The sequence below is a fragment of the Chamaea fasciata genome, unplaced genomic scaffold (assembly GCF_029207755.1).
Source record: "Chamaea fasciata isolate MVZ Bird 193981 ecotype frontalis unplaced genomic scaffold, bChaFas1.0.hap1 SCAF_2, whole genome shotgun sequence".
Lineage (NCBI taxonomy): Eukaryota > Metazoa > Chordata > Aves > Passeriformes > Sylviidae > Chamaea > Chamaea fasciata.
In genome coordinates this window covers 87799402-87943580 of record NW_027094087.1, presented here as the reverse complement: position 1 = coordinate 87943580, position 144179 = coordinate 87799402, and the positions used below count along the sequence as shown (strand labels likewise).

Genomic DNA, 144179 nt, shown 5'->3' with positions numbered 1-144179 from the left:
ACTATAGTATGTTCTTTTTAATCCCCTGATTATTTGTTCATACCAGACACTGGCTCCAGAAGTATCTTCAGGCTGGTGACCACTGGAGCTTCTCCTTATGCAGCTGCCAGGCTTGGTACAAAAACTGGAGGAGGAAAGTTGGGAAATTGTCCCTCAAACTGGCCAAAACAAATAGAGACATGTCTTTGTCCTTTCCTGGAGGACCTGCACAGCCTGCATGCCATATTTTTTGGGTACACATGCAGTGGTGGCAAGAAACATACAGATCATGTGACCAGTGATGGGTGTTTGGACCAAGACAGTCTGACTGACCGACATGAAATGATGGCAACCCACAAATAATCTTTGGATGTTGGATGTGCCAGCTGAGAAAAGTGAATCTGTCTCAATACACAGATAACCCTGTGCCTACACAACAGCCAGATAGTCTGTGGCTGATCCCTTTCCAAAGGAATTTGTCCTTAGCCCAGGGCCACCTTCATCTCACTGCTCCAGGAGGGGAATATGCCTGAATGCCCCACAACCCTTCATGAGCTCCCTGCTCACATGCTGAAGACCTCATGTGGCTTCCTCTTCTGAACTTGTCTGACCTTCCTACTGAGGCAGGAATTTCTCTACTGCCTGAGAAAGCCCACCATGAAAAGTGTAAGGGAGCACATGAACCATCATCGTGATGGGCATGCAAAGCTTGTAGCCATTACCAGGACTTTTAGTTGTCATTTTCAATGTGAGCAGATCCACTTCCCACCACATGATTTACTTGGATACAAAAGGCTAGTGTTGTCTGGTCTGGTCACATGGATGCTTCTGTATTTGTTTGCTGTGTTTTTTTCTCGTTATTCATGACTTATTTAGAACTAACCCTGTTCAAAGTCATAACAAAGACAGCATGTTCAGTCACTCAAATTACGGGCCATTCTCCAGGGCAATAACCCAGGACTACAAAAATTCATACAATGCTTTCAAAAAAGAGAAGGAAAAACAGCAGCCTCATTATCTGGCAAGCAAGATCTATGATTTTGTTGAGACTTGCTTAAAAGAAACATTATCAGATTTTGTTTTGTCTTCTCACTAAGGAATCTGCACAAGCATAAATTATTCAAGCATTCGGGATTTAGGATATGACAGAGTAAAAATCTCTGTCACGGTACTCTCCATTTTCCCTTGTATCTCCAAACAATCATCCTGTGTTGGGCTGCCTAATGATCCATGAAATGTTGTCCTACTGACTTCATGAAGTCAGTTTCTATCCCATGAAAAGATGGTTCATGTCAGAGTTATGAACCGCAGAAGGGCAGGCAAACTGCTCAGGAAGCTCTCTCAGTTGAGAGGAGAGACATCTGGATGCTCACAGCTCTTGAAAGCAATGAACTTCAAAAAAGAGGCCATGGGACAGTGGCCACACTAGAAAAATAAAGATGTTTTTCCTGGAGATGTGCTTGTTGACTTGGAATTGGCCTCTCTGCAGGCCCAGGGGGAGGATACTCACTGTTAACTGTCCAGCCGGAGCTTGGGTATGGCCTTCTGATTGTTGAAATGGGCTGTAGGATGAGGGAGAGGTAGGGGAGATACACCTCTGGGAATGTTATACACATCTAATCCCAACCAGGTTTCTTCTAACAGACTCCTTTTTTTTTCTTCTTCTCATCATCTGTAGTTAGAAATACACAAAATTGTAACTCACAGGGGTATTTCCTGCTAAATTGTCATTCTTGCCACTACTCCTACAGTGCAACATTTCTAAACATAACTAATTGCAGCATCTTACTTTTTAAAAAATATTGTTTAGACATACTATATCTTTTTTTTAAAGATCAGTGTGATAGTCATTTTAATCATTTGTGTATATGGGGACGATACCGGGGGGGGGGGGGGGGGGGGAATTGCTGTTCTTGTACTCATGTCTATATATCTTTTCCCAGACACTTTAGGAGGCAGATTATGCCATTGCAGTTTCCTCCCCGCAAAAGAACGCTGTTTTTAAAATAATAGCAAGGATGGACAGATCCTGATTATAAGTAGTTGTGGAACATTCTTCTCAAAAGCAGCTGTAGTTTTGCATCAGTAATACATAAGTCTTATTTCCTGGGTATATTTCCCAGGTGGATATTCTGATGTAGTGGTGTGTGTGGATCAAACTGGTTTTATTTCACAATGAGCAGCCATGGTATGGCAGAAACTCTCATGACCTCCGCTTAGTTTATAATCTTCAATCAGCTACCATTCCTTAAATGAAATTACTGACTAAAATTCAGTCCTGTAGACCACCTGAAAACCTTAAATGTGTTGTTGACTCATTGCTTTAGCTTTGGATTTCATGTTGAGCTTTGAGTGTATTCCCTCTAATTTGTTAATGAAGGTATTAAAATGGGTATCAGTAATAGATAAACAGAATGCCCTAATAATACTTTTTATTCCTCATCAAAATACTTGGACATTCTCATATGGTTAGGTGAGGTGGTGCAGATGACTGACTCTTATGTAAACTTTGAGGAAGAAGCAAGAAGGAGAAGACAAATCAGTAGAACCAGAACAATAAAAAAAGAACACAGTTACCATGCTTTGTAACCTGAAGTTAAACCTGTCAAAAGCAGGAGAAGATTAATCATATGATCCAGTGGTACAGTCAAACCATCTCTATACAGATTTTTTTTTTCCTGATATACCATTTAAGTTACTTCTGTAGATGAAGGCAAAAACTTCCATCTCCTCCATTATGAATTTAAAGAGAAAAGGCCAACAACCATTTCCTCCTTCTGTCCCATGATGCAGCAAGGCTCTGCAGAATGATCAAAGTTTAGCCATATATTGGAGTCCATGTGTCCTTTTAACTCCTTTATTTTAAAAGGCTGTCAAAACCAGAGGTGACCCTTATGCTGTTATCTAGAAGGGAAATGAGTGAAGGTCAAGCCATTCTTTTTCTAAAGTCCAACAGGCTGGGAATGGCACTGGTGGTAGAGAACTGCCCTACTCCATGGCCATGGAAGAGATCTGGGGCCTGTTGATGTCTGAAGAGTTTTTGACTAACGATGGCCATGCTTCTGCCTAACCCATCTCTACCTGCACTGGGAACTGCTGAGCCTTCCTTACTCAAGGACCACAAAGAACCATATCAGATTAAGTATTACTCTTTTTCATTGCTCTCTCTCTTTCTCAACAATTGAATGATGTTCCTGTCCCTGTCTGGACTTGCCTCAACTTTTGCCAGAGACAGGGAAATCTCCCATTTCATTTTCTCTTCTGCCTGAAGACTTCCCTCCTTTTTCTCCTCACCTCTCTCCTGCACACTGTCAGAGAGATGACGGCCTTTCCTCTGGTATGGCTGGGATTCTCTGAGACACCCAGCAGGGAGACACCCCCAGACAATATAACAGGTCAGCCACAGCACAGGTATGGATGTAGCAGAGGTATGATCTGATCTACCCATCCTTCTCTTTTTCCTCTGGACATCACCATGCTGTCTTTTCCTGCAGCATCTGAGTGACAAGACTTAACCAGGGCTGTAGACATAAACCAGAGAATTACTGAGCAGATGAGGGCTGAGAAAATCCAAGGATGAAATGGAAAAGTGAGCAAGAAAAATACAGAGCTGAGAATCCAGAAGAAAAGTGGAAGTAAAAATGCCATATCTTTACTTAGGTTTGTGCAAATATTCTACTTTTATATCCATGAAAGTGACTCATGACTCCCTCAGAACTGAATTTGAGGATGATGAGGCAAAATTTGGCAGACAGCTTTCCCATGCTGTTCCTGGTCTTGCTCAGCAGTATTTCTCTCCTCCCATATAGGAGTTTCTTTAACACATGAGAGATAATTCTGGGGAAAGTTTTGAAACACCATTATAAAGATAAAAATAGGAACTTAGCTTTCAAGTGCTTTTCCTATTTAAACTTATGGACAGAAGCCTGATAGGAAATGTTTTTAGGCTGCGGGACACTACAAAACTCTGAAAGAGGGAGAGTATCCTGTTGGGCACATTGCTGCAGATGTCTTCTGTCCAGTCACACTGTGTGTGTGTATCAACCATTGAAGACCCTGATAATTTCCATATACATTGTTAGAAGGGTGATGCTTTCAAATAGAACTCCTTTTTTCCCCCTACAGGAGTCATGAAAATAAGCAGTTACCTGAGAAACAAAAGAGAAACAAAACCCTAGACAGACATAGGGTTGAGGTTTTCTCCTCACTAGACATCAGAGAATTGGCACCAAGCAAAGGAGAAGTTTTAGGCTGAGCTAAGTTATTATTTGATAATGCTGGATCTAACACAAATTCATGAACAACGCTTCTTCAACTTTTTATTCGCACAGAACAGTAGGACCGTGCTCTTGGTTTTAATTGCTAAAAAGTCTCTGTTTCTAATTGTGTCGGGTATACATGTTGCACCCAAAGTGGAAATTTTTCAAATTTATCATCTTATAGACAGAAATCTCAATACATCTCTATTTTAGTTTGTCTGTATTTTAAATTCTTATTGTGATCTGAAAGGTATTAAGAATTTTTTCAAACAAATATAAGGATCTTCTATTTGTCAGCTAGAAATCTACTACCTCACCTTCAAGAAAGATATGTTTTTGTTTCTCTGCAATTCTGGTCTCTGTCAGGGCTCTCAGGCACAATGGGGATACAAAAATGTAATGAATTCATCAAGTGCCAAATGACACAGGTGCAAAAATAGTTTGTACCAGCTGAGAGAAAACAAATATTTCTCCTCACTCTGCAAGGAAAATCTGATTGTGTGATAAAACAAAACATCTATGTTATTTTTTTTATTTTTAAAAAATCTCTCCACCAAGAACCAAGGTATTTTAGAAATGTCTCTGCAGTGACTGTTGAGATCTGTATGTAAGCTCTCTCACATCCACATCCTTCCCACACACAGCAAGTTTGCTGGGCAAGTGATGCCTGTGACCTTGCAGCTCTGCTGCTACAGAGTCGTGTTCCCTGGGAAAGCTGTGGAACACAGGAGAAATCAAGCTGATGCAGGGGAACCACTGAACCACAGCTTTCATAATGTCCTAGGGTCAAAGTTTCAATTAATTAAATTCATTTTCTCAATAATGTAAATACTCATCTTGGAAAGCAAACACTTATTTGGGAAAATAAGTATGACATTGGTTTTCACCAAAAACAGTTTTGAAGGAAGATTTTGGACTAATTGTCATGGTTTAGGGATGGTACTCCCCAATTTAGTGCTCCCCCTGAGACTCTCCAAACGACACTGCTATTTGCTTGATCCTTGTCCCTCTCTCTCCCTCTTCCCCTGCAATGGGCTGGAGAGGAAAATTAGAAGCACAAAAAAATTAGGATTACAGGTTAAGATAAGAAGAATTTACTGTAAACAGCAACGAGATAAAAAAACAAACAGTAAGAGCAGCAATACTGATGACAGAGGGTACAAGAAAATAGACATTATTGCCTACCACAGAAACCCCTGACAGTAGACAATGCTCAACTTCCCCCTCCTCCATGCCACCCTCACTGCCCCTCTGGTTCAGAGCCAGAGTTACCCCAGTGCTCCTTCTGCCATACTGGCTTGACCAGAAGGCAATCCTCCCTGAAAGGGAAAGTCTCTTCTCCTCATGCCTGGCAATGATGAGGTGGCATAGAACAACCTCCAGCTACTGGTCATGGCCCATTCCAGCTACTGCAAAAATTTAATCTGTCCTGATAGAACCAGGACACGAATTGAAACACAAAGTGAAGTATCAGTCCTGTAGTTTGTGGTGTTTCTCAGTATCTGATCAGAGGAAACAAGAGTCTACACAGCCACAAGATCTAAAATTGAGACAATTACTGCATGCTTCTCCCAGGTCTTAGTTGTGGTAGAGGATTATTGTATGATACTTTAACCAATGTGTTTAAGAGAAAAAGGCCACAACATGTTGCACGTGATGACCATTATTCATTTTGTTCAGTGATTTGATCTTTTTCATCGAGCCTCACATTCTGAAAACACAGGGCTGAGTAAGAATCCCAGATTTCATTTTTAAAAAGACACCTTCAAGACTTGTGACAGATAGACCAAACCTATAAGGGTAACATCTAATATTTCCCATCCCACACATATGCAACCTCTCCTTAACACCACAAGCTTGAATATTAGGAGGCCGCTAACCTAAGCCAGAGGCACTGGTTTTAATCTCATGTTTGTTGAAATCTGCCTCATTGTTTGTCTTTTTCTTAACACTTGGCACTGGCAATAATTAACACAGCCAACATTTTCCTTGCCAGACAAGAAGGGTTTTTTCTGTTTTTTTTTTTCCAGTGAAGCCTGGCGATACCTCCCACTCTGAGGCTGCCTTTCCTCCCTTGTCTATGGAGAGAGCAGCTGAGGAGGAGGACAGAAATCTCATGGCTCTTTTAAGAGAGGTGTTTCCAAGAGGGAAGGAGGGAAAAGTGGCAGTTTATAAATTTCTTATGGGTCTAGGCAGTGGGAAAAGAGTATCATCTCTTTCTTTTTCATTGCTGAAACATTACTCAGAAGCTGCTGATAGTGTCTCTCTGCCCTTCTTCAGACACGCCACGGCACGCCACCATGGATTACCCCAAGAAATGCTGCTTGACAGAAAGCTGTGGTCAGTTCGACCTACAGTCTGTTCTAGGTTGAACCAGAAAGCGAGAACGACCAGGATGAGTCCAGTTGTGTTTTCTCAACAGTCTGTACCTGTGGGCTGAGACACCTCACTTACACCTATGCAGGGACCAGGGTTAAGCTTAGCTTTTCTTGGGGAACATCTCTACCTGCTTCTTCTCAATTTTTGCTCTTGTTGTTAGTTGGGGTGACCAGGAGAGGCATTTTTAGCTGGTCATTTGCAGCTGGATGTTTTCCAGCTCCTTTTCATCTCTTGAACACCACAGAAGCACCAGATCAGATTTGATAGTCTGGCCTATTATTTTTTGGTTTTTATACCAGGCATAGAAGATCACCATCTTCACTTGTCAGCACCTAATAGGTCAGAAGTTGGCTGGTTTACCAAAGATGAAAACAATTTGCTGACAGCAGGGGCCTACACCCTAAAAGGAGAGAACACACACTTGGCTGGCAGCCACCTCACCACCCCAACAAAGGAGAGATATTGAGTATCAGTAGCTGCTTTTAGGTTGTCCCAAGTAAAAACTTGTTTCTGATTTTTAGGCTGTCTGTCTGTTAAGACTTCCTTGTTTATTTCTAACAACTGCTCAGTGAGCCAATACTTTTTAAGAGCTGCTATCATTCACCCACACTGCCTAGTCTGAAAAAGACGCATGAGGTTTTGGTAGCTCACTCCTTACCCCACTGCATCAGTGGGATCCTGCCACCAAAGACAAAGGGTGAAAGATGAAAGCCAAGTCATTCTGTTACCATTTGTCAGGCTTCAACAGTCTTACAAGGGAAGAAGGAAGGGCCTAGATTTATTCAATTTCAAATTATTGTAGTGCCAGATGCATCTTACGTGAATAGAGAGACAAAAATTCCCATGTATCCCTAATGGTATATTCTATTAGTATATTCTGATTGCATATTCTTCCTTCCCTTGGATTCAGCAGCTACAAAACTTGGAAGGAAATGCCAGTAGTAGATGAGAGGGTGTGAAAGCTATAAAGAGGTGTGGAGGAGGGCAGAGAAGGCTTAGAATGGACTGAAGGTCATTGCAACCCCTTCTTTGCTCACTCTCAACCCTGCACGCCCCCCAACCTCACATCTCTGCAGCCATTCCCTTGGATTCACCTGCCACTGTTCAAGAATCTTCCACTGCTAGGATGATGCTTAAGGTGAGAAGGTAACTTGTAAGGCACTGAAATGTGGCCCTCAGCTGTGATTCACACCGGTAGCAGTCCTTGGACCTCACATTCTATAGAGCACTTTGGCTGAGGAACAGGGGTGGGGCTTGGTGGCCTGAAGTTCATGGACTTATAACAGGCACACATTTTATCCTTATTAAGACAGTGGGCTGAGTGTGGTTATTGGTGGTATTGTATTTGTGTGAAGCTTCATCAGCTCTGATGTAAGAACCTGAAGGTTAGGGAGTTCATTTCACTGCCCACACCTTGTCTCATGCCCTGGGGGCCTTCCTGCAGCCACAACAGCACACGCCACCTCCAGCTCCTGTGTCCTCCCTCCTGCCCTGTGGAGGTGTCTCAGAGACCCCAAGGTATATCCAGTAGCTTGAAACAGCTGCCCGTGTGCTACTGCCTGGAGCCCTCAAGGGCTAAGAATAACATAATTTCTTTTTCTAGGAAGGAATAGGCTGCTCCAAAGGACAATTGACCACCTAAGAGAGGCCAGATGAATTACTCTCTGGAGGTTCACGTTCTTCTTTGGTCATGCTCACAGACTTTAGACTTTCAACTATCTTGCATCTTATATGAAGCGACTCAAACCCCAATTACGCTGCAGCAGTTGCAGCCATATTTTAGAACTTTCTTTTTAGGATCAAGTCATAGAGCAAAGCTATTTACAAATCTCCATTTATCCTCTTCTTCCATTCACGCATTACCTTTTTTTGTGCTTATCTCTCACATTACCATTTCCAGGACTGCCAAAATGACAGTTACTGCTGTGCTGTGGTTCCTTCCCGGCACCCCATGTTTAGCCCCCAGGTGCATTTTCCAGGAGGTGAGGAGAGAGCAGGCGTTGGTGTGCAGGCAAGCATATGCTTTATAACAACGCTGAGAAGCAGGAGCTGCAATGTTGATCATATCAAGGCAGCGTTACCAGGAGACACCTCACAGCACGGCAAACGCGTGTCGTTGGAGGCTTTTTGCCCTCTGGAAGGTAGTGGGTGTAACATTTTCCTTCTCTCTCCCTTGCTCAGACATAAAGGATGAGCAGCTTAACAAGGTCACATTTGTAAGAGGCACGCATATTTCCATCTGCTCAGGCGGGTAGCAAAGTGCCTGGCACAAAGCAAGGAGACATTCTAAAAAGGAATTGTTTCAGAGAGGAGTGTCAAGGCAAAACTAGGAAAAGAGTGGTGGTTAGATACCATGTGTTGAGACAGGCACAGATACATTAGATCAAAGGCTCATGTATTTAGCAAGCAAAACAATAAATGCTACGTCTTTGTTTCAAAATCCTTTCAAGCTGTATTGCTTTCCAGGGCACCACTAGCAAAGTGGCAGAGAAGGTGCATAAGACTTAGCAGTAATGAACCGCCAAAGCTGAAAGTTCACTCCTTCACTTCTAAGGCAGAACACGCACTGCTAAATGGTTCATGGCTGCTGCTGAGACTTTGCTAGACTTGAGCAAGTACTGCTTCATCTGGCAAGCCTTAGACAGTAGAATCACAAAGGTATGATGCTAGTTTAGGTGGCAGCTTAAATTTTTTTCATGGTGGATGAATATAGAAAAAAAGTCAATGAGGTGAGAGGCTGAGAAAAAACTCTCAACATAATTTTTGCTAAACCCCTTTGAGATGAAAACTATAGGTTCACTTCTTTCACACCCAGGACTCAAGGATCTTCAGAGCACAGATGTTTCAAAATCTAGTGTCTTGCAAAATCTGGTATCTTGACTCTGCCAAGATAATAGAAATGAAGATGTCCTTTAGGTTCAATGTTATAAATATTTTCTTTCTATTTGCTAAACAAATTAAAGAACTGACTGTATGTGCTGAAATGGGGTATGAGGATTGCAAAGGAATAGAGAAGAGAGCAGTGTCTAAAGGATAAAATTATTCTTTAATATTTTTCTCTTCAAAATTCTAGTAACATTTCGTAATTAGTGAGGAAAGGACATGAGAATAGAGAATAAAGAAGATACAGATGAATTTTTAGTTTGAGGCATCACTAGGATGATTTTTGTGATGACATACATCACCAATTAAAGTGTATCTTTTTATATCCTCTCAGGTTTACTCAGGTTTAAGGCAATGGCATTATTCTCTGTTGACTCCTGAAAAATTTAGCCCTTATTTGAATACAAACCATCATTTTTAACCAGCAACTCTTTCCTTTCCATGGAAAGTTTTCTGCAAGTTTTGCAATTTTTGAATTTTCCAAGAATTTCAGTATCAAAAATACAGACTAAGCATATGTCATGGGTTTTGCAAATAGCATATCATTCTTTTCCATCTGGGTGGAGCAGAATTGCTTATCTTTGCTCAAATGGGTCAGTGTCACTTATCAGATGGTGGAGTGCTACTTATCTCTCTTCATTGTTTCACTACTTCCATGGGAATGTCTTCTGCTAATGGACCATTAGGAGCTCATCAATGACATGACACATTACACTGCACTATTGTAAGATGCTCCACACAGGGAGGAGGAGCCAAACCATCTTAACCTAGATAAAAAGGAGCCACAGTCCCACTGGGGATCCAGTTTTTCTACCGGATCCCTGGAGGAAGACCGGACCCATCTCACCATTACTGGACCCTTTTTTCAACAGGACCATCTCTACTCCAACAGAACCACATCTGCCAGTCCAGGAGGGCTTACTGTGGACTGCTTCCAACACCCTGACCAACAGGGTGTCAGGTTGTATTTCTGACTCTGTCAGGGTTTTTTTTTCTAGGATTTTTTGTTTGTTTGTTTGTCTGCTTATTCTTCTGTACTACAACATCTGTATTGTCATATCCATAGTAAAGAACTGCTATACCTTTTCCCAAAATCTTTGCCTGACAGCCTTTTAATTGCAAATTTATGATAATTTGGATAAGGGGAGGAGGGGCTAACATTTCAAGGGAGACTCCAACCCTCACTGGCAGAAACCTATTTATCTAAACCAAGACAGCATACACTACCTGAGACTGCTGTCTAAATAGCGGACAACAGGAGATATTCCTGCTTTTTGGGCCAAGGTCCGTCTCCTCCCTATCTGACTTTGATATTGATTTCTCAGTGAAGAAAACAGCATAGCACAAAGAGAGATGCTTGGCTTTTATACTTTGGAATAATGGCCTGTGTTACCAGAAGAAAACCAGAGCTCACTGTCATAGCAGCAAAAAGCCAGGCCCTTGGCTAAATTCTGGCTAGGAATACACCTCCATGGCTGGATGCAAGCAGATGGATCATGTGGCGATGGTTCACCTGCAAAAATGCCCCAGCCACCCACTAACTCCTGGGACAGATGAACAGAGGCACACTAACTGAGGGCTGAGTGAGACACAGCTTGCAGCTAAGCAAGTCCATGTGGTGCCACCCACATATCCTGACTGAGCCTCTGCTTCCATGGGCACACCTGTGTTTGGGGACTGCATGGATCAGAGGATGTGAGGATCAGAATAGTAGGCAGGTGGCTGGAAGGTTCTCATGTGGGCATGCACATATCCAGCCTGTTCCCAACAGGTTCCCACAGCCTGAGGACTGCTAGGAGCCATCATATGTGTTGCAGAAGGGGTGAGAAGCAGCGGCTGTAGGGAAAGCCCCATATCAGTCAAAAATATGCATTTGGCTTCAGAGCCAAGAAGATAGGCCAGCACCAACTTGAATAATGCACTGTGTTGTCCTATCAAGGGTTTTCCTGGAAATCCTCCTCAGACTCCCAGACAGATTTAATTGCTGTCATTGGTGTAGACTGACAGTAGGCAGGTTGCTAAAAATTGAACATTACATAAAGTTTCAGCCATTCCAAAAGCAGGATGGCATTTCTAAAATTAAGAGCAAATACTGTGTGAAACATATAGCCAAAGAATTTAAGAGCTATTTAATTTGCTTTCAGCAGGCAGGTGCTAGGCTATGGATGTACAGTGAGGACAAACCCTTAATACCTGGTAATGGTTCCTAAAGCCAATGTTTATCTTTTACTTAGTTTAATTAATAGCTAATGACAGACACAGGATGGTGGATAACCACTACCTGCCTTAATCTAAAGCTTTAAGCTTCACAAGGCTCCTCCTGGTTTGTTTGGCTCACTTGAAGAGGGCTGTCAACAGCAATTCATCATCTCTGAAGTGGGGCTTTTAGGCAGCAGAGAGTGTTCTCAGAAACTCAGCTCCTGGGGAGGGTTGACAAAAGCTGGTTCTGCAGGAGCAGCCCCGAGCTCTGCAGCAGTAGTCAGGAGGCATTTCAGGGGCCAAAGTCCCTGCTCTTCTGCTGAGGGGCTGCTGTAAGATACGGGGCTACAGCACAGCAGAGCCTGTGTCCAGGATGAATGCAGGGAAAAGGGACCACTGTCCTACTCTTCTGAATGGGATTGCAGGCACTTTGGGGCAACATCCACTGTTCTGGACTCATCTTTTATTTCATGTTTAGCAACCAGAGGTCTTGACTTTTTTGACCCTTTGTAGGGCTTCTAAAGACTTGACCACAAGAATAAGTAATAGCCAGCTGTTCAGAGACCATGATGGCAAGAAGAATAATATACTAGGTCCAAAATGGTACACTTCCCTAAACTGAACTTGTCAGGATGTGAGAGGGGATAGAAATTCACTGATGCCAGTAGTCCTGTAAGGCGCAAAGCTGCTTCACAGCTTAATGCAGCCCTCTCCATTGTTGATGCATGAAAGCATGAGATATTTAAGGAATAAATAAGGAGTACTGGAATTCATTATTGGCTAACATGGAAATTTTGAAGTGATTACTAATGTTCATTTATAGAGGTAGAGGCATCTCTCAATAACCAGATCATAACATTCTGTTATAAGACTCATAACAATCCTGTTTGTATTTGTTAAAAAAAAAAAAGTCTCCTGTTATATGCCTCTGTTAAAATGATGAGGGAAAAAGGAAAAACTGTATTTTTTTTCTTTGGTATTCTTTATTGTCACAGTCTCCATGGTGAGCATTTTTGCATATGAATCGTCTCTGTATAATTTTGTTATTAATATTGTTGCTGTTACTGTTTAATTTCTTATCTCGTTGTTTCAAGCAAATTACCTCAGGCTGTTATCTTCAACTTTTGTGCCTCCAATTCTCAATTCCATCCTGCCACAGTGGGAAGCAGGAGGGGAAGTGGGATCAAGAGAGAGCAGTTGTTTGAGAGAGTCTTGGTGGGGGTATTGATTTGGGGAGTACCATTCCTAAACCATGGCACCGTACAAGCTCTCTCACAAACTGTGCTCAAAATAGTTGTGCTTCCCATGCACAAACTGGTCCCAATAATTTATTTCCTTTAATCATGAGACTGAACTCTTCTTGTTACTTGAGTCTCTCAGGCAGATTTCATGCCCTCTCTTCAAGAGAAAAAACGTGAAGTAAGGATCATTTTACACCCTAAAAGTAGAAGGCTTCTGTTGAGCTGTCCTGTTTATTTGAGTGATTTGTCCACCTTCCCACACCAAATAATGCTGCTCTATAATGTTAGTTATGGGCTCTGCGTGGTGTTAGACAAGAAGATCCTTTTGTGGAAAAACCCACAGATATGCACCATGGTCTCTGGCTACCTCTGTTGACTCCTGTATTGTTTTATTTCCTGATGTCTTGGAAACAGATGGTTGGAAACACAGAGACTTAGTCTGAAACCTTCTGACCATGGCAGCTTTCAGTGGTGTGGGAAGCTTTCTGATACCACAGACTGTCTTTCTATGGTGACTGCAGCTAGAAGATCCTCTGCCAACCTTCCCACATTCACCAGTAGTTTCCAATGCCATGTTCCCGCTTGTGCTGCTACATTTTTTTGGGAAAAGCACACAATGAACCAAACGGGGGAACAAGCTGGGTTATATTATTATTTTTTTAAGAGTATTTTGAGGTGGCTTAGTTGTCTCAGCCCAGACCCAGGCAGAGCTGTACTCATTCAGCTGAGCCAGCTCCGTCCTGTGTTGTGGTAGCAGTGGTAGGCATGTGGGGGCTCGGGCAGGAGGAGAAATGGAGTGACTTTTGCTGACAGTGGTGTAGCTGTGGGGAGAGTTAGCCATGGAAACATGTACCACGCTGAAAAGATCAGCTAGATTTGCCACCTATGAATGCTGCTTTATGAAGGGAAATGAATCTGTCAGTGAGCAGAGGAATGGCTTTAGGAGACTGGGAAAAGCCAAATTAATTGCTTCAGGAAAAATTCAAGGCTTTCGCTTCTTTTTGAAATCAAGATACACCAAATGGGAGACATGGCACTTGGCAATATGGTTTAGGGGTGATTATAGTGATGTTAGGTTGATGGTTGGACTAGCTGAGCTGGGAGATCCCTTCCAGCCTTGATGATTCTGTGATTCTGTCTAAGCTTGCAGAAGTAAGATATACAAGCTTTCAGGCAGCACTCTCTAGTAGTACATCTTTGTGCAAGGGGAAGGTGTGAGGCTTACCTGAGTCTACATACCTGTGCTTGCTTAACCCAGACATCTTTTCACACATTGGCAAGGGAGACTGTGATGTAGAGTACAGCTTCATATAGAGCACGCTCCCGGAGAAATTAGCATTGGCAGTCCATCTAACCTTCAGGCTTATCTCCAGTGAGACTGAGCTGACAAATGACACAATCACACCTTTGCTGCATTTTTTTTAGTGACAATTTAACACATCCCTTTTTCTTTATCTGATAGTCCTGGGAAGTGAATGATCCCTCAGGAATGTGGTGGTCACTGGGAGTGCTCAGGGCTGCATTTTGGGTACAGAAACAGGGAAATTGAGGCAACTAGAGTATGACAGATTACTGTAGTCTAGGTTACAACTACCACCTTAAGAGGCAGTATCTGTGGGCCCAAAAAAAGACAGATGTAGCCTGACAGGTTAGACTTGGGACACAGGTAACCTTCTGCTAGTTCTTTCATTTGTCTGTGTGGGTGAAGTTGTTCTATCATAATTTACAAATGTCATATGTGACCTGCTATACATCTCAGGTCTTCTACACTGGATCCCCATCATGCGTCTGTTGCTATTAACTTCAGCTGAAGAGCTGTAACAGGCATTTTGCCATTTCTGTGACACAAATGTCTGAAAGCCTGGGCCTCAAAGTTGTTTATTTATAGGCTGCTAGGCATGTTTGGCTCCTGTTTCCGAAGCAGGCACTCCTCCATCACAGTTGTGGCCATTGCAACCCATGCTCAACTCACACAATTTAGGTTTTCTGCTCTCCTGTACCATCCCTAAATAGAAGACTTAAGGTGGTAGAACAAGAATCATCATCTCCAGTAGAGGAGAGCTGCAAACAGAGGGTTATTTATCATACAGGAGAATGAATTGTGAGGACAGACCCAGCCATCAGCAGACCCAGCAGAGATGGCCCCAGCCATGACGCTGTTCCCTGCTGGAATACTGCCATACCTTAACAGGGTTACACAAGAGGGGGGTGTAGGTGGCTCCTGCTGCAAGAGCCAGACTTATCACCTTGCTGCATGCTTATAAAAGCACAGCTCTGGGGACTTAGGCATTGTAGGGCTGATGGCTGGTGAAAAATGAAGACTTTTTTCCAGGATATGAAGTCTTGCACAGTATTAACTGACCATTCAGATAACGTGAAATCATATTTTAAAATCATTTAAGCATATAGATAGAAGTGGTTTAATTTATTTCAAAATAAAATGTACTGAAAGGTGGCAAGAATCCCCAGTAAAACACTAAAACCTCCAGCAGAGGCCTGAGGATTGTTAAGTCATTCTCACAGGTGAGGGGGGTGCTAGGCTGAAGAGCTCCTGCCGGAAGCATAACTTCACTGTGGAGAGCCACCTGCCTCTCGTCTGACAGGAAGAGCTGTGACCAAATGTGAACAACTCAGTGGCTCCCTCCCAGATTCATCTTTCAGATCACCCTAAACTTTTACTTGAGAGTCCTCAGGCTAAGTGTCAATAGCTCAAGGACAACAGATGTCTAAGTTTTGCTGGGCAGTGGCTTCCAAATTATGCAACTGATTTCCCTGGAACCAATTCCTAGTCTTAGCAAGTGCCTAAGATCCCGGGTCAGAAAAAGATTTAAATGTGTGGGAATGCCCATTGGCTGAAACGTGCCATAAGCATGTACAGTCCTCAGTGCTGAGAACAGGTTTTTGTCTCTTCCAGGGACCGTGGGATCACGGGCTCAAAAAGCAAGGTAGGGAGCTGATCCCAGAGGGACAGTGGGATAGGCCAGGACCCAGGCACTAAAAATATAGTGGCCTCCTTGTCCTGCAAACAGAAAGTATTTCCTCCCACCCAATTGGTACCGCTTTGGTGCTGGGCGAGCCTTATGTGGGGAAAGAGGACACCACTGTCTGCAGGGACAGCAGGGCCAGCAGTGATGAGGATGCAGAACAAGGGCATCCCTGCAGAGAGCCATGGCTGCTGGTCTGGTAAGTGTGTGGCACTGTTTTTCTATTAAATCCCTATTTACTCTGTTTTAAAGGATGAGCCCAGGCAAGTGTGTGTTATAGAGGGACTCCTCAAGGCAGCTCAGGTAAACTGTATGCTTTATAACTTTTGCTTTTGTCTCTTTTTTAAAGATTCTCCTGACTTAGCAAATCGATCACATTTTTTAATATAAGTGAGACTGAGATTTGTTTAAATTAGAAAATGCTTGGAAATTCAGGTTTTGATGATTATTTTTCCTCTTCAAATTAAGCGTGGGCTATTAATGGCAACACAGAAGTTCTTGTGTGATCCAGTTTAAGCTGGATGCTTTAAACCATTTTAACACAGAGGATCACATTCACCTCTATACAAAGGCATTAAAGTGATAGGAAATAAAATTTAAATCCTGTTTCAGACTTAAACATTTTCATTAAAATTATTGTAGTATGTGTCTAAGCCAAACTTATCTTGCAAAAAATGATTTAGTGTATTTAGTACAGAGTATTTACATGATAACAGACAAAGTGAATGCATCATTTTGCTAGCTAATAAAAATACTTAATAATTCCAGTTGGAGCACTCAGCTGTAAGAGCTGCTTTCCATTTCAGTGAACTTTATGCTGTGGAGAGGAAAGAAATGATTTCTCCACATGGCCGAGCATCAGGTTTCTTTGAGCATGAAAGCAGGCTTGTAAAGGGTAGGTGTTTATGCTTGCTTGTTTCCATCGGGAGTGTTCTCTGACATGCAAATGACCTGCCATCCGCTAGCAGGCTTTAAGCAGATCTCCTTTAAAACCTTCTGCTGCAAGCCCACGTCACTCAGACCAGCATGTGCATGGATTAGCTTTGTTTTAGCAGGCAGAGTCATCGTTTATTTAGTGCTCTGCTGCTACAGCTGGGTGAAAAGCACTGAGTGGCAAAAGGGGAAAACTATAAAAGTTATCTGTGGATCACAGGCTCTCTTGCCCTTTTCCCTCTCTGAATCCACAAGGGACGATTTCCACCTGAAGGCTGACTTGGTGCAACTCTTTTTCTGAAGTAGTCTTTATAGTTAATATCTGGGAGGTTTTATCTTGTTTTGCTTTAGCAGTGCTCACTGTCTAAAATAGTGAAGATGTTTAAAAAGTGAGGATGTCCCTACACTTTCAGGTAAGCTGGTTGGTGCTTTGGGCTCCATGGGCTGTACATGGTGCCTGAGGTGATTTACTCAGCCAAAAAACAATTTTATTTCAGCCTAGCAGAAGGTTGTTTGTGGGTAAGAATGAGCGGCCAAGACCAGGACGAGGCAGTATTTATCAAAGCCATCTGGTAACAGTTAGCTAAAAGATGTCTGGCAGATTACATGTTAAAACTGACCACAGTGTAATCTGGAGTAAAGAGAGAGGCAAGAGAGGAAAGTCAAAAGGAAGAGCAGGAGGTACAAGGCTTGTGCCAATCACCCAGGATGTCTGAGACACTCATTTTTGGGCAGCTACACATGTCCCTGCTTCATGGAGTCTCTGAGGTATGTTATACCTGGGGAGCACACAGAGCCACTCCAGAGTGCCCTACACTGCAGTCACACCTGTACAACAAACAGCACTTCTGTCATGCCACCATTTATCTCTGCAAAAATGACTGAGTGGATGTTTTGAGGGGCAGCTAATGTTGCAGTACATTTCTGAAAGAAAATCTACCCATGACAGCATTGCATAGTAGACCAGCAGGCTTCCATAAATAATTGGGAAGGCAAATCTTTGTCTTTTATCTTTCTCACAGTGACTGGAATGTACCTCACTCCCTTCAGTGGTTACAATTCATGCAGCGCTAAAACCACAAGGTATGCTTTTTGCATGCCTGATGTACCCCCCTTCACCCACCAGCATTGCTCATAAATATCCTTTTCTTTCGAAGATGCCAGGACCCACTGGCAAAACCTGGAGACTCACCAAGTATTTGCTTGAAATAACAATCTATTGTTAAAAAGAGGAGCTCTTCACAAAAGACACATCTGATATTTCCAAGGAATGAGTGGTGAACTGGAGTGTTTAGAAAGTGTCTGTTGTGAGCATGATGGAAGAAAGGGTTCAGAGTAATATTTTGCAGACAAGAAGAAGTTTCAGCAGGGACCTTACCTAAACCAGGCACTCTATTTATTACCATCATTAACAGTTTTTATAATAATAGGAGCAATCATAACAATAATGACAGCACTAGTTAATCAATGTGGGATGAGCTGCCCACAGCAGGGAAGTGAAGATGTGAGGTGATTGAGGATGAGCCCTAGACCACTCTCATTGTCTTGTGGTGTGCGTGTGTAAACTCTCAAAATAAGTGGTACCAAGAAGAGGAATTTTGACAATGGTTACCAGTTATCATGGGAAAAAAAAAAAATCTCCTTTCTTATCTTTGCATGTATCCACCTATGGTGCCACCACTGGTTGTTCTCTCTAAGTACCTACAACACAGCTGGCCAGATGTTCTTCACCCCTTTGGCTACCACAACAGAGGGGTTGAGAGGAAAACCTTCCAAGAGTTTTATTCCAAATCAGCCTGGCACACTATGGAAATGCACGTAGCAGGGTATTCATGTTGTCTAACCTAACCCGTCCAGGGCACATGTGACCCTACTTGAGCTGCCTCCAGCCCACCTTCTGGAGGCCTCCACTGACTGCAGAAGGACTCATGAAGTTTAATCTGTGGATTGAGCTAAAGACGTGAGTCAGGCATGAGCAAAAAAGGCTGACACAGTTCAGGAAGACTGTTGAATAAGATAACATTTTGTCAGGACATCTGTCAGAAATTATATGTCTACAGCTGATCTTGCCCAGGGGCAGAAGATCCAGCTTTGTTTTTCTGTGACTCTGTGGTGTTCAGTGAGTGCCATGGTTAGGAGGAGGAAAGCTGGAGGAAATAACACAGAACCTGAATTTCTCAGGGAGTTGTAACAACTTAGAAAAAAAAAAAAATGAAAAAAATAGCTTTGGGGAAACGTGAAGAGTAGCAGAAATTTAAACTTTGAAACTTGCCTGAGGCATCACTTCCAGAAAAATCAAGCTGATATAGCAAGTAGTGGCTTGATGTGGGGTTATCCTTAAATCTCTGTGATGTCCATTTTCACTAGAAGATGTTACTAAGTGAGGAGGGGAGTGTGTATTTTTTGCTAAAAAATTTGCTTTATGATAGACCCCTCATGAGAGGCTTTGGCAAACCTTGTCCTTGTGCCTGGCACAAGCTGTACTGAACAGAGTTTATAAAGTCACAGGTAAGATTTTTGCCTTCACCTCAGCTATTAGCAAGCAGAGTTGGCCCAACACACAGCAATTTGAACGAATTAGAGGGTTTAAAATGTTTCCCATCACTTTATCCTCTACTGCTCTGTCCCTCTGCCTGTGGAACTATTTTTATGGCCAGATCCTTATCTGTCCTCTTTAAAAACCTTGGTGCAAGGGGTCAGCTCAGTAGGTACTTAGGTCTCCAGAAGTTTATCTGCTTGTGGCATCGGTCAATGTCTCATCTCTGAGGTTGCCACTGAAATTGTGTTATCTAAGTTTGTTTTCAGATTGGAGAATGTAACTTAAAGTTTGACTGATTAAAACAGATGGCCTGGGCAATATGGACAGTTTGGTAACTATTCAGAGATTATGCACAATTCTTCAGCCAGACCAGAAGCAGGGGGTTATCATTCAGAGACCTATGGTGTTACCAGGTGAAGTCTCTCATATGGTGACAAAATCACTGAAACAGGATTTTATGGGAAATTATGCAGTCAAGGGCCAGGAGAAGGACCACTTCTGTGATGTGCAGCTCTACTGCTAATAGCAATTTCACTGCTAGACGGGAGCCAGACCTGTCTTCCTTTCTGAGAAGAGGTTCATCTTCTGTATCAGACATTTGCTCATGCACTGGAGAAACAGGGACATGGATAGAACTGTTTACTGAGCTCTGATGTTTGGCACCTGTAGAATGTGGGTATTTTCACCTGGACTATAAGGCAGAATACTCACACTTTTTACCACCTTGCATTTGGGGCTTGATTCAGGGACTTTGGAAAATTTTCACTGAGTTTTCAGGGGAGTTTGGATCATGTCCCAAAGCTACCCAACAGCCTGGACAGGTAAAAAGATAAACTGACTCTTTTTCCTGGAGAGATCCAAGAAAAAGAGTTCAACAGAGATAATTAGGATTCTGTGGCATTTAGGAAGTTTGGGGGTTTTTGTTGCTCATGTTGTTTGGTTGGGTTTCAATTCCCCATTGCAACTTATAGTCTAATGCCTGGATTATTTTTAATGTTACATTTCTCCTCCTGTTTTGATTTGTAAGGAGGACAGCCCTCAGGGCCTTTGTCTGCAGGGACCATCAGGCAGCTGAAATGGAGCAGCAGGAGCTCCTGCAGAGAAATTCAGTCCACAACTCAGCTGTCAGCCAGGGCTCCTGAAGGGCCAGGGAAAGCTGGAAGCCCTGGGGCAGAATGGGGTTGCAGAGCTGTCCCAAATGTCCCTCCCCAGAGCCACGAGGGGCAGAGGGTGACCAGAAGCTGGTGCAGCAGCACGAGGTAATGGGGTGACCCCTAAGCCCACAGACTCACAGGGGAGTTACAGACCCATGGCAGCCCTTGTGACTGCCCCGGGAGCTGGTGAGCAAATCACAGGAGAGGCAGAGGTTTGATGTGGGCTAAAAAGAGCTGTGATTTGTTTTAGTCTGGACCTGGTCCAAAGTCAGTCTTTATAATCTGTGTTGCGTTCAGGCTGAACTGATCTTTGCTTTTCCATTTTTGAGAAAGCCCAAAGAGCAGCCTCCCACTGTGAAAGCCCTACGAGCCAAGCTGCTGATGTGAAACAAGTCTCACATTTGTTTCCTTTCACATCTTTGGTTTAGAAGCACAGAGATGCATTTAACACACACCCTAAAAATAACATCCTCAGAACAGTTGGAAAATCAAGATTTTTACTTTTTAATGACTGCCTTTAAGCAGCTGCTTTATGGTCTTGCCTTAGAACTGACAACACATAACTGATCAGCCTTAAAAACAAAAAAGAGTTTTCACACCTTGCTACTTTTAAGATAACATGCCTTTTAATGGCTACTCTACTAATTAGCTGCCATGACTTTCCAATCTCTTGGTAGAGGCTCTTATTAAGGTATGACAATATAATCAACAAGAATTATGTTTTTTTATTCAAAGCATGTTGATTAGGGATAAGCAAACATATGGTGCTGCTTTCTCCCCACTAACAGCCACCTTCAGCTGTGTCACTTCAAATATCAGATCTGCTGTGTCACCCTCCTGCCTGGGCAGAAGCTGTCAGGAGGGCTGAGGGTGGGCCACCACTTGGTAGGGCTGAAGTGGCCTGGAGGATGGAGCAGGTGGTTATTGCTACAGCCCTGTCACAGAATTCTTTGCTGCTAAAGCACAGTGGAAAAATCACACAGCGTAGCTCACCACCTGGGATACAGTGGATTGGTCAACCTTTCTCAGAGGTGGAGAGTGTTGTGCAACTGCCATGATGCCCCTTACAGCTCTTCTCTTTCTCACAGGATAGCTCTTCAGTTTGAGTGAGGTGAAAATAGACATAATTCCAGTAAAGAAAAAAGCCACCTGAGTATAAATTAAAGGGGCCAAAACCTCCCTAGCTGTGGTTAGTCTCTAAGAATCTCTGTCATGTAGATGTTGCCACCAACAGTAAGCCCAGGTCTTGTGCTCTCCCTCTTACTCATGGCTTTGCTCATGCGTGTCAAGCACTGGCTGGGCTGATAGCTAGAATGGTTATTGGGGGAACACACACAACCTCAGTAAGGAGGAACAAATCATCTGGAACACACCCTTGGATGCCCATTTTAAAATAAACATTTACAGCCTCAGTTCTTCAGCAGTCCACAACAGGACCAGCCTAATGCCATAGCCTCAGGATTTGTCAACTTGGATAACACTTAACAGCAGCCTATTCTTATGCTGCAAGCTGTTTGATTATTCCTAGCTAACACAATTATCTGTGCTCGTATTTTCCATGCAGTCTCAATACAACACTCAGATGTTTCAAACTGGTAGTTTAATTAAATACGACAATTGGGGTTATTTCAGTTCCAGGAGTATGTGAGGCAAAGATGCTGAGGATAAACACAGCACTTGTGCTTCCAGGGGAGTGGAGAGATTCTGTTCTGTGGGAATATGAAACTTTCAGAGGACTGAACTTCATCAGCATTGGAATCCTCTAGAAATCATGGTTCTTTTATGTCTTTCAAGTTGGACATTCCAAGATGGAATCCATCCAGATTACTTGTGGAAATCTGGTCATACACATGCAAGCAGAATGGAGATCCAGCTATTCCTCTGTGCTTAAGAGGTACTTTTACTTCATTTAGATATCCTCTGTGGAGCCTGGAGTGCCAAGACAGCATGCAGCACGGCTCCCTTTCTGCTGGCCCATGTAACTAGCAATGTGCATTTTTTGGGCATGTGTGTGTTTGTCTATCAGGAATATATGCTCAGCCTCACTACAGGCTGGACCCATGCACACAGAGCTGTAGCAGCCTCACCTGCATCCTAAAGGTCATGAAGTCCAGCTAACCCTAGCACCCTGAACTTGATGGAGATCCTTGCTGAGGCACTTTTCCAGCTTTCCAGAGATAAAGACTGTGTCCCAAGAAGATGTCCTTTATAAGCCTCATTATCAGCTTTCCCAATGTCTCATGCAACTTCTGGAAAAGCATCTGGCTACCTCGGGCTTTGTATCTTTTCTAGGAGAACAGTCCACCCCTTTACTGAATTGTGGCTTATATGGGAATGGAATGATGGTGGCTTGCCAGTTGTTCTTAAATCACTCCTACCACCAGACAGGCTTGAAGATAAAGTAAGGAATGAATTTATTCAGGAATCCAAAGATCAGCATTACAATCTCCTTATTTAGAGGCAGCTGTGCATAAAGAAAAGAAAACTTACAGCTGCAGACAGATTGTTCTGTTATCTGTTTAATCCTGTTGAAATGCTCTCAGCATGCTTACATACCTTTCAGCTTGAAACTTGTCTTTAAGCAAGACCTGGTCCACAGCGTGTATTTCATTGAAGTGATATTTATCCAGAGATATGCATGTCCTTGCACACCTCTTTTCTCCCCTGGGTTATTTCAGGTCCTCCTCTCATACCATTGCCTGAGCCGGGAAGCTTTGGTGCCTGCTGGATAAGTGGGTTCTTCTGCCCAGACAAAGTATCTTGTGCTTACCTTAATGCATGCTGACTGTGAAGGAGAGCTTCTCCTGAAAGGCAGAGCAAGATTCAGATCTCCTTGTATTAATTTTTTATATAGTGAAAATATCAGCCAGTATATATGAATAAGCTAAAAATCATAAGTAGTAGATATAAGCAGTGATAATACATGTATTTAATTAGATCTTGATTGTATTGAGACAAGAATTAAAAGCAATCAGATTATTTCTGGGTGAAAATGACATGAATATGTTTGGCATGCACTATGCCCATGCAATACCCCGAGATGGCAACCTCTTCCTTCAAAGGTGTCGATGTACGGGATGAGACTGCTGGAAAACATTAAAACCAAAAGTAATTTATCATACTCCATATTCTATTAACAGTTTTATTTTTCATCTGTTCTCCAAAATCCAGGCTTCACATTAGCCAATGCATCAAGCAATCCCTGTGTTTAATTTTCATTATGGGACAGTGGTGAAAATCCTCACTTGCAAAGTTTCAAAATTCGTCGCTGATGGCAAAAGTTTTAACTTCTTTTGGAAGGACTGTAGATACCCTTGCAATGGCCACATGAGCAGGAGGAATAATCTTGGGTTGCTTGACATTAACATGATCACATCTCTGTGAAAAATGGTTTTGACTTAGAAAATAACTTTTGTTTTTGCACAGGCAATTCTGGCTGGACAATGTTATACAGAATGGTTATCCTCAATAAGATTCTGGCATTCATATCTAGAGAGCTACCAAGAAAAAGCTGAGCAATTTGAGTGGTTGACATATTTGAAAAGTAGCAGAACTTTTGTAATCACACTGAGAGGTGATGTAAGTCATTTTTTTGTCATGGCAGGAAAGGTCCCACATGTGAAAGGCTTCTCAATTCAGTCCTTAACACAACTGTGCCAGAAAAGATACTTTGAGAGTTGTGTTTCTGGGACCCCCTGGCCTTTCCCTCCCACACTTTCTCCTCCTTCTCCTCTTATTCTTTATCCCCCTTCTCCTCATCATCAATATCATCATCAATATCTGTCAATAGTCAATATCTGCTTTTCTTAATATTTTAATTCCAGGAGGCCAAGTTGTCTCCACAGCCCTTCCTGACACAAAAGATCAAGACCAGAGCAGGATAAGAGTCAGAGAGTCCACAGGTCTGGGATCCAGTCTTGCTTTAGGATTTGTTGAGATGGTATGCAGAACTGAATGCTCTTAATGCATTTTAGCATGCAAGGCAGAGATAACAACTTCTTTTTCTTTCTCTTTGTTCATCTCCCTTAGTTCTAGACTCTTTAATGCCAGGAGGTCTTTCTTTTCATATTTCTTTAGATTTGGCAACTATTGAATCTCTTCAGGTCCAAGAACAATTTCAAACTACAGGTGATGCCCATGTCTCATGCAGAGACTCAGAAAAACACCTTCTCAATACACTCTAGCAGAAGAGCAGATTCTTCCTAAAAGACAGAAAGAAGCATTGCTGTCTGCTGAGCAGGAGCCAAGTTTAGCATGATCACAGATCAAAGAGAGCGGCAAACCTCTTGTCTCCATCTTGGCAGGGTGCTGTTCAGAATGTTTAACATTTGTGCCCAAAAATTCAATGGCAGATTTGTTTACAGAAGAGTTTTCCAAGAGGTGCTTGGGTTGCCCTTAGCAGCTGCCCTTAGTGCTGTAGCTGGGCATACCTGGCATGTCTGGGTGATTTATGGATTTCAACTGCTCTCTGCAGCCCTCCTGCTTGAGAGAAGAGGCTTCTCCAGCACTCCAGCACGGCAAGGAGCCATGAAACAACAGCTGCAACAGATGGCCACAGCTCCTGCCCTGGTTTGGCACACCCTGCCAGAATGGGGCCAGACATGCATGCTTGTGAGGGGCTGGATAGGTGAGGAATACCACAAGGACATTTGTAGATGGCAAGCAAAGAGAAAGTTCTGTAGGGAAATAAGGTTAAAAGGGGAGGGGAATGAGGAGAAGGTGAGAAACAGCAGATGTTTTGAGGAAACACCTGTTAGTCCTTGAGAGGAAAGAAGTGGTGGCAAGGACGCTAAGGAGGGAGCAATTCAAAGGATTACCTCGCAGGTTTCATGACTTGAGTGGAAAGAGGTTGGAAGACCACATTGCTGACCTTGCAGATGTCTGGGGCAGAAAGGAAGCAGTGGAGACAGGGGGTGTGCCAGCCATAATGGCAAAGAGGAAAAGAGGTGGTGGAACATGGAATGAAATGCATAGAAAATTATGGTACTACTAAGGTGGTCTAGTATTACATTGGATGATGGTTTTATGAGGTATGCATACAGGCAGCATTAGAAAAAGGTCAGCAAATTCATAGTCAGGATATATGCAAAAAACAGAATGCGGATTTTGCAAAATAAAGACTCTAATCTCACACTGAATGTAAATGCACCTTTTCAAGCATAAAAAAGTCACTGTGGGTTTTTCCCCAATAATTGGAAAATTAGAGAGCTATTTGTGCATTTTGGTTAGTGTGTAAAAATGCAGCTAGTCTTGGCTGAGAAGGCCAGATCTTGATCTTCCAAGATCGATGATCTTGATGGTCTCTTCCAACCTAGTCATTCTGTGAATTCTGTGAAGGTCTATGTAGCAGAAACATCATGTCTGCTCAGCATACTTTGGTTTTGATTTCTGCACTCAAACAGCTTAATAGCTGAACAAGTCTGTCAAGTCTTTCAAATTAATGCATGTCCATAGAGGTGATAATGTGTCTTTGAATTGTTTTTGAAAAATCTGAGCAGTCCCAATGATGTCAGAAGTAGCTATTGTTTAACTGAGGTGCCATAAAGAGCTGTCCTCCTGGTAAATGTCATGTTCTCTTAAACTTTACCATAAAATTAATGGCAGTTTTAATATACGTAACTTTTTGATCCACCAGTGAAATCACTATGAGCTCTCACAAAAGGCATCACTGAAACAGATGAAGTATGAATTCAATGATCTTCAGAGTTTTTATGTTACGAAGGAGAAAATGAGTGACCCAACATAAAGAGAAAAGAAGCATTTGAAGTTTACTCTAGTCACACAGAGGATCTGGGTAAGGGGCAGTGGCAGGTGGCAGGTTGGACATTAATCTGATCAGTTGCATCCAGATTAATCTAGGCATTACAGTGAAATTCTTTACCTTGTGCTAAATAGCCTAAGAGGTACACAGTAGCCCTAGGCTGCACCTCTTTCAGCAAAGCTCTGGCGAAGATTGAGTTACCTGTTGATTATGTCTCCAGGGGTAGGATATATTCTGTAACAACAACAGCTGGTCTGTATAAACACAACTTTTTAATATCACTGGGCTTGTTTCAAACTGCATGTGATGGCCTTCATCAGGTTAACCTGAGCCACCAGGCTTGCATTAGGGCAATATCAAAAAAGGGGATTATTGCCCTACTCCACAATGTGCAGGCACAATACAAGGCTTAAGCAGTTTTGTGCATGATTATAGATTTATCACCATTTCCAGCTGCATTATCCAAGTTTTTATTTGCATGCTGTTTTGGGAAGTGCCTTTGAAGGTAGTAGAATGTCATCCAATTTTATATCTGAAGTCCTATTTTATAGAGCCTAAGAACAGCTTATTGATTGCAATGTAGCAATGGGTGCAGACATGATGATTTAGAGATGCTGAGGCACCTTTATTCAGGACTATGTACCCCTCGCTCAGCATGAAACTTGAGTCAGATGTGGGGAAAGAGTTATCACACCTAGTCTTGGGACATTTTGTTGGGAAATGGGCTCCTGACAGAAAGATCCTTTTACTGACTGTGGAGGTGTGGAAAACTTGAAGTCCACTGAGGGGTGTTTTTTTAATCATCTCAGTGTATTGTTCAGATCTGTTCTTGAGCAATGATCTCTCTCACAGTTTCCCCCACAAGTGGGAAACCCGAGCCCTTGGGAGCTTAATTTGATTTTTTTTTTCAAAGTGCTTGGCACTTGCACCATCTCTCTCCGTCACGGGGACTTGCATTTATATGCCAGGTTGGATAACATGGACATGAGTGTCATATCCAAGGTCACACCATGAATTAATGTCAGAGCTGGGATTATTATTACTTATTATGGGCAGGCTGGTGATTACACCTACGCTTAAGGCAATCTACAGTTGCTATTACAAAAGTCTGCTTTTGTGTTTGTGTGTGCCAAAATAAAACTGCTTAGTCTAAAATTCCTGATTCATACAAGCAGCCTTATACTTGGAGGCAGGCGAAGCAGGCTGGGCTCTTGATTTCTTCATTTTGCCCACAGCAACTCCTGACTCCTGCTGCTGGGGTCACAGCACTGTACTTCTCTGAGATAAGAGTTACCTCAGGAGAAAATTCCTCTCTTCTAAAAGGAGTCCTGAAAGAATTTTTTGCACATATACTCACTGGTGGAGTTAGGTAGAGTGGGGTAAAGGCATTATTTCAAACAGGCAGGTAAGTGAGCGAACAGGGCACCAAAATTCAGTGTTACTGGGATTGATTATGTCATCTGCTTTGAACTCGGGCAATCACTTGGATCCTTTTGTCACTATAACACACAAAAGGTTTTATTGTAGTTAAGTGAAGCCTGCTTAGCTTTGTAAGGACTTATTTTGGTGGATTTTGAGGGCAGATTTAGTTTTGGACTGAAGAAGCCTTAGCATGATCCAAAAACAGCAGCTAAAGCATATTGAATGAGTATTTCAGCCAAAATGGGAAAGGGCAGAGATGGGGCCATGAAACAGCTGCTAAGAGCAGTGGCCTTTTGTGAGCTCTGATATTTGCTGGGCAGACAAATGGAGGAGTGAAGAAGAAATTATTTCTGCTTTTCCAACTTTGGTTGTACTCTGAAAATATACCCAGAGTCCCTCTGGCTTAAGAGTTACCACCCAGTTCTCTCTTCACTCAGGGCATTTGTCAGTGCTGTGTCATCAGGTCTGCAAAGCAAACCCTGAGACATGGGGCCCTTAAATAGGCACAGAAAGTCAGCCTGGGGACAGGATTCATCTCCCTCAGTGTGAGTGGGACACAGGATGGAGAGGGGGAGAAATGGAAAACCTCCCTAGGTTTTCCATGTGAAGTTTGGTTTTAGAGGTTTTGGAGAGAGTTGGGTGCCTGAATTTTCAAACTCAGGCTCTGCCGCATCATTTACCCAAATGTGGCATTGTTTATGCTAGGAGAAGGACTCCTGCCTGTACTCTGAACTCTGACAGCCACCAGGCCCAAGGGGTGGGGTACAAGCTGCGGAGACTGGCCATGGGATAGAACAAACACCTCAAGTGTTTGGGATCAGAAACAGCAGGAAATTCAGGGAAAGAAAAGAAAAATAAATCCATCAAGGTCATTTAATATAATTAGCTTCTGTGTCAGGGAGTTCCCAACCCAAAACCTGTGGGAATTCAGACAACTGTACTGGGATATATATATATATATATATATATATTCATAAGCACAAACTACTAGGTGGGGGCAAGGAAATAGGCTAGGTTACCTTACAACTCACCCAAGAGAGGCCTTTTTGTGACACACTACTCAAAGCAAGTATCATGCTCTATCACTCTCATGCTGAGTGAGGCACAGTTCACATGAATTCAGTAATCAGAAGTTAGCTGGTCACAAAATTTATGTGAAGGAAAGTCTGGTGTGAGCCATCTTCCCTTACCAAGTAGTCAGCAGCCGGAGATAGGCACCTCCAGCCCCCATAGATAACTGGTCAGCACCAGATGCCAGTTTTTGATGGTAAAAACTGTGGGAGGTGAACTGTTGATGAGAGCATCCATGGAAAACACGCAGGTCACCGGGCTCTGAGTGTTTCAACCTGCTCTCAAGCCTGAGCATATCTTTGCAGCAATGACATCTTGGAGCTTCAGCTCAAAACACAGGACAGGAGGGGAAATCAGGAGGCAGAGATGAGGCCCTTGGAAACCACCATGCTTTGCTGTTTCATACAAAAGCACCTACACCTCACCTGTGCTCCATAGTCTGGGCACAATGAGGACAGCTGCCCACTAGGAGGGAGGTGGAGTTGGGATCCTCCAGGTACTCCCGCAGGTGTGGGGGGGCTGGGTGTGGAGTTTTATGTGCAGGTGTCTAGTTTGGAAGGCACTGGTGTGACCTGTGAAAGGCTAGAAGAAACCAACAGGCTGACGTCTTGCTAACAGCTGAATCCCCTGTTCATAACAGCAAATGCTAATTCTGTCTTTCTCACTGTGAGAACATGAATGTGAAGTGTTTGCAAAATATTTACTACCAGCACAATCTCTACAGGTGCCCTCCTCCCCTCTGGCTCTGCTGCTGTTTCTGGCAGTCAATATCATATGTATAGAACCCACATCTACATACCCCAAATTGGATTAAAGGCTCAACAACCTAACACAGTTTTAATTGCTGTGCTACCTACCATGAACACAAATGTCAAAACAGCAAGGGCAGATTCCCATGAATATCTGTTAGTAGAGCTCTTCTTTTAGTAAATACACTAACAGTGCAAGCTGGCTAGATTTTGGTTTGTTAAGCCTATCCTGAACATTCACGCTCTTCTTGGATGCCACATTGGCATCTTCTGTGACTTGCAGAGAATGGCAGGGTGACTCCTGATTGCAAGGGATTAGTGGTAAAACCTCTAACCCCACTGCAATGGATGGTTAATGGTACCTTGGTATTGTTTCCAAGGGAGCTGTGCTTTGCAGCTTGCAGCATTTCATTTCAATTTCTAAAGCACATTTGGACTCAGTGATCTTAAAGGTCTTTTCCAACCTAAATGATTCAGTGATTATAAAGCAGCTCTTCTTGTACATACACATCCCATTGCCTTGGAGTAGGAAACTGGTTGAAATTCTTGCTTTGCTTCCTGCCTGTGCCTCAGTCATGGAAGCAGCAGGGTTGGCTCTGGGGCTACAGCCCCATGGAAATGGCAAGGGGGCCTGTGCCAAGCAATGCCATCACTGCTGTGGGATAGAGAGCCTCAACCCACATCCCTTTTCATAAAGGCTAAATTCCAATACCACTTTCTAGATGAGACACCTGGAGATGTCTGCTTCTGACAACATCCACAGGAATACCTCTCCTCTACTGTTAGCCTGTCACCCCTCTGTACCTTGGAAGTGCTGGTCCCCTAAGTGTGGGGGCATTCCCCTGCCTGTCTCAAGGAAGTGGGTCAACTGTTACCTGCTGCCAGGAGTGCAGGATCAAGGCCTGACATGTTGCTAATGATTTAGCTTTCTGGCAGCATCCTTTTTCAAGGAGTCCTTTCCCTGGTGGGGGTCCTCAAGAGTAAAGCAACACCCAAAATGAAACTGGGACAGTTTAACTAGTAGGACAATGTGGGGTAACCAGCTTTAGAGAACATTTGCTCTTACCAGAGAGAAAAGCAGTAAAGTTTGCCTTAGCAGATCTGTAATCCACCTTCTCGAGTTTTAGATTAAGTGTTCTGGAAGGCAACATTTACCCCAAACTGGTCCCTGGTTGCTGGATGTGTACACCAGATCCAAAAATGTTCTGCAGTTAGGCTGACATTTGGGGATTAAAGATGTCATTAGTGTCCAGAACACCCTGGACTGGGGCAGGGGACAACCATTGTTTATCCAGGTTGTTTCTACAACAACAGCCGGACCTTTGAATCACGCAAACAAAATATTGGCTAACATGAAAAGGTTGAGTCTTTCCAGAGCTGTCCAAACATATGTCTTAACTACCCCATTTTTGCTGCTTAAACAGCTTTTCATAACTGTTTATTGTTCTGGAAAATATGAAAGGGCTGTTTACATGGTAGCTAAAGAAATATGAGGTAAAAGGCCACTAGATCTAGGATGAACAATGCTTTCCCCAGGAATCTGCAGGATGTTTCTCTTGTCTCCTTAACCAAAGTCTCTAGGCCATGCTTCTCATCCATGGTGCTTGGAAGCTAGGGATTTCTGCAGGGGTAAAAGGAGATGTGTGAAAGTAATTTTCTGCCAGAGGCTTGACTCAGGCTGTCAAATCATGTTGCTTGGCAGAGGCTGAGGACATGCTGTTGTGAGCTTTTTAATGGTAGAATGAATGCCTCAGATGCCAACTTCTCATTGGTTTGGAGTTAAAATCATAAAACCTGACTGGGCTCCATGTCAAGCTATAAATCAGTTTGTCATGCCAAAAAGCCTGGCACACAGTTTGTGTTAGTATCCAGTCTCTGCAGATTGACCTACACTTGCTGTCCAAACTGCTCAGAGACGAGCTGGGAGGTGATTCTCTCTCCTAAAGGATATTGCTCAACCAGAGCTGTAAAGAAAAGAGAGAGAAGTGGGAGATAAAGGGAATGAGGTGTTCTTCAGGACCATGGAAGTAATAAATAAATCAGCAAAGGAATTGATCCCTCATTAAGTACTGCTGCTTCAGCCAGGGGAAGGAGCGACCGGCAGCCTCAGTTCAACAGCACAACACTTCTTCAGATGAGTTTGTTGCTGTGGAGAGTCATTTGCCTGTACACAGAGTCTGCCTGATGTTATTTCTTTACCACCCCATCTTACAGAGAGGTTTTCCTTTTCCTCCCCTTAAAATAGTTCAGCTTTGTACCAAGGACCATGTCTCTGCTACAACTTTCTCTGCAGAAGTATATTGAAATGCAGATTGGCAAGGAGGAGGGCAGGTTGGAACCCCACCTTTTTTGCTCAGAAGGGTTTTCCTCCCCAGCAGTGAGACTGTCCCCATGGGAGCCACTAGAAGAGATTTTTTTCCAACTCAAACATCTTTGGGTTTTTGGGTTTTTTGTTGTTGTTGTTGTTTTGGGTTTTTTTTTTTTTTTTGTTTTGGGTTTTTTTTGGGTTTTTTTTTGTTTTTTTTTTTTTTGGTTTTTTTTTTTTTTTTTTTGTTGTTGTTGTTGTTGGTTTTTTTTTTAATGTACAAGTGTCCCCTTCACCCAGCATCATGCTTACCTCGCAGCACAATGCCCGGAGCAGAAAGTTCACCCGAGCTACAGTTCTGCTGCCAGCACAGGCTTACTTTGTGATCTCAGACTAATCTCTAAAGCTGCTGTCTTTTGTAGTGAAGTAGCACTACAGCTTCCTGCACGAGGAGGTGCAGGGCGAAAACAAGGCACGACACAAGACACAAACCACCCTGCAACAGGGCTGCACACCTGGGGTGGAGAGATGGACGGATGAAGGAGTGTTGGAATTCGTTACATCCATAGTGCAGTTGGCACTTCTTAAGGTGTTTCTGTCAATGCCATAGGCCTGACAAATAATCTCACTGATAAATTAGAGTTGCTCATATGTCAGATAAAATATTGAGCCCTGAAATATCGCCACCTCCTTGGGGTGCCTTGCAGCACCTCCTGAAGGCACTCTCAAATGCAGCAAAGTGATAGGCTGGCACTACTCGAGAGCACAACAGCCTTTTTCATCGGAGCCCTCATGCAGCTCTAGCTGTGATGCCTTAAAAGGCTGGTTAGCACAGAAATGCTGCAGCCCTTATCTCCTACCCATGGCTGCTGCTTTGGAGATATTGTATTTATAGCTCCCCTGAAGCATGGATGCCCAACTGTCTAATTATGAAACATAGTTTGGGCAATCCAATAAAGAGGCAAGTCTGTCCTGTCCTCTCTCGTTCACAGACTCATGAGCAGAGGCAGCACTGAGCTGCAGCAAGGTAAGATAGTGCCTTGTTTTGGTTTTCACTGTCTTTTGAGCCCTTTCTCCTCTCCACCTGCTGTTTGCTGTCACTTCTCAGGGCTCTGCATAGACATCTTGAGGGGAGTGCTGCTTTCTCAGGGGAAGAGTGAACTTCAAGATGTTTGTTCCTCTCTTGCTGCCAGGGCACACACAGAGAGTTTCTCTTTGTATTCCCAGTCTGCTGTTGGGAACCAGGTGCTAACTAACAGCTGCTTTTTAGTTTCTTCACTAATAATACACTGTCATGTTTTCATGTTCTCAAGGAACACAGCCACATCTAACTATAGACACTTCCCTGGTTTGAATAGAAAACTGAATTACTTCAGGCAGAAAGCTTTTAATTAGGTTTTGGAGTTTTTTTCTCCTCTCAGCATTTTCCTCCTTATGTTGAATGTTTGGAAAATTAATACATAGTGGGGAAAAAAAAAGTGGACAGACAGAAGGAACATTTTGCTTTCTTCTACTCTTTCAGACCATTTTCTAGTGGCCATGAAAGAAAAAAAGGAAAATCACAGGTGACTCTTGCTGATTTCATGTTTTAAACAATTATCTGTTATGGATTACAGCAGCTGAGGGAAAAGGGAAAAGAAAGCAAAGCACTGAATCATAACTGTGTGTCAAAGCAGGAATTCATCAAAACTAGCCTGTAAAATAGCATTAGCAATAACCGCAAAATGCCAATTATCAGGATATTGTTACATTAAATTACTTTTAACCTCATCTCATGAGAGCATTAATTTTTAAATGGAGCCAATAAAAGAACACCTCTTAGGGAAAATAAGATTATTTGTGTATGTGCGTACATTTGTTTGGATGCATTTACAGATAATTTTTTATTAGAAATATTCATATAACCGAAGGCTTATAAATCCAAGGATCACAAAATATGACACAAAGGTAATTCATTTACTTTAAGCCTAAAAGCTAAAGCCATCACACATTGCACTAGAGTTTGTTTACTATTCCATTATTCAAGAACTTAAATGAAAGAAAGGTTTTTTCAGATGATGAGTCCTTCACGGGCTTTGGCAGGATCTCAGGTCCCTGGTTACCCTGAGGAGCAAGACTCCTGCCCCTTAGACCTGACACAAAGCCAGTGCTTGTAGGAAAGGATAGTCTACTCCAAAGTGTGTGAGATTGAGGTCAGATCCTAAGGGAGGATTTCAAAGGCAAGGGGTCAGATGATTACTTGGTCTAAAGCTGCTGGAGATGCACTGACTCAAAGATGAGAGGTAGGTGTTGACATTGGTGCAATTGGTGCAGCACTTTGGGCTGGTTCCAGGGCTGTCTCTTGGGCTCTGCCATAGCAGCATGTGCCTGGCAGTACTCCTGCGGGAAATGCAGCTCTGGGCCTGTGCCCAAGCCATTACACATTCATGGCCTCTGAAATCAAGTGAACACGTCCAAAACATGTCCTAGGGATAGAATTTGCTCTTAGGCCATGCCCAGGGGGTACAGCCCTAAACATCTGGTCAACAGACAAGCATAGGTGACTGAATCTCAGTGCCTGTGAGCATCCTGGTGTCCTATTTGATTTATTGGATTACAAAGACGTGGCCTCTGAGGTTGCCCCAATGTATCCAACCTCACCTGTGACAGGCACTCACTGCCATGGTTGATGTCCTCAGGTAATATGTCATGTCTGGCTTAGCTTTTCAGGGTTATGCTGGTGGCTGTGGGTGGGCTGTGACAGTCAGTGTAGATAGTGCAGAGACAACATGCTTAGGGACAAGTTTGCTCCACCTTTCATGTCAAGAACAACACATAACTTAAGTGGAAGAATAAAGTAATGTAAAATACTAAATTATCTGCATATACACTTACCTTTTCTTGGGGCATACTGTCCCCACATGGAAGCCTCGGAAGGCTGAACATCTCCAGACACTACAGGCAGCACCTCAGCATCTCCACATACCTCCCCGCTCTCCAGCTGTGACCATCTTGCCACTGTGGTCTGGGCAGATCTGCACAGAGCTCCAACCTTCTGCTCCCCAGCACTGGGGAGATGAATTTCCTGTTACCTGGTGCCCAAAGGTAGTGTGTCCCACCAGAGAATGCAGTGTTTTAGAGGGACACCAGTGGGACATGGCAGCTGCCTTTCCTCCTCTGATTATTACAAGATCTTGCTATTAAGCTAAACTGATGTGCTTCCACAGTAAATTCTGCAATAAAGAAATTGTGTACAAACCCAGTAATTTTTAGTAGTCTCACTTCTCACATACTAGAAGTTTTCTCGTGTCCTCAAATTCTTTGTGTATCTCCCAAGCCTCAGGCTAAAACAATAAAAATGAGAAAATTCTCCTGGTTGGGCACTTAGTGTTAAGATATTGCAGCCACTGATGTATTGAGAGTGTTCCCTTTGAAAAACAAGCAGCAGAAGCAGCATTCCTATCATGTACAGCAAAGCATTAGCTTTTTAAAAAAAACTGTGTTGGCCAGAAGTCTTTAGCTGGAACAAAATGCAGGAACATACATACTAATGCTGTGATTTTTTCATGGGATTTAAATTTAAAAGTGAAATTAAACAAAAAGACCCAAAGCCTGTTTAGAAAGTGACGCCATTCTAAAGGCAATCTCCAACAATAATACTTTGTTCTTACCTAGCATTTAAAAATATGATTAATGGATGAATGACTTGACTTTTTTCCTCGCAAACAGCAAGCCATCAGAACAAGGCAGACCTTTGACTGCAGCTGGCAAGAGGCTGTGAGGGGGCAGCTTCATTCAAACACTTCTTTAATACAGAAAATGTAAAAGGCTATTTTGCAAGGAAGAAAACCAGAGAAGGAAGTGGATGTGAATACTGACTTGGGGGTGAAATCCTGGCCCCACAGATGTCAATGGGAGTTCTCTCAGATGCATCCACAGATTATTTTAACAAAACTCAGAACTCTTTTTTTTCCCTCCTAATTTTAATAGTGTCAAACTTGTGTAGATTTGTACCACAAAAGTGCATTTGCAAATTTTTTCTCACTATTTTTCCTTCTTTGTGGCTATGTGTTGTCTAACCAAACCACAGACACTTTTGACACAATTGTTTTTCACTGAGATAATTTATTACTGACTGCAATATTTTATCTTTGGCTTTATATCAGTGAGTACAGTTTCATGCTCATACATCTCAGACTGTTTCACAATGTTCATCATCTAATGCTGATCAACTTTGAGAAGCATAGGTCATATTGCGCAGAGTCCTAGTTTTTCTGAAAGCAGCTGGAGTAATTTTGCCTGGTTTTGCTCAACTCCCTCTGACAAACATGGAAGGACTACCACAGATATTTCAAAGGGATCCATCAACTTCATAAAACTCAAAATTTCTGCTACAGGTTGATTTACTGGCTACTGTTAAGAAATGCTTACCAAGAATAAGTGAAACTGAAAGAGGAAGAAAAAACATTTTCTCTCAACCTCATTTAATATTTTCAGTAATAGTTTTATGAAGCCACTTATACAGGGGCTCCTATAATATTCTTTCTTTTTCCTACAATATCTGTGGAACTCCTCAATCACAACAAATTAGAGTAAAACTCTTCTTTAAAATGAAAATAAGTACTTTGTCATGAGAATAAAATGGGCACATAAGTGGGGTCAGAAGCTGTCTCACACACTCCAGAAACAAAGCTAGTGGGCTTTCAGATCAGCATATTCCCTGTCAAGCTGAACAGATTTTCACCAAAGTCTTTCTAGAAATTTGCATCCTTTCTGTAGGAGGGAGGCACTGACAGCATTGACTAGTGCTCCTTTTTTGGTAGTCTGTGGTTAGGGAAGCAAAGCCCAACATGCTTATATTTTACCATATGAAAACAAAAATACCTGCAAGCCATAGATGCCATCACACAGAGGCCAATTATTCTGTTATTTATGCCATTTTTTAGATGCTTGGTATCCTAATTCCCTATGCATGGTTTCCATTGCAACACATCTCCCAGCCTCCAGCGTTGGGTGCAGAAGGCAGCAGCACATTCAGGGGCTTAGTACACTAATTATAATACAAAGAGAGAGATACAGCAGGGCACTTTTCAGGGTACAGAACAACATCAGAGAGGAAGTTCTCAGAGCTAACTCTGTTGTACTTTTCAACTCTACCACATAAGCCCCACTCAGGAATTTGTGTGAGCACAGGTTAGACACATTATGTGTTATGTGCTCGCATGGCCTGCATTTCACTGTTGAGTGTTTCTTCTCTCGACATCCTTTTAGGGGAGAAAAACAGCTCCTCTTCCTAATTCAGAAAAAAAGAAGTAAGGGCGCTCTAAGGACCAGATCTGAGGGCAGCCATACTTCCATTCTGCCTTTTTGCCCTGTGTTTACTTATGCAAATGTAGGGTGGATCTGCAGTTTACTAACGGAAATAGCAAACAGCTCTGGGTCCAGGACATGCTCACAGAGAAAGCTGGCAGGGGAAGCAGTCTGGACATGGCTGTGGAAGTGCTGTAGACATTCAGGCAGAGCAGTCTGCCTTCCTCACAGGTCCTCCTCTGCCCTCTCCTGCAAGTGAAGTTCCCACTGCCTCTCCAGCACTCTGTGTGCTGGCAGACAAGCTAGCCCCTTCCCCACGTTTTTTGATGGATATCCAAGTGTTAGAAACTCTTCCATGCAAATGAGGAGTCTGGGTTCCTGGCAATCCTTCTGGATATAAGGGAGAGTCAGCATCATTGTGGACAGGCTCTTCAGGGACAGACAGATGGGCAGTGCTCTGTCATGTAAGGCATTTACATTGTGGCAACCCAGCCAGGACTCACTGGACTTTATGGTTAGACAGTAGGGATAAGCAAAAGGATTAGCACTGCTTCATAACATGAGTTCTGACTCCTCTCTAATGATTCATAAAAATTACTTATCTTTCAGCAAGAGACACTTCAAGACGAGCCATTATTACAAGTCTTTCTTTCATTTTATTCACAACATTTGAATTTCATTCACATTAAGACAGCAACTCTGCTAGACAGCCATGTGAATATAAACTTGGCAGGGACAAATACAATCCATATGCCTATCAGACTGACAGTGGATGGTATATTATTTCAGCTCTATGTGAAATGGTAGACATGAAATTCACATCAGCCACCAAATGATCACTTTAATCCTATTATTTAAAGGGCCTGAGCACTTATAGGGTTCAAAGTAAGCACAGGCCTAAGAGGATCAACAACAAGGACTCTACTTCAAAGTGCACAATCTAAGCTCATATACTCAATCATAATATATGTCTGAGCCTACATCTCAGATCCTCTCAGTTTATCTGTAATGTATACAAACAGTAGCTGGGAAGAAAAATAATTGTTTCCATACAGAAGGATCTTTCTTCAAAACAGGACATCCCCAATCATGGTCAGACTGGAGAGGGTGACGGTTTCTACTTACATCAAAATATTGTGAGTCTGAAGTAATTTGGGAAGTGATTTGCAACTGTATGCTTCTTTTGAATATTAGGCAAGCTGGAGGGTTTGGGGAATGATAGGGCCAACAGATAACCAGTCCTTGAGGAAGAGCAGGTTGTAACAGAAGAGGCTAAATGATCGCTTTTTTTTTTGCTCCTGTGTTCGTTGTGAGGAACTTGGAGATCTTCCTGCAGCAGAATGCTTCCTTATGGGTATCATCAGAGGATCTATTTCAAGCTGAAGTGTCTGTAGAAGAGGTATGGAGCAAATAAACAAAATGAATAGGAAGAAAATGTTAGAACCAGATGGTGTTCATCCAACAGATTTAAAGGAACTGAAGGATGAATTAGCTGAAATAATAATAGTCCATGGCCTCTTATTTAAAACAGAACTGAGCACCTGAAAGTATCCAATACAGCATCATCCTTCTTAAATCCTTCCAAGAGAAAATGGGAGAAATAGAGCCTGGTAAGGCTGACAAATTTAGGAGAAATTACTATGCAGGGTAGAGAAGCTGGGTAAATATGATACATTGGGAGAAATTCAATATAGCTTGGTAAGGAGAAATCATGTTCTACAAATCCATCAGCTTCCTGTGAGATAATAAACAGCATGGAGATACAGGAGACCGTGGGTTGACAACATCTGCCTATTTGTCCGTTCCACTGTATTCACTAAGGGCCCTCACCACAAAACCTTAAAAACACTTAAACAGTAATAGGACAAGTGGGAAGATATTTGCATGTATTGCATAAAATCAGTTGAAAAATAGGTTTTACAGCAAAGAGATTAATAGGACTTTATTAGTGGAAATTCTTCTAAGACTGAGAAACTGGATGAGAGAACAAGATCTTAGGCAACAGGATGAGCGGGCACTAGAACAGCATCTCAAACTGAATGTAGATGAGCATAAAACAGTGAATGTGGGGGGGAAATGTAACTTTAGCTATAAAGTAATGGTTCTGAGATGTCTAGCTGGGTGTGAAATTTAGAGGTTATCTAGGTTTACAACAAAAACCCAAAGCAACAGAACACAGGCAGCCAAAATTCAAACTGAATGTTAAAAAGTTTTGGCCACATCACCTGAAAAATTAAATTGACATATTGAAAAAATATGAGGAAAAATGATAAAACACGAGAAGTAGCTTTTATACAGACTGAACAGGTTGACTGGGACTCCCTGGCCTAGGAGAGATGGCTGAGGGGAGATATGATAAAGATTGACAAAGACATGAACAGCCTGGAGCATATGAATAAAGATCAGTTTCTCATTATATCTCCAAAGGTAAGACCTAAGAGGTCTCAGATGAAACTAGTAGGTAATATGTTCAAAATTGACACAAGGAAGATGGTTCTTCAACAACACAGAGTAGAGCTACCTGTTACTGGGAGCTGTGAATTTCCTTTCAGGCAATCAGGAGGGAACTGCAAGTTCATGAAAGTGATATTCAGGATGGATACTGCCTCCAGGTTGAGAAATCCCCAAGCCAAAAGTTGCTGGAGGCTGGCAGAGTATTATGAAGAGATATCATTACATTCTCTCCTCACTTCCCAAGACATTTCCCAAGAGCAGCATAACAAATTGGAGGAACCCTGCTTTCAGTGATTCTCATAGTGCTATGGTGTGATCAGAATAACTACAAATGACAAGTTCTGCCTGACACTATTCATCCTTTACAAGCATGAATGTTAGACTGAAAATTTTAGTCTAAAGCAACCTTCCTTCCTTCCTTCCTTCCTTCCTTCCTTCCTTCCTTCCTTCCTTCCTTCCTTCCTTCCTTCCTTCCTTCCTTCCTTCCTTCCTTCCTTCCTTCCTTCCTTCCTTCCTTCCTTCCTTCCTTCCTTCCTTCCTTCCTTCCTTCCTTCCTTCCTTCCTTCCTTCCTTCCTTCCTTCCTTCCTTCCTTCCTTCCTTCCTTCCTTCCTTCCTTCCTTCCTTCCTTCCTTCCTTCCTTCCTTCCTTCCTTCCTTCCTTCCTTCCTTCCTTCCTTCCTTCCTTCCTTCCTTCCTTCCTTCCTTCCTTCCTTCCTTCCTTCCTTCCTTCCTTCCTTCCTTCCTTCCTTCCTTCCTCTTTGGAGGTTGTGGAGTCCTAATGTTAATCCTTAAGGGTAAATTAAACAAAGATCTGCCCAGAGCGACTTAGACATTGTCACTTCTGCCTTGGAAATTAGTTAGATAACTTCTTAAGATATCTGCCAACTGTTCAATTTCACAAAACAAACTGTGCACTTCTTCTTTCCTCCCTTTGCTCTCAGAACCAGTCTTAAAGGTGCAGAACTTAATATCCAGCATTAACAGAACAGACAATTGGGGATACAAGCATCAGAAAGTCACCCTAGGACAGATGTCTTGGCTCAGAAGCTCCTGATGCTGGCTGATAAAGTGAAATGGTAGTCTTAAATGTTGCTCTTGGTTATTTCCAGAGGGTGATAACAGCTATCAGGAGTGCAGGCAGCAAAAGTGCTAAGGGTAGCAGAAGCAGATTAGACACACAGAAATAAGGTTTTGGAGAAGAAGCCATGAGCAGTGGGGCAGTGGGAGGGGAAAAGTCTGTGGAAAGAGGATTTTGCCTTTTTCCTCAGGGAAAATGCTGACTGTGCTGCTGGGAACACCACAGGGAATGGGAGCTATTTTTTACAGAATAGCAATCCTCTGGTGCTGTCAGAAACACAGAATGATTAGTTTCTTGGAACAATCACAGTGTGTTTGTTTCATGCATCTGGAACAGGGAATGATAAATCATGATTACACTAAAATTAATAAACCCTAAATTAGGGCGTAGTATTTGCCAGCTCAGAAGACCAGCAATTACTGCAACCTCTTTAAGTAATTTGACATCCCAGATTCCATCTACAGGGGTAGAAAACCCAAAAGGCTCTTCCCATCTGTCATATTCAGGTCCCACATGGCAGTCAAGTTGAATCCAGAGGAAAGGAGAGAAGCAAGAACTCCTCTGCATAGGTCCCTGCACTATTATCATTTAGAGTCATATGAAGACCCCTCACCTGTTGTTGGGGGTTGTCTCTCTATCCCAAAGCACTTGCAAAGACATGCCACCAAGATCTCTACCCTTGGTTACAGATGAACAAACTATAGAGCTGAGGGATTTAGAGAACACTTAGAAGGCAAAGAAGTGTGAAGAAGGCAAAGACCAAAACATTTTACTCTAGTTTCCTTAAAAGTAAAGGCACCATCCCTTTCTTAGTGAGAGAAAAGAATTAGAAAGAATGCTAGGGAAAGTAGAGGGAAAGCCTGTACTCCGTAAGAATTGTTGTCTTTCACTTTCTTTGTTTTAATCTTCATTATTTCTTCACACAGTTCACAGCTGGGTGAGAGCTGTTCAGGGTGGCTGCGCCACATGGTAGAGGCAGCTACTGCTTGGGGAGTTGTTTGATGGGCTGTCTTTATCCTGCAATGGCCTGTACGACTTTTGTTTAATCCATGAGGTCCTGGGATAGTTTTCTGACAATGCTGCTTGTCCAGTGAAGGACCTATCAGTCCTGTAACATGGTGCCTCAGCTTTCCAAGCTTTTAGAAACTCATCTGTCAACAAGAGGGATTTTCCTTAGGAGATACCATTCCTTTAAACCCTGGGTTGATCCTTGAAGCTTTCTTTGGTGTTCTGTCTGCTTCTTTGTCAAGCACCACTACACTTCTCCTCTGTGACCAAATTGTATTCTTCTGCATATCAGTGATAAAAGCTGTTTGTCTACTCAGTTGGGAGAGAGGAAAGCAGCAGAAAAAGGGACACAGCTGTCTCTCTGCCTGGATCACCCATTCCAAGCCCTCTCTTATACCTGTTGTCCACAGAGAGAAGGGCATAGGAGCAATTGCACAGAAAGTGACAGAGCACATTTTGACAGGTCTCTCACTGCCATATTCACTTTGGGACATCTCTTTTAGGAGATAGATTTCTGTGAATGAAATTGGGTCTAACTGGATCAAAAGTCCTGACTAACTTAAAAAAATAATGCAGTCTTTGTCCAAACTGACCATAATGGTCTAAAATGCTTTTTGTCTCTATCCCAGACCATGCTACCACAGAGTCACACTTGTATTTGAGTCTAAATCATCTCTCTTGTCACATAGCATCACATTATCCTTCTAAAGATAACTTTTCCGATAAAAAACAGAAGTTCTTTGATGCTACTGAACCATGCCACCTTTCTCTAAATTACAGAAGAAAATTGTTTAACACTGCATGTGAAAACTATTCAAAAAATTAAGAAAATAAATATCAAAGCATATATTTTTTTTACAAATTAGATAGGAGTTTCTAAACCACAATCTTTCCACATTGATTTAGACTAAACATCAATAATAGAAGTCTTGCATCATCCAAAGCAGACATTCTCTATCTGCCTTGGCTGGGGTGGTTTTAATGGATTGTCCAAAGATGTCTGTAATTCCCTCATCAGAATATGTTAAATGCCGGTATTTCTTACCTGATGTGTCTTCCTACTTGAGGTTCGAGTCTCCTAAGGAAAGAAAGGAAGATCAGAATAACGCAAAAGCCTTGTGACTTGGAAACTGAATTGAGAAAGAAAATACATGCTGAAAATATCTTTTTATCCTTTGCAAACTCCTCATAATCTTGGGGAAAATACATACCTATGAGCATTTTATGAGAATGAAATTTTAGGAAGATTTAGTGTTGCCTAGGTGTTATTTTAGATTTAATGATCTAAAACGCAACCTCTGCACTAGTCTACACTCCTTCCTAACTAGTAGTGCCAAAAATAGCAGCTCTCCTAAATGCACCCTGTCATATTCAATTGAAGCTTGTGTTACACAGATTCAAATATCAAAAAGGGGATTAGTTGAATTCTGATAAAGTAACTTAACAGTTTTCAGGAGTAAGGAATCATGCAGTCATTTAGCCACTTTCAAACCTAAAGCTGTATTTTTGCCTACCCTGCTCTCTCAGAGAGCATTATATACCTCTGTGTCTCAAACTGGGGGAAATAAAAATATTTCACTTCCAGCTGTCTCTTTCCACTACTTTTCTTTGTTCATTCTTTTCAGCCAGAAAAGGAGATAAGTGCTGAAATTATAGTTATTCCAACATCAGCCCAGTAGCTGAAGTGAGACTTATGAAGGTTTAGTAAAATCATTGAGAAGTCCTGCTATGAAAATGGTACTATTTCCACCTTTTTTTCCCCATATGGAGGTACAGCATTCTACACATAGAATTACCCAGTTAAACACTCAGACAACTGAAGAACAAGCAATATATGTAATGCAAATGCTATATACATGAGGAAAATATAAACCATAGGATAAGTTTGTGAATCATTGTGCTGTACTTGTATTTCCACTCATGGTTTAGGCCCCCTATTAGAAGCACTGCCCCCATTTTCATTGCATTGGCTCCTCTGAAGCCTTGAAGAGAACTGATCTCTGCTGGGTTCTTCAGAGAACCAATGAAGTAAAAAAAAAAAAAAAAAAAAAACAACCAAAAAAAACCAAACCAAACCAAACCAAACCAAACCAAACAAAAACAAAACAAAAAAAAAAACAAACAAACAAACAAAAAAAAAAACCCCAAACATATATTGAAAAATAAGTAGGTTACAGAACAAATTTGTTAGTGAAAGGGCCTCTGCCCTTTCCTCCCCATCTCTCTGAAAATTAATGAAATTTGTGGCTCTCCCACCCACTCATACCTGTTGGATTTGATTCTGGTGGGAAAGGGGCTGGGGAGGGCTGCCAATCGCTGATGAATATTTACTTGCCAGATAAATGTGGAGTGAGTGGTCCTGAGGGAGGGTAAGAGATTTGACATTCCTTGTACCTTCCCTAGTGGTGTTTGATGGAGTACATACACCTCATCATGGGATGAGGGAAGGTGCTGCCTGGTAACCTCCCTCATCCCTTTCACAACTCCACACAGTCTTGGTGTGGCTGCTGAGTGTCAAGTCCCATAGTGAGTCCACAAATCAATGGGTTTTAAATCAGCAGAGGCTCTTCTGCCTTCAAGGAGTCAGAGATGTATTAAATTAGGCAAAAATTACTTTATCTTCCTTAAGTCAACTCAGACCTGCAACAGGTAAACTAAATCATTTCAGCTATAGCTAGTATATACTTATACTTGTGGAAAACACTTGTCTTGTATGACCACAGGGATCGTCAAAAAATTTCTGTCAGACTTGCTGCAGTAGCTGTCAATGGACAGATGGGGAAATAAAAATATCCTCGAAATTGAAAAAATCAATTAACACATTCAGAATATTTAGTTTGTTTAGAAAAGTTTGGAATCAAAGCCTAATTCTAATCACCTTCAAGGCCTGTTTCCTTTTTTATGTACACTACTAAATCAGAGTTGAGGTAAGAACAGTAACTAAGATGGAAACAAATTATTATTGTTGCCACTGTGCAATAGTTTAACCTAAAAGAGAGAAACAATTACTTCTGTTATATTTATACTCTAGCTAGTCCTTTGTGTATTTCCTAGCAACCTTCACATGAGTTTGGCTGTCCTGAGCTTTTTACAGACAGTGAAGCTAATTAACAGAAAGATTAAATGTCCTGTCCAAGGGCATCCAGAAAGTCACTGATGGGACTGGAAACCCAAACAGTGACTCTCCCAAGATATAGGTGCAGCTCCAAGGTAGCTCATGGGTTCAATGAAAATTTTTCACTCTTTGATTTATTCATTTTACAGTGCCACTGCAAATTCAAGGGAAGAGTCGGGGACTCCCCATGTGGCTGGGGAATGCAGCAGCTTTGATTTAAATAAGATTTAATTGCCATGGTGTTCTTAATACTGTAGGCCCATTGTCAGTCCTCCAGGGCATGATGCTTGTGTTTTGAAAACTCAACAGCAAAGGCTGGATCAGCTGACAAACAGATCATTGCTGGTCATCAAAATAACTCACACCGGCAAAGGAGAGTTGAGAGCGTTCTTCTGATAGAAGAACTAGGAATGGCCCTTCCCCACCATTTTATTCTGTGCTTTTCTAGATTTGGAGTAGCACTGAGGTCAACTAACACATTTCACCCCCATTCCAAATCTGACTATGTTTGGGTGCATAAGAGGACAGCAAGTACAGGGCAGGGTTCTGGCAGATGTTTGTTTTGCAGGAGAAACCCTTATCTAACCGGTGTGCACACCTACACCACTGCTCAGGCACATGCCAGAACCCAGTACCCAAAACTGGACTACCCGGCATCTTCTGGATGCAAAACAACAGCAAGACTCTCTCAGGATAATGGGCTTTACATATTTATCCTTCTGGTTTTCCTTAAGGTGGAAAGCATTCATATTAAAGCACCTCCCTTTGGGAAAGCACCAGTCATTACAGAAGAATTACCCTGAAAAGCTTCCCCAGCCTACCCCTCAAGCTGCAGAGAGCAGACATCTCCCATGTTCTTCTGATCCAAATTCTTCCCTCTGGGAGGTTTCAGGACCATCACTGTTTTGATTAGCAGAATGTGTTTCTGCTAGAATGGTTGATAAATGAAATTGGATTTTGTAGCAGAAAAAGCCGTTCCTGATTCTAGTAGGATTAATAGTTCCCCCTCTTCCTACCATGTACACACTGGCAAGGCTCTTGACTGGGTACTGAGCATGTGCTGAGACAATCTGTTCCTTTGGCTTCCTCTTACAAAAAGATGGTTTGCTTTGGTTTCATTGATTTCCCCTGCTTTTGTTCGTTTTCCTCCTGATTATGGGGATGCTTGGGAAGAAAGAGGGGTGGAAAGAAACTAGACTGGGGTCTGAATGCTCATAAAGAAATGCCTGCACTCCCGGTCTTAGTAAAAATGTGCACCTCTTCACAAAGGAGAAGAGAGATAGGTTGTTTCACTCTTCTTTGGCAAGAGGACACTCAGCAGGCAAAATGACCAAAGCAAAAAGAGCCTCATACCAATTTTAACCAAGGACTTTATTCTCTCAGGCAGGTGAAGAGCCTTACAAATGTTTTGGCTTGAGCTGCTGTAAACCCTCTCCTTCTGTAAAGACGGAGCTCTCGGATTTAGCAAAGCCGTGTTATTAATAAGCATCAGGGGTTTAGAGAAAGAAAGGCTGGAGGAGGGGAGAGGGAGCCTTATTTTAGGAAGGGGGCCAAGAAAGACAAGATGTTTAGGAGGGGGAAGTATTGACACCCTTGGAATAGAGAAAGTGTCGAATGCCAGCTGCAGAGCGCCTCAAAGAATATGAGTCTCCGATGCTTTTGTCTCCTTATATGGTAAAATGATAGCGAGGGGTTTCACTAGGCTGGGGAAGGCAGCAGCCTCTTTCCACACAACACTGACTGCAGAGCTGGAATCGGCAGAGCCGCTCTTTGCAGGGGTAGAAAGCCCCAGCTGGCTGTACAGCTCTCCTCTGCACAGCCCAGTGTGCTCTTTGCACGTTTGTTAATGGATGTGACCCCCTGTCCCCGGTCCAGGAAGTGGCATTAACTGCCCGCTACTGCTCTGTAAGTAAATATCCCTTTTTTCCCCTTCCCTCCCACTACCCACAGAACATATCTTTGGAGGTGTCGCTTTAAACAAAGGGTGCAGAGAGGAGGAGAGGGTTGTTTAATATCCCAGTGTGTTGTTGGGGAAGGATGCGAGGAGAGAGATTGCTGGTCCCCCTTTCTCCTGAGCGCACGGGGAGGGGTGTGAAGAGGACAAAAAGACAAATTTCTTATCGCAGCAATTACGGCTGCATGTCCGCCAGTAAAGTGACACATCAGCGAGCTGATGAGGCGCTGGGTCTTTTCATGTGTAACTATTTTTAATTACTGTATTGTGCTGCGTGTGTAATCCACTGGGGAGGTGATAAAAAGTAGAAGATGGGGTCTTAGATTCCTTACACCTCCTTGCACTCCTGCTGCCGAGCTCAACAAAGGAGCATTTTTGTACTGTAGCAAGAGCAGATGCACATGAAACAAAGGTAGCTTCTCCTCTTTGCAGGCAGTGTGGACAGATTGTGTATGGGAAAAACGGGGAGCCATCAGCATCGTATTGCTTCTTTTTATGGGGAGAGAATAAATTAAAATACAAATCCCAATTAATAGCTCCGCATTCCTTCTTTTTGTGCTTCCCTCTGTGTGCATGGGTGTGCAGCCACAATAACCCAGCCCTTACTGTACGCTAAGGTGGATTTCTCTGTGTACATAATAAAGGATATACTAACTTTCATTGTCTGCACTGACACGGCTGTTCCAAACTTTTTACTCCCCCAAGGGATATGGCTTTTATTTAATTGACAAAATACCCGCATATTTCAGCTTTGCTGTGTACAGAGGCACACACAGCTTTGCTGAGTATGCAAGACATCATTATAAAAATATATATACCAGCAAGTCAGTCAGTCTGTGATTGCCACTCCCTTGACTCCAATCTAGAAGTAATTCACTAAGATTGCTAATTGACATTGGGATTCCCAGGGTCAGTAGCTGTAACATTTATTGATGGTTATGCATATTTATATGTTGTCTTGAATAGGAATTGTTCTATAAGAGACCTACATAAGGCTGTGTTATTAGATATACAAATGCATCCAAATGTGAAAGAGTGTTACTATTAAGGTTGTTTCTGGGTTTCTGCTGTGAAGCCTATTTTCAGCAGTTGATAAATTTATAGGCCAGCTTTCTGGCCAAAATCTTTGCCTTTTATCAGCCAGATGATAAACTTTGAACATGATTGCTTCAGGCATTTGGATATGGGAGACAAAAAAAAGATTCATGTATTTTACAAAAAATTATGTCTGCAATTTGTAATTTACAAAAATTTTGTGCACCTGTAAACATAACTGGGAAAATATGGATTCTAAAGGTTGCTTTTTCAATAGAATCTTACCAATTCTTGGTCACATATGGAGAAAATTTTTTTTAAAAACGGTATGAGTTGCTGTTGAAAACTCAGTTCCTGACACACCATAGCATTACTATCCAAATCTGACTAGAGCACAAATTAAACTTTTATCCCAGCCATAGGGTAAAATGATCTCTGGCTTGTGAACCAACATGTGGTTGAGGTGAATGGGGCAACAGAAAAGATATAAAATGATGCTGTTGAGGAATCAAATTTGTAAAAGTTACCTGGGGTTTCCACCTGACATCTCCATCTAACTAGCACACCTGAGGCTAGGGGGTGGACCAGTTCTTGTGGTTTTTTGAAAAAGCCCAAGATGGCTAAAGTGCTAGGATAAAATACAGTTATTTTTGGTTCTCACCATTCTGCCAAATGTGCCCCCATGGAAATCAGCAGTGCTATATATGCAAGCACCAAATAGTCACTTCCAGGTGGTTTGGATTTACAGGAAAATATTACTCGTTTTTGAGAAATCACTGTTATCCTACAGCAGTGGCTATATTGTGTCAGATATTGTTTGGCCATGTGAAGTTCCTGCCATGTACAGCATTTAATGGTGATTCCCAACTGAAGAGCTCAGGTACAAATAATGATCTGTTTCCCACTTCTTAGGGAAGTCTAGGGATAGCACTTTCCCTGAAATCACATCTTTCCTGTCCATGCAAACATCAGCTCTCCCGGATGGCATACCTTGCACTAGAAAAGAGATCAGACAACTCCTTTGATCACACCCAGCACAATCTGCCAGGATTCCATCATGCCTTGAACATCAGAAGCCAAAAAAACAAAAACCAAACCAACCCAAAAAACCCACCCCAAACAGAACAAACAAAAAACCCCAAAACATTGTTGACAAAGTACAACTCCTATAATTGTAAGGGTTGATGACAGTTTCTGCTGCATTGCACTGCCAATTCAAGCTTTCATCCCAAAAGAAAGGAATAAGGAGGGCTGCAAAGACCTATATTCACAAGAGACCCCTGGCTCAATTCTCCAGGGCATTGAGCTCTGAGCCTCAGAGCCAAGCAATGTATTACCTGCTGACGTCCTCACCTCCCTGCCTTGCCTCATCTCACGGGGGCCAGGATACTCAGAGTTAAGGGAAGGTCAGATAAGAGTTAACCCCATCAGTCACAGGCAATGCCCTTTGCTGCTGGCCAGCATGCTCACAGGCCCCCACAGGCCAGGAGCATTCAGATCTAAGTCTCATTCTTGTTTCTCTTATGGGTAAATCTGTCCTGAGGATCCCTGGACAAACTCTGAATGGTGTAGTGTTGTAGGCAATGATTTTTCCTCACTTGGGCACTGCATCAAAGACTGGAGGAATCTCTCAATTTGCATTTTTAGACTGATTAATTCTAATGGTGTAGTTTTAATATTTAATTTACATATGCACAGTTATTTGTGATGCAGATTCACCCCAAGTGAGAGTGTGAGGTGGCAGGGTAATGACAGGTTTCATGAAAATAAATCTTGGATACATTGACAGCCACTGAAGCATTAACATTTCAACAATATTAATTAGCTATATATAGACAGAATTTGATTATAAACCACTAGAGCCTTCTCCTAAGGATGAACATCAAAATACCCATGCCAGGTGAAAAAGTTAATTTTGTTCCTTTTCACATACCCTTCTATATTATGTTGGATTATATCAACTAGGATGCTGAATGGTTACTTTACATATAATAATATGCTATAAGAGGTGAGCATAACACTGACATAAACATATTCACCATCCCCTTTCACAGGAAATTTTTGAATTTAAAGTTCCAAATATATCAACCACTGCAGAGAAAGGTCTAAGGTCTCTGATGGTCTCTAAGGTCTCTAACTCACTCTGATGGTGTGAGTTAGTTCTGGACCCTCAGCAAGCAAAAGTGTAAGGGCTCAAAACCCACCACTGTTTCTTCACTTCATCTTGCACAATAAAAGCAGCAAATTGCATAAAGCCATGAAATACCTGCAAGCATTTACACAGATGTATTTTGTCACTGCTTTGAAGCACCCTTGAAAATTAGAGCAGAAGTGTCTTCAGAGACCAGGATCTCACCTTTGATGAATTCCACCTCTCCATACTATGCCGTGCAGCTCTCCATGGTGGATTCAACACCTTCCTTCTTCAACTGGAAATAATCTTGCCCATAAAAAGATTGCCTATGTCCATGTCACCAGGCTCCCTGTGTCTTTGTGCTTTCTTCTTTGCCTCTCATGTACCACAGGTACTTTGGCTCAACCTTAGTAGTTGTTCTCTTTGCTTTCTGTGTCCAGTCTCCAGCCACAAACCCCCAAAACTGGGCCTAACTGATTTCATCCAGGTGCAATCAATCTGGTTTGCTAAGATGTGCCCAGCTGAATGGGTGCCCCCAAGGTTTATGTAGCCTCCTTTGTCCTGTTTTGGAAGGCCACAGGCATGGCAACTGAGTAGGGAAATTTGGATACCTCACAGCCCTGAGGCATTGACTGCCACAGCAGTTTTATACCGCTGCTGTAACACCTGCATTAACTGATCCCCCAAACAAGGTGTGCCAATTATCTTAGACACAAGGGGGCTTCGTGGTCTTACCTCTGTAAACAGAACCAGAGCTGTGCTGCTAGAGGCCAGAACAAATAAAAAAGCGTTCTTCTTCCACATAATCATCCCAACTTTTCTTCTATACTTTCTTTAAAGAAGGAAACACAGGCTATTTGGGACACTGTTCTGGTTTTGTCCCCTGGGTTGTAATGTGCAAGATTTCAAAAATACAGAAAAATTTGGAAACATGACTACATGGTAGCACATGACATTTTGGGGTATTTTTATCTTAAAGTCTAATTCCTCTGAGATTAGCAGTGTTCCTATCAATAAGAGAAAACAATCCTCTTCTAGAAAAACCAACCTTTGTTGGACTTTAGTGTCTACAGACATTTAGCTTATACACTACTTTTGCAGGATAGTGCCAGAAATAATAATAAGGTTTATTAATCTTATACTATTTTTCTCCTCTATCATTTTCTGTTATCTGCCTAAATGCTCTTATTAGAAATATAAATTTTTATGCTGAACAGGATCAAGTACTTGACCTTTCTTTGAGCAAGCATTTGCTTATTTTGTAAGAGAAAGATAGAGGACAGCAATTTCAAAAGGCTTTAGAATAGAAAAAAAAAGCAAGCCTTTCCACTTGAACTGTGCTCCTCCTTGCTGTGGCAGATTTAAGTCATGCTCCATGTTATTTCAATACATTTCTTTTGTAACTGAACTGTGTGCAGGGATATGGGTAAGACCATAGACCCTCCAGTCACTTCAATACCTGAGATAACCATAGAGCAAACTCTGTGGGGTACGCTTTCAAAATGTCAGTGCTCAGTTCTTCTGTGCCATTTGTAGATTTACCACTGCTTCCTGCTCTACCACTGCTGGAGTGGCTCTAGACTGGAGCAGATCTTTATTGACTGCCAAACTCAATAAACAACACAGGAACCACAAGTGGAGGTTCCTTCTCCACTGCTATAACTGGGATTATCCTGCCAGATGTGTGAGGAATCTTGCCGCACATAGAAACATTTTCTATTTTGGTTTTTTTTTTCCATTATTTATATTCTGCTAAGGAATACAATCTTAACCAGCACACTATCCACATGACAGTTCACGACAGACTGACTGTACAATTCAGACAGAAACCAGGTATGCTTTGGTTATCTGCATATGTTAATGCAGTCTGTCTGGTCAGAAAATTGCTCTAAAGAGGTTTTAAAAAACTCTAAAAAGGAGATCAGAATATTATACCATATGCAAAATAAGTCAGCCATTTCCAAGGAAGGTGAGACCGTGGAAAAATCCAAATGTAATTTTGAAGAATATTGTAAGGCAACTTTATTAAAAATGATTTTTTTTTTCTTTAAATAGCTTTTAAAATTCAGCATCTAAAGGCATGATGACTGGGATATTTTACTTGGGGTCAATTTTTTATTGCTTTTTGTTATTATCACTATTATTTTCAAATATTAAACCAAATTTTCCTGGCTTTTGATTAAGAGCTTCTAGGACATCTGTGAATACCTACTCTGAGCTTAAGAAACAGCAATGAATCCCTCCGTAACCAAGTACTTTTAATATCCCAGCCTTGATGCACACACTGGTAAAGCATTGGGTTTGTTAACAGGGCTGTTCTGGGAGAGAAATGATATATCATAAGGGTCTTGTTTTCTTGAAGACAGAATTTGTGCCAAATTCTTTTTGTTGTGCTTACTTCAGGATTGCTCTTCCATAGCAGCAGGAAGAGAAAATGCTTCTGCTTTCTTCTCAGCTTAAAAATTTAAAAGACAAGGGGTGCAGCCACATCTGCCTAAACATCTCTGTCTCATTTACAAGCTAAGAATAAAGCCTAGACCACTTGTCCCTCATAGCCTGGTTAGTCTTTGCATTGGCCACCTTTAGTGTAAGGCAGCAAATGTGGCTCATGGAGGGAGACCTGCCTTTTGTGCATCAGCTGGCTTGGCTTCCCATGTCCAGGAGCTGCTGCTGAAGGGTCACAGCTCTGAGCAACTCAAAGCATCAACACTTGTCCTATGGCCAGCAACACCTCCAAGCACTCAGGTTCCCTTTGCTCCATTGTGACAGTGTTTGTGGGCACTCAGTGAGGAGGGTAAGATATACCTGGACAGCCAAACAAGGCTACCAGCCCTCAATATGTTTTCATAAATCTAAACACACAGGAGTGCTTTGGGTAGTCGTGGTGTACATCTACACCAGCTAACTTTCTCACAATGGGATTCAAGTGAATTCTGACCATACATAACTTTCCCCCACCCCCCACCTCTCATCAGTGCTACAAGATGGTAATTTCTTATCTTTCTAATGTAACTTACAAAGAAATAAAATTAGGTTTCCCTCTTTTCCCTATGCACGGCCTTATGATTTGGTTTGGAAAGATGCTTAGGTCTTCCAAGAGTGTTTTCCTGTTACTGCAGCAGGATGATGGATAATGAATGTGGTAAGAGCAGCAAAGTTACAAGAAAAAAATCACCTCTCGCCAGAAAGACCAGCATAGCTTGAACTGCCATTTCATGGTTGTAAATAAATCTTTTCATTTTAGCCTTCGGAGCATTAACATAAATTGTTTCCAAATGCTCTAAACATGTATGGCTCATGTCATTGGAGTTGCCAGACACAAATCTTCCTTCCTCAGGGGAAGAGAAATAAACAGATAGAAAATTCTCCATGTGTACTGTTCTTCTGGAAAAAATAGCCAGGTGGGAAAAACATCTGTACATCTTGAAGGCAGATGTTGTTTCCTGTGCAGGTGGCTTACACAACAAACTGACCCAAGGGCACAGGTAGAGAGAGCCCCAGAACTACTGACCTAGATAAGTCAACAGCAGGTCCCTCTTTGGTATCTACAGGGGCTGAATTCTGTGTCCCCAGATGCTGTTACAACAAGAGATCAGAACTTCACTGAATAAACTGAACAAGCCCTACATGTTTTAGATAGTTTCCCTTGGCCTGTTTCTTTTGTTCGTGTGCATCTGCACCTCTCAGTGCTCAACACTCCCTAAGAAGAGTTGAAATAAGAGACGGAAGAAACAGCATTTATTATGCTTACAGACATAGCTGCAGAAGCAGGCAAGGTCGGCTTTTTCAGTAGTCAATAGTGTCATGGGATGGAGGAACACTGGATAATTTCTTAATGACATGGTGAGCGCTGATATTTATGCAGTAATATGACAACTTTAGGAATTGCCAGTAAAATGAGACTGAGCCAACGGGCAAAGAAGAAGAAAGAAGCATAGAATTTGAGTCAGTCTACTAACTTTTTGGTAATTTTCCTGCCAATTCTTACTTCCTGTGAGACAGTGTGGGTAGTACTAACATTTGGCATAAGTGTAGCTTCTCTTTTGGGCATGCAACAGAAAGCTCTTTCCCTTTTGGAAACTTGCTATGTCTGGTGCTGTTGGAAGAAGACTGAATGGCAGAAATAATCAATTTCTCCATCATGATTATGTTGAGAGCAATCTGAAAAAGCATAAGTATAGAATGACTACAGTGATAAAATCCAAAGACCTTTTACCACAAAGAGCTGTAATAATGATGAGCCTCTGTCCGACAACACTTTACAGTCAACAAGGGTCAACAAGTATTAAACACAAGAGAAAGAAATAGATCAATGGCAAGGAGTTTGAATTGCAATTTGTGTCCATCCGCGGCTAGGCAAGTCTCCTATTTTGTCTTTTTTTTTTTTTTCCCTTAAAGTCCAAAACAGTGCGTAAAGCCTGCACTAAGCTAAACATTAGGGGATTTTATATAACAGGAATTAATGGACTGGCAAAGTAAGGGACCATGTGTACAAAGTGCCAGGCAAAAATATTGCTCAGTATGATTTTACATTTCTTGATTGTAAGACAACAGTGAAATGATTTGTTTGAAATTACTTCTAGTATTTAGTAGAAGGACCCATTATTGCCTCACATTTAATTCTCTCTGGAGCAGAAAAAAAACCCTATACATTATGCTTAAAATACCACATAGTAGATCAGGAGATTCAGTCCAAGGCCTGGATTTAAATAGGCTGGAATTTTGGGATGCTTCACACTTAATTCCAGCTTACTGAATGAAACCACATGAACCTAAATTCCTAACTTTAAGAGATATTGGATCAAAAACTGGTCCCAGATCCAATAAACGATTCACATAACTAAAGCCAAAATGCAGATCTTTTCTTTCAGTTTCTCAAATCTCTAGAGTTATTCCTCAAATCTCATCCAGAGCAGCCCCTGCAGTGTCTTTATAGAGCAGAGTGCATCCCTAAATCTGTTTGAGATGTAGAAATGAGGACTGCCTCTCCCTGCTCAGTCAGGGGGACAAGCCCCTGGGACAACCTTAGAGCACATTTAACAAAACTAGATGCCTTTCAGGATAGGAGGGCAGTGCCCAGGTATTTCCTGAAATAGTGGCAGCAATAACTGCTGAATTATTTTGAATTGTTGAATTATTACATTATTATATAAATTATTAACTACATTTGTTACATAATGCTTGCCTCTGCTCCTGTGAAATGCACCCAAAAGACAATACAGCACTCAAAAGGGAAAGTCCTGTCACCAAGAGACAGGAAGGTCCACCGCTAAGGGAACAGTCCTTCTTCCAGTCACAATGCAGTTCTGTATTTTACATTTAGCAACTTTGGATGAAATGGTATAAACCTGTAAAGGAATCACACTCTATAGTTTTTGCTTTTATACATCATGACTGCAGAGAAAATTTTCACTCTTCAGAATGACACATCTACTTTTAAATCAAGGCTAGAAAGGAGTGATTCTGAAGATGGGCGACAAATACAAGTTCATAAGTGGTTTCTGCTCACATTTTAACTTAGCAATAATTCACTTTAAATGGGCAACAAAATCCTATCATTTGGGGGAAAAAACCTAGTAAAGTCTGGTAAAAAGTCCAGATTTCTGTCCTAAATACTGACTATTTGAACAAAAGCTATCAATCCTCTCAGACTTTGTCATATGTCTACACTTATAACTCAGTGTGCTTTGGTCTGACTTCATTCGTTTTGCTGAGATTTCTCCAGAAGGCATTTAAGTTCTGACTAGTTCTTTCTCAGGAATGTCCAGACCTATTATGTAGGTTAGGGCTGTGAACAGGCTCAAAACAGAGAGGAAAATCCATGACCATCTTTTAAATGTTCTGGTAAAGACCGCAGGTGTACTTCAAGAGAAGACATTGCTGGAAGCAATTGTTAAGGAAATGTCCCTTTGTATTGTCCCAGTTCTCCTGCCTTATACTTCCATTGGTAGCTGCTGCTGTTGGAAATGGGCTAGAGAGAGCTTTGGGTAGTCACTGCCCTTCTCTCTCCAGTACTTCTTGTCAGTCTTATCTCAGTCTTTTTATCAGTCCCACGATTCTCTCTACTCCTAAAGGACAAAGAGTACCCTACCCACTCCCAGTTCCCCTCCGGGTTAAGAAAGTTAATTAGTTCCTAGACCATCTTTAAGGCCAAAGCAGTTGCACTGCTAGTCCTGGGTTGTCAGAAGCACAAATGACCAGCTGCCAGCATTTGTGCTTCCTCCAAACACATTTTGGGGTTTCTTAGTTGGTCTCTCTTCTTCAGTAGTTACTTGGAATTCATAAGACTTTCCAGCAGTTAAGACAACACTTACCTACTTCACACATACAAAAGCACTCACCCCTCAGCCTGTGCTAGTCACCACAAAATTCAGCAGTGGATTGACCATTTTAAAAAACCAAAGAGCTTTCTCATCATTAAAATAAAGTTTGCCCATTCAGGCAGCCCTAAAGCCTTAATCACATCCCAGCTAGATAGAATGAAAGATAATAATAAAAACTGAAATCCTGGAGGAGAGGATTCCAGAATGCCCTATGGGTGGCTCCCACTGCCAGAGGGAGAGGACAAACTCCAGAAATCAGCGACCTGTGCCAAGAACACTAAGCAAGTAACATTTTGTTTAAAACTGAGAGCTGAAGTTGGCGAAAGGACTGAAGCTGCTGTAAATGTCACTTGTGCGTGAAAGACAGAGGTAGCCACTTAAGCTATTAGTACTCAAAACATTTTAGGATTTATAGACCAGATGTGGCTTAAAGAGGAGATGCAGCCTGGCAGGCAGTGAAGATCATGCAGTCCGGGTGGCACGTACTTTCTGCTTGGGAAATTCCCTTTCCTAAGCAGGCAGCTATGCCCTGCTCCAGCTGTAACCTCCAAACAGATTTCAGGTGCCACACAGGCTGCAAGCTTCAGGTTAAGAAAGAAGGTGATGACTGTAATGAAACCCAAAATAAATTATCCCAGGCAATAATAAATATTCGTCAAAGGCATTTGTGTCGTCTTTGCTTGTGTGTGCATCCAGAAAATGATACAGATGTAACAAAACCTGAGGAGCAAACATCATTTGTCCCTAGTTCAGACAAGCTGAAACATCATATCCAGTTTCTTCTACTTGCTTTTTCCCTTCCATAATCATTGTTTGACATTTGTCTGAGCCAGGACACCTGGGAACCAACTCCCATCTGTGTCCCAATACACTACAGCTGTTGGATAACTCCTTCAGTTGCATTGGAGAAGAATCAGATACACAGTCACTGACCCTAAACCTCCTGTGCCCATAGTCCCATCCATGAGCAGAGATGGAGGGTTGGTGTCTGCCTGTGGGGGAATGATTGCCAGACACTGGCTTACTGAGAGTGCAGAGGAGGAAGGTGCAGAAGCACATAACTGTGGTGCCTGATAGGCTGTGCATGATTAAAGTCTACTAGCAATGTAAACCTTCCTTTTGCCTTATGCAGGAGATGTTGCTTCTGAAAATTAGCTGGCTCATCCTCTTAATGGACTGGACTCCCTCCATCCCCCAGAGAAAGACCTTCTTGTTGCAGCTCTATAGGTCAAATTCCATTTACAAATCCCACGAGAATTCTTCAGACTCAGGGTTTACTCCTCCCTTTCATCTCTAACACTAGGTCTGGCCAAGGATGGATCGAGAGATGGCTAATTTACATGGGCTGCACTGAGAAATTCATAGCCCAGTTTCTTCCTATTGTGTTCATTTATTTGACTGAAAGTTGGATTAAAATTGGGGTACAGTGTGATGAACAAGAATTGATAAACCTTTCCTGGGGGATTGGGTCAAGTGTAGCTCAGTCTGACATGTGCCTGTTCCTGTCTTTCTGGCAGGATAGCTGGACTCCAGACACCATGACTGAACGCTTCGATTGCCACTACTGTAAAGAGTCTCTATTTGGTAAGAAGTACATCCTGAAGGAGGACAGCCCCTACTGTGTGAAATGTTATGAAAATCTTTATTCCAACACCTGTGAGGAATGCAAAAATCCTATTGGCGCTGACTGCAAGGTATGTCAGATTTGTGTCTTGTAACAGAGATCATGACAGAGTAGCCTGGATATACAGAGCTGTGAGATCTGGAAGGATCCAGCCTAGCAGCTACACAGGGGTTTCATTTGATGGGACAGCATGTTTTCTGGACCCCTGTATCTGTTTTGTATCATTTCACTTGGCAAACCCTTCTTTGCCAGGCATAGTAATAGAAACCCACTCCTGTAAAGCACAGAAGGATCTGATGCCCTGATGTAAGAAATTCTCTTTAATTCATTGGAAAAGCCTTTCCTCAGGGCCAGCTGGGATCTGAAAGGGTGACAGAAGCTGATTGTGCCTACTTTTGGGTCAGAGGAAGCTAAGTCACTGCTGGCTTTGCAGTGACAACACTTCTTTGGTCATCAAGAGACAAGACACGCTCAAGCCAAGGTGCTATCTTGGAGGTCACAGAAATCTAGCTAATGCTGACCCAAGCAATAAATCAGATAGACTTAGAAAAATTAGCCTTTTAAATACAGAAAGATGATAGTGGAGTCTAATTAAAGAATGGGATAGACAGAATAGAGGCCTTTCTTGCCTGAGTTATGCACTACTACAACCTGAGGCAACACCTGCTTGGTACAGATTAGTTGTGACTACCTGTATTTCTTTTAAATTAATTAGAACTACTGGAGTTCATGCCAGTTTCAAACTGCCCGAATGAAGACAGAGGAGCCATCCAGTGGAGTGTCTGTTATACAGCTACAAACACACTTCATCAGATATACATCCTCCTTGCATAAAATTGACCTGTTCAAAGTTGGGCAAGATTTTCACTGACAGAGTGAGATTGCACTAGAACTGCAATTTGTATTGCATGGCCATAGGATCCTTTGCTGACCCAAGGATATCTGATTTTTGATTTCCCACTGCTGATCTGTACCTCTAGAAAAACGAACTAATTCCCCTTAGTGTTACTACCACTCAATTGCTAGTTCAGAGATGTAAAAATATATGCTTACTCAGATTGGAAAAAATAAATGTCTCATAGCTTTCAAATTGATCTACAACACCCCTTTGGCAAATCAGTAGGAAAGTCCCTTTCAGGAGCCTTAAAAAGGTAAAAATGTTTCACCACCAAGACAGGGAACTGGCAATAATCTGTAAGAAGGTATAAAATTGCCAGCATTCCTACAGTTCATAAATATTCAGGTTAGAGATGAGATACAGCTGGCCTGGCCTGACCTGAAAAAGCAAAATATTCCTGCCTCGTTCCAGAATGAGCTTTTGTTTTAAGGTCTCTTTCTAATCCCCTGAGAAGATATTTCCATGTGCTGATAGTCAAGAATTTAAAAACTTGGACCAGCTTCAACAAATCTCAGTCAAAGTATTCAGGAATTAATCAGGCTGAACTTTTCAACCCAGTTTTATGTATTTAGGGAGCGTGGGTGTTATCCAATATACTGCTTTTCTTTACTTTTAAGTGAGACACACTCTAATATCAGATAGAAAAAAAAAAAAGAAAAAGCTCCAACTGTCTGCAATCTAAGAATATTTTATCTATGTAAAGAAGCAGAACTATATGTGGGAAGCACAACTAAGAGATAGTAAATAAAGATTTCTTAAAGAGCCATAAAGTGTGCCAGAAACAAACGTGTCCTTTTTTGTTTCTGTGACTGCTGTTTGTGCCTGTCCATGCTTTATGGTGTAGCTTTTGAAGCTGTTGACCAATTTTAAGCAAATTCTGACAGATGGATAAGAGTGGAAACTTAAATTCCTGCAAGTTTTCTGAAAAAAACCCCAAGTCTGGGTAGAAAAAGAGATCCTGTGAATGTTCCTACTGAGAAAAAAAACTAAAGTAGTTTTTCAATGACAGCAATAGACACTAGAGAACACATTTGAGAGAGCCCTTACGAGTGCCTCAGCCACAAGATAAGTTTCAGATGAAGTGTGTGCACTGTATGACTGAGCATAATTCAGCCTGAGCATAAATGAAACAGTCACAAAAAAAAAAAATCAGGCTTCTCCTCATTAAACTGTATGGGTACATAGGTATATAAATACATAAGAAATACACACACACACACACACGTGTATATGAATGCATTTTTACATAAATCTTTTTACACATTTCATTTACTTTTACACTTGAACAAAGAATATAGGTTGTATTGTGTTTAGGAATGAAACCAGTGTGGTTACTCTGTGTACAAAATGGGCTCCAATTTGTTTGCATGCTCAACATAACCTAAAAATGTAAAATTTGGAATAAAAAGCCTAATGGAGTGACAGTGTCATGAGAAAAGGTCACATCCAGGCCTCTGTCTCTGGCAGTGGTGTCCACACTTACATCCACATTACAGCCTGGAAAGTCCCACATAGTTCTCATATCAGATTTTCCTTTGCAAGTCCCTTCTTGGCCACCATTCTTTCTCTACACTGAGAAAAGCTACACTGAGAACCAGATGCACTGAATTTCCTTCTTTCTCACCCTCCCAATTACAATCAAACCTCCTGTAACTGACAGGGTAACACCAAAGTGAAGCCACAGGTGCTGAGAAGAGGACACTGATAGCACTCAAATTCTGTCAGCGCTGGATTCTGAGAGGATGAAATTGATGTGGATTTTCACATTGTGTTTTAGCTGTAGCACAAAGACCCCTCAAGACAACAATGCTGTAGAGAAGCTTACCTTGAGTTCAAGCCAAAGCAGAATTTTCTTCACTATCTTTCTAGTTTCTAAGGTGGTTTGTGGGTAACTGTGAACATAACTGAGTAATAACTAATTTGTTCTTTACTGTAAAAGAACTAATATTTTCCACCAAAAACTCCTGGAATGACAATATATGTCTGAATGACACCTTTGGGCAGAGGTCATTTCATGAACTGCAAACAACTCTAGTTGATGCTTACAAAACTTTCATAGACAGATTAAAAACTTCATATGCTGAGTGGTAGGAGGCGCCAGCAGGCAGTATGAAAACACAAAGCTGTTTCTCTCACACCTATTACACATTATCCATATGCCAATGGGTTTTAGGAGAAACTTACTTTTTCTAGAAATATTGGCATTTTATTGGTTAAGTCCCTGGTGAAGGCTCACCACACCTACAGTTTCATGCTAATTTCTGGAAATCCATACATCTTCTACCCATTTGCTTTACTGCTGAATTCTTACTTTTGGTTGACTTTGGCTTTTTTAATACTTTCCTTGCAGATCCTATGGTATAGAAACCATTGCAAACACAGGAAATACCTGCAGTAATCCTTTGTTTAATTCAGTCCACAAGTTGGCCTTGGCAGGCAGAAGGGGGTGAAAACTCACTCTGTGAAATGTGAAAATTAAATTATGAGTGGATTGTGAGATACAGCTACTGTTTCACTACAGGTCAAAAATGGCTCAAAGGGGTCATTCTCACACATAAACTAAATGAAAAAATAAAACCTCCACTAATGAGGATCAGGGAAGGAAAAAAAATATTTTTCTCATTTTTAATATTTAAACCCTGTCCCAACATGCAACACTTTTTTATCTCATTACTGAATCTCAGGCTAGTTGTAGTAAAATGAAATGGTAAAAAGAGGTGGATACCTTAATATATTTTCATACATATAAGGGGCTGAGTATAGCACAACATTGCTTGTTTTTACCTTTTCTCAACATACTTTTATAGGTATATGCCAGTCTAACGTACTTAAGTGTTTTGCTACACGGTATGTGTAGCTAAAATCTGCATGGCATTTAGTTGGCGTAGCCCGTTTCCTACATTCAACCTTCTGAAAAGACCGTTGTGACAGGCATGAGCAACATTTAGAATTACTGTTCTGGTTATAAGCTCCCTAAACTCCTTCCTCCTACTGGGTTCCTGCTGGGTTCCTGGTTCCCATTCAAGAGAAATGGTACTTTATAATGGCTTCAGTTTGCTTAGACTTAAAAGCCTGAGGAGAGGAAAATATAAATGCAGGGTGTGAGGAGCCCAAGCTTAACCCAGTTAACTGGCAACCCTAGTCTAAGGGAGTCTTCTGGGTTTTTTTAAAAAACACTCTTTTCTAAGTAACATGCAGTCCCCCCCTAGAGGCCAAATAAACCATGCTGAAGCAAAACTATACAGAGCTACGGAGAAGCTGTAGAGCTTGATCTTGCCAATGTTAACAGTTATCTTGTCAAAGTTTTCTTTGTGGGTGTCATAATGAAAGTAAGTGAAAATACAACAGGAAAGAGTTGTATATCACCTGTACCTTCTGCTGGAACAGATTTATTTGGATGACAATCAGCTAGCATAAACTAGAATTCTCATGCCTAGACTAAATCTGACGTTCTTTCAGCTTAACAGAGGACCAGCCTGACGTTCAGAAAGCTTTAAGTCAGTTTTTGCACATGCTTTCCCTGGGTAGAATTTGCTCCAGATTAATACATCCACAGCTTGTGGACAAGCCAAAGGCTCCAGTGATATATACAACATGCTGAAATAGACCAAACCTCCTTTTCAGTGACCTAAGAACACTCATGATGCATAAACGATTGCATCAGTATCTTGGACTTCCTTGCTTTCAGATGTGACAAATTCAGAGAGAGAAAGCAATATCCATTTCATCAGTCTAATATTCTACTGTCAAAGCCAGACATCTCAGACTCTCTCTACATTCAATGACATTAGTTATAGTAATCTAGAGTAGCTAGATTATTCAATCCACTTTTTTGGGGGGTACTTTTTGTTGTAACTCTGCTTCATTACTTCATCCTGATGAAATATCTGCTACTGTCACTTGCCCAGCTACTGCCTATAAAATCTTGCCGTCATAACTGACTCAGAGACCAAATCTTTCATCATTGACACTTGATATTTGTCTTCATTACTCCTCTTCTAAAAGGCATGCACCTTCTTCAAGGCATAATTTCATTGATAAAATAAGCATACATCAGCACATGAATTTTGAATATTAAAAAATAGCTTGCTGAAAATTGCAAAACCAGGAAATGATAGCAAGTGAGGAAAAAATGATCGAATGCATCGTGTTACAAAAGAAAGAAAATCAGATCTGTTATTCTACTTTCTAAAAGGCAAAATTCAGTTCTTTTGGAAAGCACTGTGTATTGTATTTTTCTATTGAAAATATAATTTGAGGCCAGATTTAGGCAGTTTGACTTCACCTAAAGAGAAGAAAAAATATGTAAGCAACTTCCAAAGAAGATTGGTTTGAATTCGCTATTAGAAATGATTAAAATTTTACAGTCAGAAATTTGTGTCATTTCAAAAGAATTTAGCTGAAATGAATAGATGAGCTGAATAAACAACTGTCTGAAAGCAGTGAAGTGAAAGTCTTAGATATTCTATCACAGAGTGCAATCTCAGAGATAAAAGACACATTGGGTATCAATTGTTACTCACAATGATTCAAAAAAATTAGGTGAGTAACACAGATGTCCAAACAGAAATGCTTAATTTTATGGTCAAATTCTGACAGTAATTACTAGAGTTTAACAAGCTACCACATATCAGCTGAGCTAGATGAAACTATTTCAGTGTTTCCTGCTAGTTTATGAGCACAAAGCTCCCAAAGACACAATGTTATTTTGGTTAACCTAAATCTGTGGTATCTTTTGTTTGCTCTGGGTTAAGATTGCACATTTGGAGTTACCTGTGACTGTACTGACTGACCTAGTACAGCTTATGCCAGGTCAGGTATGAACCCTTTGTGATGATTCACACAACTGAAAAACTGGAATTCATTATTCTAACATTTGCTCTTTTCCTTCAGTTAACTCAACTAGTTTAATGCCTGCAATAAATACACAGTAGGTCTTGAGCTAGAACCTGAGAACTTATTTTGGCTGACTTTTTATACTCCCTATTCATGACAATTCTACCCTTTCACACTTCCAAACCAAACCAGAGCCTCTGTATTTTCGGGTAGACTCTGTTTCTTGTAATCATCCAAGCTCTATTTTGTTTGAAGTCCAAAGACATTGTTCAAGTGTTTCATGAACAGGCCACCTTAATTTAGATTTTAAAAAGCACAATACACCCTTTTACGTCACAATTTCAAGCTTTTAAATAATAAAAGGAACCACTGTGAAGAGTATTTTAAATACTAACACGTCCATACTAATCCCTTGACCTATACTCTGGATCACTGGAGCAGGTACAATGTGGTCTTGTATACTTCAGTACAATCCACATCTGTAAAAAGGTAAACCAAAACACAAGTGTCATTAAAAATTTGTTGTAGTGAAAAAAACCCCAGAGATCAGACTCATTCCACCTTTGGTGTAAATCTGTCAAAAAAAATACCAGCACACAATTAGGAAAAAAAATCTTTCTGTTCAGGAGTAAATAGGTATGAAATGAGCTAGAAATCAGCAATAATTAAAGTAAATAGGGGAAATCTATCATACCTATCAGATTAACATGTTTTAATCCAGCTCAAAAGTGGGACTTTATTCTTGAAGGAAATACCTAAGTGAAATTAGCTGCTCCTCTGTCACATACAGAAAGGGTTACCTTGAACTGAAAAAGGGTTGATAGTTGTTATGAGCTGTCTTTGATTATTGCAGCAAAATAAGTTCACATTTGTCAGAACATTTTGTTTTCTTCAAATTAGCCCCAGCTCGTGGCTGGGGTTCAGATTTGGATGTGTTTGCATTCTCTGAGCTTGCAGTTGTGCAAACCATTCATTCCACTTACTCTGTGGTTTTGGATTTCCACAGGATCTGTCTTACAAGGACCGCCATTGGCATGAAACCTGCTTCCACTGCTTCCAGTGCAAGAATTCTTTGGTGGACAAACCTTTTGCTGCAAAAGAGGAGCACCTACTTTGTACTGACTGCTACTCCAATGAATACTCTTCCAAATGTAATGAGTGCAAGAAGACTATTATGCCAGGTTGGGATGTTCTCTTTTTGGACTAAATATCAAGCCCAAATTCAGGAACATTTGTGAGAAATGTTTCTCCTTGACTGTCTCTACTAAGTCATGCTAACTGTGTAAAAAACTGGTGAGGGTGCATTCTAGGCCACTTCCATGACCAGAACATGTAAAGTTCATAATGGTTCATGGAAGAACTTTCTTTCACATGAAACTTTTTGTCTAATTACTCTACATTTAGCTTCTCTCAGACAGATGAAAAATTGATGAAAGTGCCTCTGAGGTCCTTCTTGAGCACAACTATATGAAGAAACAGGAAAGAGCTATTTTCGTTTTCAACATGAAACATGAGGTTACAGTAATAGATTTCTAAAACCTGGTCTATCATGTGAATACTATAGCATTCTGTGATGATTTGAGGCTTTTAAAGTTGAAGTGCTATCAGTCCAGAAATAAAATATTAAAAGGCAATTTGAAGAATCCTCGTATGATACACTCCATAATGATTACTCAATACTTTGTCAGCTGGTTCTGACATTGGTCATCTCAGATAAAAAGAGAAAACTACAACATTTTACTCCTGGGGTGTAAAAATGAAGGCATGATGATGAAATAGGACAACAATATTTAGAAGCAGACAACCCTATCTATTCATGACTGAGTTTAGGCATCTACTATTATTCCATGTGCACCTATTTTGCTGACACACCAATAAAAACTGACATGCTTTGGAATAGCCAGTGCTAGTTTTAAAGCTGGAACTACATGACACAGAAAGTCCACTCACATCCCAGAAAGCCAGTTGTATCTGGGGCTGCATCCAAAGCAGCATGGGCAGCAGGTCAAGGGAGGTCATTCTGACCTATAACTTTGCTCTTGAGCAATCCCACTTGAAAAGCTGCATCCAGCTCTGGGAACCCAAACACAACAACAACAACACATGGAACTGTTGGAGGAGGTCTAGAGGAGGTCCACAAAGAGGGCTGGAGCACTTAGCTTATAAAGACCAGTGGAGAGAGTTGCGATTGTTCAGCTTGAAGAGAAGGCTCCGGGGAAGCCTGATTGCAGCCTTTCAGTACTGAAAGGGGACCCTTAACAAAAATGGGGACAGACTTTTCAGTAGGACCTGTTGCAATAGAGCAAAGTGTAACAGTTTTAAAGTAAAAGAGGGTTGATTTAGATTAGATATAAGGAATAAATTTTCTACAATGAGGGATAAGGTAAAACACTGTAACAGGTTGCACAGAGAGGTGGTGGACTTCCCATGCCCGGAAAAATTCAGGGTCAGTTTGGATGGGGTTATGAACAACTACATCAACTTGAAGATGTCCCCACTAATTGAGAGGGCTTTGACTAGATGATCTTTAAAGGTTCCTTTCAACCAAAACTATGCTATGAGTCTATGATTCTATAATTTTTTGCATATATATTTTTAATACTGTTCATTGGATTCATCACCATTGTCAGTGATTTCCTGAAAGGATCTCTTTATTTCCATTATGCCAGCTTTTCATCCATATGTAGTAATGGAGGCTGGATTTAGTGACACAGAATCCCTTCTTCTCTTATAACCCAAAAGAGAAGAAACTAATTTTTGCAAGCTTTACAACTGCCCACTGGTCTCTAGCTACTTACCCAAGATAGCTGAGATGTCACCACACTGGAAGAGCACTACACTCAGCATGTTTTTCCTACTTACACAGCACACCGTGGTAGTAAAGGAGCTACAGCAGAGGAGCATGGTCACTAGTGGAAGCATAATTCAATTTGAAAGAACCAGCAAGTGGCTGGATAGCCTGTGTGGAGATTGTTAATGCTAAACTTGACCTTTGCTTTGAGCCACTAAGTGTAAAATGTAGATTTAATGAAGCTTTATCATGACGTGCCCATTTAAGTGATCACAAGCTTGGTCTTTCAGTCCTTCTGCAAACTCAACTCATGCTGACATCAGTCTAGCAGCTAACAAAACAGAGCTCTCCCTGTTCTGAGTTTCAGTGACAACAACATCCCAAAGAGAGCAGAGCTGAAAATGCAAAAATAAAATTTTAGACTATTAAAAAAGATTATCCACATCTCCTTTTTCCAGAATATTGTTCTTTCAAGGACTGATTTATTTGCTCCTTGACATGATATAGGAAGTTACCAGCATAGAGAGGGTAAAATTTGTAGAAGGTGACTATTAATAAAGTGGAGCAGAAGTATTGAAGAATGTAAGCATCCAAAAGAAAGATAGTTGACATTTCAGTTACTACTGATGCAAGTCAATTTAAAAAAAAAAACAAACCACCAAATAAATCCTGAATATGCCTCTCAGCAGAATTTAATGAGATCACAAAAGAAGAAAAATATGCAACTAGTAAATAAAGATAAATTAATGCTTGAGAAGGGGAAAAATGGTAAAACTTCACCCTGCAGTAATAGGGGTGTGCAGAATTGGCAGCAAAGGCATTAGTGTGGTTCTTCATCATTAGCCAACTTGATCAGCTTGTCAGTCTTCCAAGTATTTGACTTTGTGTTTGCTATTACAGGCTCCAAGAGTGATGCAGAACTGTAGGAACGGCATTTTTTTGTATATCCTGCTGGCCAGTATCAAATATTCTGACTCACACTGGTTCACAGGAAATCATAACTTGTGCAAAGAAATTTATCCATATAATACGGGATCTCAAATTTCCTGTAAGGGTTCAGAGTCTACCTGCCATACCATGGAGTGAATCTGCAAAGAACACTATCTGAACCTTAAACCTTTATTCTATGGAAATGCATTTATTTCCTAACTACCATACCACTTTTCTGCTTTTCAAGAAAGGATTGTTTAAATTCCATATTTTAACCATATTTTCAATTCAGCTGAAAACAGAGAGAAAACTTCTTTTTCTACTGAAAGCTTCAAGAGAGAAAAAAACCATTTAGGATAGGTGTTGCAGAGCTGGAAACAATTGCAAACTTATAATACACCTCAATGAGAACAAGAAAAAGGCCCCTGAGAAGACATGAAATAATCCATTGTCTCAGACAGTGACTATATTTCATTGGGAAAGGGAGGCAAGATGCTTGCCAGGAATTGCATGCCCCGTCCCAGCAGTGCTCAAACCCAGGTTGGGTCAGACTCTGAGAACCTGGTCTAATGAAAGGTGTCCCTGGCCATGGCAGGGAGTTTAAAACTAGATGATCTTTAATGCGTCTTCTAGCCCAAATCATTCAATGAGTCTGTAATTAACCAGGTACCTTGCTGCTATTTGAAAAAGAAACAAAACAGATGTGGAATGAATGAGGTCAATCTTTAATGAGGAATGGCCTTACCTCCACTCAGCGCTAACAGCAGCTTATACTGGTGTCTGTCCAATTCACTTGAATCTTCCAGTGCATTGGAATTCATTATTTGCCTAAGAATACGACAAAAAGCTGTTCTAGGCTGTAGCTATTTGCAGTAAAGGTGTCTCTTCTTTTCAAGAGAAGAACCACTTGCTCTCCAAAAGCCTAAAATGGTACCAACCATCATGCAAAGCTGGTTGGAACCTGAAATAGCCTCTAGCTCATAGCTGCAATACTCCTTGACTGATAGCCAGCTGCCAGGCAAACAAGAGCTACGAACTGCATCTATCTCATCCAAAAGTTCAATTGATGCTCTGGTCTCATTACAGGTACTCGGAAAATGGAATACAAGGGCAACAGCTGGCACGAGACCTGCTTTATCTGCTGCCGCTGCCAACAGCCTATTGGGACAAAGAGCTTCATCCCTAAGGACAATCAAAACTTTTGTGTACCCTGCTATGAAAAGCAGTTTGCCATGCAATGTGTCCAGTGCAAAAAGGTAGTGCTTTTATTTTGCTTATGTGAAACCTAAAGGATTGAAACCCATCCCATTTTATATCCACGTAGGCAGAATATCTCATTTTTGTATGTGTAAAAAGATTAAGAATTAACTGATTTTAAGAGATGATATAATTTCAGTTCCACTTACTTGTAAAAGAAAACTTCCTGACAAAGTCTGGAGAAGCAGAAAGTAAATACTTCATCTAAAATAGTAAATAAACCAGTCTCTCCCAAAGAAAGTAACAGGGAAGTTGAAACACGTCAGGTAATTCCTCCACCATGAAGAAAGGGACAGTGATGAGTCAAACTCTAGTACATGCATACGAAAAGCAACAGACAAAGAGTTGCTTGAAAAACAGAGTACAATTAAGTGAGATTTTACAATATATGCAGAATAAAGTACTTTTAGCATGGGGCTTCTTTTTATAAATAAGGAAATTACAATAAAACACTTGCATAATTTTCTATAGGTCAACTCCAAGCAAAATTATAATCTTGCTGTTGCTAAGTCTACTTCCCCTCCTCCCATCCACTAAAATCTCATCACCCTTCCTCTTTACCAAACCAAAATACAAACCTGCCACTCTTAAGAAAACACTTTCTTGTCTTTTTTTTCCTGAACCAGGCTATCACCACAGGAGGTGTTACCTACCGGGAGCAGCCGTGGCATAAGGAGTGCTTTGTGTGTACTGCATGCAAGAAGCAGTTGTCTGGACAGCGCTTTACCTCCAGGGATGAGTTTGCATACTGCTTGAGCTGCTTCTGCAATCTCTATGCCAAAAAGTGTGCTGGATGCACAAACCCAATCAGTGGTAGGTCTCTCATGGCTGGTGCCTTTACATTTCGTGGAGGTTTTGTGTATTGAGTTGCTACTAAAGGCAAAACTAAACAAAAAGTCTGAGTTGGTACAATAGATGCCCAACTAAATCTTTTCATAGAACTCCAGCTAGTCATTTTTGAGGTTAAGTAAAAGACAATTATTACTAAGAGACATTTTTCCCTTTTTAGTTATTTTTTCTGTACAACTTCAATACACCTGATGATAACTGCCATAGCCTCGAACTCTGGAATGCTTTTTTACTAACCTGCTTCTTTTCCTGAGGCATTCTTCCTTCAGAGCTATAAATCAAGTCATGATACATGACAGACTTATTTTTTTAATTATCTAAATACCTCTACAAAACATAAATTAACATGCTCAGGCACCATAAAACATTCTGTAAAAAACTACTAGAATTCTGTTCAGAGGCAGGTGCTTTGCTTTTCTTCTGCTGCATGTTGCAGGGCCATCCTTTGGAAGTTCATTTCTGCCATTATCACTAGGGATAACAAGCCTTGCTCATTAACTTTGCTGAAAGCAATAGAAGTGCTCGAGGATGAAAATATTAGTCACTACAGAATAAGGGTGGCAAAATTAGCACAGCAACAAACAGACTTGTCACAATGGCACTTTTTCTCTGCTGTATGTCAGACCTCCATGTCAGTCTGCATGACCTGATGGCTGACCTGCTATTCTTTTCTTGTAACAGAACAATTTTGCTTTTCAAACAGGACTTGGAGGAACCAAGTACATCTCTTTTGAAGAACGGCAGTGGCATAATGATTGCTTTAACTGTAAGAAGTGCTCCCTTTCATTGGTGGGTCGTGGCTTCCTCACAGAAAGGGATGACATCCTTTGCCCTGAATGTGGAAAGGATATTTAAAGCTCAAACTAAGAGGTGAGGAAGAAGGGAGGAAAGCTGTGCTTGCAATATATAGTCTCAAACACATGGATGTTCAGAGCTAGCTTTGCCAATCTGTGTCTCACCCTACTATTAACATGTCTTAACCTTTTTCTTTATACTCTCCAAATTTGGAGGGAAAACAACTTGAAAATCTCTAATAGCAGTGTTGGTGTTTAAGATTTCTACCAATAACAAAAAGTAATGCAAAACCCATGATGTAAAACTATTTGGCCATTTTTGACACAACATAGTATTTTTAAGGGTTTGGGGTTTTTTCCTAAAAAATATTCCAGTTACAAGCAAGTGATACAGTTCAAGGATTACAATGGCCACACACAATGCATTCATAGGTGGATATTCAGGGTGAAGCCTTCAAGCCCACTGAAATCAATGGCAAAGGCCATTCAATTCCAGTAAGGCTGGTGTAACCCCGGTGTTCTTGAGCTATGTGACTAGTGTGTGCTGTCAAGTCTGTAGAAAGACTGAAAAAGTAGAGTGTGTTTCAATGTACACGGATTTGTGCCATGCCATAAAGAGATAATGATGAAACAGTGGAAGTGGGAGTGCTTCATGACAGGTACATATTTTATTGCATGTCTAGCTGATCATAGTGTGAAGTACAAGTTCTGATCAACAGTGTCAGTATTACAGTTAGTTGACATTACACTGCACATTGTATTTTTCAAAATAAAATTGTTTAAAACAAAACTGCGATTGTGGCTTAATTGTATTTACTTAAAATTTACAAAAATGTTTTCACATTCTGAAGAAACACAATGCATACAAACACAAACCTTTCTGCACCCAATTTTTGTGGGTGTGAAGTTCAGACAATTCTCAGAAGGGCCCTGCTGTACAACACAGTCTTTTTCTTATTGAAGTCAGTGGGAAAACTATCAGCAAAAATGAACAAGTGTGTGAAAACACACACTGAACTGACTGCAGCTGATAAAAATGTGTTCATAGGCTCTGAACTGAAGCCCAAAATATTCTTCTTCTCAGCAAGCAAGGAGGTCAAGACAACTCAGAAGTCTATCTTTGCTAAAGTCAGAAGTTTAATTTCTATAGTAGGGCATGCTTTAATTTTGTTCTCTGTTGGGATACATATTACCCTTTGTTGTTGCATAATTTCTGCTACATGTTTGCCAAAGGAGCAACTGTCAGCAACAGCATGCTGGCAGGACAGTAACATCAAAAAGAAACAATACAAAGGAAGATAAACCTTTTCCCAAAGCAATCTGCAAGAAATATGGCCATGTTATGCGATGTACAATACCAGTACACCTTCCAGATGGAATTCATTTGTGCTCAGAAAAAGAAGGAAAGAAATACGACACGCCTCCAACTGGAATCTTCAGATGTGAAAATAAGATTTAGGAATATACTTTGTGTGCTACTGGGTAGAGAAAGTTTCCTCCTGGTTTCTGCCACCACTCTTGAGTTTGTCTCTTTGTACCAAGTGCAAAGTGCTCACAGGTCATTAATTCAACCATCTAAATAGATGTATCAGCCCAGATTTAGTTTATTGCACCCCATTTGAAGAACTTGGCTGGCTGACATTTTTGAAGTGCACACTATGCTAATCAGAACTCAGTGAATGACTAAATTCTATCCTTTGGTGATTTCACTACATGATAAAAGCTGTAGCAAATAGCCACAAAAATCCCTCTTTATCCACACCTACAAAAGGAGAGCAAACACCTCACTCTCTCCTCAGGGTCTGCCAATTCCCCAGCACACTGCAGCTCTGCTCCAGTACTTTGGGGAGAAAAGAAAGATTCCATTGAGCTAAAGGGGTAGTGCCCCTGTAGTTGGCACTGATGAAAAGCCACATCTTGAGATGTGCTCAGTTTTAGGCCCCTCACTACAAGCAAGGAGGACAGAGGTGCTGGAGTGCACCTAGAGAAGGGCAATGGATCTGGTGAAGGGGCTGAAGCTGGGAGTTGCTTAGCCTGAAGAAAAGAAGGCTGAGGTGAGACCTTGCTGCTCTCTACAACTGCCTGAAAGGATATCACAGCAAGGTGGGACTTGGCCTCTTCTCTCAGCCAGCTTGTGATAAGACAAGGGGAAACAGCCTAAAATTTTGACAAGGGAAGTTCAGGCCAAGTATTAGGAAAATTTTCTTGACTGGATGTGGTAAAGCAGTGGAACAGGCTACCAGGGAATGGTGGAGTCACCCACCATCCCTGCAAGTATTCAAAAAACACAGAGATATGGTGCTTTGTGATACAGCTTGCTGTGCATGTGGAATTCAGCTGAAGGTTGGACTCGATGATCTTGGAAGTCTTTCCCAACCTTGATGATTCTAAGAAGGCAGTAGGAGCAGCACAGCTTGCACCTTGCATCCCAAATGCTGCAACAGATGGCAAAATGGCCCCAGCTTTGGGGAAAGGTAGGTGAGACACGACAAGGCTGAAAAGCATCCTAGCCTGGAAACGGAACTGCTACCACGTAACAGCGGCATCATGCTATTATTCCAGTGCAGTTCTGCATATCCCTCCTTAACACATACCAACACACATGTGCTCCTAGCAACTGGAACTACACAAAATACATACTAGACTCCGGATCACTGAAAAGAAGCCAACCACAATACAGAATTCCCATCAGACTGTTACACATGTGCAAAAAACATCACTTCACGTGATTCTGTACTGCTGCTACAGCTGCAAAACAGCTACTGACCCTTAACCTCTTAAGTGCTGATCACTTCAAGTCACTGAAATATAACTGGATAAAACAAACAAGCTTCATTACATCAAACAAAAAAGGCAGCACTGTTTCATTTGCTTTTAATTTAATTTATTTAAATAGGATAAGGCTACTTAAAGGACAAGTCTTTACATACAAAATGTACATTACGTTAAAGTTTGCTGTACTCAAGTACAAAAACTGCACAAGTGTTTAGTAAAAAGGAAACAGCACACCATTTAAAAACACACATTCTTACCATTTTACAGCATTTGAGAAGTGCCTGTTACATCATAACAGTGAATGGAGAACTTCTGTAAAGTAAAGAACCAAGCTACAGTTTTTGGTTTCAATATAAACCAGTGTTAAAAATGTAAACAAGCTTTCAGATCTCTACCAAGCTTCCTTTACAGGGTTATCTAAGTGGATTCAGAAGTTGATTCTTTTTTTGTTTTAGCAAGTCTGGGAGCACTGTTATTATTCTTATTTACCATCCATATCTAAAACTGATCTAAACTGGCTTCACCCTGAGCCAATGAGTTTTAATAAAAATGTTTCCATTAACTTAACTGGATTTTTGCTCTGTGAGGCACTATTAATAATCCAGATGAAACACCAAATTTCACAGAAAATCAGAAGTCCATCTTAAATTATCAAAGGAAGGGAAAACAGGTTTGTGTTTTTTCTAGAGTGCAATTACATGTGTTAATGCTCTCAAGGTACTTCTGTCTTCCCATCCATGTCCCTCTCCAACTGTCTGTAAGCTGAGAAAGCACTGGTCTGCATTCCATTGGTTTTCCCAATTTTTTAAAAGCATGATTGTAACCAGGAAAACAATCAAATTTGCTACATTGGCACATTTTTATACTTATACATGTATAAAATATGCCTGTGTACTTAAGAGAACATGGCACTAATCCATTCACTACTTCCTCTCGAAGTTTCATATCAAACAGTCTAGTCACATATTTCCATCTGTGCATTCCTTGTTTCATATATCAAGAGAAACTTCAATTTGAAGTAATGCTGTTAAAATAGTTCATCTCTTATTACCAACCTAACTTGCACTGCAAATTCTACACTCCTGTGCAACAAAAAGGAAAAAACAAAATTCTTTAGACTATCTTATCAGCAGAATGGTCAGTTTTCTCACCTAAAGTAATTACTTTTTTAAAGCTGAGAAGGCTTAGGGATCACTCTAAATTTCAATAGCTATTTTAACTATTTAACCAGATGTGGAATAAAACTGAATCTCCGTGAAACAATGTGTGAACCACAGTGACATGGAGGAGATGAACTATAATAATCTTGAAAACTAGGAGTGGAGGGTTTAGTATAGTGTATTATCACCACCTTTTAAAGAAGTAATTTACTACTCGGTGTACAAGAGTGGATACTTTTAAGGTGACTGGTGATAGTGACTCCAGCTTTACAACAGGGAGCTGTTAAATGTATTAAAACTTCACAGCAATCTGAATCTCTGTAAGTCTGTAAATCTTAAAATAATTTTATTTAAACTGTTTAAATATGACCTATATATTTGAAAATATGGAAGTAATATTTATGTTTCAAGCACCGTTAGCTATTTCACGGCCATGTAACATGCTGGATTTTCTTCTTTGCTTCCGAAGGCTTTAGGTCATTCTGGAATACAAAGAAATATATCATTACTCTCAGAGATACTGTGCAAACAGGAATCAGTCATTAATCTGACATATTTCCATCTGGTGCTGTTACAGAATTCAGCTTCAGCCTACTACAACAGCTTTCTATTGCCATCTTGTGGAGAAAGCTAAATATCACAGAACCTCTCTGGTGAAGATAAAAATAGAGCCAATGAATTTAACTACCTGCAAATCATACATGTGTTTTGGTTTTAGGCAACCTACAATTAAATATTCTTAAATATTCAAAAATTTCTTTCAGTTATGCAGCTTAGAAACAGGTATATATCTTGGAGTTTCAAAACATACTTCTGAAGTTATTTCAGGTTGTCTTCTTAAAATACTTGTTGAAATGGAATTGTATAAGAAAAAAACCCCAAATACACAACTAGGAAATCAATTTACTTTTGTCAAATAGTAAAAGTATTTAAAAAAGAAAAAAAAATTTTCGTCTTCCTTTGTAATGACCTGGACAAAAAGAAGAGAAATAATTGCCAAAGCCTCAGATGAACTCATCTTTCAAGTCTCCCTGCTCAAAGAAACCTGTAAGAATCAAGAAAGCCCAAGGCAAAGCATGGCAGATGAAATGGTGAAATAATTTCCTTTCATCATCTATAATAATAATTTTAAAAAATCTGAGAAATTAGACCTTTAATAGGTCACATAAGTGGAGTGAAAACAGGTACATGAGTTTTCAGGAACATACTGCCACACTGGATCAGGGACCACAGTCTACAGATCTCTCCTCTCTTTAAAAGACTTTCAGTGTTAGTTTATTTACAGGAATCCTGTGGACTGCAACCTCTGAAAGGTTTAAGGGAATTAGACCCAAAGATTATAGGGAGAGTTCTGTGGTATTAATTATTTTTTTTCTTGAAAGTCAAGGAACAGCCACTTGCTTGGAGAAACAATTGTCTTCACTGTCATTACACTAAAAATAGATCAGGCTTTACAGCCATCTGCCAACTACACTGATTCTTCCTGACAGCATCACTTACTCTCCAATAGCACATTCTTTAACTTCAGATGGTAGAGTAACATCCATAGAACACACTTCCCTAACTTCACACACCTAACCAGCACCAACCAAGGCATGACTGAACCTATGGGTATTACCTGGGACAACCTGAACTGTGGCTAATAAATGTCAGAGGTGACTGCCTCTGAGTGTCAGTCATACAATGGTGCTTAAAAATGTCATTAAATCTACAGAATGTTTAAATTAAATACAAAGAGACTCTGAGGTGTATACTAAACAAGTTTCAAAAGCTCTGTAGGTTCAGACCTGACCAATGCTTGGAAGAGTTCTAAATACTGGAAGAAGTTAGTAATACTGGTAGTAGGAAACACACCTCTCAAGCATAAAATGCATTCAGAGCTTCAGCCATGATTCTTTAAAAGCTGCTAAGGCTGTCTTTCACAACAGCCATGTGTTTTGGTACTCATGTTTAACAGAAGTCTGATGGAATGTACCAACCCACGCAGCAGAATATTACCTGCATTCTTTCATTAAAGGATTTTAAAGATATTAATATTTTAGTTAATATTAATTTCAATATTATTAATAGTATTAATATTTTATTGCATATCATGAGGCAATATTGAGAAAACAAGTTCAGTGTCACGTCTTGGGAAAATTCTAACCAATGTAACTGCACATTGTATATCTAAAGGTCGCTCTGCAGTTCAACTGAGAACAGATATTTCTATTTCTTCCTTTGAAGCCCAAATTTATTCCAGATATTTCCATATTCCAGTAGAAATGTGAAAACTCCTTCATTTGCACAACGAAGGAATACAACACAAGTGTTAAGACCTATCTCTATATTGTGGCATGTTTTTAAGAGATGGCCCATTGCTCCTTACTGACAAGCCCTGTAATCACACCATTGTCAAAACTAACCACCGCTCTTTGTTCCCATCTGGTAGCTACACCAAGCACCATTACCTACACAGAAGCTTCCTGTTGACAAGTACAAATTTCTTCCATTCTGATATTTCCCAAACTAGCTACACTTTTGTTTCTTTCTAAATACTCTGCGATTACTCCAAAACAAAATCATTCTGAAAATTCTTGCAAGGCTCTAACTTTGGCTCCTGTAAATCTCAATTAAAAAAAAAAAAGCTGCAAAACAAGATACTGCACAAACATACCGGCAAATCTGATTCCTCTTTTGGAACAGACCTCTTTAACTTCACAACAGTAGTTCCTCCTATTGGAGACAAAGGGTAAACCTTCAGACCAGTCAACACACTGCTGTCAGTCTTTGAAATATTGTTCTGCTGAGCCTCATTATTCCTTATTCCCAGTTTAGTGTCCTCTGACAAACTGGAAGCTGAAATGTATGTGGAGGCATTTGAGGGAACTGATAATCTTCTAACTGTGTTGGTGGTGCTTCCAGCCGGAGGAGGCTTCAGGCGATCGGCAGGTCCGTTCTCCGTCTTCTTCACCTTTATGCTTGTACTTGTTGAATTGCCATCAAATACAATTAATGGCCGCTTCCTTAAACCTTCCACTGTTGCAACACTGAAAATACAAATCATAAAATTCTCAGAAACGTAGGTTAGATGATCAAAAATTGCGTATCTATTACATGAGTAGTGAAAATTAATTTTATCCTACCTGAAGTAAATATATATTCCAAAATATTAATATTAAACTATGAGATGCTCCAAACTTAAGTAAAAATAAATATACTTATGTACCGTTACATATACTTAAATGAGAAGCAATAAAAGTCACTTCCAAAATACAAAGGTGCAGGGGGCTGTGTGAGGACCAGTGCTCCTCAGCAAGAAGAGTTGTGCGAGGAGCTGTCTAAGCAGACAATTCCAGCTGTACAACGAAAGGCACTATGCTACTGTCACTGTAGCTGTTCTAGAGTAACTACAGAGATAGTAAGTGTTAAGTATTTCCAAAGATGAGTATTTAAGGAAGAGTGTGCTGCCTTATCTGCAGGAACAGCATCTCATATTCTGATACTTCTAAATTTCCCTGTTTTCACTCTTATCCAAAATCATAATGTTAAGGTAAGTCCAAAAGATTATTAGCTAAGGAACAAAAACATTAAGCAAAAAATCCACACCTTTTTAAAATAAGTTTTCTTTGAACAGGAACCCTAAGTGGATTTAACAACATTTTTATAACCTTAGTTTAAATAAATTTTTACAACATTTATAACATTTAATAACATTGGTTTGTGCCTTTAAGTCTATGTGTAGTCAGACTTATCAGAAAACATCTTGACTGAGAAAAAATAAAGTACAAAGTTAACATAACTCACACTATATGAATTCAGAGTTCTAAAAATGCAACGCTCAAGAATGACAAAGAGAAAGTGTTTGGAAAGTGCAGATTTAACAAATAAAAAACCCAAACCACCATTAAGAAATATAATACTCCCATTTAAAAAGTTCAATTTTCAGTTTTGATAAAAAGCTCTTTTGCACCTATTTCAGCACACTAACAGTTTCCTACCCAAACACTACCCTCATGCTTCCATCCTCAAGTCCACAGATATAAACAGAGGTACTATAACCTCTTACGCACATGGAAAATAAACCCCATAAAAGACAACTCGGTGTTTTAGCCACTGCTACAATTAAAAAACAAAACAAAACAAAACAAAACAAAACAAAACAACTAAAAAACCCCTAAAAACTCCCAAATCACTTGACAGAATTTGTTTAGCTCTTCACAGCTAGAAGCCTCATTAAAGCTAAAAGAGACTCAAGATATCAACAAGCTGTTATACTGAAAAAATACAGGAATTTCCATCCACCTTTCCTAAGGATTTGCTGCTGAACATACCAGAACACCACCCATGCACATCACATGTCAAAGTCAAAGTCTCAGCCAGGGGGCAGGTTGAGTGAAGAGATTCAGTAAAACAAACTTATGAAGAAGATTTTGCTTTCTGAGCAAATATAAACTGAAAGATTTTTAAAAAGAGGCAGAATATTTCTTTCGGAAAGCAAAATGTTAGTTTTTTAAAAAGACACACAAAATTGCTGCAAGCGTGCATCCTTCACTCTAGATGGAGTAGGTCACCCCTGTCCAGGAGTAAGCATAGTTAAATATGCTCTTAGTACTTTCCTTGAACACTGCAAACATAATTATTAATTAGCAATTATACAGTGAAACAAAACAAAAAAAAAATCCTTTCTCCTCATTATAAAGTACCTTGAAATCTACCAATAACTCACAATCTTATCAACAAATAACTTATCAACACACACTGGGGGATGAAGGAACAATACAAATTCCCTGGATCAATACAGACTGGGGATGAAGGGATTGAGAGGACTTGGAGATAGTGGTGGATGAGAGGCTGGACACAAGCCTGCAATGTGTGCTTGCAGCCCAGAAAGCCAAACACGTCCAAAGCAGCGTGGCCAGCAGGCCAAGGGAAGTGATTCTGCACCCTCTACTCTCCCCTGGTGATCCCACCTGGAGTGCTGCATCCAGATCTGGAGCCTCTGGAGGAAAGGCATGGAGCAGCTCCAGAAGAGGGTCACAAAAATGATCATAAGGAAAGGCCTGAGATAGTTGAGGCTGCTCATCCTGGAAGAGAGAAGGCTCCAGGAAGACCTTACTGCAGCCTTTCAGTACTTAAAGGAGATGTATGAGACAGTTCTGTGAAAAGAAGCACTATAAGCTATATAGCACTAAGAACATTTAGATGACAAAAGAAAAAAAAATTATCTTCCCCTTTTTTCTATTTTTGCAGCAGTAGAATCTAATACTTCTGACACAGGCAAGCCAATGTGGGATTCTCTGTAAACTGTAACAATATCCAAAAGCTGTACAAGCTTCATTAATCAAGCAAAGATTAAACTAAATGTTTTGTCCTAAATTGTCCAAGTCTGGCCCAATAATGCTAAATTACCTTTTATTCTCACTTTTCAAGTCATTTTGCTGTCTTTTCTTTTCCATCATTTTCCCCCATCTACTCTTTGGCAAGTCACGCTGAGGCAGGGGAATGGCATGTTGAATATAGAGATCAGTGAGCCCATCTTTGTCCATCTTTACATCATTTTCAACTAATATATTTTTCTGTGGGGAACAGAAAAAGAGTCGTTATTTTTATGACAAATTCAATGTTCAACCATCTGAGTGGCATAACTTCTTATTTCAAAATCCACTGTAAAGTATTGTATTGGGCCAGGGTTCCAGAAGTAAAGGAGTAGCTGGGGTGATCAGTTTGGAGAGGCCATGAACTGCTCAGTCCCAACAACGGCCTGGTCTCCTACCCTCCTACTGTCAACTTCCTTCATTTTCTGTGTGGATTACACTCAGTCTGTCCCTTCAGTGAGGCAATGGGAAACACGGGGTGTTTTGGTCAGTGTGCAGTGGTTTCTTTTTCCACCACTTGCAAGTGCATTTCTTCACACGTGTCTTCATGTGCCCTCCTCCTGTGTGTCCTTTGGAGTCTCCTGTCCCCAGGTGTCTGCTGCTCTTTTAAGAGCATTAGAGCACAGGTGGCATGAGCAACTCTGTTTCAGATTCTGGGGTGTGATGGGCTGCTTTCTTCAACAGTGTGAGAGACACATGGATCCAGCTGTGACCAGCACTGGGCAGTTATTCACTTTTGCCCACACAGGTCAACTCTGCAGCCCCTCTCTCCCAAAAATACTGCAAGTTTTCCCAAGGAAACTAGCAGCCAAAAAAGGGAAAAGTTATGATAGACACACTGTTGATGGCTGATGCTTTCATGCACTCTTAAACACACTTCCCTGAATCCAACTACAATACCAGAGCTCTTCTTCACACTTCTAGAAAAAAGACAACTAGAGTTTAATGCAAGTCAAACTTATAGATGTAGAGCTGTGCTTTCTTCCCCAGTTCCTAAAGAATAATGGAGATAAGTTTCATCCCACCATGAGGAAGAACTTCCTTACATTAAGGATGGCAGAGCACTGGAGCAGGCTGCCCAGGGAGGTGGTGGAGTCTCCCTCTCTGGAGACATCCAAAACCCACCAGGATGTGTTCCTGCTCTTGCTGACCCTCCCTTGGCAGGGGAGTTGGACAAGATCAACTCCAGAGGTCCCTTCTAACCATAACCATTCTGTGATTCCAGGAACCATCAGTTAGAACAGTTTTCTTTTCAATTGTGTATCGGGTTGTGAACATTTCTTGGTACCTCATGCCAAATTTATGGAATGAGGAAAAATCCCCCACTGACATCCTATAAATCGAGGTCACTAAGAGTAGGTCAAGGCTCTGCCACCACCCATTCTGGCAACACTTCATGACTTCTGATGTTGGCCTGAAATCTGTCCATACAGGCTGCACGAAAAAAAGCATTAAAAATTCTTCGAGCTTATACAAAACCCTGAAACTGTGATTACTATTGTTTCATGCACCTGAAATTTTCAGCCAAGGCAGTAACTAGTAATCCAAACAGCATCAACTAAAGCTTTGATGGTCCTAAACTCACTGTTTATAACTCACTTTCAAACTCAATTATTTTTCAATTATCAAGTATCAATGTTTAAACATTAAATTATTAGTCTGATTACATAGGCTGCATTTCTTTAACTCATAGAATCACAGAATTATGAGGGTTGGAAGGGACCTCCGGAGATGATCTAGTCTCAACCGACCTACCTAGGCAGGGTCACCTAGAGCAGGATATACTGGATATGGACGTGGCAACCTTAACAGTGTAAAGCTCATCCTTCCACAGCCAGTTTTACTGCATGCAGGCGCTGTCTCGATTTGGGCAAATTGCTCTTCAGCAGCCTCGGTGTTCAAGCACAGCCCCTTTGCAAACACGGAGACATCTCCCGCGTCAGAGCCTCCTCTCTGCAAGTTCGCGGTGTCCAGAGCACCGACTTGGTGCCTGCTCTTCCCTGAGCGCCGTGACTCTCCTCGCCCCGCCTCAGGGGCCGCCGCTCCGCCCGGCCCGCCTCCCCGGACGCACCTGCTCCAGGGTGAGCCGCAGGAATTCCTCCGAGAGCAGCTCCGGGTGCAGCAGCAGCAGCTCCGCCTCCGAGCGCCCAGACCCCCTCTCGTCCTCGCCACCTCCGCCGCACGCCCGGGCTCTTCCCTGCGCCGCCATCTTCTTCCCCGGCGGCCCCTTCCCGGACTCCCACAATCCCGCGCGCGGAGCGAAACGCGTTTCCAGAGCAGCGGCGCGCCGCGCTGGCGTCACGGCTGGAGCGGGGCCGGGACAGCGGGGCCGGGACAGCGGGGCCGGGACAGCGGGGCAGGATGGCAGGGACGGCGGACGGCGGGACAGCGGGGCAGGATGGCAGGGACGGCGGACGGCGGGACAGCGGGAGCCGGGAGTGCGCCCTACCGGGGTGGCACCGCTCCGCGGGGCAGCCGGGTCAGGGGCATCGCACAGAATCTCCTGAGTTGGAAGGGGCCCGCAAGGATCATCGAAGTCCAGCACCTGGCCCTACACCGGACAGCCTCAACGATTACACCCCATGTCTGAGAGCGTTTTCCAAATGCGTGTTGAGCTCTGTCAGGCTTGGTGCTGTGACCGCTTCCCTGGGGAGCATGTTCCATGTCTGACCACACTTTGGTGAAGAACCTTTTTCTGATATCAAACTTAAATCTCCCCTGACACTGTTTCAGGCCATTCCCTTGGGTCCTGTCACTGGTCACCAGAGAGAAGAGATCGGGGTCTGTCCCTGCACTGCCCCTCATGAGGAACCTGTAGGCTGTGTTAAAGTCTTCCCTCAGTCTCTTCTTCTCCAGGCTGAACAGACCAAGTGACACCAGCAGCTCCTCACACGACTTCCCCTCAAGGCCCTTCACCCTCATGGCCCTACGTTGGATGTTTTCCAATAGCTTTATGGGGTTGTGGTGGGGTTTTTTGTTTGTTTGTTTGTTTTTTTTTTAATTGTTTTTTTTTTTTAATTTTTTTTATTGTGGCACCCAGAACTGCCCCCAGCACTGGCGGAGAGGCTGCGCCAGTGCAGAGCAAAGCAGAGCAGGACAGTCCCCTCCCTTGCCCGGCTGGCCATGCTGTCCCTGATGCCCCCAGGGCAGGGTTGGCCCTCCTGGCTGCCAGGGCACTGCTGGCTCATGTTCAACTTGCCGCTGACCCCCAAGTCCCTTTCCATGGCACTGCTCTCCAGCCTCTTGTCCCCCAGTCTCTCTATGCATTCAGGGTTGTCCCATCCCAGGTGCAGAATCCAGCATTCGTCCCTGTTGAACTTTATACAGCTTGTTATTGCACAGCTCTCTAATCTCTGCAAGGCTTCTTTAACCTTGAGGGAGTTAGATGTTGCTGATAAGGTGAGGTCAACCCCCAGCAGATAGCATATAACCGGGAGGGCATCTATTTTATTGTCATTCTGTCAGCATACAAGATTATGAACGCTTTGTGCTGCTGCATGCCGGAAATTTGCTACGGAATTAAACACGATCTCTGTCCTGCCCATAGCTGCGACACCCACTGGTTAACGCTGCTTGATTGGCATCCACAAAAGTAGCTTTGTAATTCCAAAGCACAATAGCTGCCTGCCCATCGGAGTTTGTCACCCGCTTACGTGTTTGAAAGCAGAATAGGGAATTACAAATGGTTACACGTGTAAATAACCATGTAGTTGTTACAACATAAAATTACAAGGTAATTTGACATACTTGATACATTTTACAAAATTGCAAGGCACAGGCAACAATGAAACACAATAAAAGTACATCCACGTGGAAAGACTTGCAGATATATGACTACGTATATCGCATTAGAGTTACATATATGCAGTACTTCAAAAGGTATAAATTCAAATTTTCAATATTTAAAAGTCATTTAAGTCTACAAGTAAGTAGTAACATTATATCATATGGCTTCCTTAAAAGTGTCTTCTGGCAGTATATACAATTTGTTCCCTTGTGCTTTCTCTCTTCAGGGAAGTGGCATCCAAGGGTGGGCATAGACTGGGTGCCAGCGCTGCCCAAAGCCCCAACTTCATAGTTCTGTGCCCAGTAAGCTCACAGTTATAGAGTAATACGATTTTCATCTTCTCTTTCATTTCTCACTTCAGCCAATTATGTCACAAAATAAACTGAACTCAAGTAATCTTGTAAATGAATATAGCTTCTAGGGTGAATGTTCAGCCTATATTTGGGTGCTAATTTCAATGAATGAAATTACTTTCTTGTAAATTACATGGATCATCTCGTTCTTTCTAAAGTGCCTAAGTTCTGCCTCACAGAAACATATCCTTCCTAACCAAATGAATTGTACTGATTAAGATTTTTACCCTGTGATTTTCTTATGTTACTATTTACTTTGTAGGCATTTGTACCCAAAATTATAGTTCGTCTTTGATTAACAAAAGCATGTCCTCTCACAATAAAGTTCTGAAAGGGATGGAATTTAATGAGCTATATTGTTTTCATAGATTTGTTGAATGATCCTATTGCATCTCATAGTAGAGAGAGTTTTTAGTATTTTTTTATTAATGCAATGGGGTAATTTTAAATAAATGATACCAGGTATAATTTTTCATTATTTTTCTTTTTAAGATTTTACAATTCGAAAAATAATGTTTTACATCAGTTCTGATACATTCTGCTTTGCTTTGTTATTTAGCTCTGTGTGTTGTCCAAAAATAGCTTATTTCACCCAGCGTGCAAGAGGCCAATCCACAAAGAAAATTGAGATATTTCAATTATTTACAGTTCTGTGCAGAAAGACGTGATGGGCAGCAAATCCACAAAGCCAGAATGATGACCATCAAAATTTACCATTTACATATTTTAGCAAACAAAGGCGTTAATGTTCATTGGCTACAAATTACATCATTCTTTCATTAATTAGTCTTCTATTGGTCAATGATTCCCCCACTTTTCATTAACCCACACACTCAGTCTTTCTCTTCTCTTGAGCCAGTGGGTTTCTTGGGTCGGTTGCTGTTAGCCAGTGATCGTAGCTCTCCCCCAGCCAAAACTACCTTTTACCCAGTCGGAGCTGATTTCAGCAGAGTAGCTGAGCAGACTTTGCCAGTTTCTTCCTTATATTGGGAATTCTGCCAAATATATTTGTGACCCATAAAGTCTGTATTCTTTGTGTCTGTTTATCAGTAGCACACCATTCTTGCCAAGTTTTGTTAACCTCCTCCTAGGTCACTGAGGCATGTCAAGCCCTAAATTTTAAGAAGGCAGTTCTACTGACAAGTAATTTATATTTTTAACATATAATAATTGAGGGGTTTGTATTTTATATACATATATATATATAACCTCAGAGGTTTTATATGTATATATATATATATACATATATATATATATAAGGACAAGAAATTAATGAAATGGCATGGCTAATGGGGAAAAAAAATCTTCACCAAAGGGAAAACAATCAAATGGCATGGAATGCCATCAACTGCAGGGAAAAAAAAACCAAACAAACAAACAAACAAAAAACCAAAACCAAAAACCATGCCTAAATTTACCTTCAAGAAATACCAAAATCAGGGGAAACATCAAACAAAAAGACAGCAAAGACAAGAGAAGAAATGGATGAAATGCCACAGCTAATGAAAAAAAGAAATCTTAACTGAAGGGCAAACAATAAAATGGCATGGGATATGATGAAATGCATGGATACGGACCAAAGCTTGCTGAATTGATCCTCATTTAAATCACAAGATTTCATTTCCCTTCCTGGAAGAAAAATTCTTCCTACCAGGAAAGGAAATGAAATCTTGAAAACAGAAGAGAAAGTGTGACAAACACTCTGGAAAGAAGGTATGATCAAATCTCAAATCAAATGCAATTAAAAAAAAAAAAGAAAAAAGAAAATTTGGAAGTGGAGTGACTACAAGCAAATGGATTGGCATGACATGAGTTACAGTGAAAAGGACCAAAACTTGCTAAAATTAGCCGTACTGAAATTCCAAATGCAGGAAACAAACCCAAAGAAGTAGTGGAGTGGATATGGATGAAATGCCATGCAAAGGAAAAAAAGAAATAAAAAATTTCACCGAATAGATATATATACATATATACAGTATAACCATATATATGTTATAGATGAGTAATGAGGTGGTTGGCTCTCACAATTAAGGCGTATATATTATGTAAATGTTAGAAGAAGTTTTGTTGATGTATAGTAATGTTATTTTGATATGTCCTCTCACAGTCTTTTTTCTCCCCCTTATATTTTTGTCGCGGGGCGGCCTTGGTGGTCCAGGCATTTGGGGGCGGGCAGGCTTGTTGCTGTGGTAACATCTGTCCTCCAATCAGGCTGTAAGACAGTGATGTCCACCAATAGACGGAAGAGAAGGAGTTGACTGACAAGGCTTTGAGAGGGGCCAAGAAAAAGCAGAGCGTCCATTTTGTAGATGAGCACGTGGCTGCTGGTCACGGAGACTCCCAGCGCTGCTCTTGCTCCTTAATTAGTCTTTTGTTGTCTTTTGTTAAGGTTTAATGAAACTTTTAAATTTTTAAAAGTGAGCGTCGTTTCTCACATATATAATAGTATAAGTCTCCTATAATATATGAGACTTATATAATATGCTGTATACAAATAGCATTATTGTAAGTCTCTTAAGAGATACGAGCCTTATTCTATTACTAAGTCAAAATTGAATGAAGGCACTTTCTGGGAGTCTGAAAAAAGCATCTCGCATACATATATGTGTATATATATCTCTCAAGGCTTTAGATTCTCTTATATATATATATATATAATAAATGTAAAGTAAATGTATATACATATAAAAAATGAATGTAGTAGTCTCTTGTCCCGGCTGAGAAGTCGCACAGCCCCCTGAGGCGTACCCGCCGCGTGTTCCCGGCCGGAGCAGGCGGCCTTTCCCGCACGTGACCGGACGCGCTCTCCCCCGGCCGCCCGGGCCGGCTGACGCGCGCTGGGGGCGGGGCCGGCGCCGCACCGGAAGCGGCGCGTCCCCCCCGCCGGCCGCCGGCGGATCCCAGCGCGCCCCGAGGCGGCCCCGGCCGCCGCCACCGCACCGCGAGGCCCCGGAGCGGCGCGCCCGGCTCCGCTGTGCGCCGGCAGGTGCTGGGGGAGGGCGGCGGGAGAGGCTCCGTGTCCGGCCGGGCGGAGGCGGGCGCAGCGGGGCCGGCCGGTGACGGGCCTGGCTGCGCGCGGTGTGTGTGAGGGGACGGGCGGCGCATCCCCGTCCTCCCGGGGGCTCCGCGGCTCGGGAAAATTGTGTCCACGGGTTAATTAGAGCCCGCACAGGGTGTAGCAGTGCGTGCAGGTGAGGGAGCGGTGCGGAGGTGAGGGAGGCAGGGTGTTGCTCTCCGAGGCAGGGAGAGCACAACGCAATGCAAGGTTATTGCTTAACTGGAGCGGGGGAGAGCTGCTTCCCACTTCTTGCAGGAAATGAGTACGTGCGGGGTTATTATTGCGCTTAAAAATCAGTGTCTTCTAGACTGATAATTTTCTCAGCTATTGCTTTGTTTTTCTTTGAGAGCAAAACATCCCCGCTAGCTTGTTTTCCGGACTTCAGAACATCTAAATGCAGCATCAAAAATACTGTCTGTAACTATGGGGTGGCCTCTTCCACTTCAAAGGAACAGCACGTTCTGCAGAACCTGTTTCTTTACAGTGCTCACTGGCCCCTAAGGTTTCGTAAATGAGAACAAGATAAATGCTAAAAAAGAAGTTACGTCCAGGTCATGAGTTTCTAAAAGCTTTTTCTCACACGTCTTTTATTTTTTTCTAGAATGAATGTTTTCATTTATTTGTTACCAAACTTATGTAGTACTATGGATTTTTTTGTTCTTTCAGTTCAGGAGTTATGTATCTGTTAAGATTTCTTTCATACTTTTAATTTTCATCAACTTTGATTTAGGAAATGCTTTTGGACTTTTTAACACATCTGGGTCAGGAGCAAATTTCTGCTTTTCTCTCTGTGGCACATATTAACATTTTTATTTTGGGCTACAGGAACATTAACTAAGTCCTTGGCAACTTCAGGTATGAAAGCTGCCTGACCTCTGCAGACTCTAGTTTATCACTTCAGGCTCTTAAGAACTGTTGGGGTTGTTTTAGCACTCAACCTTTGGACAGCCCTCTTTAACCTAAAATGCTGTGTTTGTTTTGATCATGTTGGAGGATAAGGTGGCTGTGTTGCTGGACTTGCATTATCATTTATCATTTACCCTTGGCTATTTCTCTAGTGCTTCCTGGGTTGATTTGGTTGGTTGTGGGGTTTTTATTTGTTTGTTGTTGTTTTGTTGTTGTTGTTGTTGTTTTTGGTTTTGGTTTGTTTTTTTTTGTTTCAGTTTTTGGGGGTTTTTTTGTTTATTTGGGTTTTTTTGTTGTTGTTGTAGGTCATACCACAAATTTACACTCCAGGTGACGACAAAACTTGAGAGTGTCATGGAAGCCCAAACGAAAATCTTTTTAACTTCTGAAAACCCCTCAAAAATGAACTCTGAAGTGTTTGGCTACCTGCAAGTTGTGTATCTTATCTTTTCTCACGCAGTTATAGAATTTTTTGGCCATGGTCTTTAGTGTTCCCTTACAAAAATAAAGGGTTTTGTAAATGTAATAATTGGAAACTATATTTGTTTTGACTCTATTTAGTTTCAGTTTTCTTTGCAGGAGCATTTTTTGATTTTGGTTTCTCTATTGGTCCACAGAGATTTCATTTGATGTTTTGTATCACCACTGTACACATGGAGTAGAAGTTACTGTGTATCTTCGAGATGTTTAGTCTTGTGTCTTCCCTTGCATTGGCTAAATAACCATTACAGATCAGTCATGACAAATTAAAAGGTGATTAAACAAGATCAGCAGTTTCTCATCTGCTCTTCTTTGGAGTGTTGAACACAGCTGTCTGCTGGTTTCTTATAAAAATAACTCGAGTCTGGAGTCTAATAAAATTGCATGGACTGTTTTTTAAAACACTGTTATCTGCTTCATAAATTGTATCTGTCCCTTGACTATGCTTGATTAGAGGAGGGTAGGTATAGTTTGTAGAATAAATTTTAGAAGTGCTGGTTAGCACTTAAAGACAGACTTTTGGAATTACTGTGGTAGTGGAGAACAGAAACACTCTGAATTTCTGTGATACTGCATCTTGAGCTTAATGAATGCTTTATGGGCCATGCACTCTGCATATGTTTAAAAAAACCAAACAAGCTACAGACTCAAACCAACAACTTGTAATAAAAGTTGGATCATACCTTGTATAAATTATTATTTAACTGGCTTGGGAAGTATGTATTTCTGAGTGGAGAAGGAGAAATGTGAAATATGTGTTAAAATGGAGTATACCTGTGAAATTTTGTGAAAAGACTATGTATTAATAGTGAAGTGTAAAGCAACATGCCATGTTAACTAGGAGCACTAGATGCCTTGTGACCTCTCAGGAAATCTAAGACCTGAAGCTTGTCTGTTTTCCTCTACAGGTGATAAAAAGCTGTGCATGACAGGTTTATAAGCAACTACTGGCAATCACCTCTTTTAGTGCCAGTGTCTGAGAGAGCCAGTAACATGCTGGTTACTTGTGGAGAAAGCATCACTTCAAAATAGCTGGGTGCTATTGTGAATCTGTCTCAGAATAGATTGGAAGTGGAAGCGTACAATTTGATTAATTTCTGTGGTTATTAATGTGCTTGCTCTGGCTTGTGTAGTTGGGTATAGAGTATAGACTACTAAAAATGTAGTAGTTAAGTTTTTATATCAGTTATCATTTCATTCATCAGTTTAAATTTCTATCTCTGATATTTAGTTCTATGTGCAGAGGTAAATAGCAGTGTTTTTTTCTCTTTAATTAGATCACCCAGAAGACACAATGAGCGTTAAAGCCTTCAAGCTCGTTTCTGCTGTTGAGCGGGAGATGTTAATGGGAGACAAAAATTACATCAACATCGAGTGCATTGAGTGTTGTGGGAAGAACCTCTATATTGGAACCAATGACTGCTTTATCTATCACTTTCTGTTGGATGAAAAGGTATCAACAGCTGGAAAAATAAGTTTTGCTGCCACCAAGCAACTACACAAATACCTGGGTTTGAAGAAGCCTGTGAGTGAGTTGAAAGCAGCTTCTGCCCTCACTAGACTGCTTGTGCTTTGTGACAACACGATAACACTAGTGAACATGATCAACTTGGAACCTGTCCCCACTGGTGCTAGGATCAAAGGAGCTGTGACATTCACACTGAATGAAAACCCTGTGAGTGGGGATCCTTTCTGCGTTGAAGTTTGCATTATCTCGGTCAAACGTCGGACCATTCAAATGTTCATGGTGTTTGAAGACAGAGTCCAGATAGTGAAGGAAGTGTTTACTCCAGAACAACCCTGTGCTGTGGCTGTAGATGGTTACTACTTATGCCTTGCCCTTACTACACAGTATATAATTTTGAATTATAATACTGGTGTCTCCCAGGACCTATTTCCTTATTGCAGTGATGAGAAACGGCCAATTGTGAAAAGAATAGGCAGACAAGAGTTTCTGTTGGCTGGCCCTGGAGGCCTAGGTGAGACTAAGGATTTTAATTTCTTGCGATTTTTTTAACTACTCTTTATTCCTCTGAATTTCTGAAGCAAAGCTTCACTAATTAAGTGTTGTGCCTGATAATGATGTTTTCCTTCACAGGTCTATATTGGAATGCTGAGATATAAAGAGGGATGGTAATTTTTTGATGCTTAGCACTATTATAACTTTATAATACTATTATAATTATAAAAAGCACACTAAGTTTTTTTTTTTTTTTTTTAAATGCACAAGATTTTATGATTATTTTTATTCTAATCATGTCTTTTGTTTAAATCAAAGCTTCATTTCATTGTATCTTGCAGCCCTTAGCCAAAAAGTTGTCAGGTACGTAGTGAAATTTCAGAGATTGACAGACAGTCTGTAGTGACTAGAGGGACTGGGTTTGTGGAGCCCCACATTGCTACAAAATTGTTCAATTAGTGTAGATGAATTAATTTTTTTCTCAGTTGCTGTTCAGAGGAGCTCATATGAAGTCCATTTTATAGATTCTAACAGATTCACAGGGAGATATGTTGTACTACACTGCTTGTAAGAAATTTTAGTGGAAGTAAGTTACATCCTAGCTCCTATAATAATAAATGCTGTCCTAACTGTAGGGATTATCAGATACTACCCAGTTTTATGCTCGCATTTGCTTAACATGTTTAGTAGTACTTTTCAGCTCTGTGTTACAGAAAATGAGAGTTTAAGTATTGCAAAACAATGTTAGATCATGTGAAATCGTGCTCTTGTCTAAGAGATGACTGTAAGGGCTACTGTAATCTATCTAAATCGACAAGATGCTGTGAGGTCGGTAATCTTGAGCTTTTTTTGGAAAAGCTGCAATATCCCAGAGCTGACAAACCACAGGCAGAATGCTTTCATGCTGTTTGCCATATGACTCTCCTTTCAGGAGACACAGTGTATGTATTTTCCCTGAAACATTAGGAATAGCATTGCACAAAATTTACAGCTATTTAGGTTCTTGATTCAGGTTTGGCTTTTTAATATAAATTCCAGAGAAAACCAAGAGTGCAATATAAATTCCAAAGAAAATCAGTTGCTTATATTGAAGCTTTGCTTTGTGACCAAAATGCAAGATGTATATCAACTCACCAACTTTTCTCTCAAGAAGTATACTCTCACTAGAATTTGAATTTATGTGAGTTAAAGATGTTCCAAGATGAACTTGGAGTGGGTTTTTTTCAGATATAGGGCTTTTGTAAGTCATTTTGGCCGCCCAGTTCCTATTAAAGCTCTTAGTTGTTTTAACTATGGACTTGTGGTTTTGGCCATTAACTGTTTTAGTAGTGCTAGGGAAGTTAAAATTTGTGCATCAGCTGATTTGCTGAGAAGATTCCATTCTTACTTTAATTTTTTAAAAAAAATTTAGCTATGTTAAACCAGATTCTGTTCAAGTGATTTCTCTTTTTTAAGAATATAATTCCAAAAGTATCATTGTATTTAGTTAGGAATCAGGATTTTATTTAGTCTGACTTTTGCTTTTATCAGGTATACTTTAAGAGAGATATATGAAAAGAAGGTTACTTATGAAGTCCAACATCTTTGTGTAAGTAGAATGTCCTGAGGTTAGAATGTCAAGTTTGGGAGATCTTAAGCAAGTGCACTTCTACTGCTGCAAACATGCTATAAACCACTCTTTTCCTTATGATACAGGTAAAGTCTTTCTTGTACTGCCTCAGAGACCTTTTGGAGTATTTGCTATCAACTGTATAGTTTTTCCTTGCTTAATTCACCTTTTTTAAGCTCCTGTTCTCTATTCTCTCCCCACTGATGTTTTGACTAAGTGTAATCCATCTTGCTGTTCCTCCTTGGTTGAATTCCAAGTGTCTTTAACATTTGTCTCTGAAGTTATGAAGATGGTTGGGCACCTTTAGAGTAGATAAGCATTGTGTATCTTGGTATCTCAGGTAGGCCTCTGCTGTGGACTTGAAAAGGCTTGATGTAAATCTGCAGTTCTAATTTTGATTTGCTTTCAAATGTCTCATTGATCAGGGCATGCTGGTTTGGCACTTAGCATGTATGCTAAGTTCAGCCTCTTTTACAGAGGTGGAGATATTCTGCATTAATGCATTTGGCTTTAGAGTATTTGAAGTGACATTTATTTATATTAATTTTCTTTCGAGTTAAGACTGGAATTTAGATTGGCAAAAAAGGAAGTGCTCAAAATGAAAAAGTAAAACATTTCTGAGTTTATTGTGTATGTAACCTTTTTCTTTATGTGGACACTGAATTTTACACTGATTGTTAGAATAATTGATAGCAGATCCTCAGCCATTTGGTAGTTGGTTGTCTTTACTTGCAGGTAGTATTTAGATCCTTCTTTCAAAAGAAGGAGAAGCTTCATTTTTGGTGCTTCTTCATTCAGTGATTAGTTAATTTACAATTGAAAATCAATTCTTTCTGATATGTATGAAACTGCTCACCAAAATTCAGTTTTTGAGTTTGTGAAGCTCTGGTTGCATGTTTTTAATCAGATTGCCTGCTTTACAGAGGCCTTAAATATTTAAAATTACAGCAGACACTTCTTGATACTGGCACAGGATATGCTTCCCAGCACCAGGTGCCCCAGAAGGTCTGAGGTGTTGGCTCAGGCTAAGGTCCCAATGGAGGGTGCAGCTCCTCACGCCTTGAGCTGAACAAAGTGCCTCCTGCCTCTTGCTGAGACTGGACCAAGTAAAAATGTTGTCCTTGCCCATGAGAGATGTGTGCTTGGTTGAGGATTTCTGTTGCCAAGTAAATGAGATGCAGTAGGAGGTCAGCAGAGTACAAGGCACCAGAGATGGCAAAAAGGAAATTGAATCTTCTCCAGGACCCAGGCACAAGCCTTCAACCTCCAGCTGTACAGAGGGGAAGGACAGGCTGAGGATCTGCTGTTCTGTGATGGCCAACACTGGAAACTTGTGCCTTCTCATAATTGGAAGACTTATCCTTATCTGCTTGCTGATCTACATCTATAGGATATGCTCAGTGCTTCCAGTAGCGGATGAAAAGCAGGAAGTGCTGTCCAACAAATCATCCAAGCCTGTACAGTGCTGTATCACCAGGAGGAATTAGCAAATAATAGTAGTGGGAGACTCCATCTTATTGGACACAGAGGTTTTCTCATCAGTCCTGCTTGGTGAGGAAGAACATCTTGAGGAAGACTACTTGGATTGTGCAGATCACTAACTGTGATGATACAGCTTGTGGGTGATGGATTTTGTCTTTTAGGACTATGGATTCCTATTTAAGGAAGTGGTGGGATCCACCAGGTCAAGTGAGTCAAAAACACTTTTGCCAACTTGACTGCGCAATGTGGTAAGTTGGGTTTAGATTAAGTGTGGTGGTAGTGATAGGCTGTGTTGGCAAACAAATTAGTGCAAGATGGTGTGATAATGGACTTCATAAGCAGCAAACAGAGCTCAAGAAATTCTGCTTCAGGCATATGGAGAGAAAAAAGTCTTTACAAAACATCGTGGTAGTGGAAGCTCTCTCACTTCTGGGAAATCAGCACAGCTGTGTTTTAACAGCTGAGATGGGAGTTACCCTTGACATGGGAGCAGTAGGAAAATGTGGTGGGGTGCCTTGGAACAAATGAGAAGGAAGATGAGAGTTTATGGATTTGGGTTAGAGAACAAACTAACATAGGTGACAAAACTCATTGTGGTGAGTGTGTGGAACAGACCACTTCAGGAAGAAGATGTAGGTAAGACCTTTAGGGAACAGGAAGAAGTCTACATTTGCTGCTTTTTAGGGTACACTTGAACCACTGTAGTACCTGCTTAAAGGGCAGCACAACAGGAGACAAGCAGGCCAGGAGTTTTCTGAAGTGCATTGATGGTGACTGAGGAGCTGATGAAGGGGGTGTGCTCTGTTGAACATCAGTGTGTTACCAACATCGTTCTCATACTGAATCCAAAACACCAGCTGCTAAGAAGAAAATTAATTCTATCCAAAACCAGGATAGCGTCCATCTGGCATTGACTCTGTTGAACACCATGAAGGGCAGCAAAAAGACTTTTTACCAGCATATCAGCAGCACAGGAAGGCTTATGGAAGTCCACTCTTAAACGGGGTGGAGGACCTGATGCCAAAAGGCATGGAAAAGACTGATGTGCTTAATGCCTTCTTTATGTCAGTCTACTGGTATGACTCTCTTTCAGGAATCATCAGCCCTTAGGAACAGCAGGAAAACCTGTCCTCAGCAGAGAAGGATTAGGTTGTGGAACATTTAAATAAACTGGACAGACAAATCCATGGGACCTGCTGGGATGTTCTCATGAATGCTTGAGGGTGATGGTCAATGTCATTGTGAGGCCAAATTATTGTCTTCGAAAGGTCATGATGGTCAGAGGATGTTCCTCAGGACTGGAAGAAAACAAATGTTTTCACTTGTGCTTTAGGTGATCGAGAGAAAGGAACCAGGGAAGTACAGCCAGCCATGCCCTGATCCTCAGGGAGGTGATCTGAGAAAATCTTGGAAGCTGTTTCCAAATATACAAAGGGCAAGAATGTGATTTGAAGTAATCCATCAAATTGCCTGACCAGACTATCTTCTGTGATTAGACACCAGCTTGGGGAATGCTGTGGTCCTGTGACGTTCAGCAAGGCTTTGACGCTCTCTGCCATGACATCCTTTGTAGACAAACTGATGAAGAATGAGCTGGAGAAGCAGTTGAGGTGGATTGAAAGCTTGGCTGAAAGATTTGTAGTTAGCAGTACAGAGTGCAGGTGGGGGCCAGTCACTACTCTTGTACCCCAGGGGCCAATGCGAGGTCAATACTAACATCAATTTAACAGCGTGGCTGGTAGGGAAGGGCACACCTTCAACAAGTTTACAGATGATACAAAATATCTCTTTATCTCTTGTGCTGAAAACAGTGTAGCTTTGTTTCAGGTAACTCCTGGAATCCTTGTAGCCTATGCAAGTTTTAATATGGAATTGATTGCCAGCCTCATCTCAAGTTTCATAAGATGCATTCCTGTACTATACAAAGGCTGTGGTTTCTGGTTGTAGTTATATTTATTGTTATCTTTAGGTGAGAGCTGGATGAAGACAGAAAATTCATCATTCTGCCACAGAAGCCCTAGCTATTGAAGGCAGTGGGGTGTAGAGAGACATTGACTTGAATGCATAACTTTTCATTTCCATTAAGGATTTTTTAATTACTTAAAAAAGAGCTTTTTCATTTTAAAAAGTATGGGATTTATAATTATTTGTGTTAGAACATCCCAGAAATAGGAAAGCGTAAGAATTAGTCTTTCAAATATAATAAGCTGCAAGTTTACTACTGGTTGGTATGTATTTAGAACAGGTTTTCTCCCACATTTTGAAGTGGGATTATATCATGGAATAACTACTGAAAGCCTTTAAAACTGGACAGTATGTTTTGCCTGACATTAAATTTTACTTCTGAGTCATAAGAGTATCAAGATCTATAGAGTAAATTAGGAATTTTTTATTATGACCCAGAAAGTATTTTCTGTAAGGTGCTCTGGTTGAAAAGCTGATCACTGTAATGAAAAAGAACCCTTAGTCAGGGGGAAAGGGCTGATCATTTGAAGGCTGCTGTAAGGGATCCAAAAGCTTGGTCTCTATACTGTGGTCTACAACCTTCTGTTTTGTTTTCTCTGTTTTCCCTTTTTTTTTTTTTTTTTTTTTTTTTTTTTTCATTCCAAGAAGGTCCTTGTACTCAGCTCGCCTTGCCTCATTATCCTCTGTTTGGAAGAGATTTTTGTAAATTGAATAACATAATCTTTTAATCTCTTCTGTTCTTTAGAGCTCAGATTTGTTCTGCCAGCTGTCAAGTGGCTCACTGCTGCCAAAGATCAATTTTCACAGGCATGTCTTTTTAATGGCGTGAAAATACTTGGTTTAAGGGGTCTGAATTAATATTTAGAACAGAAGTTTAGACTGATAAATCTTTATGGAACTAGGCCTGAAAATTGTGACTGAAATTTCTCTTCAAGTAATGTCTCAGAACTGGGAAATATCAAGTAGCATGAACAGAACCAGTGACATGTGGTCCTAAAGCAATTCAAAAGTCTATTAAGCTAAGAGAAAAGTGGAAGACAGAATAGACATGAGGAAAGGTAATGACCAAAAACCACCCTGCAAATTAACTGACGCTTTAATATGGTTATTCTGAAGACAGCATGGGAGTTACCACTGGGATAACAGAAAGTCTTTATTCTATGCTGTACAGAATTTGTACACAGCCTCTGCATTTTTTTAAATGATTGAAAACACAGATGCTTCACAGGGAGTGGTTCACCCCAAGGAGCTGGGCCCTTGTTCTCTGAAAATGTTGGCTGTAGCAAAAGTGAAAAAGTATAAGTAAACAATTGTGGCCACTAAAATGCTCTTTAGACATTGGACACTGCAAGAACAAACACATCTGCATTGCCAGATAGGTCAGGTGGTACAGGTCTGCAGCTCCTACTAAGGCAAGATTGTTTGAAAGCTGGGTCTCAATGTGTTACTTTTCTGAAATTAATTCAAACTATATGGCATAATTTCTTTAAGACAGGTCTTAAACTTACTAAACTTGAATACTTGTGAGTTTGTTTCAGTATTCATCTCTTCTTAGTTTTTGGCATTGTCTGTTCCTGTGCTGAAGGAGAATGGAAAAAAAAATTGAACTGAATTAACCAACATATCTGTCATTGGTCCTGGGAGGTGTGCTTTGTTGTCACCATGCTGCCTGATGCTGCACCTGCTCTGAGACTTTCCATTGCTGTACCCATGCTTTGTGTTGGGAAGGCAACAGTCTTCAACTAGCATGAACCTCAGGCTTTGTTTTTCCCCTTTTGTAGGCATGTTTGCTACTGTAGATGGGATTTCACAGCGTGCCCCGGTGCACTGGTCAGAGAATGTGATCGGGGCAGCTTTGTGCTTTCCTTACGTGGTGGCTCTCGATGATGAGTTCATTACGGTGCACAGCATGCTGGACCAGCAGCAAAAGCAAACCCTGCCTTTTAAAGAAGGTCACATTCTACAGGACTTCGAAGGTATTAAAAAGGACACTTTGTTGCATCAGTAATTCTGGAACAACCACGGCAGTCACTTGGGTTTGTTTTTTAAACAAAGTGTCTAACAAGTATGTTGACTGCTGAAACTTTTATTGCAATTGCTTTCCTGGTTAGATTCCTTGCAGATTTCAGTAATTCAAAATTCCACACTTCTAACAAAATGTATGCTCATTAAATGTGCTGTAATTGTCAAGTTAATTGTTGGGTAGGAGTCTATGGAGTTAGAACTTTTTCTTGTAACTTGATTACTTCTTTCAAAGGAGCAATGTTAATCCAATGCTACAACTCAGTAATTGTGACCTACAGGTATTTGTCCATAGCCTGTCCTGACAAAATTCTTACATGTTCGAAAGGAATATGAAAGAAAAACAGTTTTAAAAATATCTGTGTAAGAGGTTTAAAATTGGAGCTTTCACATAGAATTGTTAAACAAAAAAAAAAAAAAAAAAAAAAAAAAAAAAACAAACAACCAAAAAAACCACAAACAAACAAAAAAAACAAAAAAAAAACAAAAAAAAAAAAAAAAAAAAAAAGGAAAAATTTCTATTGATCTATTCTTCAATTGAGAACTCTTAAGAGTGGAATATACTATGCTACTTTTTTTTTCCCCCAGTAAATCTACAAACTCTAGCACTGTGAACTGTATGTAACTTGCTAGATTTGATGTATGGCTTAAAATTTTCAAATATAAGCTTGAAGAAATACCTGTTAGTTAAAAGTTCCTACTCTCTGGAATCTGGACAATAATTTCAGTGGCCTTACCAGCTTAGTTCATCACGAGTGATTCTAGCCAATTTCTCTTACAAATTGGAACAAAATCTGCTGTAACTAAATAAATTTACCATTATATCTGTATTTCTGAGCTGGAATTCATAGGTAAAATGTACTGTCAAGTAAATGTGGTACCAGCAAAGGTCACTTCTGGGTCTTTAACACTGTGTCTGTTCTTGTATCTTAAATTGTGTATTTTAAAGTTATTTCTGAAATTGCTGTTTTCTCTAGAGGCTGTAAATTGAATATATGTTTGTTCTGTCCAGGAAAGGTGATTGTTGCTACTAACAAGGGTGTATATATTTTGGTGCCACTACCTTTGGAAAGACAGATTCAGGATCTTCTAGCTAGCCACAGAGTGGAAGAAGCCCTTGTTCTAGCAAAAGGAGCTCGAAGGAATATTCCAAAAGAGAAATTTCAGGTCTGTCCTTCCTTTAATTTTCATGAAAACCTAAACCTCACAGTGGGGTCATATATTCCATTCGTCAAGTGATTGGAGAAGGTGGGGGAGGAATTTACATTGTAGAGAAGTTGTAATACCTTTTATGATTTCAGACTGAGGAAGTAGGTATTCTTCTAAATTGTTTTGTACTTGCAGAAGCTGTGACCTTGGCAGCGTTGAAAACTGTTGTTCTTCTGGGGTTTTGTTGAATTTTTTCAAGTGTATAACTTGAGAGAATTGAAAACAAAGCCAAACTAGAAACCTAGTGGCAGAAAATCCAATGGATGCTTCTGTGGTGCTAGATTCAGTTATTATTTGCTATTGCTGTTTAAAAATGTATACTTTATTTCAAATTAGGATTTTGAAATTTTAGTTTTTTATCGAAGATTCTTGCTGTATCCTAAACTCCATGGTAGCACTTAACTTTAAAGTTAAGTGATGGGAAATCTTAAGCAAATGCATCTTATTTCCAAGCTCTTACAAGTAGTGCTTGTGTGCTCTTACTGCTGTGTAACTCAGATTTAAAGGTTTTTGTGTGGTGAAGTGAAGTACAAACTCTTTGATTACAGTGTTGATTAAAGATTTGTACTCATTCCCTTCTACCTCTGATTTATATTGCCATACATATACTACATATTGCTCCTCTTTAGAGACTTGTAAAATCAGCATGACATCTCTACTCATGGAGTAGGTGAATGAACATTTGACTTAGTTTCTTTTCTATTTTAAAAGCAAAATTTGATCTGTAACCTGAAGAAAGTCTGTAGTTTTCCTTTTTTTTAAATATACTTTGGAGCATTTTGTTGCCATTAAAACAGTTGTGTTACTTTTGGTTTGTTTAGAAATGTGTAAAGTTTGGAACATGACTCTGGAAGTTACAGGTTTACAAAGGTTCAAAATGATTCTGACTGTCAGGATCCTTTTTTTATTTTTTTCCCCAAGAAGCTTCTAATTCCTTTTCATTTTTTTGTCAAGGCCCTTGAAAAGTAATTATTAAATGAAACTTGTGTCAGCTTTCATTTTGATCCTTAACTCCTCTCTTAAATGAGCAGCTGGGAGACTCTGGGAACTAAAAAGTTTGTTGAGAAAAGCTTTCCCATCCTTTATGAAGATCCAACTACCTGAAAGTACTTGAAGCTGAAAAGTATTTAGGCAAATACAGAGTTCAGTTTCCAGCATGTTTTGCTTTGCATCTTCACTTCCTACTTTTCCCTTCCAATCTATTTAAAGAAGCAAACAAAACTCTCACTGTGAGGGCAGGATGCATGAACTAATCAATGTTTTCTATGTATGATAATTTTCCAATTATTTCTTTGCAGTTTATATAGGTTTAGTGCGGGAGATGACTTTCTGTGTTTTGCCATAGCATGAGCAACAATTCATTATCTAAAATACATGATGTAGAATATCATTCCTCCTCAGTTTTCTTGCATTTAGATTTTTTTAGCATTTAAAATATGTTACTTTCTTTTCACAAATATCTTAAGTGCTCAGGTTTGATCTTCCTGAAATTAGTTTCTTAGAATATTGCAACTTTTTTCTAACTTAGTGTGCTTTTAAGTGTATTCCATTACTTTAACTCAATGCTACAACTGAAAACCAGAAAACATAGTACTTGCAAGCCAAATAGCTGGTTCTATTTCCGAGGTGTATTTGCAAACTGATATTAACCAATTGTCAATTCTTGAGTTGATGGAGTTTCCCACTGACTCCTATTAAAATGACTTAGCTTGACTTAGTTGTTAAGACATTACTCCAGTTTTTCAGAGCTTGTCTGGAGCTGGAAATGTAATATGTTGAGTTTGCTTTCTAGGGTGACTGATGCCTGGTGTCATTACAGGTTTGTTACAGGCGCATCAGACTTCCTTTCCTGTAGTCTTGTGTTATATAAGTCTGATGAACCTCAACCAAATTGCATGCCTTACATATGTTTTTGCAACATTTCTTTGACATACTTTAACTGATCACACAGTCACTCATTTCTAACTCCTTTCTGAGAGCTATCCTCAGATAATACATATCTATTAAAAAAATGGTATTTTCTAATAGGTTTCTTCTGGTATCTGTTTTGCAAGCATTGCTGAATCCTGAGCAGCTGACACTTCAAAGGCCTTATTGTGGCATTTCGTACAAGAAGTATGATGGAGTGCATAGGGTTGGCATTAAGGCATTGTGTCCAGCCACTATAATCTATCCATACATAATAGTGATTATTACTGTCTGGTTCATGTAATATAGTGTTCCCTTTGTCACACGATGCTTTAGTTCTGCAGTTCGCAATGGCTGAATCCATCCTAGGTGTCACTTGAACTCAGGGCAGATCTTGAGGACATGGGGGTTTTTTCCCTACAGTTCAATACTTTGTCATTGCATGCATACATGGGTGCATGCTCTCCCTCTGCATAACAGCATAAATATATGTATATATATATATATATGCTGGTAATGCAGAGTGATGGTGGAATAGCAACAATGAAGTACTGTGCTCTCAGAATTATTTGTCCAGTCAATATTTAGTTATTGAAAAGCATCAGGTCATGCCTTAGAAGCTCTAGCCTGTTATTTAACTTGTGGTCCCTGCAGACTGCAAATTTAGGTCTGCCATAGCAGATGAAAATTTCTTTGTTTTTGAGCATCAGGACTTCCTGCTAGGTAAAAAAACGCTAAGCAAAAGTGTTCCAAGGAGATGGCTTGGCTGGATATAATTTTTGATAAAAGAATACAAAGGCCTTTCTACCATGCTACCATGAAATGACTGAATACTACTTATTAATTTTTCAGGACAGCTGATGTTTGCAGAAATCATGGTTGATGGTAGTGAAGACCTTGGTTAGATTGACACACATCTTGCATAGGTATCTCTTTTTTTTTTTTTTTTTCTTCCTAATTCTTTTTAGTTTCAAAAAACATAATAACTCCACCCAAATCTGACCAAAAGACAAAGTGTCTTTCTAGAAAAATTCCTTTGGACAGTGTAGTTGGTAATTCTGACCATTTTAAAAAGGATTTTTTTAGCAGTTGAGAGAATTAAGACTTCACTACAGCAATCACAGCTTCGGCAGTCATCTTTCTTTTTCATATTGCTTTTTCAGATGTGAATTTTTTCAAAACTTACGTCATATTTTTGTAGCTACTGTTTTTTTAATGTGAATTCTGTCAACAGTGCAGGATTTGCTAATCCTGTGGTGGTTCTTCAGAAATTATAAAGGACTAAACAATGTGTTGAATTTTGACTGGGTGTAACTTAGTACCTTTTTCAAAGAAGCCTGTTCCAGATCTGACAAACAGATCTGGAAGAATTTAAGGGTTTTTTCTGTCATGAATAGAATTTAACTGTGTGTGTTTGACACTAGGTCTTAGCCCATCCTTAAAAGTCTCTGAGAAAGGGAATATTGGATTTTCCATTATCTGCTCAAGTTTCTTCCATAATCTTTACTCTAGGACATCTTAATATCTAGTGTTTATATTGTCAGCTAAAAATCTACCTGGGTACTGCCTACCTCATCATTGCATTTTATATAAGTTCAGAAAGAGTCTGCCTGTAGATATTCTACAATTTTTTGTTGCATGTCTGTAAGGGAGAATTGAAGATATGTCAACATTTAAAGGAAAGTGAATACCACTTTATCAGTTCAGATTTAAAACTGGTTCCTTCAGCCTATAGTTACACTATCAATGAGCTCTTTTCCGCTTTTTGTTAAAAGATGCTTTACAGACTAAGCTCTGCAATTAAAGCAGTGCTTTCAGTGAGATTAATTCAAACTTTATTACAGTATCATAATTGACTGAATATGTAAATTTTAGTGATCGTTCTATTGCAATTGAAATTGAAAACAGACTTTGGGGGGGGGGGGGGGTTGGGAAAAAGCCCAGCCTATCTACTTTTGATACTAGTCAGCAGGGTGAGAAGTCTTTCCCTGGAAAGTCAGGCTGGATTTTAATATTTCTCTGCTGCCATGAGATGCAAACATTTGCAGAAGTAAATCCTTCAGCAGTGTTCTTAGGAAAGTGACCAGGTGGGTATTCATCAATTCACAGATTACTGTGTATTGATGTAATAACGCTGTCAGAAATCCAAAATATTTTGGCTATTTTGTGAGTCAATCCCCTAAAGAAGTTTTACTTCATAACTCTAATTAAATTCTCTTTTAGCTTTAGTTAACTCTATTTTTGATCATTACACTTGAATGTAAAGCATTAGTTAATATAAAGATGTCATGAAATATTGTTTGTTTAATTTTATATTGTTATATTTATCTGAAAAACTGCCTGATAACATTTCTGTTTCCCCTTTTCTCTTATACACTGGGGAGGCAAGAAAAGGCCCACAACCTTGCAAAGCATTTTAGAGACTTGCTAGCAACAGAGATTAAGTATTTCCACTAGAAAAACCATTACTAAAACATGCACAGACAAGTGGACTGAAGCCAAACTTTTCTGTTGGTAAATCCGTCACCTTTAATCAAGGTGAAAAATCATCAGTCAGAGTATCCGTCCACTGTACTTGAGCCCTGGTGCCTCAACTTCAGCAATTCCTTCCTGGAACACTACATTGTATTGTAGTTTCTCTGGGTATTTTTATTGAAAATGTTTTTTAAGTCTGATGTTAGCAACAGCCTTCCTGTACAGTGTGAAACTTTAGAAAGCTGTGTATTCATGAGCAAACTGAAGGGAAAAACTGAGGACATGAGAAGGTAGCTGGATGTGTTTGCCAAAATACCAGTGTTGTCATGAATGGGAATGTTCCACAGAGCACATTTTAGGTTCCTTGCTTTTAGTACCTCTCTTTTGTTGTTGGAAATATTCTAAGCACAAGGATTTCAGTTAATCTTGTAATTGGTAGTTGGTTGACCATTCAGATTTAATAACTACCTATCATTGAAAGTAGTTTTTGTGTTCTCTTTCTACTGAGCTTCATTTAAACATTTTCTCTCTATGTGTGACCTTAACAGTAAAGCTTGATAACAAATAGCTTTTCATATTATGGTTTACTTGGTTTTTAACCATATTTTTATGGTACATTGTGTAATGTACTGCATATTTGATAGGTAGAGCTGTTTTGGAAGAACTTTTTATTTTAAAAAAAAAATCAAAGTAGCAAAACTGGCAGAAAGTCAAAAATATAGCCATCCGCTAGAGGTGAGACTATGAGAATTGCCAGCAATTTTGCACCAGAGAGATGAGACAGGAAGGAAGTGGCTGTGTGGTCAAGTGGGATCATCTTTATTATTATCTGTGCTTACTGAATCGTGGGGAACTTCAAAGATAACCATTGTTTTTATGTTTGCAAATAACTCAAGGAAAAACTTGAGGCAAGTCAGTGTGGTGTCAGATAAGTCGTTATTTGAATAAGAAAACTTAAACTTGCTGTTTGTTGACTTTGCTTTTAGTAAGTACTCGTGAGCAGTGTTGTGTTCACACACGTTTGTGCAAGAAACTGAGTCTGGGTGGCAAATTTAGTATATTCAGGTACATCATTTAAAACGTAGAGGATCAAGGTTTATTTTGCTTGTGACTTCTCAGGTGTGGCTGAAGATCATTTGTTTGGTGTTTTTTGGCAGGTAGCTATTGTAGTAGTAACTACCACTACATAAATACAAATATAATAAACCTTTTTTCCCCCCTCCTTCTTTTTTGTAGGTAATGTACAAACGAATCCTGCAGCAAGCAGGTTTTATACAGTTTGCACAGCTTCAGTTCCTTGAAGCAAAAGAACTCTTCAGGTAATTGTGTGACAAGAAATTTAATAATTTACCTTCTTTAAATAAGAAGTTAGTGTTCTTGGTTTGAAAAACTTCGTTTCTTGAATGTTTTTTGATGTAGATATGAGTTCACTGTAATAGAATGATTTTGTTGGGGTTAAGAACAGAGTAACATTGAAACAACTTTATAGCTGAAGAGTTAATGCAACTGATTTTTGGGGGGATGCTAACATATAGTAGCATTAAGAATTTGAGTGTTGTATATATGGAGATTTTTTACTTTATGCCATGAAGGTCAAGGCTTTATCCACTGAGTCCGTGCTGTGATTTACAGCATGAACAGTGCTTTGTTATTTTTTTTTTAATAATACTTTTTTAAAAAGGTGTAATTTAAATATTATTGACAAAATTACACTGATTTTTGAGGATGCTGATACTGTATTTGCTTTTACACTTGTTCTGCTAGACCTTTTCCAGAAGACAGATTTGTGCTTGAAGTCTGTACTAACATTGCCAATTTAGCAATTTCAGCAGTCACTTGTTTGTAAATTGACCTTGATATTCCACTTTCATTCAGAAAATGCTGCTTGTTATCTTTATTCTACCTGATAATTTCATTTCTGCTAGCCATGCCTCATTCTGTGATTCAGTAGTGTCTGTTGTTAGTGGAATGCATGCTGACCACATAAAATAACTCTCCTTGTTATCTGCTGAAATTCAGTTTAAATCAGTTTAGAGTCTATGGAATAGGATTAAGGTTAGACAATTTTCAGTGTATCATGAGCATATTTACAGTGCAGGAGAAGAGTTGTCCTTGGATTTATGGAAATGCATTGAGGAAGGTAAAGCTTTGAGGAATGTTGCTATTGGTGAGGGACTTTGCCATTTTGCCTCCTGCTCACCATTATAATGGGAGACACTGGGCTTAGATGAGCAGTGTGCACTGAGTTAAGATGAGGGAATCACAGGAATGGCCTGAACAGCATTTAGTGACAATTTGTTCAGGCAACAACCACTTCCTCTATTACTATCCACCTAGTAATTGTTGTCATTAGTGACCAACTTGCAGTCTTTCTCCACCCTTATAATATTTCAGACACTTGTGTATCTGACCCCTGGGTTGTGTATCTGAAGCAGGAGTACAAGAGCTGCATAGTTAAGAATATTTTAAGAGCAGTGAAAAGAGGGAAATGTATCCTGTGAGGGATTCTATCACTTCGTGGAAGGAGGCAAGACTGCTTATGCATCCTCCATCCAACTATCAGTCCCTCTGACAAATAAGCTTTAATGAATAGGATTGTGAGAGCTCCTCTATAGAAACAAACATGCTTCATGAGAAAATGTGCTGTCCAGCCACAAATTTTGCAGCTGAATCAGCATCCCAGGGTGTTCCCTTCCTCTAAAAGCTGCAACTCTAAAGCAGAACAACAGTTCTGCTGATGAATGAATTACTGGTATCTGCTCAGGGAAGAAAGCCAGAGTCAGTTTCTGTGCTTTTCTTCTGTCCAGCCATATATTAGCTAAGCAGAGTATTTTGGTGACTGAAAAAACTTGTTATGGTAATCAGGTTCCTTGATTTTCAGCCCTAGTGGGCACACTGAGTTAGACTAACAGCTGGGTGTGCCCTGATACAGTCTCAGTCAATTTTGTTCATATTAAACTTACTGGTGCTCACAGGCAAAATGGGAAAGATAGTGGCAGTCTATAAAAACACTTCCTCCCATCCCAGTGTGTTGCTCTGCAGGTGTTTCAACCTTGTCTTAGAAATCACTTCAGTCTTAATGTCAAAGGGACACTTGGTACCTCTCTGAGAGAAGAGGGATTTCAGGCATGAAACAGGGTAGCAGCAGTACCTCAGATCCTGGTGTGATACATGGGCCTGCTTCTGGCTAAAATATGGATTGAGATTGTCTCACTGCTTGGAAAATATCTGACAGTTACAGCTTAGCAGGGGAAATTGTATTGGATTAAAGGTCTTAATCTTTTTGCATTATTACTCTTCTTGGATAACCCTGCCAAGAAACAGTTGTATCTTATGCTTAAGTTCATAGTTCTTAAAGACTGGAACTTTTAAGAGGAATAATTTGCCATGTTCCTTGTGGTTAATGCTGATGCTTCTGAATACTGAAGAAAGTTGACAAAAAGGAAGAATGTGGTAGCTTTATTGAAACTCAAGTAGTTCAACAAAAGGAGGATAATTTTCTTCAGCTAGATCCATTTACCCTTAAAACTGAGTGAGAAGTAACAGTAAGGGTTCTTTGATCTGACAAATTCTGTTATAAGCAGTAAGCAGAATTGTGATTGTGTTACGTAGTTGTGATTTTTAGTTATGTTATTTCATGTTACTGTCATTAGAGTTATACCAAATAGTGCTTTTTAGGAGGTCATTTGTTGAATTTTCCATGCCTTACTGAGATGTTTGGCAGCTGTCATAGGGAAACCAATTCTCTTCAGTGTTTACTGGTCAGATATTGCTTGCCTTCTGACCCACTGGATACTGGAACTTTTCTAAACTTTGCTCTTTTTAACAAATAAAAATGCTAACTCTTCACACAGTATTTCTCACCTTGGAAAGCCTCTAGATAGAATCTAGGTATGAGTCTCTCCTACACTGAAAAGGTTAAAAAAATTGCTGGTACTTGTACCTGAAGAAATAAAAAGTAGGAATGATGTGGGATTTGCATCTTAAATGTGATTCAAGAATATAAGCTTCCAATACAGCCAGTGGGATTTAGGCAAAAGAGTTAACATTGTAGGTTTCTTTGGTGTCCCTGATATCTGTAGATATGAGGGTCTGAATTTAGACCTAAGTTTCCTGAAAACTTGTAGATTTTGCCTGTTGCATTGTTTATATATATGAAGCCCAAAGATAATTAATGCAGAATTGCTTAAAGGGAAGATACCTCACAACACTGATGTCTCAAGAGTTTTTTTTCTACTGTGTGATAAATTCCTATCTGTATTTTGCTGAGCCTGAGATGCAAGAAGCTGAAGGCTCAGACATGTTTTTCAAAAGAGATGAGATTCTTTGTAGCTGCTTTGGAAGAGTTTTGTCCAGATGTGATGGAAAGATCCACAAGACATCAACAAATCCCAGGAGCCATAAGCCTTGAGCTGAATGTTAGCCATTTGTGCAGGTGGGGTCATTGTTTAGTGTTTGGTGCTTTTCTGAAGAAGCTCCTGGGCGATGTGGTGCTTTTAAGGAGGCTTCTTGATTGCTGCTTACCACTGCTGTGGGGAGAACAAAACTGTACAGCTGAGCTTGAGTCAGACCTGCTGAGAGAGCCACAGGTGATTCACAGCTCAGGCCATAGGCTAGCCAAAGTTGAATTCTCCTTTTGGAAACAGATCATCATTGAGGTCAGAATCTCTGAAGTCAGTGGTAAGGTAGCTAATTACTTCCTCATCTAGGAAAACTTAGATAGTAAGATGAAAGGACTCAGAAGCTACTGTAGAAGTTGGAAAATATTTTAAAACTTATTAAAACTGGCATATTAAATATAGCAATTTTTAACTTCATCCATTTCTATGGTCATAGTCTCCACCTTAAGCTTAGGCCATCTCCAAATACTTGACAGCACAGCTAGCAAGAGAATCGATGTTTATATTTGAATTTCTCCAGATTTATTAAGACTCCTTTTTATGCAAAAATTTTGGGCAGCCTGTGGATGTTATTCAAGTTATGGGTTGGCTTATGTTCTAAAATGAATCAGGGAAGATTCATTTGGATTTGAGGGAAAAAATATCTTCTTTCTTCAAATAGGGTTTATTTTCTAGTGCAATGCATCTCATATAATATATTTAATCTGGTGGTCCTCGGGAGTTGGAATTTCAGAGTAGTTGCAGTAGCTAAAACTGCGGTTAGGTTACTGTAATAAGTTCATGCTGAAAACTTAAATATTCTTGGAACTGTCAGGTCATGCCACCGACAGAACTTGCTACTTCTTGATTATTCTGCCTCTTATCGTAATATAGATCTAAGAATTTCAAAGCCAAATCCCAAAAGAGGGATTAAAAGAAACTTCAACTGCAGAAGTCTGTGAAGTAGACCTGAATGCTTTACCCTCTGTTAGAGGTGGGTCTTTCTAGTGTGGAGGTGGGTTTTAGGCTGTAGGAGTTCTCTGCATGAACTGGGAAAACCTGCTGTTCAGACCTCTCCTCGTGGGAAGGCTTCCTATTTTTGTCTGTTATGGTTCATCTTTATTGTCTGTGTTGCTACTCCTGTGCTTTGCAGTCACTAAGTTCTGGAAGAGAGGATACTGCTTTTAAATTTGCTGTTGCTGATGTCTCCCAGAATTTCTTTCTTCTGGTATAGATTTTTGTAGCCAAAGGACTGTATTAACTTGATAGAAAAGTTCTAAATGGGGATTGTCATGGTGATGGTTCCTATTAGTTCATATTTCTTGGATTGTTTTGAAATTGTGTCTCTGGGAAGAAGTGAACAATGCAGGGCATGCCTGTTGTGAAGGGATGAGCCTGTTTATGATGATCTTCCACACTTCATTGACTGTAGAAATCTGCTGTTTTTCTACTTCTTTGTTATCATTTGTTTCTCTTTGGAATTCATTCCAATCAAAGTTGTGAAGAGAAAGTCTTTGAGCTTGCTGATCACCAGGTAGATAAGAATTATTTTTAAAAAGTTCTCTTTGGAACAAAAAGGGTTTCTTTCAGAGAACTGTCAAGTTCATTTTGATTTTTTTTTCAGCAACAGTATTTCCTTCACTTCAAGAATGTTAATTTTTAAATGTGAATTCTGAGTAAAAACTTTGACAGTGAAATAAAATATGATAAAATATCCTGATGTCTTGCTGTTTTTCTAAAGCAAGGCCTGGAAAGAGGGTTCACTCTAGCTCTGAAAATTAGGGATTCTTTGCCATGTGTGAAAAAACCCAAATTCTTCTGTCACAGCATGTGTTCTTTAAAAGCTTGAGGAATTTCAATCTAGGCTGAAAGAAAAATGTTTTGTATGACATATCTATGTTACAACTTGTTGTTGAATAAAAGTATAGGGTGTCCTTCACACCTGAAGTGGAAAAGCCACTCCAGAGGAGCCTCTATAGATGTATACCCAAGGCCTCTCTGCCTGTACAACAGACTTACTTGTTAAATGGGTGCATAATCAATCTCTGTGGTTTGATTACAGAACCTCTGTAAGAAGAGAGCCAGATGAGGAATCTGGTGCTTTTTAGGGTTGGGGTGAATGTTTTCATCATGCAAACACATGTTCTGAAAGCTTTAGTTTTGTAGAGGAAGTTGCTGTTTTTCCCAGAATTACATTGCCACAGTCTTTGTGGCTTGCCTGAAAGGATTCACTTTTTTTTTTCCTTTTTTTTTTCTTTTAATTTCTGCCATCAGAAGCAAAATGTATGTATGAAGTCTAGGGCAATCCTAGGACTGCTGTAGGGCTGTTCAGCTGATTTTTGTGTATGCCATAGAACAGCTGTGGAAGGTCAAAAGCAAAAGGCTTGCCGGTCTCTGAATTCTTAGAGCTTTTCAATGTCTAGAGGAGGAAGAAGAATGATAAATAAAGATACATCAAAAAATATTCCAGAAACTACATGTTAGTATCCTGACTCTAAGCATATGTGAGCACACATATTTTTTTTTGTGCCTATGTATACTTTTTCTTTCTTTTTGCTTCATCTAGTTTGACACTGTAATTGCAGAAGCGGCCAGCTTGATGTCCGGGAGCTGATCTCTCTGTACCCCTTCCTGTTGCCTACTTCCTCTTCATTTATCCGGTCTCATCCCCCTCTGCACGAGTACGCGGACCTGAACCAGCTGACCCAAGGGGACCAGGAGAAGATGACAAAATGCAAACGATTCCTCATGAGTTACTTGAATGAAGTCCGCAGCACTGAGGTTGCAAATGGCTACAAGGAGGATATCGACACGGCTTTGCTCAAACTGTATGCAGAGGCAAATCATGAAAGCCTGCTGGATCTCCTAGTTTCAGAGAACTTCTGTCTTTTAACAGATAGTGCTGCCTGGCTGGAAAAACACAAAAAGTAAGTGGATTTTTTTATTGTTGCACCTTCTAGACCAGAGGGAAAATTGCGTCAGATGCCCTTGGCTTCTAGAACAACATGTTTGAGTACTTGTAGTTCCTGTGCTTACACTTGTCCAAAAGACAACTCAGTCTGAATTAACTTTGTTAGCCTTTAAAAATGTTGGTGAAAAGCTATTATTTGATAGTCTAAGGTAAAGGAAATGCATTCTGTTTTGTCCTAGTAAATGCAGAATTCTCCATGAAAGTTTTTGTATCCAACACAAAAATTAAGAATTTGTACAAGTTTGGGAGAAAAAAGTTAATTGCTTGCCCTTGTGATAATGGGAGAGAGGATTGGCTGCAGTAGTTGTGCACAGACAGAATGAAAAGATGCCCTAAACTGTGCACTACCTTAGGTAAAAGCTACTAACCAGCTAGTGGCTTTAAAATTGTAGTTGCTCATTCGGGGAAAGAGCTCGTACTTCTGAATTGCAGGCTTTCTGTGTTCCACTGATTGACCAAAAAAAGGTTCCTTAAGATGACTGCAAATGACTTCAAAACAGAAATGGCAGCAGACAGAGAACTGACTCTCATTAAGCAGGAAACATTAGATAGTAAATGTGTAAAATACAAACTCCAGTCTTAGGTAGTATTGATGCCTAGGGAAGGCTGACCTGAAACAGACACTGGACAGAGCTAGAGAATGAAGTAGATATTTATTAAAAGGCCTTTATGGGTACACCTTGCGCAGCACAAGAGCCTGACCAGGGCTACACCCAAGGTGGGCTTAGAATGATCACAAAATGGACCACCTGTTATGAGGTCTTACAGTTTTATAAGTTTTGATACATTTGTGTATTGGGGTTTACTTGTCCAATTATCGCTTCAGGTTGTGAGGTCTCATCCTTCTTGTTTTCCCTCTTCAGTCCACTGTTGTTTATGCTTTTGGGCCTGAAAGATGTACTCCTTGTCCTTGGTCTTCAGCAGGAAAAGGATTTGTTTTGTCTACCTACTCTGTGAAGAGAGCTTACTAACCCTTAATATGAGGCTCAGAACTACACCCCTAGGCAGCACAGCATCTGAAAAACATGAAAGCTAAAACTTAAGGCATCAGTATGTCTATTTTGGTTCTCGTTTCTTTAGCTTTAAACTCTAGTGCAGTAGTAGCAACTATAGTGGTGAGGAAGAGTCTTTAATTGTGATTATATTTGGGGTGATTTCATTTATTTCAGGTGTTTTGTTAAAACCTTTTGGTAAGTGTGGTTTGCATGGAATACTTTTGCAAGTCTGACTTGAATGAATGTTAGAACATTGTTCAGTGAAGACAGTCATTACAGAATATGGATGTATTTTTCTTAGAGTGCACAAAAACCACTCTGTAGTTGCACTGTACAAAGCTCTTCTTTGCCTGACCTGAGTCCATGCCACAGTAAAGAAAAAAGCTTCCAATAGTAAAACAGTTTTAAATAAACACATAATAAAATATGATTTAATGACAGCTGATGAACTATTGGAGGAATAATTACTTGGAGGTGTGTGTTGTGTCTGTACATGAAATTGACAGAACAGAGTGGGAAACATCTCTAATTGGGCACATACTTTAAGTTGGATCTAGTAACTACAAACTGTCTTGGGGACAGGAGTGATGGAGACACACTTTTAGGGCAGAACTTCTCTCCTTTGATTCATAAAAACAGCCTACAGAGACTTGTTCAAGTGCAGACATGGCCATGTGCATGTCATTGTAAGCCATTATTTGTTGTACTCTGTGCTAATCAGTCCATAATGAAATTAATGGGAAAGTTCCAGCAATTTTAATATTATTTTCTCTTTCTTTACAGGTATTTTGCGCTAGGTCTCCTGTATCACTACAATGGTCAAGATGCTGCAGCACTTCAGGTTAGAGTAAAGCTTTTAGTGTCATCTGTAAATCATTCCAAAATACTGTTTTATTTCTGAGATAAAAATCTGAGGTCTTAATTTATCTCTTTGAAAAGTTGTGAGGTGTGTGTATATGAGAAACTTATGCTAAGACTTCCTTGAAGAAATTATTATGCTAGATGTGAAAAGCTTAAAAGATTACTGAAGTTGAGAGCTAATTAGATGCTTGTACGATATTTTCAAAGCAAAACTGTACATACCAGAACATAGGTTTATACTCCTAAAAGATGGACAGAAGTGCTAAAATAATCAAGCAATCAGTTTAAAAGATATTTGTGGGACTCAAGGAGCGTGCCCTGTGATGATTCATCTGTACGCACACAGCAAAACAGCATTGTAATCTCATGGCAGACATTGACAGCAACTGAGGATTTATTTCCTTACTTGGTGATGAAGGGTGAACACGTTCTGCAAGATCTGTGGGTTTCAGATGGATTAGTAATCCTTAGGGGATCTTCCATCTGATGTCACTAATACTAGCAGTGGCCTGTACACTGCAGAGTAAATAATTCTGTTTTTCCTGTCTGCAAAACTTCATCTGGAGAAATTAGAATGTTCTTGATGTGTCTCAGACCATATCCAGTATCTTAAGTTTGCCTTACTGTGTGGCTTTTTGAACTGATTATTCACAGTAACCCAATCAGATGCATTCAGGTCAGTTATATAAATAGTAATAATGGCCTGAGAAGAAAACAGGTGAGGGCAACAAAATTTGTCACGTGCAAGAAATCTTGGAAGAGTTTTGATGCTGCAAAAAACAAAGTTTATTGCTAAACTGGTCTGCTAGGTGTGGCACATTTTGATTCCAATTATAATGTGTATAAAAATAATGTCACATGGTACTTGTAGTTTCAGTCAAAATGAAAGAAAAGCAGAAAACCAGATTTTCTTCTAAACTGCTTGTATAACTGACTTTTAATCTTGCACACACCGAACACATGAAAAGTATACCATGCATTGGAGAAAAGGGCTTTTGATAAAAGCTTTCTTTGTGATTAGTGTACCTCCATTAGTCACTCTCAGAAGGAGAGATCACATGATATGGGGTCTGAATTGGGTGAATATGGCAGGTGCAAGAGAAGGGTGTGATGGCAAAAGTAAATGACCAGCGTTGTTCCTTGCAATTGGTGTTCTTGTCAACTCTAATTCCACAAGTCTTGGACTAAGGATTTTAGTAGCTCACATAAATTTTGAGCCAGAAGAGCTGGTGCATGTTTTAAGCACTTTATTCTGTGTGTTTTTGTTGCAGTTATGGGTGAAAATAGTTGATGGAGACATTCAAGATTCTACACGTTCAGATCTCTATGAGTACATAGTCGACTTCCTTACGTTCTGCTCAGACCAAGACCTAGTGTGGAAGTACTCTGAATGGATTTTAGAAAAAAATGAAGAGGTTTGTGATTGATACACTTTTCACAGAACATCAGTATTTCCCTGCAGTGCTGTTTGGATTTTCCTTAGTGTTGATTTTTCTTGATAGCTGATTGGATCTTTAGCAGAATATTTAATGCCAGTTAAATAGTAATCGGCAGAAGAAAATCTGTGGATTTCTCAATTCATCCAAATCCCTCTATTAGCAAGTGCTAGTGATAATTGCCTCTTTTTATTCTTAAAATGAAGTTCAGGGCATGAAAAATACAGTATGTCTTCTGTTTTCTTCATATTGAGTAAGAAATTTTTTGAATCTTTAAATAAATAAATAAAACACCCGGCAGGTTAGATGTTGCTGCCACTTCTGATTTTGAAGTGGATGGGGGGTATCTGTGTACACCAGGACATGGAATAAATAGCCTCCATTCAAGACAAAATTTCATTGCTAGAAGAATTAACATAATCTGCCAAAAAAAAAATAAACTGTGATGTTTGATGCTCTATCAGACAGTCTGTGCTGTTGGAACTTGTCACTGCCTGATTTATATTAATTTAAGCATAGCTGTTTTGTGCAGCGGCAGATTTCTAAGCTTTTGGTTTGGCAATTACAGAAGTCTCTTGCTCTGTCTATATCATCACATGTGAAAAGGCTTAGAACATTCTGGCCTTTAATTAGAACTTTCCTGTTGCAAAGGCTGAAGTCTCTTGTTCTGTTGTGCAAATCCATTTAATGTTTTTTGGGGAAGTTGTGCCCAAGGCAAGGTTTATAGGCTGGACAATGTATAGACTACAAATTGAGGTAGTGGAGATAGGAGTGAGTGAGATCACAATAAGCACAGGGTAGTGTAATCCTGTGGTGTTGTGCAGGGTTTTGTGTTTATCTTCCTAAATAATGTACTAACAGTAGTGCTATTCCTTTTTCATTTTCATTATTTATTTAATAAAATGATTGTCATTGGGTTCCTAAATGCAATTAACTCTTCTAGATTGGTGTACAGATTTTCACTAAAAGACCTTTGGAAGAGCAGGAGAAAAACAACTTTAATCCAGATGATATCATCAGTTGCCTTAACAAATATCCTAAAGCACGTGTCAAATATCTAGAACATCTAGTACTGGAAAGAAAAATACAGGTGAGTTCTATGAGAATGCTAAAAGTAGGCATAGGATTCAGAATGCAGATTATGATCAACAAGCCTAAAAACAGGCAATGTCTGAAAGAAATAGGCATAGTATGAAGTCTTTCAAATGTATTCAGAGTAGGGCAGGAGTGTTTTTAAAATGAAAGGTAAGGAATGGATACCTTTGTTATTTTGAATTTTTCAATGCTTGTGATAGCAAGACAGTTGCTTATGTCCCCTCAGACTTAGGGGTTTTTTTACATCTGGTTATTGCATACTTTTCTATTTCACTGATAAGGCTCAAACCTTCTTTTGGTAAAATCAGAAAATTATCAACAACAGGTGGAGCAACTGCTGATCCCATTGCACTGTGGCAGCAATATATTAAAATTTCTAATGCAGTGTTTTACGAGTAAGAATGTCTTATTCTGTCTTCCTGGAGTGATCTGAACAATTAACAATCAAATTAAACCATGCACTCCTCACTAGAATTCCAAACCACCCTTGATGTTGAATGCCCCAAAGATGCATTCACAAGTCCTAAGTGACAGTGTATTATACCTTTGGGGGTTTTAACTCAATACAAAAGAAGCCAAATAATGTATTTGGATGAGACATCTTAAGCACAGGAGAAGTTCTTTAACCCAGAAATCAAGGAAATGAACAGTGAAAAAACTCTGCAGAACTGATGATCATCGCACAATTCACATTCTTCAAACACACATCAGATCAGTGGTTTCCCCTTATTGGTGTTGCAGGTGTGTTCCACCATGACTGATGAATGTACTTGTCTCCGATGTCATGGATATTTCCAAACAAACTTTTTGAGTTAAACACAGTGACTTGTAGAATGTTTATGAAATATTTGACAGTAAAATCTACCTGCTACTAAAGGCTGGGTTATAAATCAATTTGATCTTTAAAAATTACTAGATTATTGTGAATGATTTAGTGAGAATATTTAAAACAGTCAAATCACCAGCTTCTTTTGATGAATATTGGATAGTGGATAACAAAAAAGCACTGTGCCTTCAGAGTGCTTTTCTGCCTCTTGTGGCTTTGTCAGATTTTATTGCAGAAATAGAAAAGGTCAAAGAACATACCTGAATATGAGGAATACCGTATTTACAATGTAGTTTGTGAGGCTGCCCTGAAATAAGTTATCTATCTATATGGACAAAAAACTTGGTGATTAAATCAGATTAAATAAAACACATTTCTATGTAATTAAGTAAATATTAATCACATTAATTCAAATTAAATAAATTAAAACACATTTCTATGTAATTAAGTAAATATTAATTACTGTTATTGCTGGGGACAAGAGATTGTAAACTTTGTAAACTGAGCTAACATTGTTCTATTCATCTGTAGAAAGAAAAGTACCATACTCATCTAGCTGTCTTGTACTTGGAGGCAATACTTCAGCTAAAATCCGTGACCACAGATAATTGTACGGAAACAACTGAACTGCTGTTGAAACTGCGCAGTCTGCTTCAGAAATCTGATCTTTATAGAATTCGCTTTATTTTAGGTAGGTTGCATGTTGTCTGTTACAAATGCTGTATGAGATTTCCAGCTGGACACAAAATAATAGTTCTTTCAAGGATAGAAAACTAAAAGATCTAAAGTTGCTGTGTGTATTTGTTTGATAGGCTGTATTTCTAATAGACAGAGGTTGATTTAGAAAACATATGTGTTGGTGTCATCCTTGGTCTCCATAGCTCCAATGGTATATTTGCCCCTGCACCAGAGACAAAATACCAATAGGCCAGAACAAATATCTGCATACAGTTTTCTTAATAGTCACCTTCTTTTTAATGATGAGCATGGAACTTTTGCATGACATGACATGACAACCTTTTGCAAAAGAAAGACCTACAACTTTATTTTTTAAGCAGCCTGCTTCTAGTGAACAGAAGTGAAATTTTGAGGAATCTAATTGCCAAGGGCTTGTTTGTCACCCATAATACTGAAACTCACTCTGGGGTTCATGTTAAATAAAAATATGAGCATCTTTTAAAGCAAAAATGCAATGTACGTTACTGTTGCTATAAGGCAAATTGGGCTAAATATTTTCCTTGGTCAATGCTTATAATGGTTAATTTTTAATGTTTCATCCACTGGAATGCAAACATACAGTGCAATTAAACAAACCCAAGTGTTTGAATCTTCTCTGGTATGGAAGATTATGCCTGAAGAATGACAAAATAGTGGATGAAAGGGAAGTGACTTGTTACTGAACTGAAAGATGTAAAATGATTTTTTGAAATTCAGTGGGAAAAATTTCCAGTGTATGTGGAAATAAAAATTGCTAAGTAGCAACTAAAGTAGTTTACCAAAGTTCAATGTTTCCTTGCCTTTTCAGAGAGCAAAAAGTTATATGATGGATAATGTATAAGTAGAGCACAGTCTTTGAAACTTTTGTTCTTTTCCATCTTTTAGTCAGTTTTAAACAAAATTTTCAGGGCAAGAGTTGCAAAATGGATTATTATCTTGAAATCCATGTGCTCTAAAACAAAGGATTTCTTACACGACAATCCTTATGTTACATGAAAGTGAGATCAGTGCAAGACAGTGTGTTCCGCCCTGATAACCAAAACATTTTGGTGAGAAAAACGTATTTCCATTCATTTTACATAGGCTTGTGCCAAATGTTTATCACCTTTACAGTAATTAGATTATTTTCTACTTTATTTTGAAATGCCAGATGAACTTGCCATTCTACCTGCCTATTGCTGACACTTAAAATTTAAACTGGATTAAGGGTTTATAGTGTCATTTTCTTAAAGGGAAGTACTGTTTGATTTTTATTGTCTTTTATGGAGTTTATTCTGTGACCTCCTATAATACTGGGAGAAGCAGAGGTAAAAGATATTGCAGCTTCATCTTACAGTTTATTGCACATGGTAGCAGTGTCAGTGAAGAATTTAAAAGGTGTCAGTGACAGTAGTTTATCACCTATTATTTAGTAATTTCATTGTCCCATATTATGTGATATTCTTTTGCTAGAGATGTGTTTCCATATATCTGAGCATTCCTGTACTTACAAGCATCTGCCTTCTCTATAGTTGCACTGACTGGGAGAGGGAGCAGTTGTCTCCTCCACTGAGCAAATATTGGCTTGTTTCTCATTCAACAGACAAAATCCAGGGCACAGACCTTCACATGGAAAGTGCAATTTTATATGGGAAACTAGAAGAACATGAGAAGGCTTTGCATATCCTGGTCCACGAGTTGAAGGACTTCCATGCTGCTGAAGAATACTGTATGTGGAACTCTGAGAACAGAGACGTGCAGTACAGGCGGAGGCTTTTCCACATGCTGTTGTCAGTGTATTTAACTCCAGACGCTTCGGATTGCGCGCTCGTCGTGGCTGCTGTGGATCTCCTGAACAACCACGCTGCGGAATTTGATGCAGGTCTAGTTTTGCAGGTGGTGCCTGACAGCTGGTCAGTGCAGCTCCTCTCCCCGTTCCTGGCTGGAGCAGTGAGACAAAGCATTCACACAAAAAGAATGACTCAGGTGGCACTTGGGTTAGCCCAAGCTGAAAACCTAATCTACAAGCACGAGAAGGTAGGTTACTGGGGTGTTTTTAAATAAAACCACTTTGAAGCTTTATAGTTGAGTCCTTTGATATACAGTAATCAAAAGAAGTTTGAAGAATTAGTACAAAAGCTGTCTTCATGGTTTGGGGATTTATTAGGCTTTTTTTTGCCATGACTACTAGATTCAAAATTAATTTTGTTTTCTCTGTAAAGCAAAAGGGAAAGTGGTGGCCTTGAAATCAGAATAACCTTTGTGAGCTTCTGGGCTAAGTATAAAGTGAATCTGGGATTTGCAGATTAACAAAGTTCTTGCAGAAAATTTAGCAAGTGTGAGTTAGCATTTCTTTCATTAGGAGAAAGTGTTAAAATTTCCAATTCAATTTTTTTACAGTGTCACCTGTCAAAATTTGTTAAAAAAATTATCCAACACTTAGTATTAATTGAAGCTTGTTAGTAGATTTTGTTAATGGTAAACTCAGTGATGAAATTCTCTTCTGTTGCTAGCTAGGGCAGTGTTGCTTAGAGTTCACAGCAGATTCTTAGAATTGTTTTTGTTTATCCATTTGTTGCAGCTGCAATTATGCTCCATCCTTTCCCTTCCTTTCTTGTTAGATTCACATTTGGAATTTTTCCCCCCTCTCTTTAGGTTAAACAAAAAGGAGCCCCGATTCTTCTTTCAGACAAAAAGGTGTGTCAGGTGTGCCAAAATCCTTTCTGCGAGCCTGTGTTTGTAAGATACCCGAATGGGAGTATGGCCCACACGCACTGTGCTGCAAACAGACATCTCCATTCCAATGTGACTCATCACTCTCCCAGCGCCAGCAATCAGACTTGAAATATGCCCACAGTTCCCATGACTTATACCCCATTGAATGTTGGCTGGAAAGAAAAAAGTGCAGCTACTTTAAGTATAAATCAAGATGAACAGCTAGTTTTTGGGTTAATGGGAAGACTTCCAGTAAATATGAAATACTGCTACTTATCTTTTTGATTTCTAATGAATGTAGATAGAAAAGAAAATTCACTACCAGACATGGAGAGGTGCAAATATGGGCTCTTCTGTGAATAGGAATAAACACCTAAGAGAAAAGGAGCCTTTTCTTCACAGTGAGGATGAATGCTACAGAGTGAAGGCAAACAGTTATTTTAAGAATTGTCACTTTGCACTGACTGTGGTGTTGATAAATTTGTGGAGGGGAAGATGGCATCTGTTGGAGTTGGAATTCTTGAAGAGTGATGGGACAAGATTTGCATTGTGCAGCTTACTATGAAGACAGAGATGTGCATCGATTATAGTGCTTGCTGCAGCATGTCTTCTTTTGGGCTGGATTGTCTTCTCCAGGGTCACATGATCAACTTCAGTTTTTTTTGCTCTACAAAATGTTGGCTTTTGATGCACTTTTTAGTACCTCCCTCCCATCCACCTGCTATATGGAATTTAAATGTAAGCACTGCTCTCTTAGGTTTCTGCTCCTGCAGTTACTCTAACGTACTGAGTGGAAACCAATAACCTCAATCACACAGATGAGCTTGGGAAAAAAAAAAAAAAGATTGTCTGGTCAGACTGTAGTCACTTTTATATGGGGGAAGAGACCCTGACTTTAATACTAATTTATTTATTAATATGCAAATATGCTGTACATACAATTGAATAAATTGATCTTATCATTCTAGCATTTCTTTGGAGGATTAAGATGTAGCTGATATGTAAGTGTACAGATTATGTACTAAGTGTTTGCTATAACCTAACTTAGGCAGGTTGGAAATCCACAAAAATAGGTTTTAGTGCTTATGGATGACTTTGTGCAATCAAAACCACAGGGAGAAGGCTTTAATTTGTAAGAAATCTACAGAAGTGCACTACAGAGATACTGGGTTTTTTTATATTCTACTAAATATTCTGTAAACTAAAATTTTTCAAATAACACAAATCCCTTACTTAACTGCCCTCATATGTATTCACATTGCTATTTAGCCATTTTAAAGAAGTTGACTTAAAAGATGCAGCTTCTCCCAAGAGAGGTTAAAAAAACGACAACTTTAAATAAAAGTTAAGTATTGCAAAGTGAAAGCATTTCTTTTAATTCTGTAAAGCTCTAATGAATACCAGGCTTACTGACCAGCAGGCAGTGGAGTTAGTATGGCTGCTCCATTTCAGAATTCCAAACCAGTGGAGGCTTTCAGCAAAATGGAGTGTCTGCTTGGTCCTTTCTAGAGTCACAGAATAAGCTGAGTTGGAAGGGATGCATCAGGATCATCGAGTCTAGGTCCTGGCCCCACACAGGACACCTCGAAGTCACACCATGTGCCTCAGAGTGTTGTCCAGCCTCCTCGTACAGAAAGGCTGGCTTCTATGTACAGTGCTGCCCCCAAGGTGGGGCTGCCAGACCTCACCCAGGGGAAGAAGATAGCCATCTCTTCTCACAGAAGCATGCAATGGTTTGGGGTGAAAGGGACCTTAAAGATCATCTACTGCAACCCACCTGCCACAGGCAGGAATACCTTCCACTAGACCAGATTCTTCAAAGCCTCATCCAGCCTGGCCTGGGACACTTCCAAGGGTGGGTTGTCCAAAACTTCCCTGAGCAACCTGTGTCTGTGCCTCACCACCCTCACCGTAAAGAATTTCTTCCTGATATCCCATCTAAACTTACCCTCCTTCAGTTTAAGGCCATTCCCCTTTGCCCTGTCACTACTGTAGTATAGTGGCAGGATCGTAACATGCTGCTACCTTTTCCAAGCCTCTTCTTCAGAAGGCACTCAGAGCAGGCCACAGGAGCTGCCATTTCAAGTCCATGCACAGACACAGGCCTCAGCAGAGGGAAGACAGGAAGGGCCTCCTGTGTGGAATTTTCCAGCAAAGTTTATTTCAGCACGCCCAAGGGATCATGGACAGAAGACCCAGACTGTGCCCTGCTCGGGGTTTAAGTACGGGGTCAGTGGCCAATGATCTGAGGGCCCAGGGGTGGTACAAAGGGCAAGGCAACCTATAGAGGAGTATGAGGGGTGAACAGCTGGGGAGGGCAGGGTTTAGTGGCCAATGAAGGAAGCAATCCAGGGTAGATTGGCAGTAGTTCTGCAAGACACCATGAAGGAAGTCTTCTCTTTCAGCCTGGGTAGGAAACTATGGTGAATCTTTCCAGGGCAAAGCCTGGAAGTTTCCATCTGTCCAAAGTCCCTCTTCAGTTCCCTTGCTGTCTCCCTTCGGGTTCTGGAAGGTGCTATAAGGTCTTCCAAGAGCCTTCTCTCAAAGCTGAACAGCCCCAGCTCTCTCAGCCTGTCTTCATAGGAGAGGTGCTCCAGCTCTGTGATCATCACTGAGGCCTTACTCTCAACTCATTCCAACAGTTCAACATCTTTCTTGTATTGTGGGTCCTAGAGCTGTACTCAAGGTGTGGAGTACTTTGCTTTAAAGCAAACGACGTTTGAATCCTTCTCCTTCCTGATTTTGAAATTAGGGAAGTATAGCTGTTGTGTTGAATTTTACTTGATTTGGAAAGCCCGAGCAAGAAATTTTGTAGTGCTTTGTACTAAGACTTGTACGCCACTTTTAGTGAGAGGCACTTCAAAAGAAGTCAAATGTGGGCATTTCTGACTCAATTCTGGCAATCTGAGTGATTCTGCTGTGGCACTGGTGTAAGCAGATTCTCTGTCTTGTGGTCATGGGTTTTGAACATTGTGTATACCACTGGCAGTAATGGTATAGAAAAACTCGTAGTCCCCTGTCCTCAAAATGCTGATAAGAGGTGAAGTGATTTTTACAAAGACCCTGTAAACCTTTTGTGTACACTAGCATGCATTTCTTAAGAAATACTTTCTTTTGCTGCCAGCATCCTAAGTATGCTCTTTTTATCTATTTAGTAAGGAGATACTAAAACCAAGACCCCTCTCCATGATTTAGAGTAATTCTAGCGACTTAGTAGTGATGAACTACTGCTGTGATGGAATAAAGATCATATAATTCCAGACCTCAGGAAAGTTCTCAGTTGCTATTGCGTGAAAAAGTATGTCTATTAAAAGACTAAACAATTCTTTATTAATAGTTAATATTTTTTTGCAGATAGGTACTTTGGCTAAAATGCAGCAAAACAAATAATTGTACATACAGAACAAATACAGAAATCAGAATAATGCAAGCTAGCATTTTTCCAATCAAAAGCATGATTAATATTTAATTTGGGGGCATCTAGTTCTTTTAAGCCCAGTCCCCCCAAAATGTGGACTGGAAAAATTGATATTGGATTCATATGTTGTTACCTGTTGCTTTGTAAAGCTTTATACTAGAACTCATTTGGATGAATTAATACAAAAATTCCACAGTAACTAAAGGAAAAAGCAAAGAAAGCCAGTGTGAGGCTGAGGCAGAGCAAGAGCTCAGCAGGGAGGTGGCAGGTGGATGATGCTCTTCCCGTATGTGTCCAGCACATGAGCAACTGGGATAATTCTCAACCAGAGGAGATGTCAGCCCACATCAGAGTGTCTGTGGTGTTCTGTGCTTTGTAACCAGGAAATTTATGAAAGGTCTGCATTCAAATTTCCTTAGGTGGGACAACTGAACACCCCTTGGGTAAGAGAGCTTCATTCTGGGGAACCTGAGTTCATTCATTCTTTTGTTTTGGCACTGTCAGTTTGATGATTCTTGGTTTATGTACCTGAAATCCTGGGCCAGTGTTGTTACTGCTTTATGTTATGGCTGCAGCAGCATGGAGGGAGTGAACAGGGAAGGAATCAGATTTGGGTATTAATTGGTGACTGCATATGTGAAGGAGGAGAAGCAGGAAAGAGGAATATTTCTCTGACTGCTCTTCTAGTTTGGAAATTAAATGCTTTATGGGAGTTAAAGCTTGATGTGATCTTTTTATCTCCAGTTAGGGAATGTGGTGTCTAAGACCTGCCCTTGGAGAATGGAGATTCTGCCAGAATATTTATCCTTAATTTAGCTGTTGCTAAATTATTTGGAATTCATCTCTCACTTTTTCCGATGAGCCTCCTCCAACTTTGTATGTGTGAAAACCAAAACAGTAGTGCAGTTTTGTTTGTTTTTTTTAATGTGACACTGTGTCTGTGATTCAGGACATCATAAATGAGATTGGTCTCTCACACTGATGCCTCTGCAGATATCAAGACACATTTGTCTAACATGTAACCTCCAGTAACTGAAATGTTTCAGCTCTGACTTTTTTTAGCCATCCACTGTTACAGATGATCGTACATACAAAAAGCACTTGTTAAACTTTCTTTACACTTTCATATCTCCACTTCTCCTCACGTAAAAATTACCTATGGTGTGTGTACGTCATCATATGCAGTTTTTCCCTCTTTAACTCAATAAGAGGAAAATTCCTAATAAAAAAGTTGCTCAGAATCTGGCATTCTGCTCAAAATAAGATTCATGGCTATGTATTCATGAGAAAGAATTCAGTTACATCTTTGTTTCTTTTGTTTCTAAACAAAAACATCTAGATCTTTTGTTTAAGTGGATAAGTTGTCACATTGAGATCAGTATTCTTGTAATATTGTCAAAGCCAGGGGAAAAATAAGCATTTGGGGTTTGTTACACAGAGCACACCACAGAGAGCTATGAACTGACTTGTTCAGACAGCCCATACTGAGGTGGTGTGCACAGGAGTCCAGGTTACGATGAGAACTTCTCTCCTTGCTCCCCTTGCTCTCAGTCTCCAGAAACCTTCCAGCCTTTGTTACCTGATTAATGTCACTCTTCTAGCACTTAACTAGCACAGGTACAAATCTTGAGAGGTCTGGGGGACTCCTGAGCAGATCTGTCTTTAGTAAAATGTCACTTTATTACTCAGCCACATGAAGCCCTACTAATGTGAGCTGTGGAAAGGTGGTGCTGGGGGCAGAGTATGTGTATGTTTTCTGAGAACTTTATTACTTGTTTAAACACACAAGCATTATCCTGACTGCTGAGTCTTTCTAACAACATCGGTTCTTCACAGGACTCCTGTCCTGAATGACATTAAAAATATTTTGTTTCATACAGTTCTATCAAGAAGTAATTTTTTTATTTTATAACTCTTCCTGGTTTGCTGCAGTCTCTATTCAGCATGGCTCTAAGTGTTTTATTAACATCCTGCTGTTCGTAACAGGCACCAACTAATACATTTTCATTGTGAGCTCTCTTCCTATTGCCTATATTAGCTAATTAATTTTTCTCTTGCTGTACAACACTTTGGGGCTTATGCCTTGTGAACACTGGTAATTAAATGTGCTGCTACATTTTAAGGGAAAAGAAGAAAAGTTAATAACCTTCTGTAATGTATGATTGATTTCAAAATTGAAGCTCCCCTGCAGTAATTTGTTCAGATGGAAGTTTGTACTGTTAAGGCTTTTGGACTTAGTGGTTATATTGGTGAACATACACAGCAGTATGTGGAATGTAAAAATGTATAAATATGCTGATTTTTAATAAAATAAAATCTTTTAGTTATGTTTGTCATGGATTCATAGATATATAAACCCTGGAATGTGAATGTCTAAGTGAAGGGAAAAGATGATCTCTTGATAAACAGAGGATTCGTCAGGGTGACTGACAGAGGGGTCAGATTCCTGACATGTGGAAGTGAGGCTGGTGTTTACACACTCCGCAGAAGTGTTGGTGTTCCTCATCTTCCTCCTCACCACTTCGAGCTAGTGGCCCTGGCTTCAGGGCCAAAGGACCAGCTGCTCCCTAATTTCAGCAAGAGGGGCCAGAGCAACCTCAGTGGCACTAAGGAAACCCCAGGAAAGGAAGGGTGGTAAGGGCTGGTAAAGAGTCTGTGGTAGGCCAAGGAAATTGGTGTGATCTCCAAGGGGGAGTGAGAGAGGAATGCAAAGAAGTGCAGAAAAGGAGTGTTTAGGGCATGCAGGTGTGACCTAATTCAGCTGCTCCCCAGCCCCACTCTGCCAGGCAGTGCAGGCACTGGCAATGCTGCAGGCATCTCCTGGGTGCTGAGGACAGGTTGTGTGCACAGCTTAGCTGGGGATCCAGCGGGGCAAAAATCCAACACAGTCAGAGCTTCAGGGAAGGGCTCTTGTTTTGAACTTCAGGTCTGTGGTCACTTGACAAGGTTTCTACAGCCCTATCAGGTAAAATTTGCTCCTCTGGCCGAAGTGAAGGCTGTGGGAACATTGGGGGGTGCTCGGGATGCTCTTGCAGAGGGTGTTTGGGATGCAAATGTTGAGTACAGCATGATGCTGGAAGGAATGAAAAAATAAAACAACAGGCATGACTTTATTAGCTCGGCCAGCAGGAAATACACCCTAGAGAGCCCTGGTTTGCATTTCCCCACCCATCCATCCATCCATCCATCCATGCATCCGTGGAAAGGTAACACAGAAAGCATTAAGCCCCAAACCCAGTTGTGACTCCAGTGCAGTGGGATTTCAGCTAGTTTTGCCTCTAGACAGTGGTTAGAAAATGGTCCATGCTAATCATCCAGATGGCAACTCCTTCCAAGACAAATAATCAATAGAGTATGGCTGAGTTTAGGCAGAAATGAGTCCCAAAGGTCCAGTTCACTGCAACAACTGTAGCTGCAGGGCAGCATAGGGTCAAAGAGGCCAGGGCTGCCAGAAGAAAGCTGATGACTGAACGCAGGGCAGGTTTTCAGTAGCTAACAAGGCTGATTACAGTGTCTAAAATCTAATAGCAGTCATGAACATCATTACCAATGCCTTTAATTGCCAATAACCCCCTGAAGATACTGTCCTATAACCACCTTGTCCACATGGTACTTGCATTGAGTGGAGTCCGAGCATCCCAATGCATGTTAAATCCTAGAAAAATCTAGGTTGGTTGGGTTCTTCGGAGACAGTGTTGTCCAAGCCCAACTTGATGCAGCGTCGTCCTGTGATGGGTTACTTGTCTTGGTTTAAACCAGTGTTGACAAGCCTGAAACCAGATTGGCAAGAGTCCAAGTGTCTTCTTGGCATGTCTTTGCCAGAGGCATGTATTCTTTAAACATCCAAAATACTCTCTGTTAAAGAAAGGTAAAAGGCTAAAAGGTACATTTGTCTTGAATAAACAGTTTAGTTTGGGGGGGGGGGGGGGGGGGTTGTTGGTTTGGTTTTTTGTTGTTGGTTTTTGTTTTGTTTTGTGGTTTTTTTCCAAATATTACAGAAAGACTAAATAAACAGGGAATTTCTAAAAATTAGCAAGTTACTGGTGACAGCTTCGAGATTATGCACTTTGTGCCTCTCTAACCTAGAGAAGTATATTCAAATAAAATGCAAGTCCTTTATATCTGTTTGAAAGTCACAGACAGCATGCAAAGATGTTTCAATCCCTTTAGTCCCTCTAACATACAAGGTTACTCTGCAGTGTCTTGCCAGAAAGCTCCCAGAGTGTGACAGAAGTAGGGTTTTTTCTACTTGAATCACAAGCGGTTGAAGATGGGGAGGGAGGAGTACAGGATGGATTTGTATCTGCTTTTTTAAAAGATGTCATTCACTGGGGATTTGTATTTGCAAAGCGAAAGAACGTTTTTATTTCTGTCCTTTTTTGATCCACCTTTAGGTTTTAACTTGTCATATCTCATTTCAAAGCATCTCTGTGGCCTTTTGTGACACGCTGATTTGTCAAGCAGAAGTTTTAGTGTTCCTGCTTCAAAACCTCCCTGAAATCTCTTGTTCTCGATAGCAGCCGCTGAGTACATCCCCTCCAGATACTCCAGTCAGCGTGTCAGGAGTACTTCTCCTCACAGCTGCTCATTCTGTGATGTGAATGGCCATACAACTGTGCTGGTGTCATGGTTTAGCCCAACCAGCAGCCAAGCCCCACACAGCCCTATGGAAGCCCTGCTCACTAATAACAAAAACATCTCTGTATTACCAACTCTGTGTTCAGCACAAATCTGAAACACAGCCCCATACCAGCCACTGTGGAGAAAATCAACTCTATCTCATCCAAAACCAGCACAGATGGTCAACACTAAAAACTACAAACCAAAGAAATCTCAATCCCAGAGGAGGGAGGAGTCTCTTGTTAAGCTGGTGTTAATTATCAATGCCTCAATACCCAACGCTTTTGGTTTTCCCATCTGCCTGATATCAACTCACAAGAGTGTGTAGTGTTTCATACAAATAATTACTTGTGCTGATAACTTTCCTCCCTGTGGGAGGGAAAAGGGGAAGATTTTCTTGATTGAAGCCATGCCATTACAAGATTCGAAGACAGCCAAAAAGAAGACATGACAGGGCCTTTTTTTCAAAGCAAGTGCCCTTAAAAGCACCAAGAGGGATCTGAATGCAAAAGCCAGGCCTTGTGAAATCATGAGCTAGAACAATTTTAGGATGGAATAAGCTCAGGAGTTGAGTAGGGAGAAAGTTTTAGAGGTTTGCAAGCAAATTCCCCACCTTGTGTCTTGTCAAGTCAGGTTTTGACTTCTGACAAAGCAGAACAAACTTCATTGACTTCCTAAATTGCAGAGATCCCTTCTCACTGCCTTGGGATTGAGCCACACTCCTCCAGCTCTCAGGACATGCCAGGCTGCTCTGTCCCCAGGCTTCTGGCCACCTTCCTCTTCTTCCTTTTCTGGCCACATCTTGTTCCTCCATGTCTTCCTGTGTGCACAGCTGTTTGGCTTTTGGGGCTGTGCAGGCTGGGCACTGGGGTGCTCCCTCTGCCTGGGTTTGATGACTTTGCCCCTCAAGTGTTGTATCAACTTCACACAGTTTGATATTAGGCTTTAGTAAAATGCTAGAAGATAAAAATCAGGTAAAACTAAATAGAGATTCCTGACTTTATTAAACAATGTTGCATAAAATAAAAGCAAAGCTGTGTTTTAACACAACAGTTCATGGTCTCTTAACTTGGTAGAAATATCTTTTTGTGTTGAAATGTTTTCATACACCCACTACTTTAATGAAGTCGCTATGGTGAAACGTTTTTAATTATTTTACAAAGGAAGCAGTATCTAATACATCAGCTTAGTGTTTTAATACCAAAAAGAGTCTGAAGACATTTGTAAGCAGTCCTGTCACATTCTGTGCAGCTCTGCAGAGGTCTGAGGAAGCCAAGGGGACAGCCCTGCTGCCTGTGGACTTGTATCATACAATAAATAGCAAGTATCTTCGGGGGGGGGTAAGCTGGGGGACATGGAGGAGGAGATGAGTCCTATCCATACTGATTCATCATGTCTTTTCTAGATACTTGAGTGCTACATAACCCAGCACCTAAGTGTTGTGTGCTACCTGCAGCATCAGGTCAGACCCATCCCAGAAAACTCATAAAATACCTTGTTCAGGTAGTCTCAGCAATGAAAATCATAAAAAACCTAGCAGCTTTGATATGCTTATTTTATGCATCATTACCTGCTTTAGTAGTTTCACACAACTGTCCTCCTGCTGTCAGAGCACTGGGAATGCTCTGACATACAAAGAGTTTTTTCCTGTTTTTTGTAACATTTAAAGGGAAGAAAACTTTCCAAGGTGGAAAATGACCTCATTTCTCCTTGAACACTGTCATGCCTTACCTGTGAAGTGACAGTGGTGGTTCTAAAACTGTGCTCTCACTGACTGTACTTTCCAGTAGATGATATAACCACAATGTAAAGGAAGAAGGCAGCACCAGCGCAAGTGTGAGTCCTCACCAGTATAATCAGTCCTTGCCAGTATAACCAGTCCTCTCCAGCATAACTTTGCTCCCAGCACATGTTGGGTGTTGTGGAGGGAGAGAAGCAGCTCCAGCACCGTGGTGGGCATGAAAGTCAGAGGCAAATGTGCCATGGGCTCAGATGTGCAGCAAAACCTGCTGGTTCCAAGCGTGTCCCTTACTCATCTTTTTCTGATGGAAGCTTTTTTGAGCCAGGCCCAGCAGCAGGTGGGAGGCTGGGCACCCAAGAGGAGACATGCACAGTACCTACACTGCTCTTCCTAAAGTGCAGTGACAGAGAGATGCATCAAAGATGGGTACCAGCTTTAGTGCCATGCACCCTACATCAGAACAATAACAATATTATATATAAAAGAAAGATTGACTTACAGCATTCAACTGACTCAGTGATGCCCCAGACAACTACTCTTGCGCTTGAGCTGTTTCCTCCATCAAATTACCCAACCTGGCCTCAGGAGCAACATGTTCCGATGGCACCAGTGAAGGTGACCAAAAAACTACACAAAATAAAAAAGACTGGCAGCTTCATCTTTCATGGCACAAGGAGGCAAGTAGCACGCAGAGGCGAGGTTCATTGAGGTCACGCTTGTCACTCTATGTGGATTCTTACCAGAAAATTTAAAAACCTGAATACATGCCCCAAAAGATAAGTATATTTTTCCTCTCATATAATCATGGAGAATAAATTTCCAGCCTTAGCTGGAAAAGAGCTTTAACACTGTGGATTTATGCTAGCAAGAAGCCCCTCTTCTTCCTTCCTGCTCCTTTCCCTAGTCACCTTTGGGACATCTCTATTCCATTTGCTGTCTGACACTACCATATTTTAAAGTGTGTGGTCTTGGAACAATGCAAGTTCCATTCCTGCACAGTCAATGCATAAAGCTGATTAATTCAGCCTTTCTGAAATTATGCACACTGCGTCAATATAGTGTTTCATCCCTTAAATAGTGTTTAAAAAAAAAGGTCACACCACATTCTCCCATCAATAGTACTTTAGAAACTCTCAAAAAACCCCATGCCCACAGAAAATGTCAGGGGTCTTGTCCAAGTGCCCTGGGCTTACAAGCCTGAGTTTAAAAACAAACCTGTACCTGAACAGTTGTCAGTGCTTTACGTAGTTACATTTATTATTTAAGATTCAGCACAATTCAGGTTGTTTTTTACAGAGAGAATAGAGAACAGCTGCAACAGAGCAAGAGAAAGAAAAGAAAAGGCAGGGAAAAATAAGACTTCCTCAGTGCCCACTCAGCATTTAGGACTGCCTTCAGGGCTGGAGGCACCCACATATGCCACCAGGGCATTGAGAATGGTGGTCCAAAGAGCCAAGTGAAATCTCTCCCCTCTTTGTCTCCTCTCTTCTCCTTGCCTCATGCCACCTTGCAAGTCTTGGGCTGCACTCTCAAACACAGTGGTCCTTTTGTCACTCTGCCCTCTCTGTGCTGGCAGCTGGGAATGGACAGGGACTGTACCTGACTCATGACATTCTTGTGTACAACCATAGCATCACTATCTCAGTGATATGGCAAAGTTATACCAAGCAGATTCACTGGAAAGGTGACTTATTCACAACTTTAAAGTAAACACAAAAAGGACAATAACAAGCCTATTTAATGATCATGAAACAGATTTAATGCCATTTAATTACTGCACCTGTACTAAAAGGCAGAAGGAAAAATATAATTAAACTCCAGAATTAGAAAGAAGGGGAAAAACAGTCTAATAATAGCTACTTCACCAATAAACATAAAGGTTATAAGTGGAATCCCCAGAATTTCAAAGTCAAAATATATTTGTAAAAGTGAAAAGGTTAGAGGCAGAAAAATAATAATCAGGCAGCAAAAGGTAAATAATCCATTAATCATGCACATCTGCTGAAGCGACTGAGCGAGCAGGATGCAGGTCGGGCTGCAGAGCAGCGGGGGCGGTGCCCGGCAGCGCCGGGAGCATCGCCTGCAGCAGCCGGGACCATCGCCTGCCAGCAGGAGAGAAACAGGCATTAGAAACAGGAATTAGGAGCAGGCACTGGAAACGGCTCCCGTGGGAAATGCTGTGTTTACAGGGGAGAAGCATATGGTAAGAGGCAAAACTCAGCAGGCTGCGGCTGGACAGATGCCTGTGGAAAATCAGGAGTGATGCAATGGAGAAAGCTGTAGGCAAGGGAGGGTTAACCAGCCTTTAGACACGGACATGGCAGCCTCACTCTGCCACTCACCCTCTTCAGCTTCCTTCTTCAACAATTTCGAGTCACTGACATGCATGAAAAGGGTGTTGTCTTTTCACTGAGATTTGCAGCTTGCTGCATTTCCTTTGGATACATTTGAGGTTTAGGTCTGTAAAACCCATTAATGGACCCTGACACCTTGTGCAGAACGGTGCCAGTGGGCAAACCTTCTCAGATCCATGAAGTAAAGCACTGCTACATGCCTCAGCATTGTCTGGCCCCATGGCACTGGCAGGGATGGGCACAAAAAAAGAAGTTCCCACACACCTCACTTCCCCACATCTGGGAACAGCTGCTGGCCTGGTACCCACATTACTGCATCCCTGAGTGGTGACCTCTGGGGTTATGTGTCTGTTGAGGCACTCTATTGAAATGTGAGGTGTCTGTTGAAATGAGCCACTTTTTCTTATTCTTGAGTGGGTTCTAATGTGGGTGTATCTTTTTGTCACCCTTCCCCAGTGTCTCTCCTGAAGTGGTTCTGAGGTTATAAAGGAACATTTGTTCCCTGGTCATTTGAATAACTCCATGTCTTGGCCCAAGGTAAGGAATTGCTGTGATGCTCATTTTGCTTTGTGCTCAGGTGCTTTCCCTGCAGCCCACCCCGCTCTGAGGAAGTTTGCAGATCATGTGTTTCACTTTTGGATGCCAGAAGGGATGAGATACCACAACAAGCAGGGATCTACTGATGCAGCAGGGCAGGAAGAAATGGTACCAAAAAGTAAAACGATGATACTGAACAAGGAGTGAAATCGGGTCATTCCTGTAAGATCTTGCTCACTAGGTATTAGAGAATAATGCCTTTGAATGAATTAGAGCACATTTACAAAAATACTTCCTCGTGCCTATTTTTGGTCCAAACTCACAGTAAGAAGGCTGATCCTTTCATAGAATTGCAGTGCTGAGATGCACAGAGAACCCTGGTTTAGCAAAGCTTACTTACATCAAAAAGCAATATGATTTTACAGTGCTTTGATAACCATCATGGAGATTTTTCTCTGAGGGAGGTAAAAATCTGTATTTGGGAAGCGAAGGTCTTTGGCACAAGAGCACACTTTGGTAAATGTGAAAATAATTCCTTCAAATACTCTAATCAATGCAGAATAAAATATTTTTCTACATCAAAATTCTCTGGACTCTTGAAATGTGAAAAATGTGAAGCTGATTTTCATGCTAGTTATTGGGCTGAAAATATGCGCAGGGAGCCATTGAGAACCATTTGAAGAAACATTTTGAGCTTAGACTATAAAGTAAACAAAGAGGAAATGGTTTTTTTTTCTTGAGGAAGAAGGAATTTAGAAGTTGTCCTGTAATTCTAACTGCAGAGAGGTGCTCCAGGACAGAAGAACCCTCCACTGCAAGAACACATACCAGGCTACTCAAAGGCCAACAGAAGTATTTTTCAATTTTTTAAAAGAAGCTTTTTAAAGATACTTTAAAAAATACTTTAAAGTCCAAGCCTTTTGACTAAGAAGCCTGCAAGTGTGTCAAATTAATTGATGACTGCTAATTTAGATCCCCCTGCTAGCACACAGACATATTTGTTCTCAGTCTAGCTCCTGGATATTCTCCCTACCAATGCTTAAGGCAGATCTTATTATTGAATTGAAAGCTGAAAAGAAGCTTCATTTTTATCTTACAAATTAAAAAACAATATATAACCAGGAGGTATCTCAATTTATCTACATTTCACCTTCAGTTGCAAGCAAGTTTTAATTAAACAGCCATCTTAATTCAGATGGCATTAGAAAAATGATTTAGAAAAAAATGCTTTAGATGATTTAGAACGAAGAAGCTTGCCTAATTCAAGGAGTTGATGTAGAAACTCTAATAAATGAACTAATAATAAAAAAAAATCACACCCACTACCTTGAAAGTAAGATTGTTTTTTCCTCTGTATTAGCCTTGCTGTACTAAGCTGGCTCTTTTTTCCAGAGAGGTGGAGCCATTGGAGGTTATCATTAATTGTTTAAAAAGATTTTAAATTGAAGATTCAGAATAAAAAAATCCATAATCTATTCAAAACACAACTGGATCATACGGACCTTTGAAGCAGCTATGCTAAAAATGTCATGGTTAGAAAGCCAAAGGTGAACCTTTGGTGTTCCACTCTGCTGCAGAGTGGCAAAGTTGCTACAGTGACCGTGGTGAAAAAGGGCTGATAAAGTGCAACAGCTGTGGTTTTCCTGCAAGGTTCGGATGACAGCTTCACACACTGCGCCTGTGCTGGAAGCAGCAAAGTAGAACAGTGAGCATTTGATGTGCATGTGTGTTCCCCTTCTCAACAAATTAACAGAAAAATATGTGCTGAACCAATTTAAGAGGAATCTGCTCTTCACTGAAAAATTCATTCATATAATGGAGAGTTCAACATAAGCAAAGTTACATGGAGAAATACTTTTTCCATTTTCACGATCACATGTCATAAACAGTTCGTATGATTAATATCAGTGTAGTAGAAACTTGTTTCTATGGTGCTTTACTAGTACTCAATCTCTACAATTTTGTATTTAACAATAATTCCTAAGTCTGCTCCTCTACCTGTGAAAGCACAGGAAGTCTCTTCTTGTAGCTCTGGTAACCTCTTCTGGATCCATTAACTTTGACCACTTTTCTACCACTTCTCCCCAAGTCCTTTGCCTCTGATGTAAATAATTCCCAGTGAAAGATGCCCTATGATCAAAACTGGCTTTTAATCCCTGAATAAGGGCCCATGCAAATGACAGGCTCAGCTAAATAAATCCATCCAGTAAAATAATGTCGTGGAAACAGACCCCCATAACCTGCCTTTGTTTTTACCCGCCACTTGTCAGACATGATCACAACAATAGCAAATTAACTTTAGGGGAAAAAAAACCTTGACAAAGATACTTGGGCAATATTCAAATGAACCACTTAACCTTTTGGAACTAAAAGCTTCCTGCAATAATGACACATTAGTCATTAACTCAATATGTGCTTTGTTAAATATTAGACAAGAGCTCACATTCAATTTAGCTCTCACATATACTCAGCGACAAAGAGCCATCTGTGTCGACTACAATCTCCAGGATGGGAAGTGTGCTGTGAATGGCACTCCAGCCTAGTAAAACTCTGCCATACTGGGGAAAAGCACACACCAGCCAGTATAGCAGGGGAAAAGGTGATCCAGAGAGGAGGATAATCCTCTTCCTGAGGCTATTCGCCCTCCTCGGTGCTGCCAATCCTGTGCAAGCACAAAGGAGAACTGAAATAAAGCAGCTGCATGTAGCTCCTGGGCAAGCAAGGGAAAAGCTCTGCCCAAAGCAGGGCATGGCCCTTGATGCCCCCAGGGCTTCACCAACAGGCTGCACCATCTCATTCCTTAAACTGTTAGCTGCCACTCATCAGGACACTGGATGGCACAAGCATAGTACCAGAGGCAGTGCTTTCATGTGGCCCTGAAGCACTGACTTCCCCTGAAGCTGGGGAACAAAAAGGGGAAGAGAATGATGACTTTAAAATATTTGCCCAGTTAAGTATGTGGACAAAAAGGCTGCATGAATGGGACCTATATATAAAGTAGTTTGAGTTTATCCTCAAGTAAAGGAAAAAAGGAAGAGTAGATTTACTGTCTGTCAAAAATTAATTTTTGTCTCCTTGTGTTCAGTGCAGAAAATTGCTGTGTACTCCCCTTACCCACCATCTTTCACTTCCTTAGCCCTTCCTGGCTCCCCAGTCACCTTGACTGACATGCAGTTGCCAGTTGGTAGATAAAGTCAGCTGGGCTCCAGATCTCCTATGCTTGATATGAGGTAAAAAACATCCTGACAAACCTCTGCTGATCACCTGGTGTTAGCCCAAAGCACATTAGTGAGTCCTCAAACAAAAGTCCTTCAAAATACCTAGGTCTGAATTTAATTTACTGTATGATAAAAACAATTTCCAGATGAGCTTCTGGGCTATAAATACCCCATTTTTTGTTTTATTTTGTTTTCAACATGTATATATATATATATATATATATATATATATATATATATATATATATATGTATATATATATATGTATATATATATATGTATCTTGTGTTAAAATAAGAAATATTAGTGTTCTGTCATCGCATGTGTTTCACCTGCCTGAATTTTTCTTCTTTAGACTTTTCTTGCTTTAGACAGTTCCTGACCAAGACATGGTACAAGTGTTATCTTGTTTAGCTTTAATGATATTGCTCTGGGCAAGGTCAGATATTTCATATTTTTCTGTCAAGAAAAGAAAACATATAAGCAATAAGATCCGAAAGGTTTCAGGCCTCCTGGGAATCCTCCTGTAAAGTTCACAGCAGAGTCTCAACAGGAACAGCAACAAAAATATGTAGCAAGAGAACCAAGGTTCTACAGCATAAATTTATATTTTCAATTATTTCTAAGACTTTAGAGTCAGAGAAGTGTTTTTACAATTTCTACTGATCCCTCTACAGAAGGCTTCTCAACAACACTTGAAAATTCAGAGGATTCTTCAACTTTACAAGTTCCTGATTTGTGACATAAATCCAAACAAAGTAATTCTTATTCAAACAACTCAGTTAAGTTTCTGGAAGTGAACTAAGTTCACTTAGTTAGATTTACAACTCAATCCCTCTACTGTGAGCCATGATTTCTGTATATTTAGGGTTTCTGTGTGAGTTGGTTGCTCTCTTCTTTCCAAGGATAGAAACAAGCTCTACTGAATCTTGGAAAGTCTACAGAAACTTTGCAGTTGCGAGCCATAGAAATTGTCAGCTGGCGTCTTGTCCTGCTGCTGGAAAATGTCAGACAGAAACATGCACGTTAAAAACAATTGAAAAACAGCAAGAGATCTGCTACAATTTGTCCTGTATTTGTTACAACAAAGATTTTCCTCAACCACTTCTCTATAATATCTTGCCAGACACAGTGAAGAACTGAGAATACATTGAATGCCAAAACATAAAGCTGAACAGTTCTTGTCACAGTACATTATGATATGATGATAGTGCTTTTTCTGAATTGTTCCATTAGAAAAGCTATTCTAAGGGGAAAAAAATCTGTGGTTAGCAGTCAAAATATTAGGAAGAATTCTTAGTAAATGACATCTCTAAAAGTCTACTAGAATAGCTATGGAGATTGCACACATATGGAATGAAAAAAACCCCAAACCAAACAGTACCTGGGTTTGACTGAAAGATTCAAGCTACATTAGTACTACATAGGTGAACAGGAAAAGATACATTTTTTAGAAATATTTATGGATTTGGGTTAAAGGTAACTAATAAAATGAATCTGTAACTCAGGATACATGTTTGTACTGAGAAATATAAGCAGACCCCAGCTTGATAATGAGAAGCTGTGGAAACATCAACTTCAGTCATAGCCATTGCATGGTCTGGAAACAGGACCTGAGACAAATGTTTTACTCTAGGTTACAAATGAACACAATGAATTTTAAAACCTTACACTACTTCATGCCCATGATGGGTTATTTGGGTTATGGTGACTGGTTTTACAGATGCACAAAGTCTCTGTTCCCTATTATCATAGCACGTGGCATTGAATTCAAAATCAGAAATACTGAATTCAGTGGCAAAGAAAAATCAGATCCCAACAGATTTCTCTACTACCTGCAGATAACCTCTCCTTTCTGGAGAAAGCTGCACTGCCAGAGCCAGCACAAGATAGTTCTTGCTTGGAGAGGTACTGCAGGGTCAGATGCCACAGACCCCATCTCCCTGTGTCATTAATCCCTTCCCAGCTCTCATGGGAGCACTGCCAGGCTCAAGGTTGAGGTCTGGTCAGGAGCTTCAAGAGTGTGAAACACTGAGACTTGGAAAGTGAACACGGTGCTATCATGGCAGAGCACTGTCCCACTGCTGTGGGATGTTGCTGGTCAGCCGGTGGGGCTGGTGCCCTCCCACCAACCCTCTTCATTCAGGGTACTTCAAGTGAGGGGAAGGAATCAGAATTCTGATTATTACTTAGGATCTGGGTATTTTCTCCATTTAACAAACCAACACTCTGTGTATGTGTGAATTGATTATGGTATTAAATGTTAAATCTACAGTGAAGTCATTGTTATATTTGTAGTGAATCACTTTGTAAATGTTAAAGTACTCAATGGTTAAGTGCTGCTAACCCCTTTTGCAACCTTATCTTTGCATCCATCTCCTCAGCACACTTACTCCTTTTGCGTTCCTAGCTTCCATGTAAATCATTCCAAATTCCTTCTATCTAACTTTATCATTCTATGGATGCATTATCTAGTCTAGTAAGTGATAGAGTGAACCTTGCCATCAAACTCTGTAAGTCATATTTTCACAAATTCATATTAAACTCTGCTCTTTTGCCCATACCTTTGACAGTGTTTCTTTAAGAGGCCAAATCACTCATTCCTGACAAAAATTCACTGCAGTAAACTCAAACAGGCCCAGAGGAGGATTCCAAGCAAGGTTTTCCACAGCTTTGCAACGAGTTTGTTGCTCATTCCTGAGCTGCTCAGAGGTGGTAACCAGCACCAGCTGCTCCAATGGGGACCTGCCTCCCTTCCCAGCAGCACTGTCACTTTCAGGAAACCTGGCCAGGACCATACCCAGGGAGCTCTGCTGGCCAGCTCCAGGGCCCTGGGGCGTGGTGAGGGACTCCCACAAGGGTCCACTGGAGGAACGCAAGCTTGTCTATGTACAAAACTACATATAGCTGCATGGGACATTTGGAAAGGATTTTCATCTACCTTGGGACATTCCTGCTAGGCTTCAAATCTTAAAAAGGTGGATTTCAACTTTGACTTGAATATGCACTATGTATTTTATCAATGCATGTACAAGACATATATATGATTTTTTATTTGCTTTATATATGCACCTATATGTAACTATAGAATCATCATTATTAATGACTGATTCCTACCAAGAAGCAAACTAGGCATCGTATGGATGTCTCATATAATTGTAACAAAGTTTTTCCAGATTTGGGGAGGGGGAAGAAAGGGAGAGGAGAGGGAAGGAAGAGAGAAACTGCATGTGAACATTTTTGTTTGGGGGGATTGAAAGCATTTAAGGGACCTTTACAAAAATCACATTTAAGAGACCTCTCGTTCATCTTGCAAATAGTACAAGAGCTTGCAGGAAATGATAATTATCTCCTACTACCACTTGCTGGTACACTATAAAATATTCTTTTAAAATATCTAATGCGTTGAGGTGTGTCAAGTAGCTTTTTCACCACATGATGTGTGATAAACAGGATATCTCTCGTAATCAGAAATCTAAAGCATGCGGGATGTAAAGTTTAAAAGAGCAGTGTTTTTCCTTAAATGAATGTAATCAATGTGCTTATTAGTTTGCTGCGGCAGGAGGAGGGAGTGGGTGGGTGTTTCAGAGTTGGCACATGTCTATTTGGCAACAGTGAATAGCCTGAGTGTTTATAGAGAGAACTCTGTGGAATCCCTAGATTCTGCAGATTTTCTTACCAATTTTGTCTCAGATAATTAAGGATTTTAAATAATAAAAGAAAAAGTTAAAGAGGAAGTATGAGCTCCAGCTGGATCAAATAAAAAATAATAAAAAAGAAAGAAGGGTGTTTAAATTCTCAATATTGCCTTAAAACTAAAAATCAGCACTAAGGCACAATTTGGCTCTTAAAAGTAACTATGGAAAACTGGCACCTGCTTCCTTCAACAGATCTCCTCCCTGCGTTTATCCAGAGATATATCATCTTAAACTAGTGATTTAAAAAAGTTTCTACAGCTGTTGGACCTGCAAGACACAATCCATAAATGGGACAAGACTGAGCTAGAAATGTCCTGGTCCATACCTGGCTGAACTTCATCACTTCCCTGACACTGCAAGCATCAACCCCAATGTCTCGAAATCGCACCCTCTCCTGAAAGTAAAGGATAAAATGTTACAGCAACCCTAAAATGAAAAAAAAAAATCTGTAAGTTTGCACAAATGCAGCCGAGCTGCTCACTGGATATGCCTGGGAATAACTGCGGGAGACCTTCAGCTGGACAAAGCTTCTCTTTCCTGCCTGATGAGCAGGACAGCTGAGGGTTAGGCACGGCATCACCTGTGAGAGGAAACTTCTCACTGCGACAAACTGGCCACAGTGTCAGCGCCTCTGTCATGCACATGAGAGCCAGCCCGGGCACCACTGCTGACATCAAGGAGGAGGGGAAGACACAGAGAAAGGATATAATTCAGTTTTGAGGAATGATACGCTGCCACCTCAAGCAGTGGTCGTTCATGGCATCTCCAACATTGCTAATGGCAGCAGAAACTAAAGGTCTGACCTTTCCTCCTGCCCCACCTTTCCTCCTTTCTGTACTCAGCCTCTCATCCTAAAAACACAGTTCTCTTTCATGTACAGTTCCAAAACCCCATAGGCCAGTTTTGAGCACCAGCTAAAAGCTGTGTAGCTATATAAGGTTCAGTAAGTCCCAAAAGCCAGTTGAACCGAGCCCTTGGGGGTCTTGTGGCAGACTCGGAGCAGGTGAGGAGGTAGCACAGCCCTTCTCTGAGAGCAGCACCTCTGGTGCCATCAGACACAGAGACTTAGCTCAGGACACAGCATTCGGGCTGCAGCAGAAGCTGCAGGCTGCCTGAGAGCAGCCATGAGGATGGACAGACAGGGCCAGGGTGACTGACATTAGCATGCTCATATCTGGATTCTCTTCTAAATGCTTGGACACTGTAATGAGCTCATTTAGATCTCCTGTGCCATTGCCTCTGTTCAAGTATTACCAGATGCCTGCAGCTCATGGTCAGGCAGTAGGAAATTTCTCTACAGTCACATAGAAGCTCTGGAAAGGAGCAGGAGTTCACCCATGTGCTCTCCCAGCATCAAAACAGCTTCTTAACCGCAACTTTATTCTGAATTGTTCCAGACCTTATAGCTAAGTCATAACCATAGCACAGTTATCAAATTAGCTCAATGAATTATTTATTTATTTAAATCAGATAGAATTGCATATCTTCCCTAGTTCTAATACATGTAAGTGTGTAATATCTGGATGCAAATGTGCGTTCATGTATACATGCATATAATACACCGATCAAATATTACTACTTTGTTATTAGGTGTTAGCATCTGGTTGACCACAGTCTGTTTCCTGCTTCTACTCTGACTCAAAGAGATTGATACTCTTGGGCAATCTATTCTTTTGCCAGTTATATTAAATTAAAAGCTAAGCCACATCAGCAGCAACTCAAAATGGGGAAAAATCTGTATATTGTAAAGATGTTATATCTCGTTTTGCCCAGTCAGTGACTAAATGAATTAGGTTATATTCAATAAAACAAAATACATTTCTTAAAATGTATACCTACTAGGTGCACTTTGCCCTTTATTCTTTTTAAAATTTAATATTCAAAAGTTACACTGAGCCACTAAACCATATAACACCAAGGCTATGTGTAACCTTAATTCACACATCACAGGTCTTTGCCAGACCCCCACTAGGGAGGCTCCTTCTCTCATGAAGGCAGCTCATTCTCAAACCCTGGCATCCTCCTCCTTCCCCCCAAAAAGAAAGATCATGTGTTTTTATACCCTCTCCAAGAGCCATGTTCATGCACAGGTATCAGACCCAATGTCCAGTGCCAGTTTAAAGTAATCTTTGCTATAAAGCCATTGCATTGAGGCCTTCCTGCCTTACAAGCACCCTCCCACCTGAGGAAACACTCTCAGGGATCCAGCAAGGGACCCCAAAAGGCACAGCAAGGCTTGCAGCTCTCTCAGGGAGTTCAGTGTTTGATGCCACACCAAAACAGGCAGTCACAGCTTCAGAGGCTTTGCCAGCTTTTGGAGCCTCACCACACTTTTCAGATCAACAGCTGCAGAGCATGGAAGGAGCCTCTTGGCTGAAGACAATTTTGCCTGGTGGGATGCAGAGGGAGAAGGGACAAACCTCCACCTCATTCACTCCAGTGAATGGGAAAATCTGAAGGAGTGCAGCCCCTAAACCACACTGTGCCACTGGGATTGATAGGAGTTCACCACAGAGATCTTAAATCCCTAAAAATGTAAGGACGTGATGTAAAGGTTTCCACTGACTTCAGATCAGATCCTGAGTTCACACACAGTGGGATATTATCCTTAGGCAAGTCCACAACAACACTCATCTGGAAGAGTCAGGCTGACGAAAGTGGTGTTTCTCATCGTGAGCCGTGGGGTACATCCAAAGCCCCATCCCACATCCTTTCTCCACACACATAGCATCTGGATTTGAACATTTTAAACCGTATCCTTCAAAGCACTTTCCCAACTATTCAGCTTTGGCAGTGACCATTTTCTCATGAGATTTTGATTACCCCCACCATTTCCATGACCATCTATTATAAATAATGGCCATGCACAGAATTGTGTAGGTGAAGCACATTAATTTTGATACTGCTTTGTGATGGGGGCATGTGAAGCTGCTTCTTTGGAAAAGTCCCTCCTCCCCTCCTATTTTGATTTTTCTGCTTCTATACTTGATGACTAGCAATAAAAATGGGTAAACAGAGATCCAAGGGAAATGAAACTACATCTGCAGAACATTCAGAGCCAAAATACACAAGGTGGATAATTTGCATGCTGTATGTAAAAAGTAGTTATGCAGCTTTCTTCCTACTCTTTATATCTCCATAAAACATAATAATAGATTTCTAATTATACATCCAAATAATAGGCAAGCTGCAAGATGCTGGGAGAAAATTAGAAAGGGGGAAAGAAACTAACCAAAGGTACAGATGTAACGAGGGTAGTGACATTTCTATAAAGACGCTTTAATGGTTGTTAAGTAGTCATTTTGAAACAGAAATTTTTAAGTGTCCTAATAGGAGTTTTCATTTTCAAACAATTTGCTGTGCAGTTAAGTGATGTCAGACTACAAGCTGCAATCTACTACAATGACCAAAGAAGAGCTGTTTTCACACCCATCACAATATATAATTGATTCCTAAATTGGCTTTCTACAAAAGAAACCAATCAGATTTATGCCAAATTCAGGCAGTGGATGAAGTCTTGACTTTTGATGTTAAACATCTGATAAACTTTATGCTAACATAACACACTATATTAAATGATAAGTTCCTCAACATAAAAATAAGCTCACAGTGGATCATGAAACACAGCCAGTGTCCCCTTTTTATTGGCAAATAAAATCAGCTTCATTGCTGTATGGAAGGGGTACATCTGGCCAGGCACAATGTGAGAGTTCCAGCCAGCAGTTTCTCCTTCCCACAGAGAAACCCTTCCCAGACTTTGTCCTGCCAACCTGAGAGCAGCCCAGCTGCCAGGTGGGAGAGATCTGGAACCCCATCCTTCATGAAAGCAGGGTGATACCCCAAACAGTTGAAGCACTAGACACCATCACTCAGTGCCACAGCTTTCACACCGAACAGCAATTCACCGCCTAAGGTGGCTCCTTTCCTAGGGCTTCTCCAGACTTCAGCAGCTGGCAGGGTTGGCCTTATGCTCTTGGAAGTTCAGTCGCCCCTAACTCTCTATAGCTGGTCTCAGCTGTTCTGCTTCCTGCAGTTTTTGTTTCCTACTTTGGAGTATCTTCATGGGGCAGCATGGGGCAGCTGTTTTGCACGTTCCTGGTCTGAGGCATGAGTCTTCCAGAGGGTAATGTGTGTGCTTTGCACACTCAGCCCATCCATACCAGCTCCATCAGCACACCTGGTGCACACCAGCTATCCCTGATGAATTAAGGCAGAGATCACACAGAAATCTGGCTGTTACAGAAACAAAGAACCAAATGTTTTTCTAATGAAATTTTCTAAATATCACTTTTCTTTCTCATTTTGCCTTAGTCAAATAAAATCATTAAAGGATCTTCACAACTTGAGTACAAATGAGTTTTTCAGCTTTGGAAGCATGACTTAGAGAAGAAAATAATCTGCCTGTTTGTTTAACCCCTGAAATTATACAGAATTCAGAGGTAATACAGAGGGAGGAATTAGAATAGGTCTCAAAGTGACTATCTCACAGGGAAGGAAACTCTTTGAGGGAAGCTGGATGTTAAACCTGCACCAGCTCTCCTAGCAGAAGCAACAGCTACCAGAGATATCTCAGATGAAAGATGCAGGAGGGACCTCTGCGGCCTTGGCTCAAAAACATCAAAACAAAGAGATGCCAGCATGCATGTCAAGGTCTCACTAAAGAACATGCTTTTTAATTCCTAAGAATTCAATGGTAGCTGAGCAAGGAGAAAAGCAAATTCCTCACTTCCTTGCAGGTGATGTAATCTGTGGGCAAATTTTCACAAAATAACAGATCCTAGATCTCTATTACATGAGAAGAGGCAGCCCTTGCTTCAGCATTGCTGGGGTCCCTCCTCACCAGAACACCACAGCCTCAGTGAGATCTTCCTGAGCCTTATTTCCCTCTCACAACAAACCCAGACAGCAAACACACCAACAGCATGCCTGGACTGCAACACACCCTGCAGCAGCTGCCCAGGGCTTTCGTCAGCTGTCCCCAAAGTTTATTGCTGAGATGGGGGTGTCCAGCTCGGGTTGAGCATGACAAGTGACACGTTGCAGAAAGGTATAAGATCCTGACAGCCCAGCTGCCCTGTGATTTTATTTGTGAGCTGAGCAAGGAGGATATTGTGCAACCATGTGCTTGTGTTCTCCTTTTGCTATGAAGGAAGCAGATGCTTTGTCTCACACAGCACTGTCAGTATTCATGTCACAGCCTTCTTGGGCATTGTTGTTCCTGCCTAAGAGCACTCAGTGAGAATTTTGCTGACTCACCTCACACTTGCAGAGATGGGCATGCCGTGCTCAGATCAAGTGTGAAAAGAGTTTTATAAGACAGGGACACAAGGTCCTTTACAAAGCAGTGACCTCTTTCTCTGTTATACAGTCTGTAACAATATTCTTACCATTTTATTGTTGGCAATGGATAATCTATACTCATTTTGGCTTTGTAAAATATTTTCCTCTAAAACTTCAGCTGACGTTGTATGAATACAAGTTTAAACAAACAAAAATATCCTGTTGATATCTCCACCAGTAGAAAAGCATTACAGCTGCCACTGCCTATATGCAATCTAGCACTCAAGGAATTAGGCCTATATGGCCACAGTTTTAGTGGTGCCACCAATCTAAATCCTGCAGGGCTGCTCTGGGACTTGAAATAAGGACTGTACCAAGACATGCTGTAGTTTTTTTAATAATTTCTGCCCTGGCACTATTAGTGCAATCAATTTTTTCTTAGCATTATGTCAGTTACCAGTTACTAAGGTAAAGTGTTACCAGGCCAGCAGGAAAGCATCAGGGCTGATTCTGGAACCAAGGAGAATTTGCTTTTTTTGACCTCAGAGGCAAATGAGCACTTTCAGAAAGACTGAACCATCTTTTATCTCCTGCTAATTATCTCTC

The 144179-nt window shown here is 40.6% G+C and overlaps 3 protein-coding genes and 1 long non-coding RNA gene across 12 annotated transcripts; 2 read left to right on the top strand and 2 right to left on the bottom strand.

Annotated features, from left to right (window-relative positions):
- The first annotated feature begins 32756 nt into the window (after positions 1-32756).
- Positions 32757-71017, top strand: FHL2 (four and a half LIM domains 2). Of its 5 annotated transcripts, none has more exons than XM_066176666.1 (6): positions 32757-32885; positions 57771-57942; positions 64613-64787; positions 68414-68583; positions 69211-69397; positions 70137-71017. In XM_066176666.1, the coding sequence occupies exons 2-6, from the start codon at positions 57787-57789 to the stop codon at positions 70286-70288; spliced, it is 840 nt and encodes a 279-aa protein (XP_066032763.1). In that variant the 5' UTR covers positions 32757-32885; positions 57771-57786; the 3' UTR covers positions 70289-71017. The 5 variants fall into 5 exon arrangements, with proteins under 5 accessions (XP_066032763.1, XP_066032760.1, XP_066032761.1 ...); XM_066176663.1 differs by having other exon boundaries at positions 57766-57942; XM_066176664.1 differs by lacking the exon at positions 32757-32885 and adding an exon at positions 46499-46707.
- Positions 37781-50553, bottom strand: LOC136285461 (uncharacterized). Its single transcript, XR_010719469.1, has 3 exons — positions 50148-50553; positions 42733-42765; positions 37781-38535 (listed from the first exon to the last, which is right to left on the bottom strand). It is a non-coding gene; the product is annotated as an uncharacterized lncRNA (long non-coding RNA).
- A 2077-nt stretch (positions 71018-73094) lies between the features above and the next one.
- On the bottom strand, positions 73095-81744 carry CUNH2orf49 (chromosome unknown C2orf49 homolog). The gene is made up of 4 exons (XM_066176661.1): positions 81591-81744; positions 79554-79720; positions 76819-77191; positions 73095-74644 (listed from the first exon to the last, which is right to left on the bottom strand). The coding sequence occupies exons 1-4, from the start codon at positions 81726-81728 to the stop codon at positions 74588-74590; spliced, it is 735 nt and encodes a 244-aa protein (XP_066032758.1). The 5' UTR covers positions 81729-81744; the 3' UTR covers positions 73095-74587.
- Positions 81745-86557: 4813 nt separating this feature from the next.
- TGFBRAP1 (transforming growth factor beta receptor associated protein 1) lies at positions 86558-124448 on the top strand. Of its 5 annotated transcripts, none has more exons than XM_066176658.1 (13): positions 86558-86645; positions 87929-88376; positions 89381-90082; positions 96901-97095; positions 98154-98308; positions 103970-104052; positions 109698-110039; positions 111862-111919; positions 113211-113354; positions 114319-114465; positions 115828-115987; positions 117596-118029; positions 118648-124448. In XM_066176658.1, the coding sequence occupies exons 3-13, from the start codon at positions 89398-89400 to the stop codon at positions 118834-118836; spliced, it is 2592 nt and encodes an 863-aa protein (XP_066032755.1). In that variant the 5' UTR covers positions 86558-86645; positions 87929-88376; positions 89381-89397; the 3' UTR covers positions 118837-124448. The 5 variants fall into 5 exon arrangements, with proteins under 5 accessions (XP_066032755.1, XP_066032757.1, XP_066032753.1 ...); XM_066176656.1 differs by lacking the exon at positions 86558-86645 and adding an exon at positions 86678-86850; XM_066176660.1 differs by lacking the exon at positions 87929-88376.
- The last annotated feature ends 19731 nt before the right edge of the window (positions 124449-144179 follow it).

Bases quoted from the DNA above. Each gene is read 5' to 3' on its own strand.
- FHL2 (XM_066176666.1), top strand. From the start codon at position 57,787: ATGACTGAACGCTTCGATTGCCACTACTGTAAAGAGTCTCTATTTGGT. The intron at 64,788-68,413 runs GTTGGGATGTTC...GTCTCATTACAG, and splicing joins CAAGAAGACTATTATGCCAG to GTACTCGGAAAATGGAATAC. The intron at 68,584-69,210 runs GTAGTGCTTTTA...TTCCTGAACCAG, and splicing joins AATGTGTCCAGTGCAAAAAG to GCTATCACCACAGGAGGTGT.
- CUNH2orf49 (XM_066176661.1), bottom strand. From the start codon at position 81,728: ATGGCGGCGCAGGGAAGAGCCCGGGCGTGCGGCGGAGGTGGCGAGGAC. The intron at 77,192-79,553 runs GTAATTTAGCAT...TTGTATTTTCAG, and splicing joins TTGAAAAGTGAGAATAAAAG to TGTTGCAACAGTGGAAGGTT. The intron at 74,645-76,818 runs GTATGTTTGTGC...TTTGTATTCCAG, and splicing joins AAGAGGAATCAGATTTGCCG to AATGACCTAAAGCCTTCGGA.
- TGFBRAP1 (XM_066176655.1), top strand. The intron at 97,096-98,153 runs GTATTAAAAAGG...TGTTCTGTCCAG, and splicing joins CATTCTACAGGACTTCGAAG to GAAAGGTGATTGTTGCTACT. The intron at 113,355-114,318 runs GTTTGTGATTGA...TAACTCTTCTAG, and splicing joins TTTTAGAAAAAAATGAAGAG to ATTGGTGTACAGATTTTCAC.